Genomic DNA, 144,179 nt, shown 5'->3' on the forward strand with positions numbered 1-144,179 from the left:
TTTACAAGCAAAGAGCTACAGAAGGTCAGAATGGAGCGAGGTCTTTGTTCCATGCATATGTGGTGGTTCGATTAAAATATTCCCATTTAAATGAGTAGCACGCCAGCAGTGGTTAAGAATCCTCCTGCCAGTGCAGGGGACACGGGTTCGAGCCCTGATCTGGGAAGATCCTACATGCCGCAGAGCAACTAAGCCCGTGCGCCACAACTACTGAGCCTGTGCGCTAGAGCCTGTGAGCCACAACTACTGAGCCTATGTGCCACAACTACTGAAGCCTTCTCACCTAGAGCCCACGCTCCACAACAAGAGAAGCCACTGCAATGAGAAGCCCGTGCACCGCAATGAAAATCCAATGCAGCCAATCAATCAATCAATCAATCAAATAAAAAAAACAAATGAGTAGCACGCCAGAATCTCCACTGTGGCATTTCCGGTTGTGGCAATTACTGCTAAAAAAGAGGCAAACACTGTATACACTATAAAGCCCAGCCTAGCCTGTGGAGGCAAAAAGATTTTCATCCAAGTCCATCCCAACTGTGCTGTGAACTAGCTGTCCGTGGGTAAGTTATGGTCTCAGAGCCTCAGTTTCCTCATCTGTAAAATGGGCACAGGTGGTATTAGCATCTTCCTCAATGGTTTGTTATAAGCACTGAACAAGGCAATGCATAAAAGGATTTATGTTCCTTAAGGCAATGCATATAAAGTGCTTGGAATGATGTCAGTACTCTGCAAGTGTAGCTATTATTAAAACACATTTTTCACTAAAACCAGCATGTGTAATCCTTCCCTCCCACTCTTAAATAGAAGTCTTAAAAAAAGTTTTTGATCCAATTATGGTTAAAAAAATTATCATATACATGGGGAAAAGACAAAGAAAACATACTACCATTTTAATGTTTGTCTATGGGTGTAACATTATATATAATTTTTATTTTCTTCCTTCAGCTTTCTGTGCCTTCCAGATTCTTTGGCAATGAGCATGTACATTACTTTTATGACCAGAGGAGAAGCCTGACAAAGGCTGCCTTTAAAAGAGAAGAAAAATACTGAAGTAAACTGCAACATGATTTTGTAGGAACTGGGTGAAAAAAAAAATTCCCAAGTTAGATGGAGAAATAGATGTTTTCTGGTCAAGAGCTTATTAGGAGGGAAATGACATCAATTTGGGTTCACATCAGCTCGAGTGGCAAATCATAATGCAAAATGAAAGTACATTCAGCGGGGCTGAACCCACGCTGGGATTTTGTCTCGTGAATCACCGAGCTAGAAATGACCTCAGGAGGACATGTGGCCCTGCCCCCTCCCCTCACCTTGGGAAAGCCGGCCCTGCAACTTTTCAGGACAGATGAGCAATGGTCCTATTTGTAAGCCCTCTAGGAACTAACTCTACATACATTACCTTCCTCCTAAGCTTCAGGCAGGCTTGATTTAGCCTCTGCAGGTGCCCCCAACTAGCCGTCTCCAACCCAGTTCTCCTCCTGCCTGGGAGAGGCCTGGGAGTTGGCGCAGGTCCTTCCTGTTCTCCATGGGTCCTTGCACAAAACCTAGTCCCCCTGGAAGTCCATTTTGACAGCTGTATAGCAGGGACAGGAAGGATTCGAGAAGATAAGGCAGAGCTGGGAGTTAGATGTTAAATGGGAGAGAAGCGGGGGGCGTCTCTTCCGGCCTCAGAGCCCATGTGTTTTATCATGTCTCTATTACCCTGGTGGGAAAAGTGACACATAGCAGAGGTAGCCTGTCTGCAAAAAAGGTGATGGGAATTCAGAGTTAGGAGTTGCGAGCCAATGAAAAGGAAGTGAGGGGGGCCTGGGGAGGGAGGAAGGGAGAGATTGAGAGGAGAGGGTCCAGAGCGATATAAAAAGCATCTCGGGAGAGCAGTGATGAGCAAGGGCATATGCAGAGCAAGAGAAACCCTGACGGCCGAGGAACTCAAGGACCAGGCTGCTGGAGATTCCCTTTTTTTATTTTTATTTTTTATTTTTTTGTGATATGCGGGTCTCTCACTACTGTGGCCTCTCCCGTTGCGGAGCACAGGCTCCGGACGCGCAGGCTCAGCGGCCGTGGCTCACGGGCCCAGCCGCTCCGCGGCTTGTGGGATCTTCCCGGACCAGGGCACAAACCCATGTCCCCTGCATCGGCAGGCGGACTCTCAACCACTGCGCCACCAGGGAAGCCCTGGAGATTCCCTTTTAACCGACGCGCTGTGCAGGACTGTCACTCCCCTCCCATCATCCACAAGCTTTCGGGAACCAGCCTTGTGTTCATGGTGCTTTGGGAGGCGTGAAGGAAGTGAGGTGGTCCAGGGGTAACAGAGAGCGGGACGGGGTGGCAGCCTCAGGAGCAATGGCTGATGGTTAAGGACCAGGGAACAGTAGTGAGCAAGGCTGCAGCCCTCACTGACATGAGAAGGTAGATCTTTCTGGAAATCTGTGGAGGTTTTGAAGGAGACTTGTCAAAGCACTACCATGGAGGTTGAAACTGTTTTCCCAGTTTATTAAAGGAAAGGGTGATTACTGAATTCCAAAGAACCTGGGGCTCTCCAAAGGGGAGGTGTCCGGGTGACGAGTATTAGCGGTGCTCGTATGAGTAGTAGTGAAGAGAATTACTATTAGTATTGATATTGGTATTGGCATCAGTATCTTTATCCCTGTGCCTCCCTCAAGTCCTCGATTAGCTCCTGCATCCATTCTCCTGGGGCCAAATCAATGAACCACCAAGACCCTGCCTCCAGGCATGCTGATGAGCACTGCGTGTGGTATCAAATTAAAAGCCCTCCTGAGGTCAGAGAAGTACACTTACTGCTCTCTCCCAGCCCTCCCCTATTCACATGCCAGGTCACTCCATCACGAAAGGAAATGAAATTGGCTTGGAATGAATTGCCCTTCCCAAAGCCATGCGAGTCCCTAACCTTCCTAGATGGCTGCCAGCTGAAGGGCTGATTATCTCCTGCTGCTGTGATAACAGATCACCCCACAGTTCAGTAGCTTAGAGTAACAATAAACCCTTAATTCTCTCACCCAGTTCCTGTGGGTCAGGAAATAGGGAGTGGCTTAGCTGGGTGGTGGTGGCTTGGGGTTGCTCAAGAGTTTGCCGTCAGGATGTTACCCTGGGCTGGAAGCATTGGAAGGTTTGGGGCAGGAGAATCTGCTTCGAAGGTGGCTCGCTTACATGGGGGGCAAGTTGGTGCTGCCAGTTGGCCTCAGTTCCTTGCTCCAAGGCCCTCCCCCTAAGCACACTTGTGTGTCCTCATGACATGGCAGCTGGCTTCCCCCAGAGTGAGTGATCCAAGAGAGAGGAAGGCAGAGTCACAGTGTCTTTGATGACCTAGCCTCAGAAGTCACACTCTGTCATTGCTGTGGTATTCTATTGGTTACACGGGTCAGCCCTACTCAATGGGGGAGAATCCAAGGGCATAAATGCCAGGAAGTGAGCATCACGGAGGCCATCCAGGGCTGGCTACCACTCCCAAGTATCAACTGAAATTGACTAAGCTACCGTTCACAGATACACTTGTTGTTTCTTTCTACATGAATGCGAAATTAGCCAATTTTCAGTTACATGAAAATGATAATCCCACTTGACATTTGTGCATCATTTCATCTTCTGAGAGCTATTTCTGCTCCATGCTGCAGGTGAGAAAATGAAGGCTCACGGAAGTAAAGTGACTTGCCCAGTGTCCCACAGTTAGAAGGTTCTAGAAGCCTGGGAACTGAACTTGTGTGTTGTAGCTCCTAATCCAGTGCCCTTGCCATCATACTACACAGCTGCCACCAAGCCTCAAAGACACCACATGTGTCCCTATCTTCCAGGGCAAATGTGAACTGGAGAGCAGTTATAGTAGAGTGAAGGAAATCTCCTTTTTATTTTTAATTTTTTTTATTACACAGCGGATCCATGCTCATTTGGAAAAGCTGCAAAATAGAAAATGATTTTTTAGAAAAGGAAGAAAAGACATTCCCCCATAATAATACCACCCAGATGTAGCACTGTTAACATCTTAGTGTATTCCCCTAAGAACAAAGGAAACGGTTTTAAAATGCATTACATTTACGGCATCTCCAGGGCGGACGCTGAAGGAAACCCCATCCACTTGGCTTTGCCTGAGGAGAGGAAGGATGTGAAATATGACCTTGTGGGCTGTGTGTGTGTGCGCGCGTGCGCTCTCGAGCATGCTTGTGCACACGTGTACACACCTGGTACTTCTCTGTCCGGGCCAGGGAGGTTTGGCACACCAACACGTAGCCAAGTTGCTGGGGGATTTATTACAACCTTAGCAGAGAGTGTTTCTTCAAGCTAGAGGCAGGGCAGCCATGGCTCCGGGCGGCAAAGTGGCTCACCCTCTGGTTTGGTTCAAGTTCCTCCAGGCAGGAGAAGGATGTTTCAGTTTAATTCCATCCATTTGGTCTTCTATGCTGCCTGCTGAGAGGTTGGGGCCCTACGTGCTCCCAGGGCACTGCAAGGCCCCCTTTCATCATGTTCCTTACACATAAAATGTCTCATTTGTGACCCGCTCCCTTGCCCCTCCCCCAACCAGAAGGTCAGCCCCCAGGAGGAGGCCTCATCTGCCTTGTTCACCTGTACCTACCTCCTGGCACCTGCCGCTCTGTCTGGCAGGTTGTCGTACTCAAAACATGTCTGAATTGACTGCAGGGTTTGGGGGTATGCACGAGAGAGTTGCCAAGGGCATTCACAATTCGTATCTAGTAAGAACTAGATCCTGCTCAAGGGGGGCAGTCAGTGTCCCAGGCACCTTCTCTATGTCATCTGTTTGTGACACAGACCCACCAAAGTCAGATGGCCACCACCTGGAGACAGAAGAGGCAGGCTTACATTTTTTCTTTGAAGAACTGTAAAAAGTGTTCCAATGTATTATGCACCTGTCTGTCCCCAACTAGAGAGGTGGAATAAAATTGAGTGAGGCTGATGAAGTGGAGTCAGTAGCAGCTTCTGCAGATTCCATCCTCCAAGTACAGCATCTAGGGGGTAGTGAGAAGCAGCGTTACGAGCAGCAGACTTGGAGTCAGATGACCTGGGAATCAAATGCCGTGTCATGTACATTTCAGCTGTGTGAGTTGAGGGAGTTTTGTTGACCTCTCTGAGCCTCAGTTTCCTCATCTGTGAAATGGGAACAACAACACTAAATTTTCAGTGTTGAGCTACTTCAGTGAGATAAAAGTGAGAGTTGCTGGCGTAGTGCCTCGGCAAACTGTCTGGGTCTAAGTATATATACTTTTCCCTCTGGGAAGATCTCCTTTAACCTTGAAAATCTGAAAGCAGTGCCACGTACACGACTCCTGAAGCTTTTGCATGAGGAGTGCATTGATCAGTTTTGCCCCTGGACAGCTCCCACTAAACTGCATCTCTATTCATGGACATAGAACCATCTCCTCGTGAATCTCAATTAGAAGATGCTGGAGCACAGCTCCAGGCAGTGAGGCTGAGTGGCCCTCCCGGAAGGCCCGGAAGCCCACTCTCAGCACCAGTCAGGACCAGTCAGGGCTGAAGGAGAAAATGAGCAGGCTCTGCCTATAGGGATCCCCTTTTTTCTGCTTGGGTTGGGTTGGAGAGGTCCCTTCTCTAGCAGAAGTCCAGGTTTGCAGGCTGAAGCTGAGGACCAAGGTTTCAGATGGTAATCCCAGAACCAGGACATTAGGAATGCCCTGTGGCTCCCCTGCCTCTGGACTCCTTCCCTCTCTTTGGGCATATTTCCTGTCGAAGGGACTCTGGGTGCTTCAGGCTCTCTCACTGTGGTTTCTTCTCTCCCCATCACAAATTATCGCTACCAAGTATGACTCGCTAAACCTAATTGCTTTGACAATCAGATCCATGTGAAAAAGTTACTGGGTCACAGTTTGCAAGGTGTGACAACTTACAGTTAACTAGGGTCTTCCTGCAGATCTCACCTGAATTCTCTGGGTGGGAGGACTGGAAATCGTGTCCATCCCGCCTCCAGGGTCTTCCCGTCTTTCCACAGCGTCTGGAAAAGCAGTCACAAGTGTTAAGTATTTGTCGTCTTTGATCGAGACCAGTGTCCCAGCCCAATTTTATGGATGAGAAGTCTAAGAATTTGAGGGGTGAAGTGACCTCTCCAAAGTCTCTTGGTAACTTTGTGGCAGAACGTGGGGTAGGGGTGCGGGTACAGATCTCCTGACCCCTTTCCAACTGCCTGTCCCTAGTGCTAGAATCTTTCCACTCAAACTGTGATCTGTAGACCAGCAGCCCTGGTGTCACCCGGGAGCCTTTTAACAATGCAGAATCTCAAGTCCAACCTGAGACCTATCGAAACAGAATCTGCATTTTAACAAGATCCGCAGTTGATTCATATGCATTTAGACTTTGAAAAGCCCTGGTCCAGGACTCACTTTTTCCCCCTGGTTCCTTTCTCATTATCATTTTAACTCCCAGGGTCTGTGAACCTCCGAGGCTGAGTTTAGCACAATCTCAACACATAATGTTCGAGTCCCAGTGTCATCACATACAGTGCAGTTTTCCAGTGGAAAAGATTTCTACTCTGCTTCTGACATTTTTTCCTTTGCCTTATTTAAAATTCTAAAAAGAAAAGCCTCATTAATGGAGTCCTTTTTAGAATGGGCAGGAGAATCCTTAAATTTCTAGCAGAAAAGGTATGATAGACACTTAATAAATAATCATAACTGGGTGGTGAAATGTATGTGAAAGTACTTAGTAAATTATAAAGCAGCGCACAAATGTTACTGATTATAATTCCTCGGCTGTAGGAGCACAGAATGAGATCCTTCATGAGCCCATTCAGGGTGAAAATGTTTTTCAGGAATATGATATGAAACTTTAAAGTTTTCTAATTATTTTCATTTTATTAGACATCCAGGGAGCTAGACTTGTGGTTATCAACCCTGGCCATGCATCGGAATAATTTGGGGAGCTTTATTTAAAAATATATGACCCCGGGCTCTGGACCTAGATTCTGTTTCTTGAGGTCTTGAGGGTGGGACTGGGCAAGGGTCTATTTTTAAACTCTCCCAGGTGATTCTAATACACAGTAAGATTGGAGAACCACTGAGCTGGAAAGTTGTTACTTCCAGGTTTATGATAAATATATGCGAGTGAGCATTTTATCCATACTGATGATACGGCTGAAGTCCAAGTTTTCTAATTTCTACATCTTAGTGATAATCAAACCACCAGGAGATATAGCTGGAACTGAAATACTAACGGCTGCTGATTCCAAAGGGTATTAAGTTGGTAGTGACCATTTCATCCATCATTCATTCTTTCACAATTTCGTGTCCTCGACCAGTTAACATAACAACATCAAGGACTGAGTGAAATCCTGACGGTCTGTTTGTGTACAGACTTGTACCCCAGCATCAACAAACAAGTTCCATGTGGTCTTTACTCCAACGATTAGACATTTTGACAACGCAGGTCTGAAAGAATATTGATGAGGATTTAGGAGGCCTAAATTGGAGGGAATGTTCTTTCCTGCAGTTGTCTGATGCTGAGTCAGTTTCCTGCTCTGAAAAATTGAGGGTGTTGGACCAGTGGTTATCGAAGCTGGCTGACCATCAGATACACCTGGAGAGCTTTGTAAAGCCACAGATTTCAAGATCCTAGAGTTACCGAATCTAGACAGCTTGGGAGGGGAGAGGAGTGTTGTAAAGAAGGAGTTTTAAAAGAATCCTGAAAGCGGATTGGACGATCACCTGTGTTTGGAGCCATTGAACAAGATAAGCTCCTAAGTTCTCGGCTCTAAGAATCTATGACGTGACACCTATTTAGTTAAATTCTTATATCAGAGGAAACTGGTCTGGGGTTGAGGCCTGGCCAGAGGGCAGGGTCTACAGGGGGTAAAACAGAAAATGAGAAAAATAGTAAGAGGCCTCATCTTTGACTACCTCCGGTGTGTGTCTCAGGATTTTGTGTTCATGAAGCTTCTGTTTAGGTCTTTTCATCATAGTGATATTGCTCAGTGATGAGCTTTCATCTTATCACATTACCTTTAAAAACTGTTGAAAAGGTGCCCATTGGGAACAGCGTTCTTGTAGGGAATATTGCTTTTCCTGCTCCCCACCGCACCTCACTTCTGCTCTAAGTCTGAGTTTCATTGTGCAAAAGAATCTCCTTGAAAAGCTGGTTTCAAATACAGATCTCTAGGCCCTCCCCTGATTCTAACTCAGGAGATTTGGGTTGGGTCTAGAAATCTGCATTTTTATGAGCATCTGAGACATCCAAACTGCTTTGGGTCTCCCTGTAAAACTTAGTTGGCAGCCTTTCTCAAACTTCCCTTCTGATAAGCATCTCTTGGGTCCTTCAGCGAATGAATGGATCAATAAAATGTGGTGTATCCGTTACAATAGAATATCATTCAGCCATAAAAAGAAATGGCGTATGGCTACCTGCTACAACATGGATAAACCTTGAAAACATTATGCAGAGTGAAAAAAGCCAGATGCAAAAGGCGATATACTCTGTAATTCATTTATGTGAACTTTCCAGAATAGGCAAATACATAGAGACAGAAGGTTGATCAGTGGTTGTCAGGGGTTTGGAGGGAGAGAGGAATGCAGTGGGACTGCTGATGAGTAGGGGTTTCTTTATCGGGTGATGAAATATTCTCGGTGATGGTTGCACAAATTTGTGACTATATTAAAAACCACTGAATTGTATACTTTAAAAGGGTGAATTTTATGGCATGTGAATTATATCTTTAAAAAAACTCCCTGGAAGTTTGCTTAAAAAAACAGATTCCTAGGCCCAGCCCCAAATCCACTGATGTAGTACCTCCAGGGTAGGAACCTAGGAATCTGTTTTTTAATAAACTCCCCAAACGATTCTTATCAAAATCGAAGTTTAGGAAGAGCTCCTTGGTGCACTGCAAGCCTGAGCCGCCCTTCCTCATGGACCCTGGAGACTCCATCTGTGGTTAGCAGCCTCTAACATGGCCCCCGTGGTCCCTGCTTTTGGTGTTCTGATCCCCTTGAGTGTGAACTGGGCTTATTTACTCCCTTCCAAGAAATAGAATACAACAGAATTGATGGGATGTTGTTTCTGATTTTAGGTTTCTAAAAGAATGTAGCTTCCATCCAAAGAACATATACAAATGACCAATAAGCATATGAAAAGATACTCAACATCACTAGAGAAATGCAACATCATTAGAGAAATGCAAATCAAAACCACAATGAGATTTCACCTCACACCTATTAGGATGGTCACTATAAACAGACACACACAACACACACACACAGAGAAAATAACGTGTGATGGTGAGGATGTGGAGAAATTGGAACCCATATGCACTTTTGGTGGGAATATTCACTGGTGTAGCTGCTGGGGAAAACAGTATGGAGGGTCCTCAAAAATGAAAACTAGAAGTACTGTCTGATCCAGCAATCCCACTTTTAGGCATATATCCAAAAGAATTGGAAGCAGAGTCTTGAAGAGATATTTGCACACTCATGTTCACAGCTGCACTGTTCAGAATAGCCAAGGGGTAGAAGCAACCCAGATGCCTATTGATGGATGAATGGATAAAGAAAATGACGTATGTACATACATTGGAATATTATTCAGCCTTAAAAAGAAGGAAATCCTATCACATACTACAACACGGATGAACTTGAAGACCTCCTAGATTAAGTGAAATAATCTAGTCACAAAAACCAAATAACTGTCAGTTCCACTTATATGAGGTCCTTAGAGCAGTCAAATTCAAGTAGAACAGTGGCTGCCTCGGGCTGAGGGGAGTAGGAAATAGGGAGCTCTTCCATGAGGATAGAGTGTCCGTTTTGTAAGATGAAAACGTTTTGGAGATCTGATGCACAACAATGTGAATATACTTGACACTACTGAACTGCACCCTTAGAAACGGTTAAGATGGTTTTTTTAAAAAAAAGTAGATTGCAGCTTCCATTTCAGGCTCTCTCACTCCCTCTTGGTATGTTCACTCTCTGGCTCTGGCTCTCGTTCAGATCATCAGCTGCCATGTTGGGAAGACACTCAGACAGCCTATGGAGAGACCCATGTGGTGGGAGTAGAGGCCTGCCAACAACCATCTGGGTGAACTTGGAGGTGAGTCTGCTGAGGCCTGCCAACTTGTGAGTAAACTTGAACTGGACCTTTAACCCCCAAGTCAGGTCTTCATATGAAACTGTAGCCCCGGCAAACAGCTTGACGGCAACCTCGTGAGGGACCAAGGGACACTCAGCTGAGCTGCGTGTGATTTGTGGGATAATGAAGTCTTGTTGTATTAAGCTGCTAAATTTGGGGGTAATTTGTTATGCAGCAATAGGTGACTAATACACCATCCGATGCATTTTGCTCAGTTAGATTGCAGTGCAGACCCCACCGTGTTGCTCCAGCTGTAACTGCTTTTCAGGATATGAAAGAATACACACACACACACACACACACATAGTGATAGGTCAAATAGTAGGACCCCCAAAACGTCCACATTCTAATCCCTGGAACCTGTGAATATGTTAGGACACATGGCAAAAGACCATTGCAAATGTAATTAAGGTTACAAACTTTAAAATAGAGAAATTATCCTGGATGATCCAGTGGGCCCAGTTGAATCACATGAACCCTGAAAAGCAGAGACCTTTCTCTGGCTGCAGGTAGGAGAGATTTAGCAGAAGTCGAAGTTGGAGAGATTTGAAGTGTGAGAGGGACCCCGCCATTGCTGGAGGGGACAATGTGACCAGCATGAGAATGAATGTGGGCAGCCTCTAGGGGCAAAGACCAGCTCCCAGCTGACAGCCAGCAAGGAAGCGGTAGGTATCTCAGCCCTACATCCGTCAGGAACTGAATTCAGCCAAAAACCTGAACGAGCTTGGAAGCAGTTTATCCAGGATGTCTCCAGGAGGGAATGCAGCCCTGCTGACACCTTCATTTTGGCCTTGTGAAACCCAGAACGGAGAAACCAGTCCAGCCAACTGGGACTTTGGATTTACAGAGGTATGGGATAATAAATTTGTGTTATTTTCAGTTACTTAGTTTGGGGTAATTTGGGCAGCAATAGAAAACTAATGTAATTATATGGATATGATATTTATTGGTTTTGAGTACTTTCCTATCAGGTATCATAGCTATGCAGATGTTTCACGATGCTATTTATCATTTTCCACTTATCCCACTGAAGCACTCATTCACTATCTCAGTGCCTCTCTGTACTGCAGGCTTGAGTGTTCCATGCATTGTTTTTCAAGGCTCTCTGGGAAAGACACTCCTTCTTTGGGAGCCTGGCGTCTGGCTGGAGAAAGACTGAGTGCCTCCTGGTTGTTTCTGAGGCGACTAATCAATACTTACCATTAGGACGACAACTCCATGCATCACTAAGCTTTGACCTCTGTGCCCCAGAGCTATCCCAAGATGCCAATTGATGTACAGGCAATATACATATTCCTCAAATGCAATATCCCTTTCACAGACTTCCCTGAATTAAATTTTAGAGGCTTTAGCCATGGCAAAATAATGTTGCTAATGTACCAGCAAGCCCAGAATATTTAGAAAGTGTGCTTGGATGAAAGTAATTGTGTTTATGCTTTCTAAAAAGGTGTTTTGGATGGACACTGCATTTGGACTGATGGCCAGCTGTTCCTGTCTTCTACACAGCTGGGTGGTGCTGGCATAAACTGTCTCTTAAGTCAGCCATGAAAACAAGTACATACCTACAAGCCCAAGACCTGAAAGCAAGCAGTTGCCCCCCTCTAGACATCACAAGGCAGGCCTAAAAGAGCCTGAAAGAGCTTTAACTGCACTTTCCTTTTATCTACAACTTTTGGAATTTTATTTCCCCAGAAGTATGCGTTTTTCAAGGAACTCTTCCTAATGGTCTGCCGTCACATAACATTGTGGTGCTCTGAGTAAGAGGGGAGGATACTCCTGTTTTCCTGGATCTGTCCAAATGGGATCAATTGCCAAACAGTTGTTTGGATTGAATCCAAATAGTTAATCTAATCAGGCTTTCAAGAGGCAGTTATTTTGATTAAAGGAGTCATATCTGAATGACCTTTGGCAGCTTTTTATATCTAATCAGTGGGTCCCACACACTTAGCCCTTCTGTGGAACCAGGGAGTGTTGATTGCTCAGGTGAAAAGGGGTTTATCGGAAGAGAAGACTCATGAAACCCTATTGAAGAAAGAGCCTCAAAGGCACTGAAATGCCATTAAGAATCCAAAAGGGCTACTGCCTCTGTCTCTTTCTGGAGCCGCCTGGCCTCCCATCATTGCTTTATGTGGAATTCTCTGCTTACTAGTTGGTGTGCGCAAGGCTGAGAATTCCGTTGGCCTTGAGTTTACATCACTGTGAGTTCTGTACCCATAACCATCATGATGAACTCCATCCTGAGTCTGAATTCTGATCCACTCAATTTTAAATTCCCAGGAGAGAATTTGATTGGCTTGGTGTGGTCACGTGTCTAGTTCTGGTCCAATCAGCTGTACCCAGGATGAGTCGGGATCACAAGACATGAAGGCCTGGCTCCTCCAGGTGGTGGATAGGGCAGGGAGAAAATGATGCCTCCAGAATTTTTTCTGAACTGGTAATAGCAGATGCCTCTTTGCTACTTCTTTTCTTACCAATCTGCATACTTTTTAAGGGTAGAGGGGTTTTCTCATCTTTGTCTTCACCACCATACTTAGCTCAGTGCCTTATATAAAGATGCTCAATAAGTTAAAAAAAAAAAGTTTTTCATGCCAACTTCCAGTCATATGTACCTCTAATAGTCCTTACCATGCTGATCTTAACCCATCTGAGTGTTTAGGCAAGAAAAGCAGGGTCAGATGGACTGAGCACTCCTGCATTCTTTCTTCTAGCACTGCTTAGGTTAATAATAGCTATTATGTATTGTCCATTTTCCAAGAGCCTAACATAATGCAAAGTGCTTTATATATCATTATCCCATTTATTTGCTATGATAACCCTATAAGGAAAGTGGAGTTCAGAGAAGTTCAGTAAGTTGCACAAGGTCACATAGCTCCAAAGAAGTATGGTCAATTCTAAACCTAAATCTATAGCCCTGTCCTCTGAAACACTGTCTTTGCCTTCCTCCTGGGACAGGAAGAGTTGTGAATGAGGCTGAGAGATGAAGCTAAGAGGAGAGGTGTTGGCTGAATCAATGCCAATTTTGTGAACTAAACAAAGTTGTTCTGTGCTAACAGGTTTTGAAAGCTTTTTGAACATGGCTTTGCACCTTTCACGGTTCTGAGGTTTTCCTACAACTCTTCTTAATTGAGTCTTTCCAGGCTGAGCTGCAGGATTTAAGTAATTCAACAACAAGAAAAGAGTCCTCAGAATTCTCTTCCTTCCCCTTTAAGCTGGGTGAGAAGGTGTCCCCCAGCTTTCTGCTTTTAACCACTGGAAAACATTCCAGGGAATCCGAGACAAGACCTGGATCAGGGCCGTCATTTTTTATTGTGCTTTGCACAGTGAGGGCTAAAATCCAGGCTGCTCTCCACTCATCAAGTCATGTACCCTAGCACCAGGCTGGCTGTATTGCTTAGGGGGAGAGGTGCCCTACTCTAATTCACATGCTAGGGCACCGTGTGGGTGCACTGTGGTCCAGAGGCAGCCTTGAATGGATTTAACATTGTTTCAGATCCCCCCTGCTTTAGGTTTGGATTATGATTTGTGATGATGCCATTTCTGGATAATACCTCTAATCTCTGTATTGGTAAGAGGAATCCAATTTTTTTTCTCAAGGGAGAGAGGGGTTGACATTGGTGCCTAGAACTGAGTTTTCACATGCTGGTGGGAAGGCGGGGTCATCTCCTTGACACTTCCCAGCTGGTCTCTCCACCCACAACCCTAATCCAAGCCACAGTGGGTAGTCTTGGGAATGGTGGGGAAAGAAACTGAAAACTCAGTTAGCAAAACAACTGGTCCCAGCCTTAGAGCTGGCCAGTGTTAACCCCGAGAGAGGCTGGCTTGCCTTAGAGCTCTTTTCTTTCTGAGGAATCTGAAAGTCCTTCCACCCAACCCCCAGGACACTACAGGCACAGCTAAAGGGTTACATATAGTATTTATGCCCTCTTTACTTCTGTTTCTAGATACTGTTAAGATGCCTTTCCAACATGCTGCCATGATTTAAGTTAGGCATGTGTGCTCATCCTGAAATATACACACTGGAATATATTTGGAACAGAGATAGGATTTTAAAGAAACAGAGAGATGATGAGTTTCAAGATCCCCTTCCTCCTGCCCCTCCACCAGGCTCATTCAATACCTGAAGTTATTTATAACGTGGCATGACCTTGGTAGTAATGCATAGTGGTGAAAAAACAATCGATCTGAAGAGACAGATCTGGGTGGGTTCCGATCTTCTCTCTGCCACTTAACTAGCTGTACAACCTTAAGCAAACTGCTTAAACACTCTAGGCCTCATTTTCCTCATCTGTAAAACAGAGATAGTAAGTTTCTTCTCCATAACCTCATTGTGAGCTTCCATGAGATAATGCATGTAAAACAGTGAGGACAGGGCCGAGAACACAGCACCCATAAATGCCAGTACTTCTCACGTCTCGAGATGGGAAGCTAAATTCTGGTTGAGACCTTGAACACCTGAGACAGTTTTTGTCACCTTTTGTTGGAGGTCCCCCAGTACTCCACGTGAACGCTTTCAGAATTTGATCCTAGTTCGCAAACCTTGTCCGCGTCGTTACTCCCATCAGGAAGAGGTTCTGGTTACCATGACGTGCACTTAGCCGTTGGCATGCCTCTCTGTCTCAGTCTCCAGGCCCCAGAAGTGCAATGTTAGGCCAGGGAGCTTGTCAACAAGGGCGCAAAGCTGAAAGGAGTGGGCCGTCCATTGGACGTACTTTAGTTGCAAAGTTGTGTGGAAAAATGAAATAGTGAAAACTCAGGGCACTGGTGGAGAGACAGCGCTCGTGGCAGCAAATTTTCCATTCTTGTGCACAACTGCTTCTCCGTCTGGGATAAAACAGAACTTCCCAGTGGCTTCTTTTTAATCTAAGGAGGCAGTCAGTGGATGCCGGGATGAGGCAGCCCTTTGTTAGCTGCTACTAGGAACCTCTGGCAAGTTATTGAACCGCTATATAGCCCAGTTTTCTCCTCTATAGCATGGAAATGTTAATAGCATCCACCTGTCTCACTTACGTTTTGAGGATTAATTGGGATAATGAATGTAAAGTGTCTGGCACACAGTAAGCACTCAGTAGGTATACTTTATGGCCAGCATCATCATAATTATTACCTACATCTTCGTGATACTCAGTATATGATTTGCAAAGCAATCAGCCTTCTGTTCAAAGTTGGTAAATAGATGGTGGATGTCATATCTCTGTTGTGAATATCAACTATGAAATTTAATCATTCTTTTCAAAGCTCTCTTAAGGGCTTGTCCCATTCTATAAGCTCTCTGGTTTGCTTCCCCATGGCCCATGCTCACCCTATGAAAGGATGCTTTCCTATGGCAGACACTGCTGGTTACCACCCCAACTGCCAGCCCCCCTTCTTTCTTGTGAATAGAATACCAATTCTGTTCAGGCAGCCATGTGCCATGTGCCTGGCCCCAGGAGAGGAATCATAATTGGTGTAAGCCATTTATGGCTGTCCCCTTTGCCTTTATCTTAATCGGTCCAGGAGAAGGCATGTGATTGAGTTTCCAGTGAGATATAAGGGAAAGTCTCCCAGTAAAAGGAGAGAGCAGTGTGGGGTGAGCCTCATTTTGGCCCCTGCTGTCTTCCTTCCTGCTTTAGGTACTGTCAGGTGAGAATGTGATGCTTGGAGCTACAGCTGCCATTTTGTAACCACGTGGTTATAAGCATGAGGATGACAGAGCAGAAAAATAGAAAGAGGCCAGCTTCTTAATGACATTGCTAAGCTGCCAGGCTGACTCTGGGGATGCTTGCCTCCAAATTTCTATTTTAGTATACAATAACTGTTCTTATGATTTGGCCTATTGTGAATCTGATTTTCTGCTGCTTAATTGATACCCTCCTTTTCAGTTTGCCAAGTCTGGAAAATGACTGCTATATTAATTCTGCCCAGATATAAAGACATTCAATTCCCATTTTCTTCCTCTATATTTGGATAATCAAGTGTCTTTAAATAAATTCCACACTCACCATTATAGTGAAACGGCTCTTGAAAAGGTCACCAATGACCTCTTGATTGACGTGTCCAACAGCTTCATCTAATTTCACGTCTTGCTGAACCCCTGATCCATTGGACAGCTTGACCACTTTCTTATTCTTAAAGTGAGTCCCTTCCTTGGCAGATGTCACTGTTCTTTCTGCGTCTCTGGTCCCTCTATTTCCCCTTCTCTTTCTGCCCTTCAACCATGGATGAACCCCCACACTCTGCCCTTTGCCTTTTCCTTCTCATCTCTCACTAGGCGCTTTCCCTGAATGCTTTCTCCACTTCTAAGCCTCCACGGGCCCGAGTCATCCCCACATCTGTGTGTCCTGTGCAGGTGTTTCCTCAGCAGCAGATCCACCTATCTCTCTGTGCACAGAACGTGCCCACTTGGACGTCCCCTCAGGACTATAGACACCATTATTTCTAAACTGAACTATGTCCCCTACAAATCACTTGTCCTCTATGACACACCTCGCCACTCACGCTAGCCCTCAGCTGGAAACCTCAGAGTCATCCTCAGCAATTCCTTCTATCCCAACATCCAGTTAATCACCACCAAGTATAAGAATGTCTCTATTCTCAGGAGTCTGTGGCAGCTTCCTCATGTTCACGGCCATGGCCTCTGTTCGTCATCTCTGTATCGCAAAAGCCTCTCATGCACCTCGGATCTCTTCCCTTCCCAATCATCTGCATTGCTGTTAGAGTGGATTTTCTAAAAGCAAATTGAATCAGATTGTTGGATTTGAAATTTTCCAAGCGGATAAATGTGTGTGTGAGAGGTGGATGGGTGGGGAGACTGTATCAGCCCATCATGCCCTCCAAATAAAGTCCACACTTTAAAACATGGCACAGAAGACCCTCTAGTCACTCTGGGAACAGACTGGATTTTGTGTTTTGTCTCCCACCGTCTCCCCTCCACCTTCCCTGCATCCTCAGCTCGACCTCCTGGGGACTCCTCTTTCCCTCTGCTGTGTCCTCTGATTAGGTGCCAGACCCCCATTCCCCAGCGTTCTGAGCTCCTAACATCCTCTGCTTCTCACATCAAACTGCACTTCTTCCCCAAAGCATCCCCTGAGCCTAGGACTAAACCAGAGTTTCTCATCTTCGGCACTGTCAACATCTAGGGTTGGATAGCTCTTTGCTGTGGGCCGTCCTGGGCATTGCAGGATGTTGAGCGGCATCCCTGGCCTCTGCCTGCTCGATGCCAGGAGCTCCCTTCCCCCACAGCTGCAGCAAGGAAAACACGTCCAGAGACGACAAAATATTCTCTGGGGGACAAAATCGTCCCACCACCCCCGTTGAGAACCATTGAACTAGACTGAGTTCCCTTCTTATCACCCCATAGCTCCCTGTTTTTCCCCGATCATAACACCCATGGCGCATTTTTTAAATGACTCGTCTGACCATCTCATCTGTTTCAACCGACTGTTATCTCCAAGAGGGCATCTCCCAGGGCCTGGCACCCAATAGGCATGCAGTGTAGCTTCATGAAAGAGACGGCTCCATGATGGAAGCAACCTTGCTTGTCCTCTGCCTAGTGCCCAGTATGGTGCTAGCACACAGGAGGGCTCATAAATATCTGCTGAGTGAAGGAACGACCGAAGGATCCCATTCAAACACTCGTTTCCCTGTGAAACTTTTAAGTATCCGAGTGAACGTTAGAATCTTTTGTTCTCTTTACCCGGTACTATTTTGTGCATGCCCCTGTCCTCCAGCACTCATTCCACTGAATGATAATTACAACCAACTTGTTAAGAAATGTTGGTAGAAATTAAACCGTGCTCTCTCTCTTCAGGCCTTTCTCTAGAAACAGGAAAACTAGGTCCCTTCCTGTTCCCAGGGATCGCATGGTCTCCCTTTTCCTTAAACTGCTACACCTGTTCTGCCCCCCGCTGCTCTCAGCCACACCCTCCATACACACTCATCCATCTTCCTCGGCTGATTTCAAAGAGGGGGACGGTCTCAGAGCTGCTGAGAATTAAGAACCGACTTCCATTTGAAGGCCCCCTTTTGCCCTGCGCTTCCCTGACTGCACTCCCAGCCCTGGCAATGAATTCTGAGAGGTCTTAATAGCACGGTGCTCGCTCGCAGCCTCTCCCGCCGGGAGATGGGATGGGAAAGACCACCTCTGCAGCATGCCCATCCCTGATGACTTGAAATGCACGAGGCTACAGTGGGCTCCACGCTGGAAAGGAGCCTTGTATTATTCAAGTGAACAAAGCGGTGGTCAAAAAGGAGAGCAGCCTGCTTGGGAAAAGAGATCAGGAGTCAGAGAAGAGTTGGGTGGCTTTTTCTGCACAGTAGACGGTTAATATGTATTTTTTAGTCGCAAAGGCCTGTAGGGAGAAGATGCCGAAGTTAATATTTATATTTGGCACCCAATCCTCCGTATAAATAACAGCACGGAGGCCCGGTGTTTGGTTTGAGGTCAGCTCCGTTTAAACAGCCAGGCCAGGTGCAGACCCACGCGCTGGACCTTTGAACTCACTGTGTAGCAATCCAGATGTTCAGCAGAGGTGATGAACTTGGGTCACTGATGATGAGAGAGTGTGCAGTGTTCTTCTAGCACCTTCCACGGGGAGCCCTGGACAGTAGACTTGGCCCCGAGCCCATTTTCCTTGCTAGAGTCGAGAAACAGTAGCAGTTGCGGTTGTTGCTAGGGATGAGGGGTCATCCCCTGGGGAGTTGAAATAGCCAGGAGGGGGAGGTGGGTAGCAGGAAGGAGGTCATGAAATTGACCGTGCTTAGCCGCTGCCCTCGTTTGGATTACTTGGAGCCATTCTGCAACGGGAAAAATATTAGGCTTTAAATGACAGCCCTGACAAACACGATCCGTATGACCAAATCAGTCTCAAAAGCAACTGCTATCATTTATTAATGGAGGACTTGCCAAATTGCATGGTTCTTCTAGGGTTTTCCAAGTCCCACACTTTGCCTCAAAAATGTGCAGAGTGAGAGGGGTTTGAACTTTTTGAATTTAATGCAAAGCACATATGTTGTTTGGGGTTGGTTTGTTTTTACGGTTGCAAAATATGTTATATAAAAAAGAACCATATAGCAATAAAATGGTAATGTAAACACAAACCCTCCAAAAGGACGCAACATATTTCTAATGAAAGGAAACAACCACCTTCGCTTGATCCACAAAAAAATAAAAAAAGATGAAGAGGGGCCGTTTCATTCACAGATTGTGGAATCCTACTGTTTACTGCTCTCTGAATGAGTATTTTTGAGGCAAGACTTAAAAAAAAAAACGGGAATTTTCAGAACGAAGCAGCTCCTGGCATAGCGGAAAGGGCGCTGATGTTGGCAGCCAGGCAGCTTGAATTCTGGTCTTGGCTGCTGACCCCCTGCTTCCTGGCTTCCACCCCCAGCACTCCATTCAAAGTGCTCTTGTCAAGGGTACCAGTGACCTTCTAATTGCTAAATCCAGAGGGCATTTTTCAGTCCACTTCTGACCCGACCTCTCTTCAGCAGATGACATAATTGCCCACTCTTTCCTCCTTGAAATCCTCTCACCCTGAGCCTTCAATGACACCATCCCATCCTGGTTATACTCCAGCTTTCCCTGTCACTCCCTCTCAGACCCTCCCTAGGCTGTTTTCTTTTCCACCAGTGGCTACCAGCAGCTGCTGTGTGCTGAGGTCATGCAGGCTCTGTGTGCATTTTCTTGTCAACTCCTCACAGCAACTCTGGGAGGTAGGACTTAGTGGTTCCACTTTACAGACAAGGAAAGTAAGGCTCTGAGCGATGAAGCAATCCTCACCCCAGGTCACATAGCTGATAAGTAGCTGGACTGGAATTCCCATCTAGGTTTGTTTGAATCCAGAGTCAAATTCTCAACGACCACACTGCTATTTATCTTCCCCAGGTAGCCCCCTAAATAGGTGTGTTCCCTGGAGCTCTGTGTTTGGCCCCTGTTTCTTCTATCTGCCCCGTCCCTGTAGAGGTTCACCTACAGCCTTCCTCTCATAGCCCCTCTATGATAGCTTCAAAATATAGCCAAAATCTGTCCTGTGCTCCACGTTTCCAGCTGTTCCCAAGATTTCTCCATTTGCATGTGCCACAGTCACCTTGTAGAGGTGGTGATGGTGGACTCATTCCATTCCTGATATTTTACGAAAGTCCGTGATTGCTTAAGGAGTGGGCGCATGACCTGATGCTGCCAGGAGAGATTGCTGGGAATGTCTAGCAATAAGGGGTTATTCCCCCTCTTTAATAGACACATGAAAAATGGTTCCTTTTCTTCTTCTAGATGATGTTGTGCCCTGTAATACTGGAGTGGTGACAGCCATCAGCAACCGTGAGGGGTAGGTTGAATCCAACAAGAGGAGGAGGGAATCTGGGTTCTTAATGACCAGCTGATTGTATCTTACTGGGACAGGGGCTTCCAGCTATGTTAAATAACACATTTTCTCATTGTTTGTATGGGTTTTTTGTTTTGTTTTTTTGTTGTTATTTGCAGCCAAAAGTATCCTAAGTGACACATCAAATTCATCGTATCTACAACTCAACTCATTTTCTCCTCCAAACAGCCTCCCCTCCTAGGACTCTATCTCTGTTAATAGCACCATGATTGACTCATTCACCCAAGTCCGAAACCTGGACATCATCCCTGCCTCCTCACCCTGCCTCACCCCCAAAAGTGCGATCAGGAATTACGTCCAGGAGATTCTACTATTGAAAATCTTTCGTGTTTTCTTTCCATTTACCTTCTCCTTGTTCTTTTCAGTTCTTTGCCATTTTACTGGTTTTCTGCCCCCTTTCTCAGTTTGACTCAAGCCACCACCATCTATATTGCTCCCAACGAGATTTTTAAAACTCAGTACCAATCCAGCAACTTCCTGGATTAAAATGTGTCGACAGTCCCCTTGTCTTCAAGATGAAATCCATCCAATCCACATGGTTTCTAAGATGCTTCGAGATGGCGCTTACCTCTCTGAACTCTCACTTCCACCACTCCACACATGCTCTAAGTTCTAGCCCACTGATTTTTATGGTCCACGAGCCAAGTGTCACTGCATGTGTGGTTCCGTGGACCTGGGATGTCCTCCCTGACTTGTCTCCCTGGACAATCCTGGTTGGCCAGTAGATTCTTATGCACCTCGGCTTGCCACTCATACAACATAGCAGGTGTGAATTTCAGGCATGCCAGAAATAGCCTGCCTTATTTTCATCTCTCTCCCCTTGATTTTTATTTTGAACCCCCATCCCAACTCAATCTTGGTCCATTTGGTGCTTCCCCTTTCTCTGGCATTGTATCCAAGTTCTAGACTCTCCGGCATTGTATCCAAGTGTCAGGGTGCTGAGGGATGTTGTCTGCCTGGTCTCAGGGCATCTGTTCATCACAGGTTGCCATAGAGACAACCCTGGTTTTCTGTTCATGGCCCCTTCCAGTCCAGGAGTCATCTTGGCAATGCCCACTCCATGCTGGGTCCCTGGAATCTCTACAAGGTGGCTTTTGCTGTTCCCGTGTAGGCACCCCTCTGCCTGCTCTGAGGTCTTGCCACCTTCCTGGGGGTTTGTGGACGGACACCCCTGCTCTCTGGCCCTTGCCCTCTCCATCTCATTACCTCCTTGCCATCTCTCCCTCCCTCAGCACCTGGGAAGTTTTCTTGTCTCAAAAAAGCACTTCCATCTACTTTCTTCTTCCAAACATTTGCTTATTCCTTACTTCCCCTAAGCTCCCCTGTGGGAATGTGGAGAGTTTAGAATTAGGGAACGTGAGAGGCAGAGACTGACAGGCCTTATTTGCTTGTACTGTGTCACGTTGCTTCTTCAGACAGAGAATTAACTGCTTGGGAAAGAGGAAAACGCCAGGAGACAGAAGAACACAGAGGGACCTTTACAGTCACCTGGCCACTGCTGCCCTCCCCACCCTGCTGTCATTATCTGCTTATGGCCCATTTCTCCCAGCCCGTGTGTTCCAGCGGCCCAGGCCCGCCGTGGCCTCCCCTTCCCAGGGGTTGTCAGCACCTGGAAGCTGGCACATGGTAGGTGCCTCGTAAACAGCTGTCAAATCTAAAGCTAAAAGTAAGACGAGAGTAGACGTTGGAGCCAGGGAGAGCTGAATGAATCCTGCCAGCTGCCTTCCTGGCGGTGTGACCTGGGGCCAGTTTCCACAGCTCTGTCTGTGGGCAGTAGCCACGGGGAGGTGAGGACTCGAAGAGGAGGTGAGAGACGGTGCTCCTTAAAGCCCTGGCGTTTTGTACATCCCTTCCTCCTCGCCTGCCCAGATTCTGGCTCAATCTTATCATCTCTCCTCACCCTTCATGTGGCCCACACTTCTGTATCAGACACCTCTCCTTTGCAGATGCATTTGGTGAGACCAAACGTTTTTGCCCTGACCCTTCCAGGTGGGTCCCTACTCTCCCTCCAGTGAATGACTTTCAGGATTCTTGAGTTCCAGGGATTCAGTTTGTGATAAAGTACAGAGAACTTGGAATTCTGGTTCTGCCATGCCCTGGCTGTGGGAAGTCGGACAGGTTTCTTTTTTTTTTTTTTTGGTACACGGGCCTCTCACTGTTGTGGCCTCTCCCATTGTGGAGCACAGGCTCCGGACGCGCAGGCTCAGCGGCCATGGCTCACGGGCCCAGCCGCTCCGCGGCATGTGGGATCTTGCCGGACCGGGGCACGAACCCGCGCCCCGTGCATCGGCAGGCGGACTCTCAACCACTGCGCCACCAGGGAAGCCCTGGACAGGTTTCTGAGTCTCAGTTTCCTCATCCGGAAGATGGGAATGATGGTAACTAGACTCAGGCTGCCTGGGTTCACATCTCAGCCCTGCCACTTTCCAAATATGCAGCTCAGGGCAAGTGACTTTTGTCTTCATTTCCTGTTTATAAAAGAGGCATCGGGGCTTCCCTGGTGGCACAGTGGTTGAGAGTCCGCCTGCCGATGCAGGGGACACAGGTTCGTGCCCCGGTCCGGGAAGATCCCACATGCCGCAGAGCGGCTGGGCCCGTGTGCCATGGCCGCTGAGCCTGCGCGTCCAGAGCCTGTGCTCCGCAACGGGAGAGGCCACAACAGTGAGAGTCCCGCGTACTGCAAAAAAAAGAGAGACATCATCATAGAACCCATCTCATAGGATTATTGTTAGCGTTCACTGAGCTAACCTAAATTGTTCAGCACCTCGCCTGTAAGCGCTCCACATATGTTGGTTATCATGATCCCACGGTGGCCTCTCTTTAGCTACCTACAAACTCATGACACTTTATTAGTCTGCTTGGGCTGCTGTAACAAAATACCACAGACAGGGTGGCTTAAGACAACAGAAATTTATTGTCTCACAGTGCTGGAGGCTAGAAGTCCATGATCAAGGTGTCTGCCGGTTTGGTTTCTCCTGAGGCCTCTCTCCTTGGCTTGCAGACAGCCACCTCCTGCTGTGTCCCCACATGATCTTTTCTCAGTGCACGTGCATCCCCAATGTCTCGTCCTCTTCTTATAAGAACACCGGTCAGATTGGATGAGTTCCCACACTAACGGGCTCATTTTAGGTTAATCACTGCTTTAAAAGCCCTCTGTCCAAATAGTCACATTCTGAGGAATTGGGAGTTAGGGCTTAACATATGAATTTGAGCAGGGGACACAATTCAGTCCATGACAACGTGTAAAGAAACCCCACCATTAGACATTCTTTGGGGGAGCCTCTTTCTTAACCTAATTCTTCATTACTGTATCCCAGGGTGTTTGGGTTTAGGGGATTTCTTTTGTGGTTTACTAGAGAGAACCCGCTCAGAGAAGCAGGATTTGAAGCTCCAATTTAAAACCTGCTCATGGGTCTGTGGCCTGCCTGACCCTCAGCGAGCATCTTCATCCTGAGGAGGAGGATGGTAACTCACATGAGGGTGGCTGTGAGGACCAAGGGTACAGTGTGGGTGAAACCCTCCACAATCTCCACATCCCCAGGTTTTTGCCTCTGACCTAAAAAGACAGAACTAGATGGATTGTCTTGATTTTCCTTTGCATCCTCAAAATTCTGTGACTGTGATTCTAAGGGTGGAAATTCAAGCATGAAGAATGAGCTGCTGGGGAAGCAGTTTCTGGGCCCAAGGCATCAGCAGATATTGTTGAATCAATGAAGGAAATCACACCCATCTTAGGGAGGCTCCCACTCTGCATATTTCCAAGGCCCAAACTGCAGCAGTGCCGATGTGTATCATTCAGTCCCTGGGTTCTGGCACATGTGGCTTGTCTGCTTTGGCCAGAACTCACAGTAACGTGGGGCCATTAACTAGGTGTGCAAGGGGCAGAAAACCTACTTGTCTTTAAGAGGACCCCGGGATGCTCTATCAAAAAAGACCACTAAAAAAAAAAAAAAAAAAAAGACCACTTGAACTTCCACATCTGTCCACCTTCCTCAGGCTCCCTCCAAAACCGGCTGGTTCTTGTTCAATGCAAGGTGTGCTCTAGAAGCAGAGATGAAGGGATGGAGTCAGAGAGTCAGATGCCGAGTTTGAATCCAAACCCTGTCCCTGGCTCTGGGCACATCACATCACTGACTCAGTTTCTTCATCTATCATAATAGTTCTTGCCTCACTGGATCATTTGCAGTTTCACTGGGGTAACATGTAAAAGTGCTTCATTCATTCCATCAATAATTTTTGAGCTCCTGCTACGTGTAGGAACATTTCCTACACTGTTCTAGGCACTGAGGACACAGAATGAAAGGAAGCAAAGCCATCGTCCTGAGAGAAATTAAATTGTAGTGGGAGAGCCAGTGCACCATGCAGTGCCAGATCATGATAAGGATGTAAAGAAAAATAAAGCAGGATGAGCGGATGGCACTGACTGGGGGTGATACCATGTAAGATGGCTTAGTCAGAGAGGTCCTCTCTGAGGAGGGGGCATTTAGCAGCCACCTGAACCATGAGAGACATGGAGCCATGGGAATATCTGGGGGGAGAACAGGTAGAAAGGCCCTAAGAGGTGGCTGCACTTGGCAGGAAACTGCAAGAGGCCCGTGTGCCTGGAGCTGAATTGGGAGTGGATGAAGTCAGCGGGCCTTAAAGACTAGGGTCAAGATTCTGGATTTTAGGGAGTTCCCTGGCGGTCCAGTGGTTAGGACTCTGCACTTTCACTACCGAGGGCGCAGGTTTGATCCCTGGTCAGGGAACTAAGATCCCACAAGCCACATGACGCAGCTGAAAATAAAAAAGGATTCTGGATTTTATAACCTCTAAGCATTATATGTAATGTTTAGCTATTAATTCCATTTAGCTCATGAATCTCTCAGGAAAATGTATGATTTATTAATTTTTTATGTACTGTGAGGTTGGAATAAAAACAGAACATTTACTTTGTCATCTCAAAATTGATTAAGAAGAAAAGATCAACATCCTTGATACATTTTATATTGACATAATAAAGAATATTAAATGTAAAGACAGAAGGAAAATGTTAGAGGAAAAAAAAAAAGATTCTGGATTTTAACCAAAGTGTCGTGAGAAGTCATTAGAGGATTTTCAGCAAGGGGAGTGACTTTGTCATCTACATCTTAGAAGGATCCTCTGGTTGCTGTTTGGAGAAGAGACTTTAAGGAATCATGGTAGTCGCCAAGCTGATCTCCAAATATTTCCTGCACCTCTCGGGCACATGGTGGGCTGCACTTCCTGTTGCCAACTGACCAGTGAGCTGGCGGCAGAAGTCCATGAGTGTCATTTCCATGGCAAGCACTCAGTTGCCAGTACAAGACGCTCCAGAGTTCCTTTTTCCTCTGTGTTGGCAACCAGTAGTGTTGGAGGTGAAGCCTGGGTTGCAGGGGGAGGAGACGGAAAAGAGCTGCAGCTGGCCTGCAGTGGGCACATCACTTCAGCAAGAAATCAACCTTTGTCAGGATAAATCATGAAGATTTGGGAGCTGTAACCATAACCTAACCTAACCTATCCTAACAGGTACCAGGAGCAAGAGGGGAAGTAGGGAGCCAGTTAGGAGGCTGGAAGGTGATCCCAGCTTGGACTGGAGTGAAAGCAACAGAGAGGATGAGGAGTGGTCAGGTTCAGGATATACTGAAGGTTAAGTACAAAGGATTTGCTGACGGATGGGAGGTAGGGTATAAGGCAAAGTGAAGAGTCACGGATGACTCCAGGGATTATGGCCTGAGTAACTGAGTGAATTACTGAAAAGAACACCCAGGAAAGCACAGGGTTACCCACAGTGTTAGGTGCACAGCAGAACTACAAAATGCTAGCTCTTTGGTTAGTACTGTGAAGGGAGCAGGCAATGTAGAATGTAGAGGCTTTGGGACCTTTTCAATCCAAAACGATCAAGTGTCAGATTTGTTGAGGCATAATTTATGTACAGTGAAATTTGCTCTTTGGGGTGACTCGGTCTGAATTTTGACAAATTCGTTTTGTCAGCACCTGAACAGTCGAGATGTAAACTGCTTCCATCACTCCCCCAATTCCCTTTTTGCTGCTCCTCCCTTTGCAGTCACATCCTCCTTCCACCCCTGACCCCTGGCAACCACTGATCTGTTCTCCATCCCTGTCGTTTTCCCTTTTCCAGAATGTCACATGAATTGAATCACACCCTGTGGGACCTTTGGAGGCGGCTTCTTTCTCTTAGTTTAATGCATTTGAGATTCACCAGGGCTGCACAGATGTGTCAATAGTTTATTCCTTTTCCTGGCTGAGTGGTATTCCATGGTGTAGGGGTACCTACCACTCTTTGTTTCCCATTCACCAGCTGAAAGACATTTGGGTTGTTTCCAGATTTTGGTGATGATGAATAAATATCTGAGTACAGGTTTTTGTGTGAACATATGTCTTTATTTCCCTTTGTAAATTTCTAGAAGTGGGATTGCTGGCTCATATGGTAAGTGTATGTTTAACTTTGTAAGAAACTGTCAAACCGTTGTTGCAGAGGAATCATACCATATTGAACTCCCACTGGTGTTGTTTGAAGGCGGCTCCATGTCTTCCCCAGCACTTGGGAATGTCAGGATTTTTTGATTTAAGCCATTCGAATGTGCAGTGGTATCTCACTGTGGTTTAATTTGCATGTCCCTAATGAATAATGATGTAGAGTGTCTCTTCATGTGCTTATTAACCATTCATACCTCTTTTTTGACAAAATGTCCATTCAGATCTTTTCCTCGTGTTTCATTAGGTTGCTTGGTTTTTTTTGTTTGTTTGTTTTTTTGCGGTACACGGGCCTCTGGCTCAGGACGTGCAGGCTCAGCGGCCATGGCTCACGGGCCCAGCTGCTCTGTGGCATGTGGGATCTTCCAGGACCAGGGCACGAACCCGTGTCCCCTGCATCGGCAGGCGGACTCTCAACCACTGCTCCACCAGGGAAGCCCAGGTTGCTTGTTTTTTAATTGTATCCTAAAAGTTCTTCATGTATCCTGGATACAATTCCTGTATCAACTATGTGTTTTGCAAATATTTTCTCCCAGTCTTTGACTTGTTTTTCATTTTCTAAAGTGTCTTTCAAAGAGCAGAAGTTTTTAATTTTGATGAAGTCCAGCTACCAACTTTTTCTTTTATGGGTCATGTGGTTTTTTTGGTATCATATCTAAGAAATCTTGCTCTATCCAAAGCCACAAAGGTTTCTTCTATATTTTCTTCTGGAAGTTTTATAGTTTTAGGTTTTACACTTAGGTCTCTGATCTATTTTGTTTATTTATTTATTTATTTATTAACGGCTGCATTGCATCTTCATTGCTGCACATGGGCTTTCTCTAGTTGCGGCGAGTGGGGGCTACTCTTGGATGCAGTGTGCAGGCTTCTCATTGCAGTGGCTTCTGTTTCAGAGCACAGCCTCTAGGCGTGCGGGCTTCAGTAGTTGTGGCATGCAGGTTCAGTAGTTGTGGCTCACAGGCTCTAGAGCACAGGCTCAGTAGTTGTGGTGCACGGGCTTAGTTGCACCACAGCATGTGGGATCTTCCCGGACCGGGGCTCGAACCTGTGTCCTCTGCATTGGCAGGTGGATTCTTAATCATTGCGCCACCAGGGAAGCCCTCTGATCTATTTTGAATTAATTTTTGTAAATGATGTGAGGCATAACCCAGGGAAAATGTGACTTGTGATATTTCCTACTTGCGCAAGAAGCAGATCAATAAAACTTCCTATCTCTGATGAGCACGTGCACAGGTGACAGGGTGGCTCATTGCAAAATCTGGTTAAGGTTCAAACACAGACGGTCAGGGAAGCTCCACCTCTTTCTTACTCCGGGGCTGCTTCTTTAGAAGTTAATCCTGTCTTCAGTAACAGCTCCACAGATGTCGCCAGTGATATCAGCACAGGCCTGAGTTTTTCAGTGAAATGAGCTAGGTTTTCCCCAGTTCCTAAGATACTCCAGGTAGTTAGATGCTTCAAGAAACAATATTCTCTCTTAAACCACTGAAGGAACATTCAGTGCAAAGTAGGGCATTAAATCTTTGCAATTACGATCAAAATCTTAACCTTCCCAGCTTCCGTCCTTCGTGGGTGACTCTTCTAGTTACTAAGTGATACTGTTTTTTCCTTACTGTTCCCCTCAATAACACCATCTTGAGAAGTTTCATTAAAATTATTTAGATCTTGGTACACTTAAAACATCAAGAATAAAATTGATGAGGAGAGGGAGTTAGGAAGCCAACAGAGAATTGTCCACTTGTGATTTGGTCAACTGAGGACATTTTAAGCAAGGCAAGTACCGTCTACTATTGCCAACACTCCATTTAAAAAGGAGGATTTAAGTTACCCAACCCTACAAGAAAAGAAAAAACTTGGAAGGACATAATCTTAGAATAAAAAATAGTCTTTGCTGAGAACCAACTAATTGGTAATTTACTTGAGCGTAGGAAAGTATTCATACATTTCCCCTTTAGTTTTCTCATTTCACTGCAGGTTGGTGAAAACCTCCCCCCCAAACCACAGTTTGGACTCAGACCATAGGAAGGTGTAACATGGATGGGGCGGAGTAAGCCCTAAGGTATCTGGAGAAAGGCTTTTTTTTCCTCTCACTTGTGCGTAATATCCTTATTGGGTGTTGCTAAAGTTCAGAGCCCCAGTCTTAGTGTTTAGGTTTTCTGCCTGGAGTAGAACTCGCACGTGTAAAGGCAGGAGGAAACTGAGTTGATAACATTCCAGACCCTTCCTTTGACAGGCACCAGTAGGTTTTGCTTCTTTCTGGAGTGTAAGAAAGCGGGGGAAGCTCTTTACGAAATGCCCTTCTCTGTCCAACTCCCAAGCTAATCTAAAGGTCCTCCCCCTGCCTCCCTGCTCTAAGGGGTCTGCCTCTCCCAGTCCCTCATTCATGAAGGCAAACCAAAGACAGTCCCAGGCAGACAGAGAGTCTTGGTAAACTCATCAGTGGTTTCCATGGTACTCAGGATAAAGACCCCGCTCCCATCTCAGCCCACCCTGCCGTACAGGGCGTAGCCAGGGGCTACCTCGCTGGCCCCATCTCTCCTCTCTCACAGGGCTCCTGGCACAGCTGCTCACCTCTGTCTCCTCCAAAGCCCCACATCCCTGAATGCTCTTCCTTTCTCTTCTCCTAGGCAATCTTGCCTTGCTTCCCGTACTTTGTAGCATTTGTCACAATCATAATTAATTACTCTGATGAAGTCTGCCTGCTGAAGTAGAATGTAAACTCCAAAAGATCAGGAATTAAGTCTATCTTGCTTATCTGATCTTCCCATCCCTGGCATGGGGCAAGGCATGGAGTTGCTGTGCAATAAATTACTGTTAAATGAAAGAAATCCTCTTCGATGCATGTTTACCAGGCACTGTTCTAGGCATTTATATATCACAGTGTGTGTGTTTTGGAGGGGGGTGTGGTGTGGTGAGGAGAAAAAGAGAAAAAAAAAATCCTTGCCGTTACAGAGCTTCTATCCTACTGGGTAAAGATCTGCTAAACAAGATTAGCAAACAGCATGGTATGTCAGACGGTGATAAGTGCAAAGCAGAATAAAGAAAGGCAGTTAAGGGACACACAGGGAGCTGGTGGACGGTACTTTTAGATTTGGTGACCAGGAAAAACCTCACAGAGAATGTGACTTTTGAGCAAAGACTGGAAGGAGGTAAGGCAGCTGAAAATGTGGTTATCTGGGAAAAGAGCATTCCAAGCACAGGGAACAGCAAGTGCAAAGGCCCTTTGGTGGGAGCACGACCTGTTCCTGGAAGAGCCCGTGTGACTGAAGTGGAGTGAATGAGAGGGAAGGAGGCAAAATGTCCAAGTGTGGTGTTTTTATCTGCCCTGTGTATCCATGGAATCATTTACACCAGACATTTCTTGGGGAGTGCTTCTAACCAGCGACTGTTCTAAAACCACGGGCTTCTAACAGTTTTTAAAGCAGTAGAACTCTTCCTTCCAATGAAATATGAAGTGGAAGTTCAAGATAGGAAACAGTGGAGCAGCAAGGCAGCTCTCTGTCAACTCCCACTCATCCCTTCACCCCACACTGGTTCAAGGTTACGCTGTGGAGGAAGATTTGTTCCCCACCCAGCTCAGGTTGAAACCACCGCTCTAGGATCATAGTCTGATGCTCTGCCTAGAGTCATGCTGTTCTCCAGCATGAAGGAGTCTTGTCTGGCTCCTGTAACTACAAGGAGACTTTCAGTAGATATTTACGTCCAACATGTGAACGAACTTAGAGCTTCTGCAGTTACAACCACATGGTGATGTGTGGGTCTGATATGTTCCTAGAAACTAGTTCTCTATTCTGGAACTTCTTTTTTCTTCAAACCAGTTTTTAAACTTTTTCTTTTTTTTGAAGAGAGAAAACAGGTCAAACACACACACACACAAATACACTAAGAAAGTCAGTCTCCTATGGATAACTAAATGACCGTGTATTGGCAATGGAATTTCACACCCTTAAGCAAACAAAAATGAATTACTGAGATAGGCAACCGTATGGATGAATATCACAAATATTTTGTTGAGCAAAAGGTGCCAGCCAGACACTTCAGTACATACCGTGTGACCCATGTGTACGATGTTCAGACAAAGCTAACCTGCAGGGAGAGGAGTAACTCGCCGGAAAGATGAAAAGATTCTGTATCTTGATACAGATGGTGCATGCAAAGGTGCAGTGGATACACATAAAAATTCACGGAGCTGCAAAACAATTCGTGCATGTTACTCTTGGTAAATAGTAATAAAGTCTGTCTCCTTCCCACTACCTGTGGCTCCCAGCTACCCAGTTTCCCTCCCACAAGGCCACTCCTCCAGCCGGGATTTCTTAATGTCCCTTTTCTCGCAGTACCTTCATGCTAGGGGCAGAATCCTGGGAGCATGCCAGGCAGACATCAGAGGCCAAGGCTGCAGGCACTGTGCCATGGCTTGTGTGCGTGCCCCTTGCCTTTCTCTGGCCTCTTTGGCCCTCAGCCCTGTGCCTTCCTTCTCCTCTTCCTCCTCTCCTCCCTGGAGGGTTGCGGGAGGTAGCTGACCCTGGCTGAACAGTGTTGTCTGTGCTGGCCCTCCAGGGTGTGCCTGCCTAGAAAGGACAGCGTGTGCTTATCAAGCTTATCCGTTGACACATTCCCTCCCTCTTTAATTCTTCTCTCCCTTCTGATCCGTGGACTGATCCTAGGACTTCTTGCTCCCTGGGCACTCTGTCTCAGGGAAGTGAGCTTCCCTGTTCTCCTGCCCTGGAATGCTTCCCTTTTATGGGGCAGTCTTGACAGCAACCCACTTTGTGTTTGCATATAAACTGGGGGGAGGGGGGCTGTCTCAGTGGAAGCTGAGGGCCCGTCTTATCTTCCCTCCACACCCCTATCCCCACCCCCCAACTTCTAGCATTATCCCTTGAGCCTGTCCCTTACCCCACCCAGGGCTTCGGCCCAGCCAAGCCTTTTATCTTATCATCTGTGGTTTTCCCCCTACCACAATTCCCTATTGCCTAAGACCAGAGGGGCCTGAGTCACGTTCAAGTCAATTTGGCAAGCGTCCTTGGAGCAGGGCAGAAAGTAAAGGTTACTACTTGTTCCTTGCCTCTAAGAAGCTTCTAAAGCAGGGGAAATGGTGCACAACCCAGGCCCAGTTATAATAGTTCTTAACCCACTACTTTGTGTTGGTCCTTCCTAAGTGCCAGGCACTGACCTGCCTGCTTTTCGTGCATTACGTCTCTGAATTTTCCAAAGAACCTAAGGAGGATGATTATTAGCCTCATTTTGGAGATGAAGGCGCTGAAACATAAGGCTTAAACTGTTGGCATGTGGCTGCCAGGATCTGAACAGTAGCTTCCCTAGGGAAACGCCCTATTTAGGCTCTCGGGGGTTCAAGCAGGAGCTGAGTGTCGGGCCTTGGGGGACATTCAGTTGTGCCACACCCTTTCCGCACAGTTCCCTCCGGCGTCAGGGGCCTGGGAAAGGGCTTCTGGGCGGTGTATCGGCTGGAAACAGGGACTTCACGAGAGGCAGATACAAAGCTCCGCGTGGCAAAGGAGCAGAAGGGCGCGGAAGAACCCGGGCCAAAAGAGGCCCTGCCGGCTCCCGGGGCAACGCAAGCCTCGAGGCGTTGCGAGCGTCGCGGCTGTTGCAAGCCCCAGTGGCGCGCGCAAACTGCGCCCAACTACTTCCCCGGGGCGGCTTCGGGGCCCGGGGCCCGGCGACAGTCCCACGGGGCGGCCGCGCGAGGCCCGAAGCCCAGACCCGGCACCCGGGCGCGGCCACGTGCGCCCCGCCGGCCTCGCACGCTCCACCGCGCCGGGCCGCGGGGCCAACGGCAGGCACGCGCGCCCCCAGCGCGCACACACTGCCGGGCACGCACACCGACGGCCCGGCCCACGTCCACCACGCCCCGCCCTCCCCCGCGCCCCGCCCCCGCCCTCGCGGCGCCGGCCGCCGCCTTCCCATTGGCCGCCCGGCGCGTGACGCGCGGCGCCCGGCCCCGCCCCTCGTCAGTCACTCGGCGGAGGCGGCGCTGGTGGGGACTAGTCTCGTCCGGAGACTGGCAGCGGCGGCGGCGTCGGTGGCGGCCGGAGCTCGAGCCCCAGCGGCTGAGGGCGGGCGCGGGGGAGGGAGGGGGGCCGGTCCGCGACGACTCCCCGGACGGCGTTTCTCCTCCGAGCAGCGCCGGTTTCGGCTTTGGGGGGGGGCTGGGGTACAGCCCATCCATGACCATGGGCGACAAGAAGAGCCCGACCAGGTACCTGCTCCGAGCCGAGGGGGCGGAAGGGGAGGGAGGGCTGGGGGCGGGCGGGGGCCGGCGACGACTAGGCCCCGGAGCCACCCGGGGCGGGGGGAGGCGCTGCTAAGATGGAGATCCGGGGGCGGGGGGAGGCGGCGGCGGCGGGCGGTGGCGGCGGCGGCGGGAGGCGGTGTCGCTCCCGCTCGGGGCCGGCGGCCGTGCGCGCCGCAGCCATGGCGGCTCCTCCTCAGCCGCCCTCCGCCGCCGCCGCCGCCGCCGCCGCCACTCCTCCCAGACAAAGGGAGATTTAACCAGGTGGGGAGGGAGGGAGGACGCGAGCATGGGAGGGGAGAGGGAATGAGCCGGCCCACTCCCCGCCGCCGGCTTCGGGCTGTCCCTGCGCGCCCCCTCCAGATCCGGCCCGCGGCTCCCCTCCCGGCCCCCCCAGCCCCACTCAAGTCCACAAGTCCGCCCGCTTCCTGCGCCCGCCGCGGCCCTTCCCGGGGCGCCGCCGCCGCCTACTGTGCGAGGCAGCACGGCCCGGGCCCGGAGGCTGCGTGGTGCCGGTGGGGGCGCCCCGTTCCCTCCCCCGGGTGCTCTTCTCGGCCCCGAAAAGGGTGGGTGGGTGGTCGCCGGGGCGAAGTTTCCAGCGCCGGATTCCTGTGAAATTACGACGGCTCACCAGCGCCTGTGTTTTGCTGTCTCTCCCCCTTTTTCCTGCTCCTTGACTCTTCCCTCCCCTTTCCCCCACTCCTCACTCCACTGAAGGCCAAAAAGACAAGCGAAACCTGCCGCAGACGAAGGCTTTTGGGATTGTAGCGTCTGCACCTTCAGAAACAGCGCCGAAGCCTTTAAATGCAGCATCTGCGATGTGAGGAAAGGCACCTCCACCAGGTACTTGAAGATCTGTGTTACCTTTTGTTATAGGACTTTTTTTTTTTTTTTTAAGGTGGGGGTATAGGGTTGTGAGCTCTACTTTCTGCCTTCTTTCCAACTTGTTGATTACGGCTTTTTCTGTACGTGCCGGGTGGGGTGGGGGGGGATGATGTCGCTTTGGGTTGTGTATATTTTCATGTTGGGTGCAAAGCCTCATGTTCACTGATTTATGGGAGGGAATTTTTCCAGGTTTCGTCTTGTTTCAAACAGACGCTGGATTTATTTGACACTTGTATCCATTGGCTCTATTGGTATTGGCTCCAAAAGAGAGGAAGCTTTGCTATGGATTGTAGGACATTGGACCTTTTATTTTTGCCATGTGCAGAATGTTTTTAATTTGCCTGTCGTGAATTATTCTTCTCTTCCCTGAGAAATTTGGTGGTGGTTGTACAGTAACGCGGTGGTTGTGCTTTTCCTGTCTTGAACTGCAAATGCCTTTTTTTTTGTTTTCCTTGCACTTGCAGATAAATGCTGGGGTTTGATAAAGTGCATTTTTTGGAAGACTGAACTGTCTGTGTGTGTGTGTGTGTGTGTGTGTATTTCTGATTAGCTTATGAGAAATGGTGATGGAGGACGATTTTTGCAAAATGTAGAATGAATAGTGTGATTATACTGAAGTTTGTGTTTAGAGCTTTATTAAAATGCAAAGAATGTTGAAGGAGTTCCTCATTTCAGTGAAGGTGGTAAACTGGTATCAAAACGAGTTGAACTACTCCAGATTTAACATTTAGATATACTTGAATGAAATGTGGAAGCTGATTTTGTAGTTTTCCGGTCATCTTTTAACTTGTAACTGGAATTTGTTTCAGTGATTAGAGTTTGAAGTTAAAAGCTATTCTTTATGTCATTTAATGGGCAGACATTGGGGGGGCTGTGTGTGTTCATGTGTGTGTGTGTGAGAGAGAGAGAGAGAGAGAGAGACAGAATGAGTGAGTTCCTTGGGGATCTTTAAAGTTGCTTGCCAGAAGCCTCATCTCCTCAGGTACTTGTTTTTGAATTGGATTCCAACATGACCGAGTAGTAGTACTGCACAGTTCAGACGGGTTATTGGTCTTTGGCTAAATGAATGTGTCCGGTTAGGGTTTCACTGCTTTATTTATACCTGGGAATAAATAGATATTGGGCAACTTTGTCCGATTACTGGTGGAACAGTTCTGTGAATTCCACTAACTCTAAATACTGAGACTTTTGAATAAAAATATTCCAGAACTAAAAAGTACCTATTTCCCCATAGGTACGTTTTACAGTAAATTCATATCAATATTTTGTATTACCATAGAGCAGATTTAGTTAAAATAAGAAACACTCATTGGGAGCTTAGTAGATTAGTAGATTTAGATTGGGAGCTTAGTAGATTTTGTTTTGCTATCTAAAACAGGGAATTCCATCAAATGCCATGAAAGTTTAGAAATGTATTTGTTATTTAAAGCAATAGTGATTGTATTTTATTTGAGTAATGTTTTTTTACATGTAGAATCCCTCAGAGGCCAAACCTCTTTATTGTGGTTTTGCTTTGAGTGTTACCGTAGATGATGTTAAAGTAGATGACTAGGAAACTCCTAAGAACTTGAGAACTTTACTGGTGAAGAGAAACTTAAAGCAGATTCAAAAGTTTACATCCAATGTATTGCTGGGAATAATTATCTCATAATAAAGTGCATTTCAGTTTCTACACGTATAAAAAAAATCTGACTCATCAGCTCTTTGGAAGCACGTGTAAGGTTTTGATTTTAAAAACAATATAGATGTTTAAAATTTTTTGAGTCACAGATGACAACATTGGAATTGTTTTTTTAACAAATATATTAAATTACTAATAATGAAAATGTTTCAGGAACAGGATACTCACCTACTATCTTGAAGAGTCTGTGACTTTTTTAGGTCTGTGGTTGTGTAGGATTTGAACACAGATTTTAGAGATCTGAGGAATTTAAGTTCTTAACAACTCATGGTACTTATACATAAGTTAATTTCATCTTGGTTATTGTCAATATTTTCATGTGTTAGATCTGGAAGTCTTTATAAAAGATTTTGTTCTAGAAGTCATTGATCAAAAGGCAAATAACATTTGGCTTTCTTATGCTGTGGATGGGTTTCATGTGAAAGGGTGAATTTCACAGGTTTTCCTCCTGTGTTGTCCAGTGTATTAACTGTTGGTTAATTTTTCTGTGACACTAGTTACTACTGCTTTGTTTTTTTCCTGGGCCTTTTTTTTGTGTGTGTAATTTTCTTGATACAACAAAGATTTGACATTTGTTGCCTTGTATAGTTTTCATCAGATTTGGTATTGATGGCAGTAGAAAACTTGTTGGGTTTTGGATGCTGGGTAATAGGCAAAAATTAGTGATTTTTAGAATAATTTTTAAGTAATAAAAGGACTTCTAGCCTGTTGACTGGCATAGAAATTGGGTTTTATTGCTCTGAGCTGATGTTTTGTATTATAACAGCCTCGCTGGTCGGGTAGCCAGTGGTAATTCTGGAGTTTGTTCATCATTCTTGTCACTGTCGTTGCCATCATCTATCTACCAATCAAGCTAAGGAAGTCAGCTTTGAATTAGTGATAGTCCGGTAGGACATAGAACTGTATTTATTCTTTGAGAATAGAATTGATATTCCTCAGTTTCATTAGGAAAATATTGCCACTCATCCAAAGAACATTTATTAATTTACTAGGGTGTGAAAGAGTCTGCTGAAGACATTTGGGACGGGAGGAGGGTGTTAAAAGGTTGGTAAGACGTGTATAAGAATGGCTGTAATCCAAGTTATAAAGGCTCTAAGAGAGGTATAAATAAAGTGCTACGGGAGGTCTGAGCAGTCTGGCTTGGGCATCAGTTAGAAGAATTCCCCCTCCCCTCAATTCTTCTGGATAAGAAGAATTGATTTCTACAGAATTACCTGCCATCTTTCACTGTTATTGCCATGTGTACTAGATAAATTTAATTCTGTGGGTGGAGTCAAGAAAGTGATTCAGAGGGTCTTTTCTTCTTTTTTGTAGCAGCTTAGAGCAGAGGGTCAGAAGCTTGAAAGGAACGTATTAAGGGAAGAAGGAGACAACACTTGATAGGCTACGTGGAGGTTCAGGGGGCAGTGGAGAGCTTTATTTTGGATGTATTACCAATTTTGTTTTGGGTCTGTTTAGTTCTTAAATACACTCCTTTTTCCACCTATACTGTTCCACTCTCTACCCTGCTGGTTGTTTTTTTTTAATAGCTTTATCGAGACATAACTTATATACCATATGATGCATCAACACTATAAGCGTACAATTCAGTGATTTTTGGTAATTTTAAAAAGTTGTACAGCCATCACCACAAACCAGTTTTAGTACATTTCTGTCACATTGAATGTCTTCCTCATGCCTGTTCTGTGATACACTTTTACAAAGTCTTTTAACACTGGAGCATGGAGGAGGCACCTGCAGCTGAGAAATTCGCCTCCCCGCCATGCTGATGTACTCTGAGCCTTTCAAGGTAGTAAATAAAGGAGTGTCTATGGAAGATGGTGGTGAGTGGGAAAGAAACACTACCCCTTCCCTAGGTGATAGCCAAAGTAGTATTTCCCAGCCCACTTTGCCTGTCTCATGAAAGAGGATATCAGCTTTTAAAAGGAAGAAAACCGACAAAACCACAAACTCACAAATTTACCTAACCGTTGTTCTGCTAAGTTGAAGTTTTTTAGTATTGGGCAGAGTAACTTCCTAGACATGGTGATAAATGAAATATATTTTACTTTTGGTTTTGTTATTTCTCTGAATGCAGTGATCTCTATTGTAAAATTAAAATTACTAAAATATTGCTGCATTTCTTCTTGATTAGTGGTTCTTTGATAATAGTGCTGCACTGAATACTATTCCCCTGAAAAATGTACTGTATTTAGAGTTTTTACAGACAAGTAAAAGTGAGGAATTTGCTTTAGATGTGTAATAAGATTGTGTGGCTTAAAAAAAAACCTCTGGTACTAAGGCTGTTGAATGGGAAGTTGGTAGGACTCAGTTGTTTGTGTGTAAAATATTTTCCTTGTCCAGGAACTCCCTGATTCTTTGCAGTTTTAACTTTGGACTTTTTCTCCTCTTAAATTCAGATACCCTGACAGTTGAAAGTCTCTTGACTAGTCATGAAGTACTTTAGAAGTTTTAGGGGAAAACACACATATTTAGTGAAACGTGAAAGTTTTGATCTTTGCTGGAAGCTTCAGAGGAGCATCATCCTATGGTACTTTTCGGATAGGAAGCCTCCCAGGAAGCAGAGGGGTGCCTGACCTAGAGAGGAGCCAGGCCCTTCCACGCAGTTCTGGGTCACTCGCCACAGTGGTTCTGCTCCTTAGGCCACACTGGCTGTATTGTAGTGTTTGTCTTTTGTAAAATTTCTCCATAAAATACATAGAAAAATTACCAGTCCTCCAAATCATCAAACCTTGTCAGCCTCGAAGCTGATACAAAAGCGGGTACAGGTTTAGAGATCACTCTTACCCAGAAATGGAGTGATAATTTATTTTGTGTTTGCTATTACACTGGACTTAACTGATTTATTAGTACTGACTTGATCTTATGTATACTTGGTGACCTTAAAGTAAATTACCTGGGTAGTTGACAAGTTTTTATTGAGCACACAGACATCTGGGCCCTGGGTGTACAGTGGTGTACAGACAGATGAGATCTTTGTTCCCGTGGAGCTTAAAGTACTATGGTGGGGACAAGAAAAGAAACGAGTGAACAGAAGAATAAGATCATTTCAGCTAGAGACCAGTGCTCCGAAGAAAGTAGAGCGGAATAGGGAACTACAGAGTGGTGAGTACTGGGCAGAGCGACTGCTTTGTAGGCAGAGTCGAGATACACACTTGCCTTTTTAGGAAACACTAAAGCTGCTTTCTTTTGGAGCAAGGGGATAGTTATTTCTGGAGGTTTACCTGTGCCAGTTAGCTCATTTGGTGGGGGACAGTTTAGAGTTCGAGCCTTTCTGCATAGGCTACTCAACTTTTAGCTACACATCATAGACTAAAGTCTGGCCAGCTAACGTGCCAGTATATCCTGTTGCAGTTGACCCTTGAACAACTGGAAGGTGAGGGGTGCTGATACCTACCTCCCTGTGCATAGTTGAAAATCCATGTAACACTTGTCCTTTGGTATCTGAGGGGCATTCGTTCCAGGACCTGCCACGAATTTCCCTGGCTGCTCAAGTCCCACAGTTGGTCTCCGTATCTGCAGTTCTGCATCAGTGGATTCAACCAACCACGGGCTGTATAGTACTGTAGTGTGTGTTTATTGGAAAAAATTCATGTATACGTGGACCTGAGCAGTTCAAACCCATGTTGTTCAAGGGTCAGCTGTTACTAGGATGGGAGGTTTTGAATGGATTCAGTATGTATTATTTTTTCATGCATCGTGTATTTATCGTGTGCTTCCGTAGATGCTGAAGAAGTTCCAAGTGGCTGTAGCTTACGAAAATACTTATTAGTACTAATTCGGTTCCTTAGTATTTTAGGGAATAGTGGGTCTCCAAAAGTCTCCTTTACAACTTGAAGTAAAACATTCTACAGTCATTGTGGTTCTCATTTGCCCTCTTGTCCCAGCGCCAGGGCCTTTTCTCTTTGTGACATCTTCCTTTATACTTCCTTTCACTATCTCTCCTTCCGTTTTTTCTTTTGGCCTGTTTTTTTATTTTTTATTTTTTATTTTTATGCGGTACGCAGGCCTCTCACTGCTGTGGCCTCTCCCGCTGTGGAGCACAGGCTCCGGACGCACAGGCCCAGCGGCCATGGCTCACGGGCCCAGTCGCTCCATGGCATGTGGGATCCTCCTGGACCGGGGCATGAACCCGCGTCCCCTGCATCGGCAGGCAGACTCCCAACCACTGCGCCACCAGGGAAGCTTTGTCTGTTTATTTTTAAGTAAACTTTTTGAACTGTAGCATACATTCAGAGAAGTGCACAAATCATAATTGTAAGGCTTGATGAACTTGCACAAAGTGAGCATAACTGTGTAACCAGTACCCAGATTAAGAAACAGAACATTACCAGGACCCCAGAAGCCCCTTGTTCACACTGCAGTCACTTCCCCCTACCCCACCCCTATCCTGACTTCTGACACTGGAGATGAGTTCTGCTTGGTTCTGAACTTTATTTAAGTGGAGTCATACAGTATGTACACGTCTGGGTCTGGCTTTTTTCACTCATTGTTATGCTTGTGAATATCCATGTTTTGTGTGGTTCTTGTGTAGTCAACCACTGCTGTTTTATCCTAAGAATATCTTAGAGCTCAACTCTACATACAGACCCCTAACACATTCGAGAGATGGGATCTCTGTGCACCTTCTGTTCATTACCTCACAGTTGAACACAGCCATCTCCTCCCAGCAGCAGCATAAAATCCACACATCATTAGGTGAAAGGAATAAAACATGGTGTGTGGAATTTTCTGGAGTATGCAAATGGAGTAAACTTTTGGCTTTCATGAGTAATATTGTTCATCGGTCATTTGTATTTCAAGGCAGTGGTTGAATAAACAAGGAACCTAACAAACTTGTTGAAAAGATAAGACCATAAAAAGATAGCCAGTGGTGTGAATGCCATGGTAGGCATGGAGTGAAAGGGTACCTGGTAGAGACCCTAAGTGCTTTTTAGAGGAGGTAGAGACAGTATATGGGGTATGTTGGGCAAGGCCTCACTGAATCTGAGGTTTGAACTAGGCCTTTTTCGTTCTTGGATGTAGGGTTTGTTGTACAGGTTGATACAAGTTAGTTAGTTCTTTGCCTCCTCCTACCTCCTTTTTAACTGTTCACTGCCCTTAGATGTCACCCGTACCTTTCTACTTCTCTTCACAGGCTGGTAATTCCCAGATACTATTTATTAACCACCTGTCACCACCCCCATGTACACATACACGTGACAAACAGATCCAACTGGTTCTTGGGCCTCTCCATTTGGACAGCTTAAATTATCTCTTGGTTCTCATTGCTTTTAGGGTAAAGTCCAAATCCTGAGCATCACAAGGGGCTTCTGATTTGGTCCTCTACCGTTTCTTTAGAATTTATGGAAGCAGCCTGCCACCACCCCATCTGCCCTCCACACACAGCATGTGTGTGTTTCATACCAAACTGCTTGGTGTTTTCCTAGCATGGACCATGATGTCTCATTTCCATACCTTCACATGTTCTTTTCCTCTGGATTTCTTCTAAAATGCTCCTCCTTTCTTGTAGCCTGGCTGACTCTTATTTGTCTTTCTACATGTCTCTGGAAGCCTTTTCCAACGCCCTACAATCATATACCTCTTTATAACATTTGAACTGTATTTTTGTTTGATTACCTTTGTTATGTTTTCACCTTTTTTTTTGAGGGCACGATCTTTCTTTTCATATCTTTTCCTATGTCTGATACAGTGCCAGGCACTTGGTAGGGGTTCACTCAATGTATGTAGACTAGATGCAGACTGGAAGTTTGGAGTCGCCTTTAAAACTGTTCCAGTTAAGAGTTCTGATACATATTCTTGCACTTTAGGGCTTGCGTCTTGTCTGTAAAGTTATTGGATTACGATAAATTTGTCTTTATAAAGCATGTCCTTAAGAAGTAGTATTCTCATTTTTCTGATTTTGTTTTCTAAACATGTTCTAGAAATTAAACACAGAGTTTACAACCTTGGAGACCTTGGGCCATGCATTTAAAGTACTTCCTGGAGTGGTTTTGGGCTTCAGAGCTTTAGCACACTTAACTAAATAACAATAACTGTGATGATTCTTTTTCCTTTTTTGTTGCCCATTTGGTGATTTAAGCTGCCAAAAGTCATGTCAAAAAGTATGCTAATAAAGCAGAGGATCAGTCACGTTGTGGAGAACCAGTTTTGAGATGTGATAGGGAACGAGGTGGGTGCGCTTGTAAGCTGGCACCTAAAGGGAGTTTAAAAATGGCTACGGAACATTTTGGGTGTTCTTGGAAATGTTTTGCTACGCTGTTCATTGTGTTAAGTTCTGTTGTGTTAACATACCCATAACTTGATAGTTGTACCTTGTACGTGATATACATTACTGTTATTTGGATTAATTACTGTTGTTAAGTCTTGACTCATTCATTTATGTGGCTATTTTTTCACTTCTGTGCAGTGATTGACACAGACTGTGATGCCAAAGATGAATTCTCAGTAAAGGCATTGCAGATAAACTCCCGTGTTACTCAGAAATCATAAGTACAGATTTTTCTTGACTTTAAATGGGGTTGCATCCAGATAACCCATCATAAGTTGTCATAAGTTGAAAATACCGTAAGTCAAAAATGCATTTAAAACGTACACCTAGGGACTTCCCTGGTGGCGCAGTGGTTAAGAATCTGCCTGCCAATGCAGGGGACACAGGTTCAAGCCCTGGCCCAGGAAGATTCCACATGCCGCGGAGCAACTAAGCCTGTGTGCCACAACTACTGAGCCCACGTGCCACAACTACTGAAGCCCGTGTGCCTAGAGCCCGTGCTCCACAACCAAGAGAAGCCACCGCAATGAGAAGCCCGCGTGCAGCAACAAAGACCCAATGAAGCCATAAATAAATACATTAATAAATTAACAAACAAACAAACAAACAAACAAAAAAACGTACACCTAACTTGCCAAACATTACAGCTTAGCCTAGCCTACCTTAAACGTGCTGAGAACACTTACAGTACCCTGTAGTCGGGCAAAATCATCTAACACAAAGCTTTTTTTTTTTTTTTTTTTTTTCTTTTTTTTCGGTATGCGGGCCTCTCACTGCCGTGGCCTCTCCCGTTGCGGAGCACAGGCTCCGGATGCGCAGGCCCAGCGGCCATGGCTCACGGGCCCAGCCGCTCCGCGGCATATGGGATCCTCCCAGACCGGGGCACGAACCCGTATCCCCTGCATCGGCAGGCGGACTCTCAACCACTGCGCCACCAGGGAGGCCCCAAAGCTGTTTTTTTTAATTTTTTAAAATTTATTTTTGTCTGCATTGGGTCTTTGTTGCTGCGCGCAGGCTTTCTCTAGTTGCGGCATGAAGGCTTCTCATTGTGCTGGCCTCCACCTCTGCAGAGCGCAGGCCCCAGGCACACGGGCTTCAGTAGTTGTGGCTCGCGGAGTCTAGAGCGCAGGCTCAGTAGTTGTGGTGCGCGGGCTCAGCTGCTCCGCGGCATGTGGGATCTTCCTGGACCAGGGCTCGAACCCGCATCCCCTGCGTTGGCAGGTGGACTCTTAACCACTGCACCACCAGGGAAGCCCACAAAGCCTATTTTTAACAAAGTGCTGAATATTTCATATAATGTATTGATACTGTACTGAAAGTGAAAAACAGATTGGTTGTCTGGGTACAGCATGGTTGTAAGTACATCGGTTGTTTGCCCTGCTGATCACGTGGCTGACTGGGAGCTGCGGCCCCCGCCTCTGCCCAGCATCACCAGAGAGTATTGTACCACGTATCTCTAGGCCAGGGAAAAATCAAAATTCAAAATTTGAAGTGTGGTTTCTACTGAATGTGTATCACTTTTGCCCCACTTTTGTAAGGTTGAAAAAGCCATTGTAAGTCAGGGACCATCTGTAGTTGAAATCACAAGGTAAACAGGTGAAATTTTTATTTTTAAATACAATTAGATCTTTATTCCTCCTCTCCTTTCCTCTCTCTGTCAATTTATAAAATCTATTTAAATTATCATTTGGCTGGAAAAAGAGACTAGGAAAGGGGGATGTAAAAGAAACATCTTAAAACTTCTTCAAAACATTTTCTCTGTAATTTCGGATCATAAGCAATACAGCTGAAGATGAAACTTTGATAGCCTTTGGGAGGGACAAGAAATTAAGGGTGATACAGGATGCCGGTTTCATCAGCTTTATTGGGTCTTAAAACACAAAAGTTCATGGTGGTTACTCAGAGGGCGAAAACAAACCTGGTGACTGTTTTCTAACAACAGATCAGATTTCATATGTAGGCTATGAGTTTTTGATTAAGTAGGTCTGGGGTATCCTGAGAATTTGCATTTCTTACAAGTTCAAGTCCAAGGTGATGTTGATGGCTGCTGGTGTGGGGAGCACACTTTGAAGACTGGTTTAGATGACCTTAAGTTCTCCTTTAAAGAGAAGCCAGCCACGCTTCCTCATGAAGGTGAAGATCGTTTTTGATGTCTGTTATGGAAAAATTGTCTTAGTATTTTGAAGTGAGCTTAAGAGAAGTAAGTGATCAACGTTCTAGGAAACATGTTTTTAATCCAGAGCTGGCATTAGAGGTGATTCCTTAATTAATGAATATGTTGTGTGAAGTATAGGAATTGATAAATTGGGGGACCATATCAACTAAACTATTTTCTACATCCTAAAATCAACAGTTATCTTGCATTACTAACACTTGGCTTGAATTTCAGACGTTTATTTAAAAAACCTATTTCTTTGCAACATAAGTTAGAGAGGCAGAACCAGGTCTTAAAATTAGTGAATCAACATTCCAGTAAAATGTTGGCAAAGAACATGAACAGGTAATTTATGAAAGAACTGCAAATTAAGTTAGGAAGTGTGGGAAATGTATACAACCTTCCCATTATTCGAATAAATACAAAACAAGGTAACATTTTTTTGCAAGTAAAAAATTAAAGATTAAAAAAAATTTTTTAGTGAGGCTAGGAAATGGGCATTTTCACAGACCCTTGGGTGGGTGGTGTGTAAGTTGATTTAAATTTTCCAAAGGCCATCACGGCAGTTGGTAGCAGATGCCTTTAAAATATTTCTATCCTGTTCCCCAACAATTTAATTTACAGGAATTTGTGTGATCTGCATGTGAAAATTCTGTGTTATGTATATTAATTGCATCGTTATTTTAACAAAAAATGAAATTACTTACATAGGAATCAACAAGGAATTGTTAGAAACTATCGAATAGCCATAAATATTTTGCACCTCTTAAAAATGGTTTGAGATCTCTGTCAAGTGGTGGTGGGAATGTAGAATGGTACAACTACTCTGGAAAACAGTTTGGGCAGTTTTTTATAAAACTTACCATATGACCTAGGAATTTCACTCCTGGGCATTTATTCCAGGTAAATGAAAACTGACATTCACACAAAATCTGTTCACAAATATCCATGGCAGCTTTACTTGCAATAGCCTGAAACTGGAAACAAAAATGTCCTTCAGTATGAGAATGGTACATCCATACCATGGATTGCTACTCAGCCGCTAAAAAGGAAGAAACTATCAATGCATACAACTGGCATGGATCTCAAAGGGCCCTTATGCTGAGGGAAAAAAGTCAATCTCTAAAGGTCACCTGTTGTAGGATGCCATTAACATTCTTGAAATGACAAAATTACAGAGAGAACAAATTAGTGGTTGTCAGGGGTCAGGGCTGGCGGGAAAAGGAGGGAGATGTGTGTGATTGGAAAAAGGTAGCAAGAGGGGGAGGTCTTTGTGGTGATGGAACAGATCTGAATCTTGATTGTAGTGATGGTTTCATCTATCTACACGTGTGATAAGATGACAGAACAGTTTACATACAGTATACCAATGTAAATTTCCTGGTTTTGATACTGTACTATAATCAAGAAGATGCAATTTTGGGGAAATTGGGTAAGGGTTATTTGGCACCTTGTACTATTTTTGCCACTCCCTGTGAATCTATAATTTCCAAATAAAAATTTAAGAACACATTTAGAAATAATATGTAATATAAGAAACTGCTCTTAATATATTGAAAGAAAGCAAGTTACAAAATGATAAACAATATAATCCCACTTGAAATAATATTTCATACCATTTCACCTAATATACATACCTAGAAGTAATGACTGATCAAAATACTAATTCTGCTTGGTGGGATGATGGGGTTTTTTTGTATGTGTGCTTTTCTGTGATTTCTGTAGTGTGGGTGAGTTGGTATCAGTTTTGCAGTTGGAAAAACCAATTTTCATAATAGGAAATTAAAAAAAAATCTAATTCTAGAATATTGAAATTTAAATAAGCAAGATCAAATTTTAGATTAAGGGAATTTAAAGTTTTGTTTATATTGGTTACACTAACTTAGTATTAGAACAGCTATTAATATTGGAATATATCTGTATACTCTAAAATATGTTGTGTTTGTAAATTTAAAATTGTTTTGTTCTCTTGTATAATATAGCTTATATGTGGAATCCAGAAAAATACTACAGATGAACTTATTTGCAAAGCAGAAATAGAGACAGTGATGTAGAGAACAAATGTATGGATACCAAGGGGGAAATGGGGGTGGGATGAATTGGGAGATTGGGATTGACATATATACACTACTATGTATAAAATAGATAACTAATTAGAACCTACTGTATAACACAGGGATCTCTACTCAGTGCTCTGTGGTGACCAAAATGGAAAAGAAATCCAAAAGGGGGGGGATATATGTGTATATATATAGCTGATTAACTTTGCTGTACAGCAGGAACTAACAAAACATTGTAAAGCAACTATACTCCAATAAATATTAATGAAAAAATATTAAAACATTTAAGAAAAAAAAGTTTTGTGCTCTTTTTTTTTTTTTTTTTTTTTTTTTTTGTGGTACGCGGGCCTCTCCCTGTTGTGGCCTCTCCCGTTGCGGAGCACAGGCTACAGACGCGCAGGCTCAGCGGCCACGGCTCACGGGCCGAGCCGCTCCGCGGCATGTGGGATCCTCCCGGACCGGGGCACGAACCCGCGTCCCCTGCATCGGCAGGCGGACTCTCAACCACTGCGTCACCAGGGAATCCCATTGTGCTCTTTGATTTACAAAATCCTGTATAATATTCTAAATCAGTGTTGCCCAGGAGAAGTATATGCATTATAAGCCACATGTAATTTTAAACTTTCTACTAGCGACAGTAAGAAAGCAAAAAGCAGGTGAAGTTATTTTTTAGAATATATTTTATTTAATCCATCATATCCAAATCACTGTCATTTCAACGTGTAATCAGTATTAAATTGCAGTGAGATATTTTACATTCTTTTTTTTTCATATTAGGTGTTCAAAATACGGTGTGCATTTCACAGTTACAGCATGAGTCAATTCAGACTAGCCACACTGCAAATGCTCAACAGCCACAGGTGTTTCATGGCTGCCATATTGGAGAGTAGTAGCAGTAGTAGTTGGAAGTCAGGGCTTTGGTTGTCAAACCTAAGTTTGAGTAACACCAGCTCTGTCATTTGCTAACCTTGTAACCTTGGGTATGTTACTTTAACTTGTGCTTTAGTTTTTCAGTTATGGATAATAACTTCTCTGTAGGAGTATTCTAAGGATTAAATGAGTGAATGTATATAGCATAGTTGGCACAGGACCTGGCACAGAATACATACTGTAAACAATATGTAACTGATGGTAATGTTATTATTCCAATAGATTGTGTGTTGATTGAACGACTAATCATTCTAAAGGCACAACTGATTTCTTAATAATATTACTAGTGAATAAATATGTAAGGAGTATATGAGATAACCTTCGTTTTCCAGAATTAAAGTTTTGGGCCCTAACTTTAAAGTTATGACTGAATGAATGGACAAATATTTGAGCACTTACGTGCAAAATATTGCATGAGGCACTTGAACATTTAGACTGTAAGTCGTAAGATGATACCCTCAAATACAGTGTATTTGCATAGTACTTTACATTTTGCATACCAGTTTTTTGTCTGTTTTCCCAGTGCAGTACTCAGAGCAATCCTGAGAGGTAGTTGTTATTCTAGCTTTCACAGTTGAAGAAGCTGAGGCTCAGAAAAGTGAAGTAACTTATTTGATTTCCTACCCAGTTAGTAGAATAGAAGAAATAGAAAAATGACTATAATTAAATGGACAAATTAATATGGTACAAAAGTGTTTTAACTGTATTCCTTTTTTTTTGCGGTACGCGGGCCTCTCACTGTTGTGGCCTCTCCCGTTGCGGAGCACAGGCTTCAGACGCGCAGGCTCAACGGCCATGGCTCACGGGCCCAGCCGCTCCGCGGCATGTGGGATCTTCCCAGACCGGGGCACGAACCTATGTCCCCTGCATCGGCAGGCGGACTCTCAACCACTGCGCCACCAGGGAAGCCCTAACTGTATTCTTTTGATTCAGTTATTCCGTCATTATTATTAGCCTAATCAGGTCACATGTGATGTAAAAAGTTAATACAAGTCTGTAGATTAGGTGATGTATTTTGCTTGTTGTGAAGTTGAGTGTTTATCATTCTGTTTCTTGGTTAAATATACCCATAAAAATGGGCTAAGAATATGCTATATATGCCGACTGCTTTAAAATCAGGTTATTTGAAGTGCTATTCGTCTGAAGTGCTGTTCATTGCTTGACTTACTCAGAAAATTAAACAATTCTTTGAAAGAACATTACATGCCACCATTAAAAGTCAGTGGTGAGAGGCAGTTTGTGAATGATTGACTCTCCAGTGCTGTGGTGCAGTGGAAGGCAGTCGTCTCCTGGGTAGAGTCAGGTGCAGCATATATCATCAGGTATTCATTCTTTGTGTTCTAATATGTAGATTCTCCTTTCAGTGTATGCATTGCTGACCTTTTTTCTGGTTTCTTCTTCAATTAAGAAAATTGAGGAAGTCACAGGACATCCAGTTTGTTGCTGGGTACCCTGGGACAGAATGTGTGACAGTAAACTATCAAGGCATCTTGACACAAGTACTTTTGGTGTGCATTGTTGAAGCATATTTATAGAAGGGAAGTTATGTTTTGGTGCTCAGGACCCAGTGATGACGGGGAGGTAGGTGGAATGTTCTTTGCCCCTTGGTTTTCTCTCTGCCTTTTCGGATAGTTTTACTTTGGCTTAGCATGGTTTGCCTCACAGTGCCTCTCTTCCTGTCTATATAGCCTTTACCGTTGTATAGTTAAGGGCTGTAAATCTTAAACAAAGAACCCATCAGAACTCCTAGGAAAGACTCATCATTTCTGATCTTGGTGATTCTTACAACATGAAATTCTGCTTCGGTATTTGTTTTTCTTTATTGAAGAGTTGTGAGGTTTGTGGAATGTAGCTATCCTGATTGACTTTGGGGATGAAGTTTGATGTAATCACGTTTCAAAGATTTCTACTATTTTGGCAGGGGCAATCTTAATGCCTAGGATTTCTTAAAAGTTTCACTATACACGATGTCCGCTACTACAATTATACATATTTTAAAAATAATATATTGTAAAATATATATGTACAGCTTTGTGTGCTAGGTTGGAATGTAAAACTGTGGGTTGCAGTTAACACTTGAAATTCCCTGAAATTCACAGAACTAGATGATGTCTATGTTTCCTCCAGTTTTGAAATACTGATTTATGTCAATTTTGTTAGCTTTTAATATAATGATTCTTGAATATCATGATGCCAAATAACTTGTCTTAAAATATATAGAAAATAATGTATTTGTAATGTCTTACGCTCCACCCCCAAGATATATCAGTAGATACACATTTCAGAATCTCCAATAGGGAAAACTTTATTTGTTAAAACTTTTTGGCATTGTCAACTTTATGTGTAACTAAATAGTTTCCTATTTAAGTTATAGTTAATCTTTTTATTTTTAAATTTTTCATTTATGGGTTAATAAATCCTTGTCCCTGATTTTCCCAAATAAATTAAGCTCATTGCAGACTGACCAAGGCACTAGATTCATTTAATCTCCTATTAAGGATCTTTAAGATAAGGGCTTCGAGACAGAACACCTGGTGTGGAAGATGAATTTTTTTTTTTTTTTAAGTACAGACAGGTGTACTGCAGCCCTAGGGGTATGCTTACTTGGTCTTTATTATATCGTTTAATTAAAAGAAAGACTCTGTAGAATGGATGAACAACAAGGTCATACTGTATAGCACAGGGAACTATATTCTTACCTCTTACTGTTGCCTAGGAAATGCCACCTTCTGCTTCTAGACGTAGCTCATGTCAGCTCTTTTGGGAACCCTTTCTTGATTCTTTTTTTCTGTGATCATTGAAGCACTTTGTATGTATCTCTAGCATAGCATAGTATAATTTCTGTACTGAAGCTTGTTTGCGTTTGCTGCCCCAGGTTTACATTTGAAGCCCTCATGGGCAGGCGCGGTGACATACTGTTACGTCTTCAGAGGCAGGGTCTTCTGTGCTGCTGCTGTTGCGTTCCTCACGGTACCCTTCAGAGTGTAATCCATTCTCCTAATCTCTGTTTTACGAATCCTGTTTCCTTTTTAAAATAATGGTGCTGTATATTGGTTAACCCTCTCTGCAAAGGGGTATGTCCATTAAAAAAAAAACACCTTGGTAAGTGACTTGGAAAGACTGCTAACCCTAATTTACTTCCTCTCTTTAGTTTCTGATTTTACATTACTCTTTGCATAGTCTGTTGTTACTGTTCCGTTGTTACTGTTTAGAGAGGTCCCTTGATTATCTCCCTTTCAAGTTGATACCTGCTTTTCTGCTTACAGCTGAGACAACAATTGATTGCAAAATAGAATTCTTCTGAAGCAGTATCTTTTAAAAAGGTGATCCTTCTCAGGAGAACTCCTAAAGAATGACCTCCTCTTAAATTCCATTCTGCTTGCTGGCTTAAGGTTTTAGAAACAGAGCTATCTTTAAAGGTTTGTAAAACAGGGACTAGAGGGTCTACTAGACTCAAGAGTATGGCTTAAGGAGGAAACGGTGGATTAAAATTGACAAGATCGTGAAGTCTTTATTTTTCTTAGAAATTTTGCAGCTACATAGGACTCAGAATGATTGTAATTCTCCTAGCAAAAGGATGTTCAAGAGGTGGGCTAGAGAATTTTTTGAATTGTTTAATAATTTAGACATGTTGGAATTTTACCTATTATTTTTCAGGAGTGAAGTCCCAGATCTTTCCCTTTCAGCTGGTACTGTTTTATAAACAGAGCCTCTGAATTGTTAGTATTTTCAGAAATCTTTGATCTATTAATGAATTTCATGTGAGAAGATATTTTTCCTGATGAATTGGGCTGTTGTGGTAAAAAAGTGAATTTGTTGCATTTTAAATAAAACTATTAGCTATTAATAAGCACTTAATAACTGGAGTGTGAATTTTGAGAATAAGTTATCAGTGAAAATAGAGACTAAGGTTTCTAAATAGATGTTAATGTAGAAACTTCTGTAAAATCAATACCTAGTTTTAAAGAATATTTACAAGCAAGAAATGTCTTTACAAAATTGAATAAATTTAGTACACAGCAACCAGGCTGATCAGTAGATTGGGAAACTTTTGCTAAACTTAGTATTAGAGTTAATCCTAATACTTAATCAACTTATGCTAACTTGATGAGTCATTGTGATCCTCTTGTGGTTTTGAGAGGTGTATTTTCAGAATTAATTTTGTTCGTAACATGCTCACAGAAAATTGGTATAAGGATATTGCTTTGTTTTTCTCAGTGACCAATAGAATCTTTAAAGTGTCCTTTTTAGTTTTGTTTTCCTGTCCCTGGTAGTTTATTTCCAGTTTAGTGACTTTGTCAAGTAAACAGGTCCTGATTATCTTTTCCTATTCCCCTTTCCTTTATCCAGGCTCTATAGTTTTCTGTGAAATACTGCTTTAGAAATTTTTGTTTGTAACTCTTGTTCAAATGTCTATAAAGTAAAATTCAAACTTACAATAGTTTTTATTCTCCAGCTTCTTAGTAATAAGCAGTGTGGTGAAGTGGAAAACCTTTCAAAGTCTGACATAGTGACATATATATTTTGGATATTTTTGTGTCATTTTAACTTTTCTAACTCTCATGCTAATGAATGAGAGTTTCGATAGGTCAGAGCTAACTCTAACTTTGACTTTATGGTGGTGTCTGCTACTGTGAATTTCATTTTAAAACTCTTTTACCTTTATGTAATTGAGTAAACCTATCCGGATTTTAGAAAGTAAGGTATAGTATGTGGTTTTCTCGTGTTCTTTATATTTTCCTTTAAAGAACAGGCTTTTGGACTTACTTACTGATTGTTCTTTAGGGTCAGAATATTTGTAGTGGGCAGATAAATCAGACTTTTTCTATAGTTCTGTTCTTGAGGATACAGTTTGACTTTCAGTTTAGCAAATATTTGTGGAATACATTTTATTACCTGTGAATGAACACATTTTTAATTCTTTCCATTGGCTACATTTAGAATCAGAGGAACCAGTTTAGCTGGCCTCCCCTGCTTCTGCTTTATGAGATGAAGCAAAGTAAGAGCGATGAATGCAGAGCATTAGAGCCAGTTTTCAGTTGTCTTATATCATTTAGAATTTCCTCATCTAACCCCCAAATTCATTTTAGCTTCAACCTTTTTATCGTCCCCCGCCCAAGAAATATCCCCAAACAAAACACCAAACAGCAGACCCTGGAATTAGACCACACGAGGCTTCTGGCAAAGTGGAAATTGATATATACTTTTCTTTGCTTAGCTCTGGCTTTTCAAGACTCATGGATTCAAAAGTAGGGAAAGAAGTCCCAACTCTCCGTGTCCAGCCCCATGAGAAGTTTTAGGTGACGTGAAGCAGGGAAGAGCTAACTAGATAACTGACCGTTGAGTAAATTCAGCCTGGCTGTGTTTCGTTCTTTCATATATTTTCTTGTGCTGGACATGAAATTGTTTGGATCAGATACTGGTGTGGAGATAAGAAGAGTAGGATTACTCTACTGTAGGAAATGTGAGAAATAGCATAGCGACCCCAAATACACGACACGAAGTTGTAAACAAGCTAGATTTATGACCTCTTCCAGTCATCAGGAAAACCACTTTATGCCTTGGTGAAACTCTGACAGTGCACATTGTTTCTGAAGAGATGCATGTTATAATTTATAGGGTGTGTTTTGTGTGTGTGTGTGTGTGTGTGTGTGTAATGATAATGATGGTATTGATACTAAATTTACAGCTAAAATGTCAGGCTCTATTGCCAGTTAAAATTACTAGGAATGAAGATAGAGTATTTTGAAAATACTTCGAAGCTAGCGAGAAGATAACTCTGCTCTACAAGAGGATCTATTTGTAGCATTTCTAGAATGTGTTGTCAAATAGTACTAAATAGCTAGATTTTTTATCTCCTGATTTTAAAAGGTGATAAACAGTAAAACCTGTATAAATTTTGTACACTAATGTATAATTTCTGTATTAACTCTGTGTTACTTAATCCTTTGTATTATTTAAGAGAAACCAAGAAGTATTATGCTGCAGTCAGGAAAAAAAAGCACAACATCTTGTCATCTGTTTCTTTCTCGGTTTTATTAAGGTATAATCGGCATATTAAAAAGTTCACATTTAAAGAGTAAACTGGGAAACCACCACAAAGAAGATAATGATCATATCTATCACTCCTAAAAATTTCCTCTTGCCCCTTCGTAATTGCTTTCGCTCCTTTCTGTCTCCAGGCAACCACTAATCTGCTTTCTGTCACTATAGATTAGCTTGCATTTTCTTGAATTTTACACAAATGTAATCATACAGTATGCACTTCTTTGGGTCTGTTTTCTTTCAATCAGCATGCTTATTTTGAGATTCATCCATGTTTATTACTTCTGATTGCTGAGTAATATTCCATTGCATGCATATTCTGCTTTTTGTTTATTCTTTCATCTGTTGATGGACCTTTGAGTTTCCATTTTCTGGCTCTTACAAACAAAAAGCTGCTTTGTACTTTCCTGAACAAGTCTTGGTGTAGATGTATACTTTCACTTCTCTGTAGTACATACCTCAGAGTAGAATCAGTGGGTGTGTTTAATAAACTGCCAGACTTTTTTTTCAAAGTGGTTATATTATTTTAAATTTCCAAAGCAGTGTATGAGAGTTCTAGTTGCTCCACATCTTGCCAACCTTGATGTGGTCAGTCTTTTTAATGTTAAGAGGGCTTCTGATGGTATCTCATCGCGGTTTTAATTTGTGTTTCCCTAATAACTAATGATGTTGAGCGTGTTTTCATGTGCTTTCAGTTGCCATCTGTGTATTTTCTTTTTATTATCTTTTTTATATCTTTCCTCCATTTTAAAATATGGCTGCTTGACTTATGAATTGTGAGAGTTCTTCTAGATTCAGATATATGTTTTGAAAGTGTATTGAAGAGCAGATATACTAATTTTGATGAATTTTAATTTCCTTTTTCTTTTATTTATTTTTTATTTATTTATTTTTTGCGGTACGCGGGCCTCCACTGCTGTGGCCTCTCCCGTTGCGGAGCACAGGCTCCGGACGCGCAGGCTCAGCGGCCATGGCTCACGGGCCCAGCCGCTTTGCGGCATGTGGGATCCTCCTGGACTGGGGCACGAACCCGTGTCCCGTGCATCGGCGGGCGGACTCTCAACCACTGCGCCACCAGGGAAGCCCTTATAATTTTTTGTGTCATTTAAGAAATCTTTGCCAACCATCACTAAGATTTTCTCAGATCATCTTCTAGAAGTTTTATAGTTATTATGCCTACATTTAGGTCTTTAGTCTGTTTTGGGTTGTTTTACATATATGGCTATCCAGTTGTTCTAGCACCATTTATTGAAAAGATTATTCTTTCCTCGTTGAATTGCATTGGCATCTTTGATGAAAATCAATGGACTGTACATTTGTCACTCTATTTTGTTCCATTGATATATTTGTCTTTCTTTACTACTGTCTTAATTAGTATAGTTTTATAATGTCTTGGAATCAGGACATACAGTAGATCCTCACTATCCATGGGGATTGTTGTAGGACCCCCTTTTGATACCAAAATCCATAGAAGCACAAGTCCCCTATATAATATGGCGTATTTGCATGTAACCTATGTACATCCTCTTGTGTACCTTAAATCATTTCTACAGTAGTTTTACTATTTAACACAATGTAAATGCTATGTAAAATTTGACGACATATGGTAAATTCACATTTTGCTGTTTTGGAATTTTTTTCCCCCAAATATTTTTGCTTGGTTGCATCTGTGGATGTGGAGCCCTTGGATACAGAGGCAGACTGATAAGACTTTTAATTTTGCTTTCAAAGTAATTTTTGTTATTTTAGGTCCTTTGCATTATCATATAAATTTTAGAATCAGCTTTTCAATTTCTACAAAAAAGCCTGCTGGGATTGTTGTTTGGATTCGTTGAATCTATAGATAAACTTGGGGAAAAAAGGACATCCTAACATTAGATTCCATATTCCAATCCTTGAACATGGTGTAGCTATCCATTTACTTAAATGTTCTCTCAGCAGTGTTTTGTGGTTTTCAATGTGCAAGTCTTGCATATTTTTTGTCAAATTTATCACATTTTTGATGCTGTGTGAATGTTGGTACTTTAAAATTTTCAATTTCTGGTTGTTTGTAGCTAGTTTATAAAAATACAGGGTTTTTGTTTTGTTTTTTTCAGGTTCTGTAGTTTTTTTCATCGATGATCTTGTCTATGAATTAAGAGTTTTACTTTTCTAATTTGGATGCCTTGATTTTGTTTCTTTGTTTTTTCTAACTTGCCTATTGCACTGGTCAATTGTCCAGTACAATGTTGAATAGAAGTTGTAAGAGTGAAAATCCTTGTATTGTTCCTGATTTTTAAGGAAGTAAAGCATTCAGTCTTTTATCGTTAGGTGTGGTATTAGTTGGGTTTTCTTTTGGTAGGTTGAGGAAGTTTCTGTTCTGGTTTGCTGAGAGTTTTTATTGGAGAATAGATGTTGGACTTTGTCACATATAGTTTCCCCCTGGATTTATTAAAACAGTTATACAGGTTTTCATGTGTAAGGCTGAATTACATTGGTTGATTTTTGGAATTTTAAACCAACCTTGTATTTCTGGGATAATCTCATTTTGTCATGATGTATTCTCAGGGCAATAATCCATGTTGGATTATTTTGTTAAGGATATTTCCATCTGTGTTCACGAAGGACATTGGTTTGTAGTTTTCCTACCTTATATTTGTTTAGTTTTACATTCAGGCTAACGTGAGTCTCATAGAATGAGTTGGGAAATGTTCCTTCTCTTTAATTTTTTGAAAGAGTTTGTATGGAATTCGTGTTATTTCTTCCTTAAATGTTTGGTAGAATTCACCAGTGAAGCCATCTGGGCCTAGAGTCTTCTTTATAGGTAGTTTTTAACTACAAATGATATTTCTTTAAAAGGTATAGGAATATTGAGATTACTTCTTTCTTCTTGCACAAGCTCTGACAGTTTGTGCCTTTCAAGGAAGGTAGAACTTTGTCCATTTCACTGAAATAAAGTGGCTTATAATATTCCCATATCCTTTTAATATCTGTAGCATCTGTAGAGATGTCACCTCTTTTATTCCTTATTGGTAATTTGTGTTTTCTCCCCTTTTCCTGATGTGTCTAGTTGGGCTTACCAGGATTTTATTGATCTCAGTGAGGTTTTGATTTCACTGGTTTTTTCTTTGTTTCTCTTTTGTATTTCATTGATTTCTGTTTTAGTCTTTACTATTATTATACCTTTCTAGTTTTTTAAGGTATAAATTAAGGTCATTGATTTGAGAGCCTTCTTTTTTAAATATAGGCATTTGATGCTATAAATTTCCCTCTCAAGTACTATTTTAGTTACAACCCATAAAATTTGATCATGTGTTTGCCTTTTCAATCAATCCAAAATACTTTTTTATCCCTTTAATTTCTTTTTGACTGATGCATTATTTAGAATTATGTTACTTAGTTTCCAAGTGTGTGAGGATTTTCCAGATATCCTTCTCTTTGACTTCTGGTTTAATTATCTCAATTTTGTCATTAGGGCATCTAAACATTTAGAATAATGTCTTTTTGACGAATTGAGCTCTTTGTCATTGTGAAATGACCTTATTTATCCCTGGTAATTTATTGCTCTGTTACCTACTTTGTCATATATTAATATAGTAACTCCAGCTTTCTTTTGACTAGGGTTAGCGTGGCATACCCTTTCTCATATTTGTATCTTTATTTGACGTGGGTTTCTTACAGGCAGTATGTAGTTGGGTTTAGTTTCTCTGATCAGATATCACAACATTGCCTTTTTAATTGGTGTTAAGACCATTTATATTAAATGTGATTATTGATATTATTGGTTTTAAATCTGTCTTACTATTTTCCCACCTATTCTTTTTTTTTTTTTTGATTTTATTATTTATTTTTGGCTGTGTTGGGTCTTCGTTGCTGCATGCGGGGTTTCTGTAGTTGCACCGAGTGGGGGCTACTTTTCCTTGGTGCCTAGGCTTTTCATTGCAGTGGCTTCTCTTGTTGTGGAGCACGGGCTCTAGGCTCAGGCTTGAGTAGTTGCAGCGCGCAGGCTCAGTAGTTGTGGTTCATAGGCTCTAGAGTGCAGGCTCAGTAGTTGTGGCATATGGGCTTAGTTGCTCCGCGGCACGAGGGATCCTCCCGGACCAGGGATCGACACTCCCTGCATTCATTGGCAGGCGGGTTCTTAACCACTGTGTCACCAGGGAAGTCCCTTCCCACCTATTCTTGATTCTTCGTTCCCCCTCTTCTTTTGGCTTGAGGTTTTTTTGTTTGCTTGTTTTTTTTATTTCACGTATGTCCTTTCTTACCTTCTCAGCTATTACTCCTCGGTTGTTGTTGCTTTAGTATGTATACATCTTTTAACTTAGTTTACCTTTAAGTCATATTACAGTTCTTTATATATAGTATAAGCACCTTATTGTAGTAGCCCTTTTCCTGCCCCTAGCCTTTATACTATTATTGTCATAAATTTACTTCTGTATGTGTTGTAGTCTCCCACAATTAACTTTTGCTTTAATTTGTCAAGTTACCTTTTAAAGAGATTTTAAAATATAACAAGAAGTCTTTTATATTTTCCCAACATATATTTTTGGTGCTGTTCATTCCTTTCTGTAGATCCAGATTTCCATGTGGTAATATTTTCCTTCTGCCTGAAGGACTTCCTTTAACATTTCTTGTTAGTGCAGGTCTGTTGGTGATTGATTCATGTTATAGTCCATAAACAGTTATTACGATCTTCGACTTCCAACATTTATGTTGTCTTTGGAAGTCTGTGGTTTGGTGTGCTTGACAGGTAGACTTCTTATTTGAAATGAGGGGGTTCGGGGCGTGAACTTTATTTCTCTTGACATATGTTTCCGTTCTTCAACCCATCTAATTTCCCCCAGTGGGAAGTATGTAAGAGTGATTGGTGTTTTTTTAAGTTGCCATCTGTATCACATCCATAGCACTTCCTTTCCCTTTGTAAGATGTCCTTTGTTTTTAGAATCAATCTTTTCATATTGATTATTCGTCTTGATGACTTTCTCTATAGATAATTGTGGAGCAGCTGGAATACTTTGACAGAGGTAGAATGCTTTACAAGTCTTTTTGAAGCTTATCTGATTGGTTGTACATTTCTGTGCATTAGAAACATACTGTCTAGTGATGTGGAACAGCCATCATCTTGTCTTGCAGAGTTGAGGTTTGATGAAGCTGGTTATATGAGGCTCTCAGAAGGCCATCTAGAAGGACATGATGAAAAGAGTTTTTGAATGGAAAACTGAAATGATAAAATATTTTAGAGAAAGTACTTAAGAAAATATATGAGAATTTTTTAAAAATCTGGTTTATTGAGGTATTTGTATATAGTAGTATCAAACCTTTTCATGTATTAGGTCTGAACTTGGTCTTTTAATTACAAACAAGGAAAAGAATATTTCCTCGTCCTAAAAGTACCACTTGGCATTCACGTCAGCAGTGTAGGAATTCCATTTCTGTGCATCTTCATCCTTCTCAGTACTTGGTATTGCCAGTTGCTGTTTTGTGCAGTAGGTTGTAGTGGTACCACATTGTGGTTTTTATTTTCATTTCCCTGATGAATAATGATAAGCCTCTTTTCATTTGCTTATGTAACTCACCCATATTATCTTTGGTGAAATGAGTTTAGGGTTTTTTTACCCGTTTTAAGATGTTTTGTTTCTTTGTTATTTAGCTTTTAGAATTTTTCATGTATCCTGGATAAGAGTTCTTTATCAGATATGTGTCTTGCAAATGTTTTTTCCTAGTCTGTGGCTTTATATTTTCCTAATAGTGTCCTTTAGCGGGGAGGGAGAATTGGAATGAGATGGTTAAAGTGTACGAACTTCCAGTTATAAGAGAAATAAGCACTAGAGATGTAGTGTACAACATTATGACTTTAGTTATCACTGCTGCATGATACACAGTAGTCCCCCCTTATCCATGGGAGATACTTTGCAAGACCCCCAAGGGATTCCTAAAACTGTGGATAGTACTGAACCCTGTATATACACCATGTTTTTTTCTATACATACACACCCATGATAAAGCTTAATTTATAGATTAGGCACAGTAAGAGATTAACAACAATAATAATAAAATAGAAGAATTATAACAATATACTATAATAAAAGTACCTGAATGTGGTGTCTCTCACACACTCACTCAGAATACCTTATTGTATATATTTAATGCCTTTTTCATCTTGTCTTAGCATGCATGGTGGCCATAACTTGTGTAGTTTGAGGTGTGACAGCAAAACAAGCATAGATTCTCTTCCCCCGACCCCTTTTCACACACTGATGGACAAGAGTTGGATTCTTGCCCTAGATCTTAGCAACCTCAGCAGACAATTTTTTTCCTCATTAAGTCAAGAACTTTCACTTGTTTACTTAAAGGAAGCCCTTTATGGCTTCTCTTTGCCACATTCAGATTGCCAGCATCACTACTCTTGTGCTGTGGGGTTGTTACTAAGTAAAATAAGACTGAACTTGAACGGAAGCGCTGGAATCCTTTGATATTCTATCAGACAACCAGGATAGCGACTAAGTGACTCACAGGTGAGATATACTGGACAAAGGGGAGATTAACATGCTGGGTGGGATGGAGTGGACAGCACGAGATTCCATCACATTACTCAGAAGGGGCCACAATTTAAAACTTATAAATTGTTTATTTCTGGAATTTTCCACGTAATATTTTCAGGCCACGGGTGACTGAGACTGTGGAAAGTGAAACCGTGGATAAAGGGGGATTCTATTCTATAGGAAAGTTAAGAGGGTAGATCTTAAAGAGTTCTCATCTTTTTATTGTATCTATATGGTGGATGTGAACTAAACCTATTGTGGGTATTCATTTCACAATATATGTAAATTAAACCATCATGCTGTACACCTTAAACTTACACAGTGATGCATGTGAATTATTTCTCAATAAAAGGGGAAAAATAATGTCTTTCAAGGAGCAGACATTTTTAATTTTTATGAAACCCAGTATATCAATTTTTTTCTTTTATGGCTTATGCTTTTTATTTTTTATCCAAAGAATCTTTGCTTAAACCGGGATCATAAAGATTTTCTTTTATGTTTTATTGGCAGCTTTATAATACGTTTGAGGTTTTACAATTAGGTGTATGATCCATTTTGAGTTAATTCTTACATATGGAGCATGGTATAGATTGAGTCTCTTATTTTTGCATATGGACATCCCAATTTTTTCTGCACCATTTGTTGAAAGAATCTTCTCTGTCAAATTACATTGGTGTCTTTGTTAAAAATCAGATGTGTGGGGCTTCCCTGGTGGCGCAGTGGTTGAGAGTCTGCCTGCCGATGCAGACGACACGGGTTTGTGCCCCAGTCCGGGAAGATCCCACATGCCGCGGAGCGGCTGGGCCCGTGGGCCATGGCTGCTGGGCCTGTGCGTCCGGAGCCTGTGCTCCGCAACGGGAGAGGCCACAACAGTGAGAGGCCCGCGTACCGCAAAAAAAAAAAAAAAAAAAAAAAAAAAATCAGATGTGTGGATATATTTCTGCACTCTGTTTTTCCATAGATTCTATGTGTCTGTCCTTTTGCCAGTACCATACTGTCTGCTGTAAGTAGTCAGCGTAAATCGTGAAATTTCAACTTGGTACAGTTGGCGTGAAATCAGGTAACCTTCAGCTTGGTACAGTTGACCTTCCATGTCCTTAGGGTCTGCATCCATAGAGAACCAAGCATGGATTGAAAAAATATTTTTTTAAAAAACCACGATTCCAGACAGTTTCAGAAAAGCAAAACTTGGAGTTTGCTCCTTGCCAGCAGCTATTTGAGTAGCATTTACTTTGTATTAGATACTGTAAGTAATCTAGAGATGATTTAAAGTACCTGAGATGATGTGCATAGGTTATATGCAAACACTACTCCCTTTATGCAAGGGACTTAATCTGTAGATGTTGGTATCCGTGGGGGTTTCTGGGACCACTCCCCCGCAGACACCAAGGGACAGCTGTACTTTTTCAAAATTGTTTTGACTTTACTAGGTCCATTGTTTTGTCGTCTAAATTTCAGAATCAGGTTGTTGATTTCTGTGAAACTTTCTGGGATTTTAACGGGATTGCATTGAATCTAGAGATCAGCACTGCCCAACAGCAATAGAACTTTCTGAAATGATAGTCATGCTTTGTATCTACACTGTCGAATACATGGTAGTCACTAACAACATGTGCCTATTGACTTCTTGAAATGTGGATACTGAGACTGAGGAAATGAATTTTATTTTTTTTAATTTAATTTTATTTTTGGCTGCGTTGGGTCTTCATTGCTGCGCGCGGGATTTCCCTAGTTGCGGCGAGCGGAGGCTACTCTTCGTTGCCGTGCGCGGGCTTCTCATCGCGGTGGCTTCTTTTGTTGCGGAGCACGGGCTCTAGGTGCGCGGGCTTCATTAGTTGTGGCGCATGGGCTTAGTTGCACCACGGTATGTGGGATCTTCCCAGACCAGGGATCTGCATTGGCAGGCGGATTCTTAACCACTGTGCCACCAGGGAAGTCCGGAAATGAATTTTAAATTTCTTTTGATTTTAATTAAATTGAAGTGTAAATAGTCATGTCACTAGTGGCTACATTATTGGGATAGCTCAACTGTAGATCATTTTGAGGAGAATTGAGTTCTTAAAAATACTGAGTCTTCCAATCCACGAGCATGGTGTATATCCCCTATTTAGTTGTCTTTGATTCTCTTGTCAGTGTTTTGCAGATTTCAGCATACAGATCTTGCACGTATTTTATTAGATACATCTATTTCAGGTGTTTTGATGCTGTTGTAAATGGTACTTTTTCATCTCTAGATTTCCAATTGTTCATTGCTAATATGTAGAAATAAAATTGGTTTCTGTATTCACTTTTTTTTTTTTAGAATTTTTTTGGTACGTTCCTTGGGATTTTCTGCATACACAGTCATGCAGACTATGAATAAAGACAGTTTTATTTTGTTCTTTTAAGTCTGTTTGCTTTTTATGTATTTATTTTCCCCCCTTATGCCATGGGCAAGGACCATGGGCAATGTTGAATAGAACCCGTAGTTTGCTGCCTTTTTGAAAATCATTATGATGAATGGATGTTGAATTTTATTAATGCTTTTTTACTGCATTTATTGAGATACAGTTGTGTTGTTGTTTTTGTTGTTTTGGCCACGCCTCTCAGCTTGTGGGATCTTAGTTCCTGGACCAGTGGGTCGAACACAGGCCCTCTGCAGTGAAAGAGAGGAGTCCTAACACTGGACAGCCAGGAAATTCCCGAGATTCAGTTTTTTGTTTGTTTGTTTTAATCTGTTGACACGGTGAATTATTTTGATTTTTCAAATAGTGAAAGAATTTTGCATTCATGGTATAAGTCCCACTTGGTCATCTTATTTTATTATTTTTATGTATTGCTGGATTCAGTTTACCAGGAATTTGTTAACGAGTTTTGGATCCATATTCGTGAGAGATTGGTGTGTAGTTTTCTTGTGTTGTCCTTGCCTAGTTTTGGTATTCTAGTAATGCTGGCCTTTGGTATTCTAGTAACACTGAATTGAAAAGTGCTCCTCTTTTTTTTTTTCTGGAGGAGGTTTGTGTAGAATTCTTTCTTAAATTTTCGGTGGAAATTCACTAATGAAGCCTTCTTGGCCGGGGAGGGGGAGGTTCTTCTGTTTTTGTTATTTTAATTGCTGAAGGTTTTCAAGTACAAATCAGTTTATTTAGTAGATATAGGTCTATTTATGTTCTCTTTCTTCTTGAGTGAGCTTTGGTTGGAAAAGTTCCTTGACACATAGTTCATCTAAGCAGTCAACATTAAGCATAAAGTTGCTTGTAATTTTCCCATATGCGTTTAATGTTCATAAGAGTTGTAGTGATGTCTCTTCTTTCACTCCTGACACAGAGAATTTTTATCTTCTTTTTTCCTTGACTAATATGCTAACCCCTTTCAAAACTTAAGAAAAAACATAACCCTGCAAGCTAACATAAAAGTACAAAAGAGTAGTAAAAAGTACCTTTGTACTCTCCACCTGTCGTTAATAAATGTTAGCATTTTTTCCTACATTTGCTTTGGGCAATTTTAATTAAAATGTTTAGTGCACATTAGTTGGGGTTTAAATGGTGAATACACCACTGTTACTGAAGCAGATGTATATCATTCATGTGCATATTTTCCTGTTTTTAGTACGTGTTTGTATGAATTCATTATTAATATAAACCTTTTCTTCTTTGTTTGGAAAATCAACCTAAATGGTGTACAGTACCTGTCTTATATCTTGTTTTTTTTCACTCAGCATTGTTTGAGATACATCCATGTTGATACTAGATCTGACTTGCACATGTTAACTGTTGTGTAGTATTTTATTGGGTAAAATACAGCTTGTCTAGATAGATTTCTTTTCCTTTTCTTTATTACAGATAGCACTGTTGGAAGCATCTTTGAAATTTTTCCTTGTGATAAGTTTGTGAGTTTCTTTAGAGATTTTTAAGTGGAATTGATGGATTATAAGATACGAGCTTCTTCAGTATTAAGAATTACTGTCATCCGTGGGTATTACCACGGGATTGTTTCTAGGACCCCCTGCAGATACTAAACTCTGAGGATATTCAGGTCTCTTAAATAAAATGGCATGGTATTTGCATATAACCTATGCACATCCTCACATCCTCCCGTGTACTTTCTGACATCCTCCTATCTACTTCAGATCATCTCTAGGTTACTTAATACCTAATACAATGTAAATGCTATGTACGTAGTTGCTGTCATGCTACAAATTAAAGTTTTGGGTCTTGGACGTTTCTAGAAATTTTATCTTTTTTTCTAATAGTTTTGGTCAGCAGTTGGTTGTATCCATGGATGTAGAACCTACAGATAGAGGGCTGACTGTCTATTAAATTATCCTCCAGACTCTTCTTGCCAGCAGCAGAATTCCAGTTTTCCTTTGCGCTTCACAGGTGATGCATTTTACACATGGAATGTTGTGGCAGTCCTGTGTCAAGCAAGTCTGTCGGCATTATTTTTCCAAAAGCATTTGCTCACTTTGTGTTTCTGTGTCACATTTTGGTAATTCTTATAATATTTCAGACTTTTTCCTTATTATATGGTGATGATGGTGATCTGTGATCAGTGATCTTTGATGTCACTATTGGAAAAAGCTTACAGCATGCTGAAGACTCAGATGATAGTTAGCATTTTTTAGCAATGTTTTCTAATTAAGGTGTGTATATTTTTTTAAAGACGTTAACACTTAATAGACTACAGTGTAAACATAATTTTTATATGCACTGGGAAACCAAAAAGTTCCCATGACTCACTTTATTGCTGTGGACTGAACCCAGAGTATCTCCAAGGTATGCCTGTAATACCAACACTTGGGGTTATCAGATTTAAATTTGAGAAGGGAGAATGGAATCTATAGGATGGGAAAGGGTTTTTCATTGTTTTAATTTACATTTCCCTTATCAAGAAGGTTAAACATCTTTTCATGTGTTCGTTAGCTCTTTGAAATCCTTCTGTATTTGTTAACTGTGTTGGAACGTTGAGAGGGTTTAATCTTCTGAACATACTTCTCTGAGTTTGTACTTTGGCATTCCTTTCTTTTAGTTCCTTTAGCATCTTTTCCCATGTTTTGTATCCTTTTGTCTTTAGTTATCTGTTTAGTTCAGGGTGCAAAAGGACTACAGTATGTGCTCATTTTGCTTTTCTTTCTATTGTTAAAACTGTCAGGTAATGTTACGGTTTTTCAAATGGCTACTTTACAGCTGCACCTTTCTTTGAAATGGGCAGGAAGGCTTCCCCACCTCTACCCAACCCTCCTTTTCCTGGCAGCTGTCCATTCCATTTGAAGACTTGATGGTGCCATCAGTAGGTCACCAGATTCCAGGGGCTGAGCTTCACAGGCTTTCAGTGAGGGATAGTAGGTGAAGGAAGATGCAGTTAGGCACACAGAAGACAGGTAGAAGCAGAATGGCAGTTTATGGTGATAGTTCTTTCCGCCAACCAGAATGCTCAGATATCCTTATCAGATGCACTTTGTTACATGTCAGGGTGCTAAGGAATCCAGGTTAGTGATTTGAACTTGCTTGGTAAACCTGGAATTCATAACAAAAGCTGTGCCTGTTTGTGTGTCTTACAGTTTTTTAAAGACATGGCTTATACCACACTGTAGAAAATACCTTCTGATTGATAAGATTGTTCTTGTTTTTGGTGAAAATTTTAAGTCTACTTCCAGAGGTTGTTTTATGTTGCTTGGTGTAGAAGTTTTAAGGGCTGAATTTCTTTCATACCTTTTTTTCCTCTGGTGTTTAGGAGTCAAAAGTTAATGATTGATTTTGATCACAACTTTTCTTCTGATGAGGAGGTTTATGCCCCATAAAAAAGAATCATACATCGCAAGACTTAAACATAATGCAGCTTCAGAATATGTGATTTATTGGTATTCCACAGAAGAAGTAATGCAAATATAGTGCCTTGATTTTTTTTTAAACTTAAAAAAACCTTTATCTTGACATTCTTATAAGTTCACAGGAAGCTTTAAGAAATACTACAGAGAAACCTGATATATCCTTTTTACCCTGTTTTTCCCAGTGGTAACATCTTGCATGACTAATACCACTTCCAGAAAATTGACACTGATACAACCCACAGACTTTATTTAGATTTCTGTAGTTTTACTCAGACCCATATGGTGGTAGGTGTGAAAGCATGCATATTCGCTTCTTTGTAATGTTGTCACACGTGGTTTGTGTGACCACCATCCAAGTCAAGGTACAGAATTGCCATCACAAGAGCCCCTCAGCTACTCTTCTACAGCCACAATTACCTCCGGCACCCCCAGCCTCTCTGGCAACGACTGATCTGTTCTCCAGCTCTGTAATTTTGTGTTTTCAAAAATGTTATATAAATATAATATAAATGTTATATATATATATATATATATATATGTTATATAATGGAGTCATATGTAATTTTTTGAAATTGGATTTTTTTTCACTCATCATAATTCCTTTGAGATCCATTCAGGTTGTGTGCATCAGTAGTTCATTCCTTTTTATTGCTAAGTGGTATTCCATGGTATGAATATACCACAGTTTTAACTTCACCCATTGAAGGACATTTGGGTTATTTACAGTTTCGAGCAATGATCAAATAAAACTGGTCTAAATGTTTGTGTACTGGTTTTTATGTGAACATAAGTTTTGTTTCTCTAGGATAAACACCCAAGAGTACAATTACTGGGCAATGCTTTTTTCTTTCTTTTTTTTTTTTTTTGACACTACAGATAAGACTGGAATATGTATGCTATGTTAGAATTTTCTAAACAGCGTGTCTTAAATGGGAAACTGCTACTATCTTGAGTTTCCTTTAATTCTAATACAATTTATATTTGAAAACAGTCTGTTGTCTAATTGGTAAATAAAGAATAAGGAGTGAGAATATTTTGAAAATTAGCTTCTATATTTAAAAAATTTGGAGGATTGGGTTAAAGTTAACAGCTTTATTGCATTATTTACTATACAGTTCACCCATCAAACAATTCAGTGAGTTTTAGTGAACTTATGCAGCTCTACAGCCATCACTAAAGTCCAGTTTTAGAACACAGCACCTCAGAAACTTCCCTTGGGCCTGTTTTCAGTGAGTCCTCACTCCAGGCAACCATTGATACGTTTTTAGTCTCTGTATAAATGTTACGGCAGTGGAATCATTCACCGTATAGTCTTTTGTGTCTGGTTTCTTTCACTTAGTATAATGTTTTTGAGGTTTGTCCACCTTGTTTCATTATTGCTCTGTAGTATTTCGTTTTCTGTATTCACCAGTTAATGGATTTAGGATCGTTTCCAATTGTGGTTGTTATGAATAATGCTGCTATAAATGTTTGTGTGGTTTTTTTTTTTTTATGTTGTTTCTCTTGAGTAGATAACTAGGGGTGGATTGCTGACTTGTAATTGTATATTTAACTCCAAAGAAGCTGCCACAGGGCTTTCCGAAGGGATTATACCATTTTATATATTCCCACCAACAACATACAGGGGTTCCATTTTCGCCATATCCTCACCAGCACTTGGTTATATTGTATTTTTTATTATAGCCTTTTTAGTGAATGTGTTGTGGAACGTCATTGTGGTTTTAATTTGCGATTCTGAAATCACTAACGAAGAGCATCTTTTCTTGTGCTTACTAGCCATTTGTGTATCTTCTTTGGTCAGATGTCTATTCACATATTTTTGCCCCTTTTCAAAAATTGAGTTGTCTCTGTTTTTAGAATTGTAAGAGTTATTTCTGTGTTCTGAATGTATGTCCTTTATCAAATATATGTGCCTTTTCATTTTCTTATTGATGTCTTTTGAAGAGCAGAAGTTTTAAATTTATCATTTTCATCCTCTTATAGAAAAATATTTTTTAAGAAGGCAGTCTTACTAGTGAAAAATGATATATTGTGACCTTTGTTAGTCTGTTTCTAAAATGATACTGGGTTCCTGACTTGATTATTTTCTTGGTTTTTAGCTTTTTTACCCAACAATGAAACAACAGCTTATAATGTCTATCTATATTTTTGCCCCAGAACCTTCTGAATGTATTATAAATCTTGTGTGAAAAGTTAGGTTTTCATCATTTTACTTTATAGTGAAAAAGCAGTAAATAATTCTACCCTAGGCCTGTTCAAGACAGTTTCTTGAACAACAAGTAATTAAGCTTGATTGAGATACACAATATATATTAAAACTAACACCAAGTGGCATCAGATTATTAGAAATTCAGGGTAGTGGGGAACAGGTGTCTGTGTTTGAGCTCTTTTTCTTCATTCTGTTTAGAACTCAGCAGAAGAAATAAAATGGCTTTTTAGTTTCTCTTTTTGTAACTTTTTAATGTATATTTTATTGATGCAGCAAGCTTTTTTAAAATTGCCATCTGGAGATCAATTACACAACAGTGTAATTCTGGCTTGAGAGTGTCAAGTTTTTATCATCCTTTTTCCTCTCTGCACATCTCACTTTTGTCTTAGTTTGACGTTGGCTCACTAGTAATAACTTACTAAAGTGCAAGGTAGATCTTGAGTAAATTTTGTTTAAAAAAAAGAGAAAACTTGATAAAGGAAGGAATGCAAACTGTACACCGAATTATGGCATTCGAGTTGAATTTTCTTAGCCACTCATCATCTTCATATGCAGAGGGCAGCAGAATGATAACACTTAATTGAAAGTGAACTTCTCAGGTGGATTTCAAGATGAGTACAAGTTGAAGGTTATTTGAGTACTTTTCCCACTGCTTTGCATCAGCCATCTTTTATGAATTTTCTCTGTGCAGAACAGTCCTAGCTTTGGGGCAGTGTGTCATCATGTATGGACAGCAAGCTATATAAGAGACTCTGATAATGAAGATCAGAAACTAGAGGGGACTGAGATCACCTTTCAGATAAGATACATTAGTATGAACTGTGTGTACACTTCCTACCTCATATGCATATTTTTGCCAGTAAAAGTTAGAATTTTTCTTGCTAAGAAGTAAAATGACACACCGAAAGTTGGTGATAAGATGGGGGAAAAGTTAGTAGGAGTTTAGTTGTTGCTTCACTGAGTGCCTCTTAAATGAGAGAATTCGATGAGGGAGAATGTGCCTGGCATCCGGAGTGCTGGTAGCGTAACTTGTTAAGCTCTTGTGCAGGATCATTCCCATCAGAGAAGTAGCTGTGCCTTTTTGGAAGTCGTCTACTTTGTTTTGCATTGTACACCATGCTGTGGAGGTTCATCTTGTAGGCATGGAGCACCTGCTTGTGCAAACAGTTAACTTGGTGCAGTTTTTCCCAGCATAGTTGATAGAACAAAAGTGAAAATACAGGAAAGTGTTTTAATAAGCATGCTATAATCTTTTAAACATCTACTCTCTTGGAGTTTGCCAGAAATGTATTTCAAGTACGTAATAGTTCTCAAGCCTTCTATGGTGATGGGTCCTGCTGAGTTAACCACAAACTTTCAGTTAGGCTGCAGTTAGCCAAGCAGCAGTTAGCTAGCTATACAGGCAATCTGATCCTGTCCCCTTGTTACCTACCAGGGTTTTTGGCCTCCTTAATCAATAGAAATTGATCAGAGGTCAGACAAATTCAGGCAAGGCTTTATTGGGGGCCCTGCTGCAGCAGGGGGGAGTGGGAACAAACAGCAGGTTCCCTTGCTTGTTCGCTCCCCGGGGGCTGGGGGTGGTGGTGGTGGTGAGCCTGTTCCTTATATGGGGTGAGGGTAGGGGTGTGTCCAGGGGTTGGGCCAGAGGGATGGCTTAGGTGTTTTGCCCACCCCTTAGGTGGTGGTGTGTGCAGGAGGCACGTGTGCAGCGCCCTGCTTTTGCTCCTGATGCCCTGCTTTTGTTCCAGGCTCTTCAAAAGTGGCAGTTGGGTTTTTTGGTCTCTTTGTATCTTTTGTCCAGAATTTGCCCCAGCTGCCAGGCACGCAGTTATTTTTAGTCCCATACGGTTTCTTTGTATTTTGTTGCTGGAGGAGAGGTGTGTCCAGGTGCAAGCATTGCAGCCCTGCAGCAAAGGGTCCCAGGTCCCAGCCTGTCTCACCCTTACCAACCTAGTCTAGTAAACTGAGGGCCCTCCAACCTGGCTTGGATGCCTTCCCTCAGTTACAAACCAGGGTGCATGTTTTGCAGACTGTTGAGGAAATGTGGAGAGTTAACAAGATGACTGGACTTAACTTCCTGTCTTTAATTCTCTTCCCCAAAGCGATGGTGTTGCTCTGACTGGCTGTGTTTTCACTATATGATATAATAAGATTTTCTTCACAGCATTTAGGGCTGATGATGAGTTTCAGTTTTCTGTTTTTGAAGAATATTCTCTGATACACTTGTTTGTCAGTGTCAGACAAATGCCAGGGAGGGTTTTTGGGGAAGGAAGTTTGATTTGACCAGGAAACTTGCACTGGTGGATGTCTAGGCTGCTCTATTCCACTTAAGCATGAACATGCATAAAGAAAGTGAATGTGCTAGAACAAATGATGGAATCCCATTTGCTGCAATATAGAAAAAATGTTAGGTATTTGTCATCCCTTATTTCCACCATCAGTATAGCTGCATAGGGTTGATGGGGACCCTTTTGAATCTCTCGAGTGGCGAGAGTGACCCATCCTCACTGTCGCCTCCCTGCAGATCTTGGCCTTTAAAGCTGCCAAGGTGCATATGTCATCCTGGTCACCTGTGAAATGATTTCATGGGCTGTGGAGGACCCTCTTTTTACAGTAGGTTCTAGAGGTAAATACTGAGGTGGCTTCTCATCACAGATTTACAAATTGGCTGAATCATCTTAATTTTTCCTATTCGTTGGTCTAGAATTTGTCATGTGGGCTAAAGTTGATTGATTGCTCATTTCTCTTATATATAAATTGTACTTAAGTTTGTGTTCTGAGGTGTCTATATAGTTTAGAATATACTTTAAAGTTTCTAAGTAGATCTTGTCAAAAGTTAAGTAATAACCACTTTTAAAACCCATGGTACCTTGTAAAGCAGTTGTACTCCAATAAAGATGTTAAAAAAATAAATAAAGTACAAGTTACTGACCAAAACAAAAAAACCATGGCACTGTGAAAATAAATGACTTTGGCTTAAGCCAAGTAAATTCAAACTTTCCTCATTCTGAAGGTATAAGTGAGACATGAGATGTTATGAAAATTGAATTTGTAAAATATTTTCTTATAAAAGCCTTAAAGATGGAATTTGTATTTTATTTTTAACTTTAATTTTAAAAAATTACTACAAAATTATATTTCTATAGGTTAGAGGGTCTCAGCATATTTCTCCTGATAGTAGTCAGTTTTTCACTGATGAGAACAACAGTGTCACCAATAAGTAAACAAATCTAAAAGTATTTTCAGACTTTAAAAAGTTGACATTGAAATGCAACCAGACAAGCTTAGTTATTACATTGTGTGTTTCAAGTGAATATAAACGCTGAATTTGGGAAGCATTATAAAGTAATGCTTCTTCTTCCCCGTCGTTGCCATTGCTAGTTATCACTCCATTATAAATCCTTTATTTTGAAATGGTGTATGTCAGCTGTAAAGAGGACGGGTAGTGAACGCAAATAGAGTGCCTGCAAAGGCCTGAGCTCCATGCAGCCTCTGTCTGAGCATGGGGTGTGACTCTAAACTTTCCCTGGCTTTTGTTTTCTAACCTATCAGATAAAAGGCTTATATTTAATAGATCTCTGTAGTGCTTTCCAGCTCGAAATCCTCAAATTTCATGGGTTGTAATTTTTTTACCCAGTTTTGTTCTAAATAAAAGCATCATCTGATATGCTTAGCAATTAAATTATTTGCAAATACTTTACAGACTGTGGAAACTAGCATATCTTGCTGCCTTCCCCCTTTCGCCTCTGAGAAAAAACTATAACACCAATGGAAATTCCTTACTGTCTACTAACTTTCAGATAAGAGCAGAAGCCTCAGGTTGAGTTTCTATACATTCTGTATTCAGTGTTAGGATGCCTGCACAGAGTTCTTAAACCCAACAGACTTCCTTAAATGGTTCTGAAGAGAATTAATCTCTACTGCTCTAAGGCTTCCATTGGAGATAGTGAATTACCTTCTCTCCTTCCTATGCGTTCAGAACCATATGTACGTGTGTGTGTGTGTGTGTGTGTGTATTCCTGTCTGTATCCTTGGGAGACTTGAGAAGATAATCAATGAAATGACTTTTTGATGTTCTGTGGTTCAGGTTGGAAAAGGCTGTGGACACTGTGATGTGGTGTAATCAATTCTTATGTGAATTTACAAATGCAAAACAAAACCCACAGCAGAGATGTTCTTTGTACTTGAGACTTCACCACCTGGCGTATGCTTTTAGTTTTCCAGCAACCCAAACACTTAGTGAACACCTACAGTCCTTTCTGTTACCGGTGATCATGTGCTTTGGCTGCCCAAATTATTTGGCGTTCCCCGCACTTACTTGTTTGTCTCTCCCCTTGCATATATTCCCCCCTCCTCAGAATATTCCCTTTGTTCTCTGGTTCACTGCTTGAAGACTCCCTAGTTAGCTTCCGTTGAACTCATCTCCCAGGACAAAGTTGGTTTTCCCTCTTTTGTACGCCATTACCTGGCCTGATAACCATAATCTTTCACATTTGAAAAATCGTATTTTACAGAATCATCTCACCAACCCTGTCCCTACCCATCCCCAGAAGGACTGCTAGACTTGTCAGCACCTGCTGTGTGTTGGCTGACTGTGGAATGACCCATTTACACTCTCTTGCTCAGTGTAATGATTGGCATTTATAGTATGGTTTTGCAGCAGTGTATGTGGGTACCAAACAGCAGAACACCTTGGTCTACGCGGAGCTAGAAATGCAATCTTGGCTTCGTTAACACCACACTCAAGCCACCTGAGCCCATAAATGCTGTTACTGCCTGACAGGAGCATAAAGACATTAAAAAACAGCTTAAGTGATGTAAAGACTGTGTACATCAAATACAGGTATGTAATTAGTGGCATAGAACAAGCCAGCAATGTCTTTAAAAAATAAATAAATAGAACAGCGCTTCAAAGGAGGTACGTACCCAGAAAACCTAAAATGAAATTGCCTACATTGTCACTCTATGGAAGGTCTTAAAAGGTCAGTACCATTCTTGGGCCTCTCATAGTTTTCTCATTTGTGAAATTGCTGTTTTGGGAGAATTGCTTGAGGAGGATGTATGAGCAACTGTGTTGAAAGTGGGAAAGCAGCAAAATAGAAGTGTGGAGTGTTAGTGAAACCGAACAGATTCTAAGTTTGAATTGTTGAGAGGTTTCTAGGTCTCACCTCTTTTGTCAATCAAAGAGGTTAATACATAAGGTCTTGCATACAGTGGATGTTCAGTAAATATTTGTTGAGTCAAGGAAACAAGTGAGGCTTGGGGGTATAATGAACAGGAATGACACTGTGGGTTGGATTGGGGTGTAGAAGAGTGTTCCAGACAAAAGGATCCTCTGGAGAATGTCTAGAAGTGTCAGTGCTACCTGGCAATGGATTGTGAAGGTAAGAACTTTAGATCCGGCTCCCAGTGCACGTGGGAACTCATGCTGATACTTTGAGGAAGGGAGTGGTGTAAATCAGTGCCAGAGAAAGAATGAACTTTGACACTCTTGTGGTTAACTAAAGAAAGGACAATACTAGAGGCCCGGAGGTTTGTAGTAGAAGTAGCTCAGGTGAGCTGTACTTTGATCCACAGTGGGAGGTGGAATAATAACCATTTATTGAGGGACCATGATATGCCAGGTCTGGTACAAGGCATGTACTTTTATCTTTACAGCAGCCCTGGAGACACCTAGTATTACTTCCATTTTAAAGATGAGGATAGACATAACCCATCCAGAACGTACGTGGTGTTAGTATGATGTACTAACTCGAGTTGCAGAGAAAGGTGTTACACGGCAGAGAAAAGCACGGGTGGGGTGGAAGCTGGGGCGGGGTGAAATACTGCCTTTAACGTGTGGGCCTCTTGAGGCGTTGCCTTTACAGATATGGTGGAGAACTACCACCCAAGCTGGCGCTGGCAGCTTGGTGAAGCTCGTTTTGATTTCTTTGGAAACATTACTTGTTTTTGTTCAAGTTGTTTACTAATTATTATTTAAATAAGTCAGACCTTTATATGTTTGTTCTGTTATACTGAACATTAGCCTTACTGCGAGGAAGGATCTTTAACCATTTTGGAAATGCATACTCCCTGTTTTAAAGAGATCATTTGATGAATGAATGATGGTACTGTATTGTAAAAAGTTTGAATTGGGGGAGAAAAATAACAATTACTACCTATGTTTGAAAGTAAAATGAAGAGCTCTGTCCGGTAACTAACTTGACACTTGAGTAACTTAACTACATTAACCACCCAAAGAAGAAATGAAAGTAAAATTTTTATCATTCAAATATTTGGCTGTGTCCACTGTTTCTGTTGTTTTATATGCCAAAGCCCCTTCCTTGGACAGATGACGTTTCCCCCTCTGATGTCTTCACACTTCTTTGCCTTGTATAGATCTTACAGGTTTATACACAGCAATCCACTTCATTTAAGCTTTCTATTTCTGCCTGCAAGCCTCCTTTCTAATTGCATTTCTTTCTGAAATGCCTTAGCTTCTCAGCTTCCTCCCCTCAGAAACCCCAGAGATTTGAATCAAGTAGATTCCTATAATATCAGGAGGTGCAGCTATTCTATAGGGAGTCATAATGATTTATTGCAGCATGCTGCTAGTACTCCTTTGCCTATTTATTCACCAGTCTACTGAATGCACTGTTTAGCTTGATAAGATATTGTTTTTTTTTACTGTGTATGTTCTGAATATTTTTATTTATAGGTCTAGACCATAATGTCCAAAAGGGAACTGTAAAGTCTTTCATTTGTTTGGCATTGAGCTTAGCCCAGTGTGAACAGGCTCATTTCTTCAAAAAAAAAAAAAAAAGGTTTTAGTAAGAAAAAAATTTAGTTTAGTGTTTTTTAAACTACACCAATTGGATGAAATAGTAAAGGTAGAGAATATGATTTTAGGAATATGAAATTGCTGAGTTTATAGAAACAATTTTTAAGTACCACACAAAAAGCATTGTATTTGTAAAAGATGCCTGATGTATTATAAAAGAATTTTGACTTATTTCTGCCAGTCCAAAGATTTATATTAAGTTAACATTTTAAACACAAAGACATACTGTTGCCTTAGTGGTGGTGATGATGAAATAGGACACATTTCCAAGAATGCAGCCATCGTTAAAAGAAGGACTTCCATTGGATGGCATTTTAAAGTCATCTCTTTTTTTCAAAGTGTAATTTTCGGGAAGGAAATAAAAATCTGAATGAAAAGTGTTTTTTATTATGTCATCAAAAGGTGGAATGAAATATTCTTGTTCCTGGATTTAAAGAATAAACATTTCATGTATGTTTGAAACTTAGAAGTTTGGAGGTGAGAGGCATTTTGCTGAGCAGACATTGTTTTTTATTTCATTAATTCCTTCAGGACTCTCCTCAAGACACTTGATGTAGGCTGACAGTTCCATGTTAGTTCAGGCACAGTGCCCAGGGTTCAGCCTGTAGCTAACGAAAGTAAAGGCATTAAGAATCCCAGTAATCCACTCTTAACTCACATCAGCTCTGTATATTCTGGTCAGTGGAACTGGGGAGAGATTGGGGGCATTAAGTGGGCTAGACAATGAAAGGCACTTCTGCCATTGATGTGTGAGACTCTTTAAATGGAAAATGACTTCAAATATTGGTGCCAGGATGGTGTCGTTTACAGTTGGCCCAGGTTCATCTTAGAATGGAAAGTTCTTGGAGAGAGCTAATTTTTCTCATTGTGTCACCTGTAATTGTTCTTAAAATGGCTTCACTTTTAAAATAGAGAAGGTGAAACTTGCATCGCATCTTTTGAGATAATTTTCAGCAAATTCTGATTTTTTGTTTCCTTCGTAAAACTGCCTACTTAAAATCTTTATGCTTTGTGCATCAACCTCATACTCAGGAGATATGCACAGAAAATCCAAAGGTGCCAGTGAAATCTAAAAATACTCATAAGTTGCATTTAATTTTGAATTATTATAAACATTATCTTTGTATATAACCAGAATTCGGGGTTAGAATCCTATTATTACAGATAACATCGACTAGCAATTTTCTTATATAACAAACATAAGCTATAGCCAAAGTCTCTCTGCTTAAACTCCGGCAATTTTAATAGCTTAAGAGTTGACCTACATTGACTTGTGTTTGAGTTCCTAAGACTGTTTGATGCTTGCAGCTTCAGGAGCAGGTTTGAATGCCCTCCTCCTCCTGTTCTTGGCATCCTGCTGTCTAATATTCTCTGTTGCTTTCTCAGACGTTTTTGCCTGAGATAGCAAGCAGACACAAATCCAGTGGTTTCCCTTTCCCTGCTATTTTTCCTTTTTTTGTTGTTTTTGCTGGTGTTGGGGGTTGGGGAGAAGCTTCTCTTGGACAGAAGTCACCCTTCTTGTTTTTGTCTGCCATCTTAGGGATTTTACTCCTTTCCCACAGACAAGAGTTTTGACTAGAGTATTCAAGACTGAACTTACTTTCAGGGTGGTTTTTTTTATTCCAGCTTAACACCTCACTCATCCCCACCTCATTTTTTATACCAACTTGCTTGTTTGAAAGGGTGTGGAAAGAATGGGTGTGGTTTCTGGGACTTAGCTCCTCAGATATGTCTGGGGACCCCAGCAGTTGGGTTAAGTCTAGGAGGAATTGGGGGCAGTTAAGGAAGGGCTGTGAGAAACAACAAGGGTATTTCTGAGAGGCTTGTTAGGAGAGTATCCCTAAGAAAGATGGTTCTCCATGCAGACGTCACGTTAGTCTCCTGGGGAGCACAAAAGTTTGCATAGGTGGGTCCCATCTCGGACCCATTAAATCATTGTCTCTGTTGGTGGGACCAGAACCTCATTCTTCTTTAAAGCCTCCCCTGTTGATTGTAATGTGCAGTCAGTTCTGAGAGTCACTGATCTAGTGGTAAACATAGTTGACTCTCAGTGATACGAATCTGGTAGGATTGCCTACCAAGCTGTTCATTTCTTTAGCAGCTTTTGTGTCTCTTAATATTTCAGCATATTCCTGTTGTTGAATTTCACTTTTCATTCAGCTAGTGAATTTTACCTTTCTGGTTAAATAGCACTATAGTAGACGGTACAGAGGGTTTACAGTAGCTGAGTACATGCTCCCTAAATAATAGTGTTGATCTGGCTCCCTGCCTGCCCTTCTGGCCTCATCTTCTGGTGCCCAGTCCCTGCAAACCTGCCACCTTGGTCTTCGTATTACCATACTATTTTCCTTCCAACCACAGGGCCATTTTCCATACTTTGCCTACCTGAGACTGTCTGTCCCTGACTCTTCCCTCCCCGCAAAGCCACTTTCTTTGAATGTGCCCTTCATGTTCCTATCTTTTGAAATGCTTTCCTCAGTTGTAATTTCCTATGTATGTGTGTGATTATTTGCCAGTTTGACTCACTATTTAGACCTAGCTCTTTAAGAGCAGGGATCAGCCTGTTTTTACTCACCATGGGGTATTTCTAGCACCTAGCACAGTGCTTGAGGTAACAGCGTGTGTTGAATGAATGAATAAAATGCAAGGTAACTGGACACAAATTCCATTAGCTTCTATATGTCTGTAGAGCCAAATAAATAGGGGAGTTGATAGGAACTCAGAGACTTCTGAGGCTGGAGATACTGAGCAGCATACGGGTTTTATCTTAAAGCCTTCAGGAGTGTTGTTTTGAGAATTCTAGAGCCCCATTTGGGCTCTGCTATGTTTGCTCTGGGTTTGGAAGGGAGAGAAATTGTGCTGGGTATTTGTCCTCCATGGGCTTTGCAGGATGGACGCTAAAGAGTCACTGTGGAGAAATAATGGTTTATAAAGAGTGGTGGGCCTCCCTGGTGGCGCAGTGGTTGAGAGTCCGCCTGCCGATGCAGGGGATACGGGTTCGTGCCCCGGTCTGGGAGGATCCCACATGCCGCGGAGCGGCTGGGCCCGTGAGCCGTGGCCGCTGAGCCTGCGCATCCGGAGCCTGTGCTCCACAACGAGAGAGGCCACAACAGTGAGAGGCCCGCGTACGGAAAAAAAAAAAAAAAAAAAAGAGTGGTTATTTTTAGAGAAATTGTTACTCAATGGTAGCAAATTTTATGGACGTAAGTTAAGTAGTTATGACTTTTCTGGGCACCTTTTTTTTTTTTTTTTTTTAAGGAAATGGGGATAATTCATACCTTTTTAAGTTTAAAATTGGCAAGCAAACCAATTGTTCATTAAATCACCTGCTTATTAATTGCAGATGAGTCTTAGGATACATGTCTAATATTTAGGAGTGTATTTTCACATATCTATGAATATTACTTTCAGAATATTTACATGAATTTTATAAGGAAGGCAATGTTATGGGATAAAAGGATCAAGACCACTGTACCAGGAGTCAGAAGACACTAAATAACAGTAAAGCCTTTGGCAGACCGCTAGGTATCTGCATTTCATTTTTGTCATCTGTAAAACAGAAGAAATTGAGCTAAGTATTTTCTCACAGGGAAGAACATGGTTAACTACTACTCCTTTTTGTCTGGACTTACCTCACAGCTTAAAAGAAAATGCATTGTAATACATAAACCAAGGGGGAAAAGGTAATCATAGATGGCTCCCCACCCCCCATTAATTCCTGTTTTTAATTGTCCAGGAATAAAATGCATGGGGATTCACCACTGTTTTTTTGCTAATGACCAGCCTTGCAGGAAGCCTAAGGCTTAAGCTCACTGGAAAGCATTGGCAAAACCACAGTATTCATAGCAGTAAAACGAAGACCTTTCTGTGATCTTGGTGGGCAGCTCTTCTGAAAAGTTTCCAGGCAAAAATCACCCTCCATCGCCTATCATGTAGAACTTTAGGGGGTCAGTTTGGTACCTGTACATGTGGTGAGGTGGGCTCTCTAAATAACAAAAAACGAGACTGTCTGCAGCTGCCTCTGCTTGTTCACCTGACAAGGGGGTCGTTGGCCTGGTTTAAGTGCCGTAATTATTGTCATGCCTTAGGACTTACCTCTGTATCTGGTTGCTGGTATCCAGGCCCTCATCAGAAAATTCCTCCTCCAGCTCACTTTGTTCAGTTTCTCCCGAAAATTGCTCCCCCGCCAAAAAAATAATTACTGATAACAAAAGATTAGAGAGACTAAATAGTCCATTTGTCCCTAAATTCTCTCCCTTAAGGATCTAGTGGCCCTAAGTGGAGACTGTTGCCCATTGGTTTTTAAAAGTACCAGGGAGCCATGGGAAACTCAGCCAAAATTTGAATTTCGAGAAACTAGAGTGACAGTGTCAATGCTGTATATTCTTTTTCCTGGTCCTAATTTTCTGCTCTGGTTTTCATTAGTATTGATATTTTAAATATATAAATGTTTAATCTGTGATTAAGAAAATTTGTAATCCACTGCCTCCTTTGTGGTATACAGTGGAGGTAGAATAATGGTTAGATTTTTGAGAAAATGTAAGTTTTCTTAAAGCATTGGATTTCCCTAATGTACTTACTATTTTTCAGTTTTTAAAGAATTTTACTTCAGTATGAACTCTGAATACATTCACAACTTTATGCTAAGTATGTCTAAAATATTGAAGACTTTAAACAATATCTCAATACGTAGCATACTTGGATTCAAACTGGATCCTTACCTGTCACTAGATGTCAAAGATAGGATAATGAGGTCTTCCTTAAATGCTCTCTGCCACCAAGCAGGAAAACTGCGTTAACCAAGTGAGTGCAAGACTTTATGTATAATTTCCCAGTGAGTACCTGGCTACCCATTTGTGGCAGATGGAGCTTGATCCTGTTATTTTTCCTATGGGGGTTTTCAGGGTCATTGATTGGCCCACGAGACTGATAGCAAGTGCTGTCAGTGATATTTCCACTTAAGAGAGGACATTTAACAGGAACCCTTTACTGGGGGAAAAAGATTTCTACTGAGAAGATTAATGGGTCTATAATTTTAGAGACACACAAAACACTGTCTTAAGGCAAATTAGACAATGAAATTGGCATTCCCTTTAGAAAACATTTCACTGGCTTCTTAGAGAATTTTCATAATACAAGAACATAAGCAAATGGTGTATCTTCCAGCCCTTAATTTTTTTTCATTGTTCTGCCTTTTTTTTTTAACTATAAGAACACCTGCTTACCGCCTAATAGCAGTTAAGTAGACAGAATTAAATTATTTTAGGCTTTCTTATATTTGTTTTAAATATAAGAATCATGGTCTTTTGTCATTCAGAGGATTCAGATGTAATAAACTTGAGATCCATAATGTAGAATCTGAATCTCAGAGAATGCAAATGACTGAGAAAGGTTTGAACAGCTAGTCACAGAGTATAAGGACTAGACTTGGGAGTCTCCTGACTATTATGTTGTTACAAGGGCTAATTTAATAGGATTAACCTCATTTTAGGCATCCAGTAGCCCAAATAAGTTGAGTTTGCAGAACTGCGCGCTCTTTTTTAAAAAAATAAATTAGGAAACCTGTCACTTGAGGAATTTTAAAACCAGAGGATGTGATAATGGCAATAGTTGAAGGTGAATTGTATGATTCCTTGTTGTATTGGTTAACTAGTCTGTCATTTTTACTACTCAAACCCCTTACTTGTTTAACGATAAATTTATTTTTGGGGAACATTACCACCATCGTTCTCTTGCCCCTAATATCCTGACTGAAACAAATTTACATTTTTTCCAGTTTGACAGGAATGTGTGTGTCTTTGTTCTTAGAGCTCTGGTGTTGATGTTGTTTTAACTTTGGAACGGCAAGTCTTGTTCTCTTATGAAAAAGCAGCTATTCTAGTTTCTGTTGCTCTTTTATTAAGACTTGCATAATATGTAACCTATGGGGAAGTCCTTTGACATACAGACACTGAAAGCTTTGGATTTGCTTTAGTGTGAGAAACCGTATGTTCTTTGTAGTCTAGACTTGTAATCGACAAACTGGCCCACCACCTGTATTCTGAGCCTGGGAGCTCAGAATGGTTTTACATTTTTAAATGGTGGTTGTTTAAGTGTCTACATAATCTTCTTGATTTTGCCTCTTGGCCTGTAAAACCTAAAATAGTTACTGTTTGACCTCTTACAGAAAAAGTTTGACCCCTGGCCTAAAAGAATGCAATAAATATTATTGATAATATTTAACTGAATATCTGAAGAGTTGACTAGGAGGTCAGAGCTGAGTTACTTATATTAATCAAGATTCACTTCTGGCTCCCTTGAATTAACCATTATTCCCCCTAGAGTAGATCTGATCAGAATGTATAACCGTAAAGATTTTGTAGAAAATCAATGTGTTTTAACATGGAACATGCATCCTCTTTCGTAGGCATTTTTCTTTACTTTTAAACTGTTGTCTATTTGAGAAATGTGGGAAGCATGTGTCTGTGTGTGAACTGTCTACTGCTGTGTAACAGATTATCCCCAAAGTAGCAACTTAAATGTTATCTCACACCTTTTTCTTTTCAGTTTTATTGATATATAATTGACACCTGAGTACACACACACACACACACACACACACACACACACACAGCACTGTATATAAGTTTAAGGTGTATAGCATCCCTTGACTTATATATATTGTGAATTGATAACCACAGTAAGTTTTGTTAGCATCCATTGCCTCGGATACCAGAAAAAAAGGAGAAAAAAATTTTTTTCCTTATGATGGGAACTTTAAGATTTACTCTCTTAGCACCTTTCAAATTACTATACGGCAGCAGTGTTAACTGTAGGCATCATGTTGTATATTACATACTCAGTACTTATTTAATTTTATAACTGGAATTTTGTATCTTGTCACCACCTTTATCCAAATTCACACACCTTTTAAAAGGGTTAGGAATCTGAGGGTGTCTTAGCTGGGTGTTCTGGCTAATGAGGTTGTATTAAGGTGTTGATGGGGCTGCAGTCATCTGAAGGCTTGACTGGGACCAGAGGATCTACTTTTCAAGATAACTAGTCCTTACATGACTTGGCTGAAAACCTCAGTTCCTTGCTGGCTGTTGGCAGGCAAGGCAGGAGGTCTTAGCTGCTCACCACATGAACCTCTCCTGAAGGCTTTGTAAGCATCCTCAACACATGACTTCTGGCTTCTCGCAGTGGTCCAAGAGAGAATGAGGAGGAAGCTGCACTCCCTTTTTATTCTCAGCTCCGATCACTTAAGTCATATTCTGTTTGTTACATGCGTGTCATTAAGTGAAGTGACAGAAGGAAGGTACAGGAGTATGTATCTTTTGGATGGGATTAGGAGCACTGGTTTATTTGGGTGGTGTATTTGTGTTTATTTCGTTGGTGTCATGGTGTGTGTGTTTGAAGACCATGTGCTTTTGGGGGGGTGGAACTTGGGTGGATTTTGGGGGATTGCTCAAGGGGCGTGGGTGGGCATGTGTATGTATCTGTCTGAAGAGGGGTGTGGTGTGTCTGAGATGAGATTGAGACAAGGTAACACTGGGATGCTGTTTTTATCAGGAAGGAAGACTGACTGGTGGGAAAAGGTAGACTCCTCACTCTTCCAGGCGGGTTGAGATTTCATTTGGAGGCCTCCAAGAGAGACTACGTTTCTGCTTTTGGAAGCTGCCTTTGCCATCCGTGAACTGGGATTATTTCATTACACACACACATATATATGTGTATGTATATACATATATGGATTTTTATATGGATGGCGTTTCTACACAAGCCTGTGGAATTCGCCTCGCCCAAGCTACCCCATTTTAGTCTGCCCCGATCAATTCAGTCAGGGATCTGTTTGAAGTATCACCAGTACATTTTCAAACTGTGCCCAGTGGATTCAGTTATGAAGGAGATTGAATAAATCTTTGTATAAAGTCTTATTCCCTCATGTTGAAACATATTCCAAAACATTTCTATTTTGAGAGGACTTTAAAGTGCAGATTTTGAATTCAGGGCTATTGTCCAAGGTGTCAGAGGAGAAAAGAAACACAACATCCTGTAATACTAGACATTGGTGATTTTCCTTAATCTTCAAGATAATATTTTACAGAGGCTTATATTTCAAGAAAGAGTAAAAACTACTCTTGGGTCACAAAATGCTCACAATTTATTAGTTATGGAAATTAATACACAAGCAAAAACTCAATTTAAGAATAGATAAGCAAGTTTAAACCTAAACTCTGTGTTAATTCTTCTCTAATAAATGGTAATGATGGGACCAGGGTGGAGAGGGAAAGATGGAATGATTCTTGGATGTGGGTGTCTGTCCGCACCGTACTGCGAATAATGTTGGTGACTGTATCTATAGAGAAAAGGTAGGATGGAATTTGTGTGTGGCCATGTTCAGTCATTTCCATTTAGCTAAGTTTTTGGATACTGTTCAAGGACTGATTCAACTTAAATTCAGCATTTGCAGTTTTCATAGTTGATAAAGGAAAAGTCAGACAGCTTCAGCAGTAACATCCTGAGATTCTGAAAGTCCCAGATGGAATCTTAGCCAGTCATCCCTGTTGTTCTTGTTTGTTTTTATACAAACTGGTATTTGCTGGACCAGTTGTAACTGTGGGATCTACAAATCTGAAATTGCACGCCGACGTTTACTTGTTTGTGCTTTTTTCTGAGTAGGTTAATAGTTAGCATATTCGCAGAAGTTTCCAAGAGGTACCCATGTACTCACCCAGGTTAAGAACTACTGAAGAATATATTTGCGCTACACGTAGTGTTCTGTATCTCTGTTTTCTCAGCACTTAGCACAGTGACTAAATATGTCCCAGGGATTCAAGCTGGTATTTTTCTGGGGAAATTTTTATTACTATAGGTGTCTCAAGATTCCCTCTATTAACCCATGTTTTGCTTCCTTTTTTTTTCTTGGGCCCCAGGACCTTTTAAGGAGAGCACTTCTCTTGGATCATTTGGAGAATTTTTATTTTTTAAGGCACTAGATAGACATGTGGTCTGAAGCTTTTAGGGGATAAGTATTAACGAAATACTTAAATATTTTGGATTAAGTGGGAGTAGAGGGGAAGAAATCAAAGCAGACCTCAAAACGAGAATACTAAGAGTGTTTAAAAATTGATTCAGGGCTTCCCTGGCGGCGCAGTGGTTGAGAGTCCGCCTGCCGATGCAGGGGACACGGGTTCGTGCCCCGGTCCGGGAAGATCCCACATGCCGCGGAGCGGCTGGGCCCGTGAGCCATGGCCGCTGAGCCTGCGCGTCCGGAGCCTGTGCTCCGCAACGGGAGAGGCCACAACAGTGAGAGGCCGGTGTACTGCAAAAAAAAAAAAAGAAAAAAAGAAAAAAAAGACACTTGGACAAGACCCTGAATTAGTGGTCAGAAATTGAATACATTGTAATCTGCTTCTGAAAGAATTGTGTTCTCAATTCTAGCATGTTATTTTAAGTGCATTCCAGTTTTCCAGAATGAGGTCTGGGTATGGGTGTGGATGGCTCTTATCTTAACAGGAGGAACAGTGGACAGCTGCTAGGTAACAGAGATGGCATGAGTGTAGGACACGATCATTGATCGACACCGTGAAAACAGCTGTATGGGCTATACAGGGCTAGAGCAGCTCTGCACTTCTCCAGGGAATTTCAGTTTAATAGCAGCCTAAAGTAACCAGAAGAAGGTTACATTGTTTTCCATGTAGTCTTTAATAATACAAGGAATCAGGAATACAGTTTTTAAAAACCTTTAAAAAAAGAACTATTTGGCAAATTCGCTCATGACTGGTGGTGCTCAGTAAATGCAGTGTGGCAATTAAGGCTTGTCTTTTTTTCTTACTGAATGATTTTTTTATGTAGTACCACCTCTCTGAGGCATATATTGGTATGAAACTTGGGGAAGCATTCTTCTGTTTTTACTAAAACCAAAGTTTAGAAAACCTGCGTTTGCTTTGACTATGCGTACAAAAGCGTGTGTGTGTGAATGTGAAAACCAAAATAGCTCTGCTATACTTGCCCCCTCCAAGTGTATGTTCTGCTGGTTCCAACATTTTATCTCGCCTGTGCTGGGAAGAAGGTAGGACAGGTATTGGCTGGCCAAAAGGTTCATTTGGTTTTTTCTGTAAGGTGGCTCCAGTAGTGCTTAGTTGTCTTGAACTTTGCTCGAAACAGTTTTGTTAGATTGAATTGCGACAGCTGTCACACCAGCGTGCGTTAAAAAAACTTACCAAAATTGGTGAATTTTGAAGATGGAAGAAAAGCAACCTTTTCGGCATATTGTGCTTTATTATTTCAAGAGAGGTAAAAACGCAACTGAAACGCACAAAAAGATTTGTGCAGTTTATGGAGAAGGTGCTGTGACTGATCGAATGTGTCAAAAGAGGTGTGGGAAGTTTCGTGCTGGAGATTTCTCGCTGGACGACGCTCCACAGTCTGGTAGACCAGCTGAAGTTGATAGCGATCAAATTGAGACATTCATTGAGAACAGTCAACATTATACCACATGGGAGATAGCTGACATACTCAAAATATCCAAATCAAATATTGAAAATCATTTGCAGCAGCTTGGCTGTGTTAATCACTTTGATGTTTGGGTTCCATACAAATTAAGCGAAAAAACCTTCTTGACCGTATTTCCACGTGTGATTCTCTGAAATCAACTGAAACGTAACAAAAATGTTCCATTTTTAAAGCAAATTGTGATGGCGATGAAAAGTGCTTGCTGTACAATAATGTGGAATGGGAGAGATCGTGGGGCAAGCGGAATGAACCACCACCAACCACACCAAGGGCTGGTCGTCAACCAAAGAAGGTGATGTTGTGTATATGGTGGGATTGGAAGGGAGTCCTCTATTACGAGCTCCTTCCAGAAAACCAAAGATTAACTCTCACAAGTACTGCTCCCAGTTAGACCAACTGAAAGCAGCACTGGGTGAAAAGCATCCAGAATTAGTCAACAGAAAACACATAATCTTCAATCAGGATAACGCAAGACCGCACGTTTCTTTGATGACCAGGCAAAAACTGTTACAGCTTGGCTGGGAAGTTCTGATTCATCTGCTGTCTTCACCAGACATTGCACCTTCAGATTTCCATTGATTTCGGTCTTTACCTCTCAATGGAAAAAATTTCAGTTCCCTGGAAGACTGTAAAAGGCACCTTGGAACAGTTCTTTGCTCAAAAAGATAAAAAGTTTTGGGAACGTGGAATTATGAAGTTGTCTGAAAAATGGCAGAAGGTAGTGGAACAAAAGGGTGAATACATTCAATAAAGTTCTTGGTGAAAATGAAAAATGTGTCTTATGTTTTTACTTAAAAACCAAAGGCGCTTTTTGGCCAACCCAATATTTTCTCTCTTAATGGGAAAACTGAGGCTGAAGGCTGTGGTTCTTATAAATCATTCTGCAAATTGGTGAGAGAACCAGCAGTAAAATTCCATTTTCTTAACATCTATGACTCTTTTCACTAGACCAGTTACATTCAGATTAAGAAATACAGCAAGCAGATTATCTCCGTAAATACTGCTTTCCTGTGACATCCTATTGTCTGATATCAGATCCATTATTCCAGTTCGCTGAACCCCTTCACATTTCCATTGTGTCATCCAAGGTGGCAGGTATCCATGCAGCTCACCTTTCTAGTCTTGCCACGTGTCTACATCTAATGCATTGATTTGTACAGACCTTTATATCGTACATACACTCTTATTCGTCTGGATCAGCTGGGTAATTTTTAAGAATTAGTTGATAGTAGGTTCTTGAAAAGCTGTTTAGCTCAGAGTCAAAATGCTTTTATTCCATTACTCTGTACCTAAATTAGACAAGTAGTTGTCTTTACTTTCATTCTCTTCTTTCTGAATCCTTGTACCTCAGTAATTATTGTACCTCAATAAGATGTTCTCTGGGCAGGCAACCCAGCAGGCTTCTGGTTTATTTTTAACTTTTTTTCAGTGGAGACAATTTAAACACAAAACTAGAGACATCGGTCTCTCGGCCCATCACTCAGCTTCCACAGTTATCGTATTGGCAAGCTTCTCGATCTTCACAAATACTATAAAAGCTTATTGTTTCTGGGAAACCATCAACTGCATTTGTGTAAAAGTGCATCCTGGACAAAAAGTTGGCTCAACATCTTTAGTCATTGGGGAATTGCAAGTTAAAGTCACATTGAGATGCTACTGTACATGCACTAGAGGGACTCAAAGAGACTGACAGTAGCAAGTGCTGTTGAGGATACGGAGCAGTTGGAATGCCCATACTTGGCTGGAGGAAGTGTAAGACAGTACAGTCACTTTTGAAAAAAAAGAGTTTGGAAGTTTCTTGTAAAGTTAAATATATACTTGCCATAGGTTTTTTTAGCCAAGAGAAATGAAAACAGGTCCACACTAAGACTTGTACGTGAATGTTCATGGCAGTTTTATTCATGAGAGCTGAAAACTGCAAACAGCCCAAATGTCCATCAGTAGGAGCCTAGGTAAACAAAACACACAGCAACAGGGATGAATGTCAGAAAATACTTTGATCACTGAAAGTAGCCATACGAAACAACGAATATATAACGTATAATTCCATTTATGTGAAACTCGAGGAAAGACTCATTCAGTCCACGGTGAGAGAAAACAAATCCGTGGTCTCTTAGAGCTGGGAGTGAGGCTTGTTTGGAAAAGGACACTAAAGAACTTTGGTTGGGGGTGGTGATCACATTGCTCTATATATTTGTCAAAACAAACTGTACCCTTAAAACCACGTGCGTTTTGTTGTGTAATTGTATCTCCTTAAGATTTGTCCCAGGCAAAGATTGTCCAAGTCAGCAGACCTCAGCAGCGGTTGCTATTTCTAGCTCCCCCCCGCAACCCTCCCCTTTTTGGGGTGTTTGGATGGCAGGTGATTAGGCATCTGTAAGCAAGCAGGGAGTAATTTTGGAGGTCCCACTCTTCTTTAGTGCTTTTGGAGCCGTGGAGAGGGCTCGATAAAGTCAAAAGGAACAGTGTCGTCGTTGCTTCCCTCCACCACAGGCTGTTTACTCTTTGGAACATGCACTCAGCCTTGGCTCTTGTACCCTTAGTCCTTATTCCAGAGTCTGAAATCTTTTCCCTTTCCCTCCACAGAATGCCAGAAAAATACATTGTGTGTTTTTAGAGGACACTTGTCTAACTAACCGGAATCTTATTCCACCTGGAATTTTCACCTCTCGCCACAAAATGTTTGATGATGAAGTATGTCTTTAGAACACAAAAGTCTTCTGTTAATAGAGGCATTAGATAAGTGATTACATTCTGAGAAAATGTACTCCTTATGATATTCAGAGCTCTCACTTGCTTAGCTATCACCCAGCTTTTGTTAGTGGTTATGCTGTGTGGAATATAACGCTGATTGTGATAATATGTAATGATTCATCACTTCGAGTGACTGTTTTGTTCCTTCTCTAGCTGGACTGTAAGGGTTTTCTTGGAGTATATTGCTTAGGAGTGTAAAATAGTCCAAGGAACATTGGATCCTAAAAACTTCTAGACTTTTTGGGATCACGGAAGGGTGGGGGCTTGTCAAAAGAACTCAGCCTGAAGGAATAGCTCCTAATGGCCAAAGCTGGAACAATTTAAGCAACAAAATAAATAGCGATAGAATTGGGTTTTAACCCATAGGATAAGATAAATAGCCATGAATTCATACTGATAAAAATAATTGAATAAATGAATGAATTTGAAGAGACACCTCTCACTTAAAGAAGAATTCCAGTTAATACATGTGGAAGACCAAATCACCATGGGGCCAAAACAAAACAATAGCAATATTTGCACAGTCCACATTTGAATGCTGAAGTTAGTGGGTGAAAGTGTGAGAAGAAATGGCATATTGGTATCTAGAGTCTCAAGGTAACTCTTTTAAAGTCTTTTATTTAATAGATAATAACTTTAAAGTGGAGAAACCTGACAGACACTACCTTAGTCACCTGGTCATGGTTAACATCGGGGGTAAGACATGGAAACATCCAGAACCCCTTACTGTGATGCAGTCAGGAGAATGTATTGTCAGAATGTATAACCTCATTCTGGTCGTGAAATAAACCCAAACTGAGGGACATTTCTCCAAAACAACTGACGAGTACTCATCAGAAGTGTCCAGGCCATCAAAGACAAAAGAAGCTGAGGAGCTGTCAGAGATAGGAGGAGACTAAACATGAGGAAAAACAAACTGCAATGTGGGTGCCTAGGTGGGAGGCTGACGGAGACAAGGACTTTCGTGGGGAAACTAGTGCGAGTCCAGAAAAGTGTCCGGTTTAGTTAAGAGTATTGTATCAGTGTTAACTTTTCTGGTTTTGATAATTATCCTTTGTTTATATAAGATGTTAACATTAGGAGAAGCTGAGTGAGGGGTATGTGGGAACTCTGTGCCATTTTGCAACTCTAGCTTAAGATGAAACATTTAGAATTTTGTTTTAGACTTTAAAAAAATTGCAAAATCTCCATTGTACTTCTGCAAATTAGTGAATCAGATGTTCAGCAGAGCTTTGATGACAGTGCATTTGCAGCAACATAGTTTAAGAAGAAAAAAGTCCCTTTCAGACAAAGACATTTCAGAGTCATTTTTGGCACACACAGGCCTTACCTTGTTGGAAACTTATTACAAGCCATGAAAATTCGCTTACTTTGATGCCAAAGGGAGATGCTTCAGAGTGGAATACCAACTTGAAAAAAAAGTGCCTGTACCAGAATGATGCAGATACGTGTGTGTATGCAGTATACCATCGTCCCAGTTTAAGTATCCCTTATAAGCTAAGGATTTAGATAAATCTGTGTAACTGGAGAGCTTGCTGGTAGTGTGAGAATCCCACTTGATTCCACAGTACTTACTCTGGTGATAATGTGGTTTCTCTAAGGTTAAGTAAGCAGACTTATTAATTATGTCATGCTCTGTGAAGTCAGTTGTTACTACCCATAGATCTTTTTTACTTTGATAGAGAAACAGAAGACCAAGAACATTCCTGAAGGACTTAGACTTGACTTCCCAAGAATTTTGTCCTAATTCCCTAGCCCTAGGTATTTAAAAAATACAGGCACTGCAGTACAGAATGTCATAGTCTGCATTTTTCATACCTGTATGGTTGTGAGTATATGTGTGGGATATGTTGAAGTAGTTGAGATATTTGAGGTAAGAGGAAAGGTGGAAGGGTTAAGGGGCACATGTGTGATCTAGTGAAGGAATGGAAGAGAAACACTTCGTTTGGAAGGGCACCTCCTTGACTGGCAGATTCAGAGACCTGTTTTCAAGTTTTCATTTGCTGCAGTTTTCAGTATTACTGACTACTTCATGAAAACTTTCTCCGACTCTCTTTTTAGTGTTTTCCTTCGTTTTTCTCACTTTCACTGGCTCCAGTTGGATTCCCTTTCTTCTCAAGGTTCTTTGGGTTGGGCCATGTGGCTTAGTGGAAGGAGGATAAACTTAGGGTAAACTGCTCTAGCCTATTGGCTCTTGGACCTTTGAGCTTTGATTCCACCAAAAACATCAAAAACTTGTGAGAATTATGAGGTGATACATGTAAACACTCAACACAGTGCCGCCTCATGGGAAGCATTTCATCATCTGTTAATTTTCTTCTTCACTTCTTACAAACTGGGAGCTGTTCTATCTCTGGGATAGATAGTTATTATATTCATTGAGAACCTCTCATGTGTGAGGCTTTTTGCTTGGTCTTGGCAGTATAAAAGAAGAGTTATACAAAGTCCCCCAGTTCTGAGGCCCAGAGAAACTGTTCAGTATTAGAATACAAGTCTTGGCAGTATAAAAGAAGAGTTATACAAAGTCCCCCAGTTCTGAGGCCCAGAGAAACTGTTCAGTATTAGAATACAACGTTATGTTACATGCTGATACAGTATCTGCTGTCTGCACCACATTGTATAGACCGTACTGTCAGGCAAACAAGTAATTATTTTGAAGCAAGTTTGGAGCGTATAGCATAAAATGTAAAAGGTGGGGACTGCCTCAGAGATGTATATAATCTTGTGGAAAAAGACAGATAAATAGGGTAATATTACAATGTAGAACATTAAGTGGTAGAAGTATGTCACGGTGGTTTGGGAACCCTGAAAATCTGACCACCAACTATTATTTGCCAGGAGAAATTGGGAAAGCAATGGCATATGAGCTGGGTCTTAAAGTAGGTATGAGTTTAGCAGATGAAGTATGAGAACTGACATTTCAGAAGCTAAGGGGTCAGCAGATAGGCAAATACAGCCATTGGTTTTGATATCCGCTGGGGTCCTGGAACCAGTCCCCCTCAGATGCCGAGGGACAACTGTATTGATGGCATACCTCAGAATATTCTCATATTTATTTAAGTTTCTATTCCTATCCAAAAAATTCTAATTATTTTCTGGAATTCTGAGAAATGTTTCATCCATGAGTAGCAAATATGACCAACATTTAATTCAAAGATTTACTGTATTATTTAAATTGGTATATGAATTCCCATCTTCAAGCTGTGCCACACTGTCCCCCTTTCCCAGCCCAACAAAGTCATGTATACTGAGTTGAAGGAATTCTCCAAGCCAGTGCTCATGTCTCTAGCCAGTAGCTACTGGTGGTTTCAGAGTCATCACCTTCATTCACATCTAATTTTTCAACCATTTGAAGTAAATAAAATACCCTAAAATTTTCCTTCCCTTGCTTCAAATAAAGACTATGATTAACCTGAAATGCCCGAAGATGACATTGTCAGAGTCGTAATTGTGTAGAGACCATTAGATAGTCTTCCCTCAAGCATCTGTTTGGTGATTGAACAGACTGGTCTTATGGTATTATACACAGAAGTTGCTTTACATTTTACCTTGGGTTTTTCCCCTAGAAAAGGCTCTGCGTATTAAAATAATGTTACATAAGATCTGGAGAGAATGATATGTTCCTGACCAAATGTGTGATGCTTAGCTATGTAGAATTACCAAAGACATCATGTTTAATCGTTGTAACTGATCTATCTTATGATGGGTATATGTCCGTGCTGCTATGCAGTGTACAACTTTAATAAAACTTGCAAAATGTTGGAGAGGAGTGATCATACAACTTTATTTAAAAAAAAAAAAAAACGACACAGTGTCAGCATATTAAAAGCTCTCAGGATTCTTCTTTCCGAATCCTCCCCTCATAAACCCCAACCAGTTAGAATGATGAATATATTATATATGTTTTTGGTAGATATCTTTGGATAAAATTCTGATGGGTCAAGTGCTGTTTTTTGCTGGGCTGCCTTCCATGTTTATAAATGTTTCTACTCCTTTATATTATATTCTTCTATAGACCAGTGTTTCTCACCTGGGACTGATTTTGCCACCCAAGGAGTATTTGGCAGTGTCTGTCAGAACTTCGGGATGGGGGCGCCACTGGCATCTGGTGGGCAGAGGCCAGGGATGCTGCTAAACATCCCACCCTGCATTGAGCACAGCCCCACAGCAAAGAATTACGAGTTGTAACATGTCACCAGCGCTGTGGTTGAGAGACCATGCAGTAGACATCCTTCCAAAGTGATGATAGGCTTTTAGAAAGTTTTGACTACCAGCGATTTAGGAAACCCATTATAATTTGACCGTGAACTAGCCTGTTTGTTAGAACTCTTATTTTCTAGTACATATGTTTTTGTTTTAAGGATTAGGTTTGAGGGAATCCTTAAGATTACCTTAATTTAGTCCAACCCTCTAATTTTACAGGTGAGAAAACCAAGACCTGAAGAGGGCAACTGGTTTGTTAGATCTTGGATTTCTTTAAATTATCTAAATAGTGTTTTTTTGGGGGGGGGCGGTTCCCTCTGGAGAATTACAAATTCTTCTGTGTGCTTTGTAGGTACCCAGTTTTGTGACATGAACTGTAATTTCAAAATGGTTACGTGCATTTTAAATGGGATCTCTGACAGCTATAAAGTAATTTTCAGAGCAGATTGGATTGCTTTAGTATAGTTTCTTGGAGAAAGACTTGATACATCATCAAGTTTATTTGCATCTGAAGATATATGGTTTGCGAAGAGATTTGTAGTGTCTTGTGATTCTTCTTAAAATCATTTGCATGATTTATAAGGTAATTTTGTGTATCTTCTGGGGAGATTGGGAGAGGTCATATCAAAGTCACCAAACCAGCAGTGTAGTTTGTAGAATGTACTTAATGCAAACTTGCCTGTATGTTAAGAACAAATAACTCTATTTACTTGTTTTTATTAAATATTGAATACAAGTATCTGAGCTGAAGGAGCCATAGAGATTGCTTACTTACTCTATTCTGATCGCTTTTATCAATGAGGAAACTGCAGTCTGGAGAGAGTATGTAATTCATCCAAGGTCATGGAGTTAGGTTCTAAAATAAATACAGAAAGCAGAGGAGAGAGCTGAGGCACCTCAGCCTGCTAAGTCCTAGGATCCAACTTGTGTGACAGGGAGCAGCCCAGAAAATACAAAGGACCCTCAACAGAGAACTTGGCCGTTGAAATCTAAAGCGTCATATTTTATCAACTTCTTGGAAAAGAAGCATACACCCGTACTCAGAGTGCAGAGCACCTGCCTTGGCATAGAGTAGACACCAGGAGAAGTCTGTTTGATGAATTTGGAAACATAAGCCCGAATGCCGGAGGTGAAACCAGGACAAGAGACAGCACGAGGAATGTTACATCTCTCTCTGCTCCTTTACTCAGATGGGCTTTCGGAAGTAGGGGTGCTGGCCCAGAGAGTTGGGATTTGGTAACCTACATGGACTTTTCCTCCTCAAGGAGGCGGGCAAGGGCAGGTGTGTCTCCACCACTTCTGTAGTCACCGCAGCTACTGTAATTCTCACACTGCCTCAAGCGTGGCAGCGATCCTAACACTGCTCAGAAGAAATCCTCAGCCAGCAAAACACCTTTCCAGTCTTAACACCCGTCTTTTACTGTAGAATAAAATTTGTATTGAAAATTTGGAATGGCAGCTATCAGAAAGAAATGCAGTTAGCCATCTTCAAAGAAGGTCCATTTTGAAAACAATTTAGGAAGCATTTTTCTTCACATGATGTCAACTAGTCCATTCTTTGTCAGTGGATTTACTTTTGGAGAAATGCTGTGAGAGATCTAAAGGGCATATTTATTATGGGACATTTACTTTAAATATTTGAATGGCCACAATGAAATTCTGTTATTTTAGGCACTACAGGGGAGAGGAAATGGAAGGAAGCCAGATTTATAGTCTATGGTTGAAATACTTTAAGCCTTGTTCTTGAAAGTTGTGCTTGTGTTTAGGAAGTTTAATTTTTTTTCTTTATCTTTGAAATGTTTTCTTAAGCTGCATTTGGAGGTGATGCTGCTTTTCATGGTGGTGGGGTTTTTTTGTTGTTTTTTGTTTTTTTTGCAGTTTTGTTGAGCAAGAATTTAAGCTTGAGTTGTTTTAGAAGTTGTCTTCTGAAGAAAACCTCTTCTTTCTTTACCTGTGATGAAGCAGCAAACTTGCACAGTAAAATATTTGTCACGGTCCTAGGGTAGCAGCTCTCAAGCTTTTTGGTCAGAGGATCTCTTGCACTGTTTAAAATTATTATGGACCCCAAGTAGCTTTTGCTCATGTTGGCTATACCTGTAGACACTTTCCACATCAGAAATTAAAACTGAGCAATGTTTAGAACACAGGAATATACAAACATACATTTCATTAGCTCTCAGAGCAGTGATGTCACATGGAGGTAATTATTATAGAAATAGTTTTTGCCTTGTAGACCCCCCTCAAAGGGTCTTGAATACCCCCAGGAGTCTCTGGACCACACTTTGAGAACCATCCTGGACTAGGCTCTCTCTCCATTGCTGCCAGCTTCGTTTATAAAATAAGGGTTTTATTTTCAAGAGCCTCAACCACTTGTAGCTCCTTTCACTTTCTGAACATATGTTCCAGAGTTGCAGAAAAGTTACAGTGCCGACAGTTACTGGTGCTCAAGCACTTTTTTTTTTTTTTTTTTTTTTTTTTTTTTCTTTTTGCGGTATGCGGGCCTCTCACTGTTGTGGCCTCTCCCGCCGCGGAGCACAGGCTCCGGACGCGCAGGCCCAGCGGCCACGGCTCACGGGCCCAGCCGCTCCGCGGCATATGGGATCCTCCCAGACCGGGGCACGAACCCGTATCCCCCGCATCGGCAGGCGGACTCCCAACCACTGCGCCACCAGGGAGGCCCCAAGCACTTTTTAAGTAAGTGTGTTTTCAGAGCATAAGAGACATTTGAATACAATGATAATTTTGAATCTGTAGTAGAACATTTCAGGTTCTGCTGTTAAGGATGCTTATGTTAGTCCTCTTGGAGCCAGTTGTTTCTAACCAAGTTGTATCTGGTGAGTTTGTGCAATACCATATATAGTATTGTAAAATTGAAGTCCGGTAGCCTCCCCTAAAGGTATTCTCTTTTAAAAGGAATATCTGCAAAACCAAAATTCTGTCTGAAGTAATGCAGAAAAAAACTGACAGCTAAGTCAGTGAGGATCCTTAGTGCTGCCTTTGCTACCAGAGGGCATGATTAACTTAGGACACTAAGCTACATGAGGGATTTCTGTCTCTAGAACCATTTCCATAGGGCAGAGCTTACCAGCTTCTTTCGTTTGTAAATATTTCCATTGGCCTCCCTGCGTCTGTGGAAGGGTAGTCAATGCATCTACAGCTGGAAAAGTTAGTGCTTTGAAATGTAGATACAACTTTTAAGGGGAATTATTTTGTGGAATATCTGCATGTTCTGTGTACATGTACTGTGATGAGCTAAGAGACCTTTACCTCCTTTAATCTTGATTTCAGCCCTGTTATATTAGGTGTGGCCCCATTTCCATTTTGAGTAATTTACCCAAGTTCGATAGCAGGGTCTGGATAAAGTCCAAAGGCTGTCCTAACTCCAAAGTCTGTACTCTCCCTATTTACCTGTGAAGGTGAGGATGGAGAGGTAAGTGGAATAAAGGGGATGGCTTGACTTTTTTTTTTTTTAATTTGATAGTTGGAGTCCGAATTAAGGGGGAAATTTTAGTTTTCTGGTACAAGGCAGAGTGGTTTTCCTGAGTCAAGGATGTATATTGGTGGGAAAGAGTAACCTAGAAGATGAACTCAGACCCCTTTGGGCCACCCAGTGGCTCATTCTAGAAGATTTGAGAAATTTCATGAAAACAGGTGTTTACATGAGAGGCCAAAGAACTATGCAAGAAGAGATACTATTTGGGGAGCAGAGAGAATTTAATAATGCCACACAGTGTATGATTGTAGCAGTGAAGGTCACAAGGTCATAGAAGTTTCGTATTACCCTGGTGTAGCGTGGCCTGACTCTGTGGCAACAGCAGCTCTGGGGAAGGAAGGCCATGAGTATTCATCTTTCCAAAGCAAAGCCAGCTAGGTCTGAGTAATGTTGGACTGAGCCTAAGTCAGCAAGCTGAAAGAGCATCCTGGTCCCTGGGACTGACCACTAGTACAAGGTCTTGTGTTTCCTGCGTCAGGGAAGAATTTGACTGGAGCTCTTTTTGTGGTTTCATCCCGTAACTGAATAGATGAGTATTTGTCCGTTGGTCTCTTAAGATAATCAGCCCTTTAAAATAGTGGCAAAGTAAGTGCTTACCTAGAAACTCCCTAGCAACTTATTTACGAAACTAGGTTATCTGCCATATTTCCTCCTCTGTTATTCTTCATTGGGCTGGATTGACTCACCTGGGTGATTCTTAGTAATAACTGTACTATAACAGTGAATCAAACATGAAAAGGTACAGAAATATTCATTAGATTAAAACCCTTTGTTACAAAACTCTCCGCCTAGCATGGTACACCTGAAAGACTACCAGACTGATTGTCTCTGGTGTAGCTGTAAATCCTCTCTCTCTCTTTAAACTGAGAATACTAGTGGTTGTGTGCCATACCTTGTGGAGTTGTTGAGGGTACAGCGAGGCAGTAGTTGTTAAAATGTAGGTATAGGTGGAGGGAAGAGCCCTAACGTAGCCTGATGACTTCAGCTCTGTGCTACCTGTGCGTGTCTAGAGTTTAAAAGAAGTCTTGTCTCACCCTTTGAGATCTCATGGTCATTGATGTTGGGGCCAGAATCCTGACTTCTGTGTTCTGTTCACAGCATTTCTCCTCTGCTTTATCTTTGGCATGTGACTTACAATGGGTCAGCAGCGGGTGGGTAAAACGAACAGAAAGCGAGTTGTTCTCGTAGGGCCTCTTTTCTGTTGCACTCACCGAAGCCAGGAGCCAGTGGTGTGTGGTTGGCAGTGTTGCTGGGACAGACCCTGAATCTTAACACTTACATGGCCTTGGAGCTAAATACAGGCATTAGCTGGTGTGAAAATGGACTCGCAGCTTCTTTTAACTTGGAATACATATTGTATGCAGACAAAGATCAGATTTATTTACCCTCATTTTGGCTTTAACAGGTACTTCTGCAAAGAAAAAAAGTTGTGCAGTTTATAACGCATTTTACACATTTGGCCCACCCGCTTCCCTGAGGTTGTATCTACTATTCCCATTTCATTTTCAAAATATTTTAGTCGGTAACGGCTGTGCAGAGCACTCTGCTGTGTTCCCAGCTGGTGTGTGTTTGTGTGCGTGCGTGCGCGCGTGTATCGGGGGCTCAGTAATACAGAAGTTCAGTCATTGGTGGGGAGGTAAGATGCATCCTAGTTAGTCCAGTGCGCACGTGTAGAATAACCTTTGGAGTGGAGGGACGGGGAAATGGGTCATGTGGAGAAGTCTCCTTTTAATTACAGAGCCATGATGTGATCTCTCATAAAGACTCGTGGGCTCCTGGTAGAGTGAGCTAAATGGACAGGCATTTCCAGAGTAGTTCGATCCTGGAAATTGCTGATTTTTCAACCAACAGATTGCCAAGGCAAGGAAGGGCTTGGTGGGGGAGGTAAAGGCGATGGCAGAACTCAAGGGCAGTGTCAGTTAACTTGGCAAAGATGTTTTGTAAGTTGCAGGGTACTTTTTTTTTTTTTTAATGGATAAGTTGATTGTCTGATTTCAGAGCCTTTAGGGTATTTTAACTGAAAATGGAGTTCCGTAAGTGGACAAAACACACAAATGTTAGTTTAGGAAGAGCTGAACATAATCAAGGAAAAAAAAAAAGATTTGTTATTGCTCTTTGTTGCCTGAACTACGATGGCTTTGTCCTGCTTCTCATTGTGGGAGCTGAGATACAGAAAAGCGCGTGAGAAATGACCACAGATCTCAGGTTCCCCTGAGCACACAGTGGAGAAGGAAAGTGTTGTACGGGGGAAACATATGGTTTGCCCATGTTCCCCCAAAGCAGTCCAGGAAGTTAGCTTGTTTTTTGCTCTCATTTGTGTTCATGTGTGCTCGAACTCTGAAATTTTTCTTTTTCAAAAATGAAGGATGTCCCTAGAAAAAGATTTGCTTCACTTCATGGAATCAGCTCTTCTCTGAAATATTAGCTGTTCAAATGCAAATAAATAGACAAGATTTCCTGATGATGTCTATTACTGAAATGTCACAGCAGATTTTCCTTTGTAAACTCTATTGGAAAAGCAACAATAAAGGTATGAAACAATTTTCAGAAGCCTAAAAATTTTTTATTAAAAAAATACAGTTTTGAAGAGGATAGGAAAAAACTTTCGTTGGCAAACGTACTTATAAAGGAAACCAGGCCCCATGTTATATAGTGTATAGTATTTCTGGTCAAATAGGGCTTTTTGTTTGTTTGTTTTTGTTAGTGGTGATTAATGGGCTTTGAGGTGTAGTCACCAAAAGCAGTAAGCCATGTTCTTTGATCTAATGTTTTCCCCTGTATTGGGAAAGCTGTTAATTGCTTGTTTAAGATTTGTTAGTTGGGAAACTTAGGTAATTTTGGAGAACCCCCGACTCTCAGCTCCATATTGAAGAATTGACGTCCTGCAATATGCTGGAAATTCTGCCGATTAAGCGAACTATATACAGTGTGTTGTATGACACTTAAAAGACTGCATTGAGCAGTGTAAATCTGTGGGAAGTAACTATTTCTCACTGATCAGCAGTGTTAAATATCATGATAAGGGTTCATTCCTTACAGGAAATGTTAAAAGACATTGGAAAACATACTTTGCCATCTCTTCTCCCCGTGCCCTTTTCTCTCCCCTTAAGGACAACCAAGTAGTCCTCTTCCTACCCCAGTGAAGATGACGGGGCTAACGAGAGTGCTGGAATTCTTGGGCAGGTATCTGTTGAAACCATAGCTTGAGTTGACCTGAGTCTTCCATCCCTAGTACCCTGTGCCCCCTCCCCGCCCCCTGACACACACGGTGGGGAGACTCATTTGAAGTTACTTTCATAAGAGGAGTGTGTGGGGACTTCCCTGGTGGCGCAGTGGTTAAGAATCCACCTGCCAGTGCAGAGGTCACGGGTTCGATCCCTGATCCGGGAAGATCCCACACGCCATGGAGCAACTAAGCCCGTGCACCACAACTACTGAGCCTGCGCTCTAGAGCCCGTGTGCCACAACTACTGAAGCCCGCGCGCCTAGAGCCCGTGCTCCGCAACAAGAGAAGCCACCGCAATGAGAAGCCCGCGCCCCGCAACAGAGTAGTCCCCGCTCGCTGCAACTAGAGAAAGCCCGCGTGCAGCAACGAAGACCCAACGCAGCCAAAAATAAAATAAATAAATAAATTAATTAATTAAGAAGAAGAGTCTTTGAAAAGTTCAGGTGGATCTGGGTTAAAAAAAATCGCAGTTTAAAAATCCCAGTTTAGCCACTTACTGTGAACCTTAGACAAGGTTCTTGATCTTTCTGCTTTCAGTCTCCTTAATTGGTAAAACAGAGACAATCAGTTCTGCTGTGGAGGATGCTGTGCTGACTCTGGCTTCGTAGCCTGCCTGTCCTGTGCTGGCTGTGAGGTGGTCCTGGCCTGCTGCTCGACAGCAGTTCACAGCATCTAAGCTGGAGAGCGCGGCTGGCTGGGGTGCGGCGTGCGTGGCTCTCCGTGGAGGTGGCACGTTCCCATCCTCATGCCGTCAGAGTGCGCCGGCCTGGGAATAAGTAGGGGACAGATGGCAGGAGCTACCACAGCAGTTCTGGCAGGGTGGCACCTTTGGAGGGTCTCCCACCGATGACCCTTCTCATTTCTTCACCTTCTCCAAAGGTACGCATCGTGTTCAGCAGCAGTGCACCATTTCAAAATGAATTAGGTGCATTTCCCCACCTCACCCCGTTCCCTGATCCGAGAAGGACTGTGGGGGTTGTTGGGGGAGCTAGTTTGAAAAAAACACTCTAATAATTAAAATAATGAATTCCCCCCTGTTGGTGAGGGGTTTTTGTGGGGAAGGAGCAAGTGATGATGGAAGAATTACTAGGTTGTTATTTGAGGACATTGAGAACACAGAGGTACTTGTGAAACAACACAGGTGCTTTTAGCAGACATCCCATATTTCTTGGTAATAATCTGATCCCAGTGAGCCTCGGGTCCTTTTCATTTGTGAAGTTTCAGTTTGGTTACCCATTAGAGAGGAGGAACATTTCTTTCACTGTTCTAGTCAGACATCATTTTCTTAGGAACAAGTGAGGACATCCGCGCGGTTGTGCACACGTGCTGCATTTGAGGAGTTGCAGCTTATGTTACCGTGTGTGTGTGTGTGTGTGTGTGTGTGTATACTGTCCTACAGATGCTGGATTGTGGTGCATGCACTGAAGAATTCTGAGGGTTTGCTTACCCTGCTGAAATGCTAGAGAGTGGTCGTCCGCGGGAGGAGTACGAGACAGGCACCTGGCCTGTTGCCCACGCTGTGCCCATGGCCTCGGCGAGCCGCCTGTGAGAGGATAATCCATCTTGGGTCAGCACGGCATCTGGGTGCTTGAGAGCTGCTTGCAGGTGCATCAAGCGCCTGCCATTAGGGGCTGTTTGTGAGACGAGGGTGTGACTTCCTCTCCTCTCTGCTCTTGCCTACCTCTCTGCTCTTGCCTACCTCTCTGCTCTTCCCTGCCTCTCTGCTCTTCCCTGCCTCTCTGCTCTTGCCTACCTCTCTGCTCTTGCCTACCTCTCTGCTCTTCCCTGCCTCTCTGCTCTTCCCTGCCTCTCTGCTCTTCCCTACCTCTCTGTTCTGCTGGTAGTGCCAGCTGCTCACCAGCCCAGGCACCACTTCTGATGTCCATCGTTTCAGGCTCTCTCCTCTGACCTCTCCCTCCCATATTCTGCCAGCAATCCCCCAGTACCTGGCATCCCTCCCATCTCAGAAGAAAGCGTCTCTGTTCCTTTCCCAGTGCTTTGCTTTTTTTTTTTTAATTTTATTTTTTATTTACTTTTTTATACAGCAGGTTCTTATTAGTCATCAGTTTTTTACACATCAGTGTATACATGTCAATCCCAATCCCAGCATGTTTCTTGATTGTATTCTTTCTCTCCTTTGCCCCATGGCTAACCCCTCTCTTCTGCCTGCCTTCAGTCTTTCTCCCTCTTCAGTGTACAACATGATTGAAGCCTCCCGTTCCCAAGGAAATCTCCTCAAACCCTGCTGACCCCCTTCTGCAGTGGCAGGGCTGTCCTTTACCTCAGCACCACAATTCTCAAAAGGGTTCCTGTTGGCCGCCTCTAGATTATTCCTCTGACATCCTGTAGTCCCTTCCTCTTTGCAGCCCTGATTGCGTGTGGCTTGCTCTCCTGAAAGTCGGCAGTTGACTTCTTGATCACCAAAGCTTGGGCCCTTTTCTCAGTCCTTATGCTACTTTGTCTTTCTCTGAAATTTTCGTTTATTCTTTATTCATCCAGTAGGTAATTTTATTGGGTACCTGGTACTGTGTTGAATGCCACAGTGAGAAGGATGATTAAGACACGGTCATGCCATTCAGGGGTGTACATTTGATTGGCAGTTACAGTGCGGTGTGCCACCTGACATCATAGAACTCTGTAGGACATGCTGGAGTGAGACAGTCCCCCTAACTCAGACCGGCTGGGCCTGGTGATGGGGCTGGGAGTGGTTTCTCCGGGGCAAGCGTCTGGTGTGCCACGTGCACTTGGTTCTTCTTGCTGTTGCAGGTGGTCTTGGACTGGTGTCCAGTTGTCCTCTCTTGTCAGACTTCCATGCAGTGAGGTGCACATACTGGCTTAATTGAAAGTCTCCCTCAAGGTGTAGTTTTTCATAAAGTTTTATTTAGTTAGTTTTCACTTGGCTGAGTTATTTCATTTTGACACCTGAGTATTGGTTAGTATATGACCATTTGTTTAAACTCTGATTTAAACTGCTTGGTAATCCCTGTAGACAGCTGGTCTGTTTGTGTTCCCTGTGAGTACTTGTGAAATAGTTTGTAGTGGTGATTATCTTCTCTGTAAGTATTAACAGGTACGCTTCCTCTTTGAAAGAGGAGAATGTGTTAGAATGGCTGCTGCTGCCTTTGTTAGAGCCTGTGAAAAAAGAATGTTACCTTTCACCTTTCACTTGAGGGGCGGGGGTTTAGAGTATTAAGTACCTTCCTCCCTTTGTCTCGGGGCACTTCACATCTTTGAATCCCTTGCTCAGTGGCATGTGAGGCTGCTTGTGGTCCAGCCTGAGGTGACCGTACCCGTAGTGGGCTTCGTCGTATGCCGCCGTAACCAAGGCCTGTGTTTGCTGGAGACCGATAGGAAACTTGCTCTGGGATTGCTCCTTTGTTGGTGTGTTTTCTTCAAAGCCACACTGTTGTGGAACCAGCACTGAGACACTCAGAACAAACCCGGTGACTTCCCCTAGCAGGCTGGCCTCGATGAAGTCAGGGAGTCGGTGTCTGTCCCTTCCTTGTCCTGTATTTCTTCTTCGCCACATCACACCTCCTCCCAAGAGGTGCTTCAGTAACTGTGCTTAACTTAGGAGCCAGCGTGTCCTGTACCTAGCAACTCTTTTTGTTTGTTTTCTTGAAAAAAAAAATGGCGGAATTATTTAAGAAAGAAACTTCTGTTTTGATTTTCGTAGGCTTTTTTTTTTTTTTTTTTTTTTTTTTTTGATTTTTTTCCCCATTTCCCTTCTTCCACCACTGGCTCTCTCATTGATGAGGCAGACCTTGTCTGTCCAGTTATTTTTCTCTGGCCAGTGCCTCCATCGTTGGGAACAGAGGGGGATGTAGGGTCTGAAGGGGATCATTACATCTTGGCAGGTGGTTGCTTCACCTCATTAATGACCCACTTAGATATGTGTTTTCTACCTTGTACTTGGAGAATTTATTATATTGTAAATGTCGATCTAGATGCTAATGTCTTTGAAAATTAATATTGTATAGAAGTAGTGCCTAGGTTTTCCTTTCTCCCTTTGCCATTTGGGTCCGAATGGTCATGCATTGTGAGAAGCATTTGGCACCGTTTAGAATTTGTAAACAATAGTGCCAAGAGCCAGTGTCAGTTGGAGACTGGTGCAGACACAGTGGTTGATGGCACAATGAATGTATCACTTGTCTGAGATTTTTTTATAGTGACTTTGTCTTCACCCCCTTGGAAGCTCGTATGAACCACAGTTACCTTTTATTGCTCGATACGTGTTGTCTGTGCCAGTCACAGAGCAGCAGGGGAGCAGACCAAGTCGGAATAATTAGATTGAGGAGTGAATGTCACACTTCTAATTTCATTCTCTTTTCAAGGGATTACCAGTGTCCATTTAATAAAATGAGATTAACCCTCTGCAGCAGGAGTATTTGAAAGCTGTCAGTCAGTATAATCTTGACAGCTCAAAAGCAGCAGTGTTCTCAGCACTCTTAGAAGCAGCGTCATGTTTTATTGGCTGAAAGTCTTGACTGCACAGGGATGTGTATGTTTGTGTGAGTGCGTGTGTTTATGTCATTAAAGGTGGATGTACGGAGAGTGGATTTGAAAGAGGAAAAGTTTTATGGACTTAACCATACTATCTGGAAATAATAAACACCATATAATTTACTTTGAGTTGCCGGATACCAGTAATAAAATACCTAAAAATTATGAGACCAAAATTTTAAAATTAAAGAAACAGTTAAAAAGTAAATAATGAGGCATCTTTTCTTGAATGTTTTAGAAAACCTCGGATCAATTCTCAGCTGGTGGCCCAGCAAGTGGCCCAACAGTATGCCACTCCACCACCCCCTAAAAAGGAGAAGAAGGAGAAGGTTGAAAAGCAAGACAAAGAGAAACCCGAGAAAGATAAAGAAATTAGTCCTAGTGTTACCAAGAAAAATACCAACAAAAAAACAAAGTAAGTTCTTGGGTAACTCCGTACAGTACTATATTATTTTGCAGGTGAATCAAAGATGTCTTTTAAATGCCTCTTTTTCTGTCTCCCCATTTAGACCAAAGTCCGATATTCTGAAAGATCCTCCTAGTGAAGCAAACAGTATACAGTCTGCAAATGCTACAACAAAGACCAGTGAAACGAATCACACCTCAAGGTATTTGAAACTAGAGTGAAATACCACGTCGCTGCCCTGATTCACGTGCTCATAATCAAGAGTCGGGGTGGTTTGGTGCCTGTGGGGGTTTGTAGGCTAAGAAGGGGTGGGGTGAAGAGCTGGGTGGGGGTGGGACTGTTAACTTTCAAAGTACATGCATATAGATAGGAGCTGCTTTTATATCACTGAGTCCAAAACAGGAGAAAGATAAATTGATCATAATTTTGCAGTGGTCTGAAGCTTTGCTAAGTGATGGCGGTTTCGTTCTTGCTACGCTTAGTCGGCAGATTTGGTAGTAAGCGCTGGTATCCGTGCTGGCATTTTAGATTCAGTGCCACAGCGACATACAGTCTGTGTGTGTGGCGGGATGATGTTGGGCCAGAAGTCCTTTGCATCCGTAGCCTATTTCACGGGCTCTTCCCCTGTGGTGTTGCTTTCAGGCCCCGGCTGAAAAATGTGGACAGGAGCACCGCACAGCAGTTGGCAGTAACTGTGGGCAACGTCACCGTCATTATCACAGACTTTAAGGAAAAGACTCGCTCCTCCTCGACCTCGTCATCCACAGTGACCTCCAGTGCAGGGTCAGAACAGCAGAACCAGAGCAGCTCGGGGTCGGAGAGCACAGACAAGGGTTCCTCCCGTTCCTCCACGCCAAAGGGCGACATGTCAGCAGTAAATGATGAGTCTTTCTGAAATTGCACATGGAGTTGTGAAAACTATGAATCAGGGTATGAAATTCACATCTTCCACCTGCCCATGCCGCTTGCACCCCTGGAGAATCTTCTGTGGACATCGACCTCTTAGTGATGCTGCCAGGATAATTTCTGCTTGCCATGGGCATCTGGCCCCCAAGGAATTTCGCACCCTGACGATTACTCTTGACACTTTTATGTATTCCATTGTTTTATATGATTTTCCTAACAATCATTTATAATTGGATGTGCTCCTGAATCTACTTTTTATATAAAAAAAAAAATCTGCTGTGCACAATTTTCCATGTACATTACAACTGGTTTTTGTTTTTGTTTTGTTGGGGGGGAGTGGGGTGGGAGGGGGAGGGAGCTTTTATTTATTGTGTTCACAGACTCCATCCTTTCAGCATATCCTTTTAAGTTTAGTTCTTTCTTCCAGTTATACTATGTACTATCAGTTTTGATATAACTATATATATAAATATAAAATTATATATAAAGGGTTATTTGAAACCAATCCATGGCAACGCTGGTGCTTGATACACTGTGAAGTGAATACAACATTGAACAGTTACAGATCTGGGACGGTCCCTTCTATGAAAGTGCTGAAATTAAGTTAAAATCAGTCTTACGTGAAGTATGTTCCAACCCACGTGGGAACTTGACTCTCTCATCTGTCTAAAGAGTACTGGACGATAGAAAAATATATATTTTTTAAACAATGTGATCTCAAATTAAAGACTGCTCCAGATAGCCTGCATTTGCGATGGAATAACTGACAAATCACAAGTGGTTTAGTTGGGAGGGCTTTGATCAGTCAAAAGTAACGAAACTAGCTCCAGAATGCCAAGTATTCGTGTAAATTACGGTTACATGTTAACATTGCTGTTCTTACATAAGCATTCATGAAAATATGGTATTCTGTAACTCGAATTCCATCCATTTTCCAGACCTCTAGTCATGTCTGAGGTAAATTGATAAATTGTCTCTTAGTTTTAGGATTCAGACTGTGTAACCTGTATTTTTGGTCCATGCAAGAAGCAAATCCCTGTCTCCACTTTGCATGTGGCGTTTTGTTTAATGGAACTTTGTTTGCCTCACTTCCCCTCGTTTCCCTTACCCTACCCATTCAGTTGTGAGAATTCTTTTTCTTTCTTAAAATCTAGTCTTGTTGTTTTACTGAACAAAGGTTATCAACCAGTACATCCAGTCCCCACATGGAGCTTTTCAGTGTTGGGAGACAGTGTCTCAATTCCCTGCTGTGGGAAGGAACTCAGTGGTGAATAAATGGTTGAAGTGCTGGCAGCCAGAGTTGCAGGGAAAGCTCCTACTTCCTGCGAGCCTGTGATCTTTTTCTTCTTCAACATAAAGATAGCTTGAGTAAACTCTCTTTTAAAAAAGATTCTTTTCACTGTCTCTTTTTTAAAACTGTCTTGCAAAAACAAACAAGGGGGGAAAAAGAAGACTGCTAATACGAATCCACCCCTCCTCATTTAAAAAATGTTCTGTTTTGCTTTGTTTAGATTTAGGGTCTGTCTTCTCTTTGACTCTTACATTCATATCCGCAGAGTTCATAGACTTGAGAGTCATTTCAAGCACGGGAACTTGATGTCACCTTCCTTATTTGACGGTACTTCCGGGAGGGCAGCAGATTAGTAATGAAACACCACATTTTGGTGTGAAAAACCTGGTTTGCTTAAGAATAGAAGTAACTTCTGTCTATGGAGGCAACAAGTAAACAGAAAAATTAACAGCTTGATTTGAGTAGCCAACAGGAAGGCTCCTTTCACATTTACATTAAAACTATTCCTTAGTCACTAATGTACCATCATTTAAATTCTGTTCTTAAAGGTATAGATGATAAAGCAGTGCCATTTGTTGCTGTGGTCCCATTCTCAAATGCATGGACAATGTTCCCCCTCTTTTTAAAATACTGCTTGTATCTGGGATGCAAGCTATACTTACCTTTTTAAATACATTTTTAAAGTATTTATTAATGAACCAAAGGAAATCAGATGCTTTCTATAAGCATCAGGATATAGAATACATAGTGATTTGACTATGAATTTTAAATCCACATTTTAATATTAGTGGGGTATTGCAAAGACATTCCTTCTAAAGTTTTAATATTCCTTTTATTAAGGGTCTCAGGGAGGGTGAATTAGTCAGCCATATTTATTTTCCAGAGGTGTAAGGAATTGCTAAGTTTTTTAATTAACTTTTTTAAAAAATTTAAACGTCACCAAACTCATGTGGGTTGCACTGCTTTTGAAACCAGTAAGTGTTGGTTTGCACTTTGTTCAGAAACACTGTGTACTTTTTCAAAATTAGTTTCATGTAAAGTGATTGGACCCCGAGATTAGTGGGAAAAGCTGGTTCACCAGCTACTCAGAGGCTGCTAATTGATTCATTGCCAGTGTCCTGGTTTTTCAGTTTTGCCTCCGTGATAAAGAATAAATGAAAGAATGGGGAGGGGTGGAGGAAGGGAGGATTGCTTTAGAACAGGTGAGAGGATGAAATGGCCATTTTGGTAGAAACTGCAGCGCACGGTGGGACTGCTCTCAGCAATCAGATGTTCTTGGGCCCATCCTTTAGCTGCTGTTGTGTATTCTGTTACGGTAGTGAGGTGGTAGGTACTTTAGGCTTTTAATTTCTGAAATTGATGACATCCCTCAGGCATGTATTCTGGAAATGGAATTCCTGTAACTTTCTGCATTTGCAGTTTGCCCTACAATTAGTAGGCAGTGTGTAAAAACACTAGTGTAGATGATAAAGATACATATTAAAAGAGGACCAGAAATACTTGGTATTCAGCGGCACAGTAAGCAGGTTATAAAAACAAACAAAAGCACAGTGTTACGCTTGCAAGTTTCCATTTGTTTTAATACCACACAATCCTTCACGCTCGTGCGTGCGCGCGCGCACAGAGCTTATCTGACCTGCTCTGCTTGAGTCATGCAGTTCAAAAAATAATAAGGTGTAAAGACATCTTGACACCCACAAAAAATTTTAATCAAAATCTTAAAAAGTTTCAATCTGGATATTCAAAACATTGGCAGAAGCTTCTGTGAGTTTAGTTCCACTAAGATGTTTCACCTGCCTTATCAAGACCATTCTCAGTCTACTTTTTTAAGCTACCGTATCTTAAATTATTGAAAATTTATTAATTGCTGAATATATAATAACCTTTGCTTGTATGTAACCGAAAATGGTTTAAGAGCCAACATTTAGAGTATGACAATGGAGCTGAACAGTTTTTAATGCGCAAGCAGTTCTGTTCTTGTGTATGACTTGTAACCTTAATTTACTGTGTAAAGATGGTTACATTATTTCCTTAGCTTTGTTTGTTGGAGACAAATAGAGAATGCTTGTTAAGTATGTCAAAACATAATCTTACCTTGTGAATTTTTGTTAATGTATTATACGAGCTATATTTTTCATTTTCCCAGAAAGACAGCTTGTATAACGCTTTTGGAAGTTCCTGCTCTGTAACGTCTTTAGAGCTGACAGTCTGTTAGGTTTGTTTTTTTTCTTCATGCTAAAGTGTCGGTGGTTTTGTGAACTGGTCAGAAATTCACAAGTCTTAAATGTTTTGGGGAAATTTATATTGGACACTGCTCTTTGTCTAGCAAATAAAAGATGTTAATATATTCCTGTTACTGGCATGTGCACGACTATGTTATTAGAAGCCACTTTATCGTTTTCCTGCTTTAAATAGAAATGTCTATTTATGAATCTGCTTGTAGTTTTTTCACAAATAAAATAGTAAAATTTACATTGAAATCTTGATTTTTGTCTGTGTAGACTTTAGCCTGTAGGAAAACAGTTAACTTTTTGTACTCAGATTTTTCACTTGTGTAATATTCCCCATAGAACATGCGGCCAAGAGCTTGAGTTTATCAGGTGCTGAAGTTGATTTGGGTGTCTCAGTGCACGGCTCAGAGATGCAGCAGAAAATATAATGGAACCAAAGAATGACCGAACTTTGGAAGAAAGCGAGCTAGCGTCTGTAAATGCATCGTTTGAGGTAGGTTGCAGTGATTTAAGGAAGGAAGTGGAGATGATGGGTAACGATGATTAATTCAGTGCATGACTGAAAACCCTCAGAAGACAACCCGTTTCTGGCCAACTGCAGTTAGGTAAATTGTGACTCTGATGTAAAGGAAATGCAGTGTCAAACCTAAAAGCCCCACAAACAAAGCCGGCTTATTGCCCCGGGCTAGGGAGACTGCTGCTGAGACAGTCACTTGCAAAGAATGTGGAAGTCATTTACAGGACTCGTAAGAGTCATCTGTGATTGCTGTTCTTTGGCCTGAGTCTGCACTTGAACTAGCACGGAGTGGAGGAGAGTATAAATGGTGCAGGACTGTAATTGGGAAATGGGTTTGTCCTGGTAAAAGAAAACGTGGCAAACTTCATTCTTTTTTGTCTTTGCTCCTGGCTCCTCGGGAGTCTTGGAAAGGATCTGGAAGGATCAAAGAGCAGGGAGCAAGTGGTGTCTCTGATGTTTCCCAGGGCTCGCAGGTAAGTGATGGGCTGTACCCCAACCCGTCAGCTCTCCTTGACCTGAGGAGTCCTTTTTGAGGGTCCCTGCTGCCAGTGGCACTGGCACCGCCTTCTGAGGAGCACGGAGGCTGCTTCCCACACCAGGTGGAGGTGTACAGCAAGATGTTGGTCCCTACAGTGAAAGTGCAAGGGTGTCTTTTAGGAAGAGTGGATTCCTTCTGGTTGTGAAGATGAGAAGGGAGGCGAAGACTTCTTCCCTCATGTCTTTAGCTAAACCCCAGCCTTGATACCACCTGTCCAGACCCCTCCTGAGGAATACCGTGGCTGGGGTGTGACACCATCGAGGTAAGAAGCTCTAGCTGAATTAATCTTGGTCAAGGGTAGGATGATGTCTTCAGCCGGGAAGTGGCCAGGCCGCGCTCTGCTTTCCTTGTCCTGTAACATGGAAACAAGGGCATGTTGACCTCCCAGCAGTTCTGAAGAGCTCCTCTGAAATTTTAACATCATAGCAAGGAAAGCTTCAGAGCCGTTGTCCTGTTAGGCTTAAAACCTCTTGATCAAGGTCTTGTTTGTTAATCATCAAGAGAAGCCAGGTTCTAATCTGACTGCCCTTAGTGACGTTTGTCAGGAAAGGACAGTCTTCATCCCGGCAGCCTGGGCTCTGTAAGCGCAGTGGAAATGAACCACTGAATACTGGCAGGGAAGGCTCTGATTTTTCTAGAAAAGACCGTAGGCCATGTCTGGAGAGATTGAAGGGAGGGGGCTCAGGTCTGGGTAGACCCTAGAGTGAAAGTAGGCATCCAGCTGTTGTGTTCTGCCTGGTCAACCTGCCTTCTCTCCAGGCATAAACCACAAGGCTGGGGCGGAAGCCAGCTGTAAGGCATCCAGTGCCCGGTTACACATCCACCGTGGTTCTGAAACACAGCGAATAGGGCAGAGTGTGTGGAGACAAGGGCACGGGCTGAAATTGGCCCATTCCTGCAGGTGCTTTTGACCTGGACCACCCACCCTGTTCTCCCCACCTCGAGCTTGTGCCAGGCATCACAGATTGATCACAGTACTGTTTTCCAGCTGAGTTCAGCCTCTGAAACCTCAACACAGCTCTCCAGGCATCCTTACCCACAGCAACCAGGGAACCCTACAAGGTAGTTTTGAACCAACCGTTCAGTTGTGGAGCACTTGCTGGAGCCAAAGGGATTCCAAGCAGAAGGCAGCTGAGAGGCTTGAAGGAGTCAGGAAAGAAGAGAACAAAATATCCAACACCAGCTCTTTAACACAGCTCACAGCGGGACCACAGGAGGAGACCGACGTTGAGCACTGTCGCTTTGAGTGCCAGACCAGCGGCCCGCCATGTAGGCTGGACCAGGACCTGCCCAGGCTGTCACACTGGTTCTGCCAACTCGGGGACTCTCAGATGACAGGGCAGAACACCAGATGGGTGTGATTCCTGGAAACAACAGGATACACCTTTGGAGCCAGAACTGGGTGAGACTCCCACCGCCACCTGACTGGGTGACCTTGGGCAAGTCAGCTTCCTCAGGCTCATTTTCCTCACCTCTGAAGCAAATTTCTCCTGCCCTGTTCTCCACTCCAAGGGGCCATGGGCCAGTGGCCCAGTCGTTGCTTGTATTTTGCTATGTTTCTAATGAAGAGCAAAACTTTTCCCGAACATTCATTCTAAGGCTTCACTGATGTTAACACCAGGAATGAATGAGAAGGGTTTGTTTTGTTTTGTGATTGTCTTATCTTGTTTTTAAATATTTTCTTTATCTGTCTGTCTGTCTTTCTCTCTCTCTGCCACTTCCCACCGTGGAGGCCGCATTTGGAACCACAGTAGCTTTGCAAGGGGATCGCTCGTCCCACCTTCAGGTACCAATTAGTTGCAGAGATAGGAGCATTCAGAGCTGTAAACTGGACCTCCCACCACAGAAGAGGGAAGGTTCTGGCGCTGTAATTGCAGATGGGGAAATCCTCCTGGAACATCTGCGTGCCAGCGTCGTGGCCTTGGCGGGGTGCCGGCTCCCCTCCCTGTGGGTCTGTCCACCGTCACTTAACCAGGGAGGATTTAACGGCCTGCTCCGGCTGTCAGCCGTGCTCTTGAATCCTCTCTCATCTTAGTCACACTCCTGCTTAAGTGAGTCGTTCTCGACTCCCTGGACGCCAGAAGCCTTTCTTCCTGACAGCAGGTGAGATGCTGGCAGCCTCTCGACGGGGACCATCCACTTCAGCGCCTGCGAAAATCCCCACCGCCCGGCGACCCCAGACATCTGAAGATTTTGCTAAAGAGAGTCGGCCGCCACTGGAGGGGGAGGTGTGCTGGGCTGGCGGGCCCAGCGTGAGCCCCGCTCCGCGTGAGCTGGGGCCCCCCTCGGCCCCCCTCTCCCGGGCACCGCTGCCTGGGAATGGCTGGTGCTGCTGGAGGGGAGTGAGGGGCGGGGGCGGGGGCCGCCTGGCACACAGGAGGAGTGAAATTTGCAAGACCAATTCCGGAAGCGTGGGCGGTGGTGACGTACTACTTCCGCGCGAATTTTCACAGTAAAACGCAGGGCCTCAAAGAAATTTCACATTCTCCGTATCCTCTGCTGCCTTGACGGGTACTTCTGTTGAGAAGTTTGAGGAAGCCTGCTATTCTGCTCCCAACCGCACAGAGCCTAGCCTGAAGAGGGGACGGAGAAGGCGGTAAATATATATTTGACAAGGCGTGGGCTCCAAGGCCCTGCTACGGGCATTTTCTGGTCTCTGGCGGTCGGCAGATAGAGCCGGGGCCTTCTCTCACACATCCGCCCGAGTGCCTCTAAAAAGCCTGGCACTCAACCACGTGAAAGCCGGCCCGTAACTTCCCTCTGTTCTTAGCCGGTCTCTCCCGCTATGAAGCCATCCCCCCTCTCAAAGCCCAGCGTGGACTCTGCTGCTGTTTGGTGGTAAAGGACACAGTTCCAGGACAGCGGCTAGCCGATACCCTCCCCCGCTTCCCCACTCCTCCCCACAAGGAAGGTTCTGGCTTCGCCTTACAGTTCTCCTGGAGAACAGGCTCTCCCACTCCAGGGCCACCAGTCCTGACGGGAGCTTGCATCCCAAGAAGCCACAGGCCCTGTGGGAGGAGCCGGGATGGTGGCCAGCCTCCCGCCGTCATGTTGAAAGACTTAACATTTTATTTCCTGAGTTTTGTTGGGATGGCTTAGCGGCTTTTCTCTTTATTTGTCAGATGTCAGCCCACCCTGGAAATGACAGTCTGATCTGGCCTCCCACTAAACCACTGCTGTGGACCGTACACAAACAGAACTGTCCTTAGGTCTTGACAACCCTCACTCAGTGTCACAAAGGGCACAGCCAGCCCGAGCCCAGGCCTGTCTGATCAGAAGGGCCATAAGTGAATAGAAGAACAATAACATCTCCCACTGATGCAGTAGAGACCCTTAATGTCCTCAAATGATGAGAGGGAGGCAAACATCCTTGAGCTTGGCCTGATTCCTCAAGCTTTCAGCTTGGAACTTGAATGTGATGGCTGCACCTCGGTCATCTCGGCCTATGAGGTCAGCTTAAGGATGGAAGCTACACAGTAAGGATAACAAGAGCTAAAAGATAGCAGCCTGGATGCCCTGCCCAGCTCCTGACCTCTCACAGGTGAGACATAAACTTATCTTTTATTTAAGCCATTCTGTATTAGTTAGGGTTCTCCAGAGTAAAAGAACCCATAGGAGATGTACAGTTGACCCTTGAACAACACGGGAGGGTTAGGGATGCAGACCTCCTCCCCATGAAGTAAGAAATCCAAGTATAACTCACAGTCGGTCCTCTGTATCTGTGGTTCTGCACCTGCAGGTTCAACCAACTGGAGATTCAACCAATGGCAGATCGTGTAATGTTGTCGTATCTATTATTGAAAAAAATGCACATATAAGTGCACCTGACTACTTCAAACCGTGTTGTTCAAGGGTCAACTGGAGAGATAGATACATAGATGACGGATATGTATATCTATATATATCTACCTATCTAGAGAGAGAGATTTTTTATAGAAATTGGCTCACATGGTTATGGAGACCAAGAAGTCCCACAATCTGCCATCTGCCAGGTGGAAAAACAGAAGAACTGGTGACTTGATTCAGTCTGAGTCTAAAGGCCTGAGAATTCGGGGGCTGATTGTGTAAATCACCTCAGTCTTCCTTTTCTTGCTTTACTCCCTCATTTTGGCGGAGCTCATCCTCCAGTAGCTTCCTGAGAAAGAGTGTATGTGTAGGAGGCATATTCTTTGAGTCCTTTCCAGACCAATGACAGGTTTATTCTTCCTTCACACCTGCCTGGCACAATCGCTGGGAAGTCATTTTCCTTCCTCACAGCTGGTGATGCTCATGAGAAGCCTAAAGCCCTCTGGTTCCTGACCTGTGCACAGGACCGATTTTTTCTCTCTAGACACTTAAAGAACTTTTCTGTGTCCCCAGTGTGATGGTATGTCATGGCGGTGCTCTTTGGTGTGGGTCTCTTTTCACCACTCTGCCAAATGCCCAGTGGACCCTTTCAAACCCCAAATTCAAGTCATTCAGTGTTCAGAGATTTCCTTGAAATATTTTGCTTATGACTTCCCTTCATTTACTCTCCGTTTTCTTGCTAGAACTCCTGTTATTCAGATATTCAGAGAATCACCTCCTCTGGTTTTCTTGTGATTTCTCTTTTCTCTTCTATCTTTTTATGTTCTTGTTTTTCTTAGAAAGAAACATCCTCATGCTATGGGTTGAATTATGTCCCAACAAAAGATGTGGATGTCCTAACCCCGGTGTCTGTGAATGTGGCCTTATCTGGAAATAGGGTCTTTGCAGAGGATTGGGTTAAAATGAGGTCAGTAGGATGGGCCATAATCCAATATGACTGGTGTCTTTTTTTTTTTTGCGATACGCGGGCCTCTCACTGTTGTGGCCTCTCCCGTTGCGGAGCACAGGCTCTGGACGCGCAGGCTCAGCGGCCATGGCTCACGGGCCCAGCCGCTCCATGGCATGTGGGATCTTCCCGGACCGGGGCACGAACCCGTGTCCCCTGCATCAGCAGGCAGACTCTTACCCACTGCGCCACCAGGGAAGCCCTGGTGTCTTTATAAAAGGGGAAATTTGGACATAGAGACAGACATGCACATAGGGAGAATGCCACGTGGAAATGAAGGCAGAGATTGGAGTGATGCTTCTACAAGCCAAGAAATGCCAAAGGTTGCCCGCAAACCATCAGAAGCGAGGAGAAAGGCAAGAAGCAGACTCTCCCTTGACAGTCCTCAGAAAGACCCAACCCTCGCCAACGTCTTCATTTTGGACTTCCAGCCTCCAGAACTGAGACAATACGTTTATGTTGCTTTAAGCCACCCAGTTTGTGGTACTTTATTACAGCAGCTCCCAGAAACTAGTACACCTCATCTTTGCCTTCCAGTTCTTCTATTAAACTCATTTCTTCTGTCATGTTTCTGATTTCCAGGAGCCTTTTGTTGTTGTTGTTTTTCTCTGTATATTTTCTTTCTGTCACATCCTCTTCTTATATCATGCCTGTAGTATATTTTCTCATCTCTCTGAGAAAATCAATGATGATTTAAAGCTTTTTTTTCCCCAGAAGTAGTCTCTATTAAGGTCCTTGTTTATGCCCTGTTAAAGGCTTTCCTCAGGTGTCTCCTGTTGAAGAGGGGCGGGCTGAAAGGCTGAAACACCAAGCCGAGAGCAGAGCTTGTTATCTGTTGAGGGATGTGCTGGCGCTGTTTTTTGGGAAACGCTGAACGTAAATGTCTTTAGGTCTGCCCACCTCAGGAGTCTCAGACCCTGCCAAATTCCTGTCTGGAAGTAAAGACCGACCGGGAACAGTCTGGGGCCTCAGTCCTCATCAGGTAAAGCCATGCATCGTCTGCTTCACCTTCTTGGGGGAATAAACCTTCATTCTAGGGTGGAGTTGGGGAGGAGCGGGCACCCTGCCTCCAGGAGTGAGAGGTGGGCCCAGCGAGCCCATCTGGGAAACCATCCACTTCTTTAACAGCTTTAACCAGTTCTCTTTATTCAGTCAGCCCTACCCTTCACCTCGACTTCTAGAATTACATAAGGAACAAATTCCTGACCTTTGGAAAGATTTGGTTGATTGGTGGTTTTTGCAACTTGGCTTAAGATTTGGCTTTCTTAAGGCAGTGGCCACCTACCCATCTATTCCCCAGCTTAGAATCTTTTCTTATTGTTGTCTCCTCTTCGTTCTCCCAGACTTGTGTTTGTTTGTTTTGTTTTTCGGGTTTTGGTTTTTGGGGTTTTTTTGCTGAAACAAAACAGAAAACCAGCCAAAGAAACAAAAAATACCCCCCACCCCCAAACCCTAACCAAAACCTCGACCCTGGTTTAGATGGTACGCCAAGAGGGAACAAAATGATATGTGTGTACAGTGCTCCATCTTTATGCGAAAGCCTCAAGGTCTCTTTTTAAAACTAACTTTCACCTTCATGAGGAAAACACTCAACAAACTAGGAGAAGAAGACAACTTCCTCAACCTGATGAGACTCAACACTGGCCAGGCAGAGAGTCTAGGCGGTGGCTGGGATGACCCCACCTGCTACAAGGAGATTTCCAGGCACGGCTGGAGAGAAGTGAATCTGGGAAGGCTGCAAAGGGATCATGGTGAGCAGGGAAGCTCACTGGTACAGCTAATGGTGGGGAAGGACTGAGCCTTGGTGCTGGGGGCCCTACTCCCTACTGCACCGTTCCAGTTCTCGCTAGGAAAATGAGGCCTCTCTGGCTTCCTCGAGGCTGAGGAATGCCATGTGGTATGCATTACCCGCCAAGTAACAGGCCATTTACCTTCCCCAAGGCCAGGAGCAAACAGACCTAATTGATGTAGCCACTGGGATATTGTATGTCTCTCACTGTGGTCCCAGAGCTGGAGACCCTCTTCCTTTTGCAACCAGGATAACATGTTGAAAACATGGTGGTCTTCAGTCTCAATGGAAAAAGCAACAAAACCACATTTTAGACGGTTGGGGGGTGGGGTTTGAAGTGGTTTCTGGTTAATCCCAGCTGCATCAGGCCATCTGAGAGGTTGGCTACAGCTGGGGGCTGCTAGAATGAGGAAACGATTTCACTAAGCTGGCCTGCGTCTGCATTCCCAAATGTGGAGTTCAAGGATTCATCTCGGAGAAAATGAAACAGAAGCTTCCAACAAAGGGTTCTTGGAAGTCGGTTTGTAATTAACCTTTCTGTGTAACGTGAGATTTCTCAACTAAATGGAGGGGAGAAAAAATAGATTCAATTTTAATAATTAACAGATACTTGTAAACAGAAGTTCCGATGTGCTTTATAGAGTATTGATTACTGTACGCTGGGGGTACTGGTCGAGAGGCATGTCTCTGATCCAGTCTATCTCTTCCCTTTAATTCGGGTTTTCTCCTGTACTTGACAAACGGGTTGGGCCTGGCCTGGCTCTGTGTGGGAGCGTCCGCACAGCTTCTGGAGCCTGGGGCCCCCGTTCCAGTGTCTGCTCTCATTTAATCTGGGACCTCGGGGACTTGTCTCCAAGCCATAATTGAACTTCCATTTGACCTCAGTTTCCCCCAGAGCCGATTCCCTGGGGACAGTGTGCTCTGGGGACCCAACAGGCTGTAGGAGTTGCCACCTGCGCCCTCTCGACACGTCTTATTTGGCCCCCAGGAGTTGACAAGTGTTGTTGCACGTGGATGCCATTTCTGCTGTATTAGCTTGCTAGGGCTGCCGTAATAAAGTACCCCAGACCGGGTGGATTAACAGAAATCTCACAGTTCCTCGGGGGTTGCAAAACCAAGGTCAAGGTATTGACAGCGTTTCCTCCAAGGCCTGTGAGGGAAGGGCCTGTTCCCAGCCTGTCTCCTTGCCTTGCAGGTGGCCGTCTTCTCCCAGTGCCTCTGTATCATCTTCCCTCAATGTGTGTCAGTCCCTCTGTGTCCAAATTTCCCCGTTTTGTAAAGACACCAGTCATACTGGGTTAGGACCACCCTAACAACTTCATTTTAACTTCATCATCTGCAAGGACTCTTGTCTCCTAATAAGGTCACATTCTGAGGTCCTGGGGGTACAATTCAACACATGAATTTTGAGCGGGCACAGTTCAACTCCTAAGGATGCCATTGTGCTTCATTTGCCGTGGGCCTGTCTATCCACTGGTGCCTCTTACTGGGTGCCTCTTGCTAAGTACGTTCCCTCCTGGCTTCTGTACGCTTTTGGGTTTTGTGCCCCTGCCCTCATTTAGAAGTTCGTTTGTTCGTTCTTTCGTTCATTCATTCATGTGTTTAATCGAACATAACAGTGCTTACTTTGAAAGATTGCTGAGGGAATTCCTTGGCAGTCCATCGGTTAGGACTTGGTGCTTTCATAGCCAGGGCCTGGGCTCGATCCCTGGCTGGGGAGCTAAGATCCCACAAGCCATGTGGCGTGACCAAAAAAAAAAAAAGATTCTTGAGAAAATGAAATAACATATTTACATTTTTAGCTTCATGTCTGACACATAGTAGGTACTCAACCGCATTGATTCATCCATGCATTTACCGATATTTATTAAGCAGCCCTAGGCCGGAAATGGGGCTGGGCTGAGCCTGGAAAGCCAGGTAAGGCACCTGCCCTGATGAGCTTAGAGGAGGGCAGACTTGATCGAGTAGCCCCAGGAGAAGTGTGTGAACCAACACTGGTGAGTGTTCTGTTCAGCTGGGGGTCCCAGGGAACCTGGGGCTGGAGCAGAAAGAGAGGGGCAGGAAGGCACAGGTGGGCTCGCAGGGCAGGCCTGCAGAGCCTGTGGCCCATGGGAAGGTAGCTGAGCTTCCTCCTCATGTCCCGGGTGATGCTCTTGGTAGTTTTTCAGCAGAGGTTGACATAATCAGAGTTGTGCTGAGGGGATCAGGTTGGACTGGGGCAAGAAGAGATTCCGGGAGAGGTCCTGGCAAGCTGCAGCAGGCGCCCCGAGGAGAGAGACGGGAGCTGGGCCTGGAGGGTGGTGGTAGAGACAGGGAGAGGCGGTCGGCTTTGAGAGGTGAGGGGTAGAGTTGGCAGGACGTGGGGATGGGTGGGTGGGCGTCGGAGGGAGGAACCAAGGAGGGACTGGCTTGCAGAGCTGGTGGGTTGGTGGGGGATGGCTTCCCTCTGAGAGAAGCAAGAGGGTCTGGTTGGTGGTGAGATGTTGCATTTCAGGCAGAGTCTAGACTCGATAAAGCATGAAGTTATTGTCAACCGTGTCCTGGTTCATTCCACAGCTATTTATGGAGTGCTTGTCCACTGCGAGAACAGTGCTGGTTGTCAGGGATACCGCAGTAAACAATGCAGAGCCTTATCCAGTGGACGTTCTAATGGGGAGATAGACAACAAGCATGGGAGCACATAGATAATAAGGTCCTTCCAGACTGTGATAAGGAAATGCAGCCAGGCGAGGTGATGGGAGAGGTGAGGGGCTACCTAAGTTGGAGTGGACAGGAAAGGCCTCTCTGAAGAGGTGATATTTGAGCTGAAGCCTGCATGGTGAGAATGAGTCAGCTATGGAAGAACCTGGGGAAGTTCTTGGTGGGCACAGCATGTGCAAAGGCCCGGAGGAGGGAGAGGAAGCCTCAAAATGAGGTTGGAGTGAAAACCAGGGGCCCGGTTGCTCAGAGAATTACAGGCTAAAGGAAGGCACTCATAATTTCCCTGGGACTGTGGAAAGCCAAGAAGCCTTTAAGCAAGAGAGGGCCAAATTTAAGAAAGCCAAAGAGGAATTCTAGGGACCCTGCCCCTACGTTTCTCTTTTTGCTCAACTTGGTTTGAATTGTTTGTGTCACTTGCAAAGCTGTCTTGATGAACACATCTGGTAAGAAAAGTCTTTCTGGGGGGGCATGTGTCAGGATCTGAGAAACACAGAATGGCAGAGCTGGATGGGGCCACAGAGCTGAGCTGGGATAGCCGAGCGCAGACAGCTCCCCTGGAGACTGAGGGGCGCCAAGACCCAGGCCTCTATTATCTGCAACAGCTGCTCTTTCATCGGTTTTTCATGTGGGGGTCTGCGTGCTCGTTCACTTGTGCTGTCCTTGCCTGAAACGGTTTGGAAACCACTGAGCCAAGTGTGTGATGGGGAAACTTTTACAGATGGGGAAACTGAGGCTCGGGGAGATTAGTGAGTGCCTGAGCGACACAGCTGGGAAGAGGTCGTTCCAAGAATGGGAAGCAGGTATGCAGCCCCTTATTCCAGGGCTCTTTGCAGTGGGGAAGGCCGACTGCCAGAGAAGCCCGGGGTGGGGATTTTGCTCTGAGGATGCAAGGCTATAGCTTGGAGGATGCCCTTCCTGGATGTGGCCAGCCAGGGGCTTGGAGGAGCTGCAGCTTTGGCTACATCCCTCCCCAAAGAGGACCGGGACCATACACCCAGGACCAGGCAGTGCAGCCTAAAATAGGGATTTGGGACATAAGCTTCGGAATCAGGGCTGAGTTCAAGTCCTGGAACTGCCCCTGGCTTTCTGTGGGATGTGGGCACATGACTTAAAATCTCTGAGTCTCAGTGTCCTCATGTGGGATAAAATGTGCAGCAGCCCGGCAGGATGTGGTGAGAACAAAGTGAGCCTGCACACCGAGCATGTAATGTGGCGCCTGGCACCCGGCAAGCCCTGAATTAGCTCGTGCTCAGCTACCACCACTTCACCACCTTCATTCCAAGGCTCACACTGCAGGGCTGGGGACAGGAGGCCCCCAAAGGCAGAGCCTGAAGAGGGCTGGACCAAGGCTGGTCTGTCAATTGCATGAAAATCCCACCTCACGGGAAATTTCCGATGGAAAGGAAGCGTGGGAGTTCAATGTTTTCCCACTTAAAGGAATTGTGACTTCTCCTCCTGCAGTGGCTCTTTCTCATGGGTCAGAGTTGCAGCAAATGCTGTCGCTGTTCTCAAGTATTTGTTTTATTTTTATTTGTGTAATGAACGATCAAAATAAATAGACTGTGTGATTTCAAGGAACTAAAACAAAAAGAGAAAAACCTGCCTTGTCATGTTCTAGATTCTTCTTCTGCCAGGTTTCAGGCACAGGGGGCTTCTTCTTAGGGGCACAGACATGCTTATTGCATGATGTTCCCAAGGCTCAGAGGAGCAGACCCAACATTCAAACGCATCTTTACTCCTGTTGTAATTTAAAAATAAAGTAAATAGAAAGCTAACATTTATTGAGCTATTTCAATGCACCGGGAACTGTATTTTATATATATCCTCTTGATCAGCTCCCCTCCAAAGCTAAGGATTAATCTTATTCCCTTTTACAGATTAGACAGTTAAGGCTAAGAGAGGGCAAATGACCTGTCCAAGGTCATGCAGAGACCCTGGAGGGAGGGTAGGGCAGCTGCAGGGCTCCAAAAAAGATGCTGAAACTCTTTCTGGCCTTTGTGCCAGTTGAAATATGTTGTGTTAAAATCTGGTGGCTGTGCCTTTCTGGGTTCCCAGGGCATCTTGGCAGAATACAGACTGACTACAGCTCAGAGTACTAAGGCCCTGAAAAACTGTTTACTTCAAAGAACAGTGGTCTCCCTCAACATGAAACCTCCTAAACTTTCAAAGTGTGATAGTCAGATTTTGCTATGATAATGCTGTATGACAAACAACTCCCTTCAAATCTCAGGAGCTTACAGCAATAGCCACACATGGGTCTTGCTCTTGGGTCTGTGGCCTTCTGGGGTGGCTCTGCTTTAGGCTTTGGGTCTATGATCAGGTATGTTCCAGGTGTTTCTTTGTTCTGGAATAAGTGGTTACCCAGAGGATGTCTCATGGTAAATGGCAGAAGCACAGAAGGCCAAGTGAAATGAAGCAAACGCATTTAAAACCTCTACTCGCACACACTCACTTACACTGTGCTGACCAAAGGCAGTCAAATGGCCACACACACCATCAGTGTGGGGAGATGTACAATGCACTTCTTCTACCAATCCCATCTGCCATTCAAAGGCGACTGACACCAAGGCCATCTTGCCTTGCTGCAGTGGGCAAAGGCTGTGCCTCTTCTTTCTATGAGGATAAGGCTGGAGATTTCCCAAAGGAAATTTACCAAAGACTGAAGGAGGAAACAGAGAGGCTATAGTGGATGTCTGTTGGTTCTACTTGGCAAGAATCCGTTCTGCTAGTAAGTGGTTCTCGATTTCCCTTTGGTGAGTCACTTACCTCATTCTCAGTCTCTGTGATTTGGGGGTAGGGATACTGTCCTCACCTGCCAACTTCAGGGTTGGACACCTGATCCATTTCTGGCCAGTGGGAACACTGCATCCCCTTAACCAAATGATTGGTTCTGGGCTGGTCATGTGACCCAAGCTGGGTCAATGAAACTGATACTCAGGTCTTGTGCTAGAACTATTAGAACAGAGTGTCATGTTTCCAGAGATTCCTTGGAGTAGACTAGAAGACTGAAGCCTCGGGCAGTCATCTTTGTACCTCTGATACTGTAAGGTGACGCTAACACCGAGGAAGAGAAGGCCAGAGGGGGAGACAGAATTGCAAGAACATTGTTTGAGCGTCTGGATCCAGCTGTGCCTGAAAGCCCTAAACTCGACAATAAATTCTTTTGGGTAATGGAAGTGGGCTTAAGCCATTCTGAATTGGACCATTCTCCCTTGCAACTGAAAACACCTTACTAGTTCAGAACTAGAGCTAAATGTGGTAGAGTGAGATGGCAAAGACCAGCCTTGGGTTCAGATCCTAGCCTTGCCACTGAGAGCTGTGTGGCGTTGTTGAGCCTCAGCCTCCTCATCTGTAAAATGGGAACAGTAATACTCAGTTTGATGATTGTTGTGCTGCTAAGCTATATAAAACAGGTTGTCTGGGTTGGGCAAGTTGTAGGTACTCAGTGAATGGTCGATGTTATTAAAACCAGAGGATTCAGAAGTAGGCTTCCTGTCCTCCCTGGGCCAGCGTCCAGCCTCACAGTTTGTTTGTCTGCAGATCCCGCAAGTCACACGACAGCCCTTCCTGTCGTCTGTGGGAGGATGGGGTTGCCATGGGCTCTGAGCTCTGGCAGCTGCACCCCCTCTCTGAGAACCTCCCTCTCACCCGTCCTCCTGGCCCGTCCTCCCGGCCCATCCTCCCGGCCCATCCTCCCGGCCCATCCTCCTGGCCCAGAGGGCTCAGCATCTTGGAAATTCTGCTGTCCCAGCCCCACAGACCCGCCCTGGCTCTGTGCCTGGGGGGAGGCCTCTCCCTCTCCAGAACCACAGGCTCTTAGAGACGGGGAACTAGGGAGCCTGGGAAGTCCTGCTTCGGTGGAGGGAAGTTGGAGGCTCTCAAGGTTCTTCTAGAGCCAGGAAGCGCACACCCAGAATCCGGACCCTGTTCTCCGTCACCGCCCTGCCCCCCACCCTCAGCGCCTTCTCTGAGAGGGAAGGTGTGGGACTTTGTCAGCACGTCCCCACGCAGGGCTCACTGACAATTTTAGGGCACATGCCAGTGAAGGTTTTTGATTTTAGCGGCTTTGTATTTATTGGGGTAATGATCCCCACCTGCCCCTTCCACATGAGAAAGCCAGTGCGACAGGAGAGCTGTTCCCGTCTGCTTCATCCCTACTGTGTTTCCAGAGCTTTGAATACTGCCCAAGACATAGTCAGCGCTTCATGAATGTTTTGTTGACTGAATCAGGGAATAACAGGGTAGAGCGAATACATGGCCAGCAGTGCTGGTTCTCCCCACTCAGAGCTCAAGTTCTCTCTGGAAATCCATTTGAGCAGGACGATCTTAGGTCAGTTTGAAGATAAATATTAAGGGATGAGGGACAGCGTGTGTGTGGAGGTGGAAACAGCGGTCAGGTGGAGACTGGGTGCCTGGAGTCAAGCAATGCCGGATGACTCAGACCCCATGTCCCTTCTAGCAAAATACTCTGTGATTCTTTGTGGGCTGAAGCAAGAAGTGGGCCAGCCTCTCCCAGGTGTATTAGTTTCCTGTGGCTGTCTTAACCAATTAACCACAACCTGGCTGGCTTACAGCTACCGAAATGTATCCTCTCACAGCTCTGGGGCCTGGATATCTGAAATCAAGGTGTAGGCAGGGCCACACTCCCTTTGAAGGTTCAGGGGAGGAACCTTCCTCACCTCTTTCAGCTTCTGGTGGCTCCAGGTGCTCTGGGGCATGTGGCCACGGCACTCCAATCCCGGCCTGTGTCTTCGCATGGCCTTCTCTGTGTGTGTGTGTGTTTTCCTCTCTGCTGTCTCTGAAAAGGATACTTGCCATGGGATTTAGGACCTACCCTGGTAATCTGGGGTGATCGCATCTTGCGATCCTTCCTTACGTCTGCAAACACCCTTTCCCCCAAGGTTCCGGGGTTAGGACTCGGACCTATCTTTTTGGTGGCCACTGTTCAACCTATGACATCTGGGGTCTGGACCCTGTTGAGCACCAACCTCAGTCCTGCAGTGTCACCTACTCCAGGGAAGCCCAGCTATGTCCCAGAGCCTCTCAGGGGTGACAATCTTGGGGACATTAGGTAGGGTCTGAGTGACGCGTAGCAGACTCCTTCCTGGCGCGGGGCTACCCGGGGGCAGCCAGCATGGGCCCCCCTTCCCTGGCCAGCAGTTCTGAAGAAGGGGGAAGGGAGCTGGGCTGGGGGAGGATTTAGTCCCCGGGGCTTCACTGAGGGCACGGGTCTGCTCATCCACCTCTCTGGAGTCGCCTAGCCCCTCCGCAGACGTTTGTGAATCTGGCTTTCTGAGGGCTTGTGGGAAGGCAGAAAGGATGGGAGCATCTGCGTGAGGAATGTGGCTCGGGAGTCCCACAGGCCTGGACGCTAACATGTCTGTGCTGCGGTCACTCAGCCAACATTCGTAGATCACCTACCAGGTGCCAGGCCGCGGAGAGAGAACACTGAACCACACAGAGACAGGCCAGCCCTCGCGGGGCTGGCAGCCGGCAAAAAAGAGAGGGAAAGTGAACCTATAGATAAAACGATGGTGAACTTTTATCACTGCTAGCCCGGAAACAGACTGAGTGTGGAGATGGAGCATAACTAGAGGGGAGGCCTTTCAGAGGAAATGGAATTTGAACTAAGACTTAAAGCTGGGAAAAAGCGTTCCAGACAAGGGAACAGCATGTGCAAACGTCCTGAGATTAGAAAGAACCCGGCACATTAGATAAACAGAAAACTGTCCAGTAGGTTGGAATGTAACCGATGGGGGTGAGAGGGGAGGAGGTTAGCAGGAGACAATTCCTGCTGGGCCTGTGGGAGGAAATTTGGATTTTATTCAAAAGATTTTAAACAGATTGTGTCGTGAGGAGTGAGCTTTCTGAAGGATTCCTCTGGGGAACGGGCAGAGAATAGATAACATGGCAGGGGTTGGTAACCTTTCTCTGTACAGGTCCAGAGAGTAAATATTTTGGACTTTGGGGGTCAACAAATCTCTGTCGCGACTTATCAGCTCTGCTGTCGTATAGCACAAAAGCAGCCAGAAGCAACTTGTAAGCAACCAGGTATGGCTGTGTTCCAATAAAACTTGATAGAAACGGGCAGCAGGGCTTCCCTGGTGGCGCAGTGGTTAAGAATCCGCCTGCCAATGCAGGGGACACGGGTTTGAGCCCTGGTCTGGGAAGATCCCACATGCCGTGGGTCAACTAAACCCGTGCGCCACAGCTACTGAGCCTGCGCTCTAGAGCCCGCGAGCCACAACTACTGAGCCCGTGAGCCACAACTACTGAGCCCGCAAGCCACAACTACTGAAGCCCATGCACCTAGAGTCCGTGCTCCGCAACAAGAAAAGTCACTGCAATGAGGAGCCTGTGCACCACAACGAAGCATAGACCCGGCTCGCCGTGACTAGAGAAAGCCCGTGCGCAGCAATGAAGACCCAACGCAGCAATAAATAAATAAATAAATAATCAATTTATTAAAAAACAGGCAACAGCTAGACTGGCCTGCAGGCAGTGGTTTGCTGATTCCTGTTGCAGGGGGACCAGCGTGGAAATGAGAAGAGCACTGTGGCTCTGAGCAAGTGACTTAACCTCCCCGAGCCTTAGTTGTCTCATCTGTAGAATGGGCACACCTTACCTCAAAGAGACATTTGTGAAATATCTGAGTATTAATGGAGAGAAAGGGCTGAGTGCAGAGCCCGGGCTCGTGGTTGGAGCTGGACACATGGTGGCCACACACCAGTGGCTGCTGTCTTACCGCATGGAACCAGGGTGGTTGAATGTGTAAAGCAAAGGCTCGAAAGCATGGGATCAGTAGCGTTAACCACCTGCTAGTCCTCGTGGTGCTTCAGTGGCTGATTGAAATGCTTGAGTATGGAATTGCATGAACCTGGCAGTGCCATAGATTAGAGTGTCTTCTTCAGTGGGGACGACATTCCTTCTGCATGTTTTCCTCCCTTTTCCTCAGTGTGCCATCCCTCACCTGCCATGGCCAGCTCCTGCATTCTCTTCCCCCTTTGGGGTGATATCTTTGTAGCCAGAGCTGCCACTATGCTGCCCCCCTGGGCTGCAGATGGGGTTTAATTACATAATCCTTGTTTATACCTTCCCGTGCCTTTTCTTCCCCCTCTCTCATCATGGGAGATTTCTAGACTTCTCTTTCTGGCAGTTTGGTTGGAAAGAAACTACGGAGAAAGGTAAGGGTCTGTCTTGCTTGAAAATCCTGGCTGGGGAAGGGGAAGGTAATACAGAAAAGTGTTTGGGAGAGTCTGGGAGAGCCCCTTTACCTTCTCCTTTTGGCCGATCCAGGGGAACGGTTCAGGAGAGACGGGGAGGCTCATGTGGGGCCTTTTCCACCATGTTTCCCCTTGTTGTTGGGGGTCATTACCATGGGCACTGACATCGGAGGTCAGGTACTTCAGGGGAGGGTGGGGCTCCTCCTGAGGTACTGCTGGGGGGGACCCTGTCGTGAAACTCAGAGAGGCAGAGGCAAGAAGGATGCACAGAGAGAATGAATGTGGCCAGGACGTCAGGGCAGAAAAATGGGTGGTCCCCAAACCCAGAGAGAGAGAGAGAGATGACAGATGGATGGATAGAGTGATTGATAGATAGATAGATGATAGGTACATCGACACGTAGGTACTTAGATATAGAGCACGTCTTCTCTGTGCAATCAAGTGACAGCCATTCATTCGACAACAAAGACGACTCGAGCACCAACAATGTTCCAGGCATTGTCTGGCACTGATTACACTGTGCCGGGTGAAACAGGCATGCTCCCTGCTCTCACGGTACCCTCAGTCTGTTGTGAAATCTAATGCCCTGGGCCAACAGAAACTATTTTTATTCCTCTGCTTATTTCCTAGGGTGAATCACCCAGCAGCCCACAATTACCCCATCATCAACCAGGAGAAGGCAGAGGGCAGGGCCTGATGGCCTGGTATCTACGTGAGTGAATTTTAAGAGGCTGACAGGCATCCTTGAGCCAAACCAGGAAGGTATGGGAGCCAGACCCACCTAGGTTCAGATCCCTAGCTTTGCCCCTTAGTAGCTGTGTGATCTTGGGCAAGTCACTTTACCTCTCTGAACTTAAGGTGCCCCATTTGTTTATTGAGGAGTTTAATGAGGAGTACCAGGATGTGGGGGAGGTGTTTCATTTGAGCACTTGAAGGGAGTGCAGGAATGAACCAAACGGCTCTGGGGGAAAACATGCCAAGTAATGAAAAAAGCAAGTGCAGGGGCGCTGAGGTCATGAGACACTTTCAAATGTGATTAACTTAATGATTTTGAGATGGGAGATTCCCCAGGTGAGTCCAGTGTAATCACGAGGGTCGTCATTAAGAAGGAGGCAGGAGATTGGAGGGCGAGAAGGCAGCGTGAAAAGGGAAGCAGGAGGTTCGCGTGATCAAAGGAAGGGCCGCAAACTGGGGAAGGTAGCTGGCCTCTGGAAACGAGAAAAGACAACCAATTTCTCCACTGAAGACTTCAGAAGGAGCTCAGTCCTGCTGATACCTTGATTTTCTTTCGACCTCAGACCTCCAGAACAGTAAGAGAATACATTTGTGTTGTTTTAAGCGATCACGTTTGTGGCAATTTCTAAAGGCATCCAGAGGAAATGAATCTAAGAAGTAGCTCCTTTCTTCTTTGATCAAATGGAACAGTGATAGCCCCTGCCTGAGGGGCCATAGAATTGGGGGTGTGGGGAACCCAGCAGCCCCGCCCCAGGCAGGAGAGCTGCTCAGAGGTTGCCTGTTGACCTGGCCACTGCCGCAAAGCTCCCTCCCCTGGTGTTCCTGGGGGCCAGGAGTGAGGTCCTTCACTTTCCCTTTATCCCTCCCCAGCCACAGACCTAGGGCCTCTTTTCCTGCCCCGTCCCCCTGGGACTCCAGCTCCGGCTCCACTAGCTGGTCCGGGTGGCCCCAGACGTTCTGCTCTGTGTCCAGCCTCCAGGCCTTTCACAGGGCTTCCCCTGTGCCGGAGCCCCCCAGCTGGCACAGCCTGTGCCTTGGGTTAGCCCTACATGTCTGTGACCCCTCTAGTGCTTCCTCCTTCCCTCCTCCCTTAAGTGGAGGCATCTTCACCCTCCTTAACTTAGCCCTTAGCACGCCCTCGGTATTTAAAGGCTTATCTCCTTCTTTGCTTTCCCCTCTAAGGGGAAGACAAACAGCCTTTACTGCGTGCAGTCAGGGTCGCTGTGAAGAGCTGCAGAGGCCGTGGCTGATCAAGTAGGCTGTGAATAGTACCTTCTGGAGCTGTGCAGGGGGGTGGCCGCTGTGCTAAGCGACCACGTACTCATCGCAGTGACCTGCAGGGTGAGGTTAAGCCCATTTTGCAGACGAGGAAGCTGGTGTGGGAGAGAAGGGAGAGACTCCCAGCTCCCTCAGGCTTAGATTTGCAAAGCATTGACGGAGCGTCTTGTCCAGTCCTCTCCATGACTCGGTGAGATGGATGCTGTAGTCTCCCCCATTTTAAGATGGGAAAATTGAGACTCGGGGGAGAAGCCTCTGGCCCAAGGTCACAGGTCTAGTAACTGATTGAGCTGCCAGATTCACATGCAGGTCTACCCAGCTTCCGAGTCTGAGGTCTTAAGCCTCGGGAAGAAATGAATGAGGAAGGAAAGAGTCAGAAGGGGACCTTCAGTTCCTTGGCTGTGACCTTGAGGCTGTTTCATCCTGGTTTGTTGGAATTCGCAGCTACAGGTGGCCCTGAAGATCCAATGAGGCCGCGTCGGCAGCACTTTGAGAGCAGGGCAGCGGCATGGGGGTGGGGAGTGGATGTTTCTGGGTTCACAGGGCAGCGGCATGGGGGTGGGGAGTGGATGTTTCTGGGTTCACACCCCGGTGCTCAGCCTCCTGGCGAAATCCCACCCCTCAGTCTGCCCTGGCTCCGAGGCGAGCCTGGCCTTTTCTCCTGGCCCTGGAGGGCCTGAGACCCTGGGCCTTTCTGGAAGAAGCCCCTGCCCCACCACGGCTACTCAAAACCCCTAGGCCCTTGGCTCTTCCCAGGGGAACCCCTGAGAATTTCCTCCTGTTTTTACCTCCCTGTCCCTCGGGGGCCAGGCCCAGTGGCTTCAGTGTCAGCAGCAGCTGGTGTCCACAGAGAGTCTGTTGGATGCTTTGGGGGCCCAGGGGGCATCTCAGGGCCACCAGTGAGGGCCTGGCTGGGCTCCGTCAAGGGTCTGTCGCCAGGCTGAGGGGCTGCTCCCAGCGCTTTGGGGCTGAGCTTCCCGGCCAGTATCTCTCCTGTGATAGGAATGCGCATGATCCTGAAAGCTCACATTTCTCGGTTGTTTACTGGGTGCCAGGCCCTGAGCCGAAGTCTTCATCTGGATTCTTTTTTTTTTTTTTTTTTCTCTCATGACAAGCTTATAGAGTAAGAGCCATGATTGATATTATTCCCTTGGTGGGTGAGGACACCACATATTCAGTAAGTGGCAGAGGCCTCTGTGAGCCCGATCTCGGTTCTACCAAATGGCCTCCGACTAGAAATACCTGTTTAACAGATGAGGAAGCTGAGGCTCAGGAAGGTAGAGTGCCTTGGCCAAGGTCATGAACTTTGCCCCTGAAAACCTGCCGTCCAGTGCCTTGTGGGAGAGTGAGAGGGGCCTGGGGTTCACCGTTTCCCTGGGCTCCCGTGGCCCCAGGAGGGCTGTGCTCTGGGAAATGCCCCAGGCCCTGTGGGCCTCTGTTTCCTCAGCTGTAAAAGGGCAGCGGTAACAGAGGTGCGTCTGGCAGGCTCACGCTCTTTGCTAAGCTTTCCCCAGCCCTGTGCTACGAGGCCTGCGTTTTCTAGCGCCGTGTTTGGCCCCCGTCCAAGCCCTGTAACCGGCAGCCCGGGGGCCCACCTGGCTTTCCTCCCTCCCCTTCCCGCAACGAGCTCCTGTAATTGGCGTCGCCTGTGTGGGTGATCGGCTCAGCGTTTTTACGGGTTCCCCCCAGTTCCCCTGCCCCTAATAAAGGAGCTGTAAGACTCGAGCCAGAAACACAGCTCAGAGCACGTGTGCCTGTGGCCCAGCCCCTGTGAGGCGGGTAAGTAACGTGGAGAACTTTCCATCTGGGCCCAGCCCTGGGCAGGGCCTGTTCTCTTCCCCCGCTGGCGGCTCCTGCCGCCGCCTCCTGCTGGTCCACAGAAGCCGCTGGGTCCCCTGGGCTGGGCCGGCCCCCTGTAGGGCCCCCGACGGTTCTGGGACAAGTAGGGACTGTGTCTGCAGGCGGTCTGTCTGTCACAGCCTCCGACGCACAGCCAGGGCCGCACAGCAAGGCAGGGCCCCTCACGCTCCAGTTACGGCGGTGCTCAGCCGGGCGCCTGGCTAGCCCCCCCCCCCCCCCCGCGGCGGGCCGTGACTCACAGACAGACTTGGCCACGCCCAGTCACCGCTGCTGGCTCAGCCAGCCTCAGTGGGCCAGTCAGTCACTGCTTTCTGTACAGTCAGGGCTGCCCGGGCTGACACGGCCACTCACACGGTGGGTCGCAGCCGTGGTCAGCGGGCCTCCCGCCAACCTGTCAGTGTCCATCTGCCAGCCAGTCAGTCAGTCAAGGCCGGGTCGGTCAGCCCACCTCCAGCAGCCCGCCGATCACCTGCGTCACCTCATCCTCTGTCTTCCAACAGCGCATCGAAGTCAGCCAGCCAGCGAGCACATTCCCATCAGTTAGCTGGTAGGACGTTGTCTCACGGCCAGGCTCAGCTATACAGCCAGCCAGGCAGGCGGGTGTCCATCTGTCCCGTCCGTCTTGGGCCGCCCACGGCCGTCAAGGCACCTGGACGGTCAGTTTTCAGTGACTGAGGCAGGTAGTCGGTCCACTCAGCCAGACCAGTCAGCTGGGCACAGTTTCTATCCATTGAACTGTCTCCGGCAGCCATCGTCCGTGGCCAGGTCAGTTCCAGCCACAAGGAAACACCAGCCAGCCAGTCGGTCAGTCCCAAAGAGTCAGGGGTGCAGGCAGGGGTGCCAGCCAAGGCCCTGGGGTCGCAGGCAGACATCCAGTTGTCAAGTCAGTCCGAAAGAGACGACCCCTCCCCCAGCCAGAGCCCTTTAGGCAAGGTCACCAATCAAGGCTGTTGGGTAGGGGGTCATAGTTAGTCACCCAGTCACCTAGTTAGTCTGAATCAGCCACCAGCCACACTGAACTAGTCAGCCACAGGACTCAGGCAGTCAGAAAAGTAAGTCCCGGTAAGTTCCTAGTTATCCATTCAGTCTGAATTACGCAAACAACCAATCAACTACCCACCACCAGGCCCATTGTTAGGAGCCAGTCAGTCGTAAAGTCCGTGAGTCAGTGTGCTGGTCAACCCGTCCCTTGGCCAGTCAGGCTCCATCCATCGGCCCAGTTTTGGGCAGCCCAGTCAGTTGTAGCTCGTGGCAGGCTCCCACAGTCTGAGGCCAGGTCCACGCCAATCCCAGCCAGCCGGCCACCGTCGGTCAGTCACTTAAGCTTGTCCACACCAAGGTGCAGGCCGGCTGCTTACAGAACCAAATGAATCACTAGCAAATCCGAGAGGAATCCTAAATCAAACCCAAAACGTGGCTTAACCCCCTTCAACAGTGTCCAGAAATAATGGTCCCAAATCAGCCTGATTTGTCAGGAAGAGGGGGGGTGAGGGGCAAGTAAGCTGACTGTGGACTCCAGTGGAACCCACTTGTCAGCCAGAGATGCTGAAGGCCAGCGGGAAAGGGCAGGAGACCCTAGGACCTGTTTCGACCTGCACCACCTATATGCTCTTGGGGGTTTTCTCAGAGCAGGGACCACCCCAGTGCTCTTCCCAGAGGAAGGGGGCGGGGAACAATGGGAACAGGAGATGCCCCTGAAATCCCTGGCGCCCTCCTGTCCCTCGTGCCCCTCCCCACCTCTTGTTTGCCACTCCCTCCTCCATCCTCACCTCCCACCTGCTCTGCCCAGATCAACGCCCACCCCCCTCCCATTTTCAGATCCTGTCACCTCCCCTACACACACACACACACACACACACACACACACACACACACACACACACACACACACACACACACACACACACACACACACACACACACACACACACACACACACACACACACACACACACACACACACACACACACACACCTCTCTCTCCTTTGCTTGCCTCCAAGCCCGGGGTGGAGGACACTCAGGCCCCCTCTGCGCCCTGTCCCTCCCTTTCTGCTCTCATGGATTCTGCTGCCCAGTGATGCCCTTATGAGACCCACTCCTGGCATGAGCATCGGGGCCAGGATGCAGCTTTTCCTCCTGCAACGCCTCCTCCTCCCAGGTCTCCTGGAGGAGAGGGATGACAAGGAAAAGCCCGGGGACGGTGGTGTCCCACTCCCTGAATTCCTGTGCTGGCCTCAGGCTTTCCCTGGAGCCAGGCAGCGGTGCTCATTACCAGGGCAAACGCTGGCTCCAGTCCAGCTGGGGCGTCAGCCAGGATTTCTCAGCCCGAGGGGAGGAGTGTTCATCTCGGAGGCACTGAGGCTGCTTCCTGCTGTAGTGGAGCGTCCTCCTGACAGGGAGGCTCTGGACCCCTTCTAGCACCTGGGCTCGCCCACTTACTGGCTTGTGACAACACTGGGCACAGTAGTTGGTTTTCAGAGACTCAGATACTACCTTCTAGGGTCTGGGTGGGGATGAAATTAAGGAAACATGGAAAGGGATTAGGTCCCTGCTGACTTGGGACTAATGTTTTCCAAGCAGGCAAACTGATGGCCCAGGCCAGAGGGGCTCCTCAAAGATTCTTCCCATGGTCCTTCTCACCCTGGTTCCACACACCACACAGCGGGCCCTGTCATCAGTTCCAGTCGCTGAGGGCTTCCTGTGTGCCCAGCGCCTCTGGATGGGCTGTCAACATTTTACTCGCAAAGTAACCCCATGAAGGCCGTGCTTTTGCTGTGCCCATTTTACAGAAGAAGAAACTGAGTTTCCATGAGCTGGAGTAATTTGCCCAAAGCCACAGTGCTGAGCGGCAGAGCCAGGACTGTCCGACTCCTAAGGCCCAGGGGACGCCTACCCCTGTACTGAAAGCCCCACGCGCACCCCATGCCCTGCCCCCCAACATTTCATTCTGGTCTCTCCTCCCCGGAGAAGCCTCACTGTCAGCCTCCCTTTCTTCCTGACTCCCCTTTCTGGCTCCCACTCCCTGGGGCTCCGCTCTCTGCTTGATATTCTTCAATATTCTTCCGTTTTTAGAAATTGAACCTCCAAATATTAGGTGGGCACATGACCCCCTGGGATCGAGATGACATTCCCCAGCTGACCTTGCAGTACGGTGTGTATGCCTGTGTTAGGGCTGATAGGATGCAAAATCGGCCTGCCCTTTGACTTCAGGACGACTTTTCTGTGAATCAGAAAAAGCCTTTGGTTGTCTCGGCCTGGGCTCCGGTGGCCCAGGGCTGGGCCAGTGGCTGGCTCTGTGTGGGTTGGAAAGTGCAGCCCCGGAACCTGAGTGAGGACTGGGGTTTCAGTCTCCGCTCCCACCGTGTAAACCAGTCCTGGCGCTGGGGGCAGCAGGGGGATCAGTCCTCAGGCCCAGCCTGCAGCCCTGCCCCAGGCACGGTGAGGGGGCTGTGGAGTGCTTGCCCGGGAGCTCTGGGGCCTGGGGCTGTCCTTAGTCAGCTTCCCTCCCCTGCCCCATCTCTTCCCCTCCTTTCTGGGGTCTCTCTCCCTCTGGAGACCCTCTGTCTCATTCCCAGGGGTCTGTCAGTTAAAGCGTCCTCTCGCCCCCTCCTTCAGTCTGTCTCCTTTTGTCTGCCTGCCCGTCTGTCGGCTTCTTCTCCCTCCCTTGCTCCCTGCACCCCCGCCTTCCTTCCTTCCTTCCCTCCTCCTCTGGTGAATTCAGGTTTGCAGGAGCCGCCCTCACGTCTGCATATTCTGGAAGATAACCTAACCCGGCTCCAAGCCCCAGGCTGCGTGCCGGTGGGACGGGAGGATCATCTCGTCTGTCTCAGTCCCCATGGAGCCTTCCCAGCATCTTTCCTGCAGGGTTTGTCTGCACGATAGGGCCGCCTCCAGCCTTTCCCCACCCTGGCCGCCTCATCGCCAAGTCCGGCCCATCCTTTGAAGTCTCCCAGGGCTGTTCCTCCTAAGCCACGCTCCGATCTGGCATTTGTTGGTATCAGATCTGGGGGATCAGTGTCCTTAGGGATCCCACAGAGAGGCCATCATCTGCTCACCCCAGCCCCGCCCACCACCCTGGGGGTGCCCGGAGCACTTTCACATTCCCTCCCCTTCCTAGGCAGTGTTCCCCTCTCTTCCCTCGGGGGAGCCCAGCCTCATCTTCTAGATTTCACAGCAGCCAGAGGCTGTCTCCAAGCCCTGCAGTCACCCCGAAGGGCCTGGCTCGCTGCTGGAGCCACTGTGAACCAGCACAAACAGCTCTCCTCCCTTCTGGTCCCTCCCCGGCGGCAGAGACAAAACAAACATACATAAACAGAGGTCTCAGTTAAACATCTCCCCACCCGCTTCCTTCTCTCTGCTCCCAAGTCCCTGTTTTGCACGCCCTTGATCTCCGTTGAGCCTTGCCCCCTGTCTGGGTGTAGGTGCGGGAGGCAGCCCCTGGGTCCCGCAGCGGATGTGCTGCGGGCCCACCGTTCAGCCAGGTTCCCGCCAGGACCACTACCCAGCCGTCTAGGCTCTCCTGACAGCCTCCACTTGGACAGTCTCCCGGTTTAAAGACAACTCAAGCTTTTCTTAGAAAAGAGCGCTAGGGGCCTTTGCAGAGGGGTTGGGCGCTTGTTTTCCTTATCCCAGTGACCCCTCCCCCCCCCACCAGCTTCTGCTCCATCTCATAGCTACCCGGTAGGATGTTTGCTGACAAGATTTGCTGACCTGGGGTGGGTGAACAGTGGAGCAGATATCAATGGAGACAGGTGGCCCTCGGGAGACTGGGAAGGGGGACATGGCAGCCCCAGGGACACTTCAGAAAGTCTGGTTTGGCTGAGGAATTTGGATATGAAAGGAATGTAGGCAAAGACTGGGAGACCCAGAGAAGCTATCCTGTGGGTGTGCAGGAGGTGGTAGGAGAAAGGCTTCTGGCATCCAAATCTCCACATCATGTGAACCTCGGTCCAGACAACAGGAATCTTAACAGCAACTCTTTACAGGCCCCAGCTTTGCAGGGGGTGAGGGTTGTGTCTTAACCTGTAAACTTGCCCGTTAGCAATAAGGGCTTAGGATCCCACCCAGTGCCTCCTGAGATGGGGCTGCCCTGTAGGAGAGATTTCTTTAAGGGACACTCTGGTGGCCTCCCAGCAACATTGCTCTCCTTCCCATCCCCAGCAGCTCTGTGGAGGCCTTTATTTGGATTCACGCTTGTCAGTGGTGAGACTTTTGGAAGGGCCTGCAAGGTGGAAGGCAGCATCCGAAGCCCTTAATTCCGAGAGGAGGGGGTTTTGCAAAGCCAGTTCCTCCCCTGCTGAGTGCAAACCCACCATTTCCCTCACTTCCAGGTTCCAAGTAGGAGGGCCAGGCCACAGTGTGAAATGCTCTTAGAGGAATCCTGCTGCGGTGACAAGGCAGAAGAAAAAGGCAGAGGGCTCCCCACTGCCCTCGGGATGACATCCAAATGGCCTGCCTGCTGGATTCACAAAGGCCATCCTCATCCCGCCCCTGGGCACTGCTCCAGCCTGTGCCCTTGTCACATGCAGCCTATTCCAGCCACTAGAACTTCTGCAGTCCTTGGAACAGGTCTCCTGGCACCCCCCAAGCTACCCCATCTGTAGAGAACACTCTTCCCTCCCATTAGCTCTTAGCCAACTCCTATGCATCCTTCAGGACTGAGACGTCACTTCCTCCAAGAAGCCTTCCCAGAATGCTTCAGGGGAGAGGCAGTACTTTATAACTGCTGGGTTAGACTCCCACTTACTAGCTGTATTAGTTGCCTAGGGCTGCTGTAACAAAGTACCGTAAGCTGGGTGATTCAAACAACTGAAATTTATTGTCACGTAATTCTGGATGCTTGAAGTCCAAAATCAAGGCATCAGCAGAGTTGATTCTTCTGAGGGCTGTGAGGGAGAAGTTGTTCCATGCCTCTCCCCTAGCTTGTGGGAGCCTCAGGCATTCCTTGCCTTGTAAATGCCCTTCTCCCGGTGCCTTTGCATTGTCTTCCTTCTGTGTGGTCTCCCTGTGTCCAAATGTCCTGTTTTTATAAGGACAACAGTCATATTGAATTAGAGCTCACCTTAATGACCTCATCTTAGCTTAATCACCTCTGTAAAAAGCGTATGTCTAATTAAGGTCGTACGTATTCTGAAGTACTGGGGCTTAGGATATCAAGGTATCTTTTGGGGCAGACACAGTTCAACCCCTAATATTACTCTGTGACCTTGGGTGTGTTACCTGATTTCTCTGAACCCTGTTTTTCCCGTGTGTTAAATGAGGGTTGTGAAAGGGAAAAGCATTGCTCCAGGATGCTGGGGACTTTGGTTCAAGGCTTTATTCCACTGACCAGCTTTGTGACCTTGGGCAAGTCCCTTTACCTCTCTGAGTCAGTTATCTACTGCAGCAAACAAAGCACTCCCAAGCTTAGGGGCTTAAAACAACAACTATCATACGTTTTGCTCACAGATCTGCAATGTGGGCAGGGCTCGGTGGGGAGAGCTTTTCTCAGTTCCATGTGACAAATGCTGAAGTGGCTTGACTGACGCTGGAGTTAAGGTGACTCATTCATGTGCCCAGCAAGTAGATGCTGGCTGGGAGCTCAGCCAGGGCTGTGGGCCAGGGACCTTGGTTTCTCGCGTGACTCTCTCCATGGGGCTGCTTGGTCTTCCTCACAGCATGGTGACCAAGTCAATCTTCCACAGACTCAGGATTCCCACAGACCTCGCTGGTGGCACTTACTTGTGTCCCCTTGGGAAAACACTTAACCTCCCCGAGGCTTCAATTCCCTGTCTGAAAAAGGAGGCTGAGAATGGATGCTTCACTGTGGGTAGGGAAGGAGACGGTGCATGTGGAGGTCTTTGCTCAGGACCACCCCTGGCACACGTGACACCCTCTGTAAAGGTGTCTATTTTTATTCGTATCCATTGCCTCCCAGGCACCTGAAACGGAACTAGTGTCAGAGGTGGGGCCCACAGAGGGGCTCCTTGGAGTCACTGTTTATGGCCATACAAAGGCAGAAATGCAAGGAGGACCTGTGACATACACGAATGAATGAACGAATGTTTTCTGTCTTAGGCTGGGTCCGTTCAGAAGCAGACTCTGACGCAAAGATTGGGGAGGACCCCAGAGAACACAGGTAGGGGTGTGGAGAAACGAGACAGGGGAGGGAAGCAGCCGAGACAGGGTACGTTAATGAACAGGTCACTGCTGTGGGCAACTGGGACTCAGTGCCATTGGGTCCCCGGGAGAACTGTCCCTCTTGAGGTGTGAGAAAGCTGGGTATTCGATCCCCACCTCCTGACTGTTTGGCTTGAGGCTGCCCCTGGGGACGTTAACGGCATAAACTCTGCACGGCCAGGCTCACTCCAGAGGCCAGGGGCTCCCATGGACAGGGAGCCCAGGTGTTTGCCTGAGAAACCTTTGGGTGTCAGAGCAGCGATGTAGGTGACGCACCTACGGGTGCAGTTTGGGCTCTCAGGGCTCCCAGGTTCTGGACGTCCTTCAAAGGCAACACGTGATCCTGTACACGGTCACCCTGTGGTCTTCCGCCCTCCCTTACACTCTGAATGTCCCCACAGAACGATGGGTGTCTGTCTGAGCGCGCCTTCCTCCTGCTGGCATCTTCTCCGGCGTTTTCTCCCCGTAGCCTCTGAACCAGGCCAACCCACCGGAGACTCTGCAGATTTGGGGCCGGCTGGGAAATTGGCGGACAGGTCTGGGAGAAGCTGGTTTGGACGAGAGCATTTAAAACATTTTTGGCTAAAGGAGCAGGGAGGTTCCTGCACGGGTGTCTGGAGGTTGGGCACGAACCACTGGCCTGTTGTTTGCGCTCCCCAGCCCCTCCCTTCAGCCCCACATGTGGCTCTGGGTCCTTTGGAGGAAGGGGCTACAAGCAGAAACTGAGGTCACCCTTCTCTGTGGGATGAGGCAACAAGCTGTCTGCTTAGCACAGGATGGGGCCTGACCTCGGCACTGCACTTGATGCCAGGCTTGGATTCTAATCCTGGCCGAGCTACCTTCTGGTTGTGACCTTGGACAAGTTACTTTCTTCTCCAGGCTCCTCCTTCTGCATCTGTAAAACGGGGCCAGTTCTTCACCTCTACCCCACAGGGCTAACGTGAGCATAGCACTAGATCTGCGTGCGTTTGGTGAATGATACAGTGGGCTGAAGAGTGTCCCCCACTGCAGCCTGGAACCGAGGCTTCTAGGCATGTGTTCTTGTAGGATGTGAGCCTTTGAGGATCCAGAGAGGCACACACGCTATTGGCCATCTTGGCAATGGGGACATGATTGAGGACCCCCTCCCGAGACTCCAGGCAATGCAGATTGATGGAGGAGGAGCTGCAGAGGGGAGGGTGTCCTGGCAAACTCTGGAGGCAGCAGGTTCATAAGACTGTGTGAAACCCACCAGCCCAGGGAAAACAGCGCAGGGTAGGAGGGGTCCTGGTGGTGCCGTGGGGATGGAGCTACACAATGCTTGCTGTGTTTTTTTTTTTAATTAATAGAGTAGTTTTGTTTTGTTTTTTTAATATCAGATTTTTTTTTTTTAAAGAAGGCATTGGGCCTTTTTTTTTTTGGCCGTGTTGGGTCTTTGTTGCTGCGCGTGGGCTTTCTCTAGTTGCGGTGAGCGGGGGCTACTCTTCCTTGCGGTGCGCGGGCTTCTCATTGTGGTGGCTCCTCTTGTTGTGGAGCACGGGCTCTAGGCGCGCAGGCTTCAGTAGTTGTGGCATGTGGGCTCAGTAGTTGTGGCTCGCGGGCTCTAGAGCACAGGCTCAGTAGTTGTGACACACAGGCGGCTTAGTTGCTCTGCGGCATGTGGGATCTTCCCAGACCAGGGCTTAAACCCGTGTCCCGTGCATTGGCAGGAGGATTCTAAACCAGTGCGCCACCAGGGAAGCCCTAATAGAATAGTTTTTTTTTAAATTAATTTTATTTATTTTTTGGCTACATCAGGTCTTTGTTGCTGCGTGCTGGCTTTCTCTAGTTGTGGTGAGTGGGGGCTACTCTTTGTTGTGGTGTGTGGGCTTCTCATTGCGGTGGCTTCTCTTGTTGTGGAGCACTGGCTCTAGGTGCGCAGGCTTCAGTAGCTGTGGCACATGGGCTTCAGTAGTTGTGGTGCACGAGCTCAGTAGTTGTGGCTCGTGGGCTCTAGAGCGCAGGCTCAGTAGTTGTGGCGTATGGGCTTAGTTGCCCCGTGGCACGCATGTGGGATCTTCCCAGACCAGGGATAGAACCCGTGTCCCCTGCCTTGGCAGGCAGATTCTTAACCACTGCGCCACCAGGGAAGTCCCAATGCTTGCTGTTTTACTCACAAAAACTAACCTTGACTGAGTCTCTACTACGTGCTTGGCACCATGCTGAGTGCTTACCACAAAAAATCATATTTTATCCATGCAGCAATGAAATGAGGTCGGGACTATTATTGTCTTTGTTTTATAGATGAGGAAACTGAGGCTCAGAAAGGAGAAGCAGTTTCCCGGGGGGACACACAGCTAATAAGTGGCAGAGTTTGGGCTTGAACCCATGTCTGGGGGGTGACTCTACAATATGGATCTTCTCCACAAATGCAATTAAAAGAAAGTCTTGCTATATTCTGAACAGGAGGAAAAACCAAGTGATGAACTAGTCTAGCATGCAGCTCAGAGGAATTTGCAAAGAGGGCAGGAGAATTCTCCATCGGGACTGGTTACATAATTTGCTGGACTCCATAATTTGCAAACTGAAGATATGGGGCCCCTGGTTACAAAATGATGGAGAATTTCAAGATGGCGACAGCACAGCATTAAACTGAATGCGTGGCCCTTCTAAGTGCAGGACCTGTGTGACCACTTGGGTCACACACCCATAAGGTCATTGGCTCTGTACCTCTGCTTTGAACAGATGGACTTCTCTGTGGCAGGATGAGTACAGGACAAGCTCTAGGGGCAAGTGGCCTGCGTGCAAATCCTGAATTCCCAGTTTCCTAGTTAATGACCCTGAGTAACTTCTTTAACCCCTCTGAACCTCAGTTTCCTCATCTGCAAAATGGGATGTTGTTAGCTCTTATTTTCTAGGAGTATTGTGAGGTGGAAATAGTAAGATGCAGGTACCGTGTTGAGCCCGGTGCCTGGTCCACAGTTCATAGCAGCAGTACCAGGTACTAGAGTTAACCGTCCCCCCCCCCACCTCCCCAGGGCACAGATGCCAAGGGAATGCCAACTCCCAGCTGTCATTCCCTCTGTGCTGCTCAGCCTGGACCAGAAGCTTGAAGGTTGCAGTTTCTCGGCTCCGGCAGCCCCTCCTCCCGTCCCCACCCCCCAGGCTTTTAATGAGTTTAGTATTTTCATCAAATCATTCTTCCTACAACACAGGGCTGGGGGAGGCTAAAAATAGCTCCCCGAGTCACATGACAGCTCCAAATGCGGAGGCTCCCAGCAAAGGTACAAGTGCGACTCCCTGTTTCCTAGGAAATGAGAGTCATTGTGATGCCTGACGCCAGGCCGCCGCCAACGCAGCCAGGGTGCTAGCAAAAGCACATTGTTTCCTGTGACATCCCCGCGTGTGACAGGCAGAGGGTGAGGGCATGGGGGAGGCAGAGCCCCTACAGCTGGCAGATCCATGGTCTGGTGCCCTCGGGTCCGAGCCGGAAGCCGCCCCTTGCCTTCAGGAGCAGGGGGACCCCAAGGCAAGAGCTTCCCCACGCGTAGACCCTCTGACCCCATCCTTCCACCTGGGAGCAGGCAGGGAATTGCTTTGCCAGCAGGAAAGATGTTTTGTTTTGGGGTTTTTTTTTTCTGTTACCTACACTTTCTACCCCTTGTTCTCCTGTCAGCAACTTGCAACTAAAGGTATTCTGTTGGGCTTCCCTGGTGGCGCAGTGGTTGGGAGTCCGTCTGCCCAATGCAGGGGACACGGGTTCGTGCCCCGGTCCGGGAAGATCCCACATGCCGCGGAGCGGCTGGGACCGTGAGCCATGGCCCCTGAGCCTGCACGTCCGGAGCCTGTGCTCCGCAACGGGAGAGGCCACAGCAGTGAGAGGCCCGCATGTCGCAAAAAAAAAAAAAAAGGTATTCTTTTGTTTGGTAATGAAAGTAAACCTGTGGACAAACATTCTCCCATGGAAACCTTGCTGGGCTCCCCCCACCTCCGCCCCTCCTCCTCCCGGTGTAACTCCCAGTCCTCTAGACCAGTCTCAAGACTCCCAAACTTGAGTGCATCACAGTCACCGGGAGGGTTTGTGAATCACTGGAGGGTTTGTGAATCACTGGATGCTGGTCCCTGCCCCAGAGTTTGTCATCCAAGCTCTGGTGTGGGGTTGGAATCAAGGATTCGCGTTTCTAGTTCATTCCCATAAGATGCGGGCACTGTGCCCCAGGAAGCAGACTTTGAGAACCGCTGCCCTAGATGCTGTGGCCCATATTTTCCCCGAGTCGCTCCTTCCCTTCCTTCTGCGTTCTCATCACCTCTTGCAGCAAAACCCTACATCACTGCTAGTCCTCAGTGCCCTGGCCCTGCCGTCGATAAGGCTTTCTGGCCTGGATCTGGGTCTTGCTGCCTCGCCTCCCTCCCACTTCCACCAGGTAGCAGGGGCTGACTGCTACTCACGTTTTAAGTGTAGGTAGTAAGAATGGCTGCTTATTGATCAGTAACCATATAGGCCTCCCTCTTCCCAGTGCTATGTGGTAGGGACTGTTATTATTTACATTCTATCCACTGTCACTAACTCAATTCTGTGATAAGAAAACTGACACTCAGATGGCAAGTCATAACCCCAAGTCACAGAGCTAGAGAACAGCTGGGATTTAAGGTGGTCTGAATTTCAAGCCCGTAGGTAAGTCACAGCTCACCTGACTCTGCTGGAAGCCTCCCCTAAAGGTTCCGCACTGGATTTTGTACACCTTCTTGGAGCTTTCCTACACTCCATGTGTGTCTTTATCAATGTACTGGCAGCCTTGTAGAAGAGCTATCTTTTGATGGGTCTGTCTCCTGGCTTAGAATGTTTCTTGCTTAAAGGCATGGACTTTGTCCTAACTCATAGCATTGCAAGTGCCTGGAACAGGGTCTGGCATTAGTAAGTGCTCAGTTAATGCTTGCTAGCTGGCTGACTGACTGAATAATGGTTACTTAAATGTTTGTTGAGTGAATGAATAAATGGTTCTTATCTGATTACTCTTAAGTGAATGCATAAAGGGTAGGTGCTCATTGCTGGAATAAATGAATGAGATAGTAAGTTCTCTAGACGTGTTGGTTGAATGAATGAATTGATAGTAGCTACTAATAAATGCTTGCTGAATATATTAATGTATACATGAATGGGCAGTTGGTGCTCATTAAGTGTCTCTTGCCTGGCTGGGTGAATAAATGGCTTGGCTGGTAGATGGCTGGATGCGTTGGGCTGTAGGTGGATGGATGGGTGATTGGATGGTAGAATGGCTGGTTGGGTAGGTTGGTGGATGGGTGAATAGATGAAGAGATGGGTGGGTGGCTGAGTACCTGGTTGGATGGGTGGACATATAGGTGGATGAGTGGATGGATGGATGGATGGGTAGGTTGGTGTATAGTTGGATGGATGGGTGAATAGATGGAGAAATGGGTGGGTGGGTTGGTGGGTGTATGATTAGATAAGCAGCTGGGTGGGTGGGAGACAGGTCCATGACTTTGGCCTTGTTAGCATGGGCACTCTGTGTGTGATGCCACTTCTGCCAGGTAGATGACAAAGGGTGAGTTATGTACGGAAGCCCAGGGCACATGGAGTCTGCAGCCAGCAGGGCAGCCTCAGGGTTCTCTGGGCCACCAGCTATGACTTGGGAAGCCAGGTGGGTGCATCGTGTGTCGAGAGGAGGTTGTGGAATTGTTTTAAATGTCAGGATGTCACCCAGCTGGGAGACTGGGTCTTGACGTTTGTCATGTTCCTGAAGCACTTGTTTTAATGACTAATTATTTTTCCCCTTCTCACATGGTTCCTTGAGGGAGAGCCGGGGAGCTTGGCTGGAAGCCTGGCACCTATGCTCGGCAACTGAATTCACTAACAAGCCAGAAGTGAATTAACCTCGATCGGCCATGTGTACAGCAGAACCTGGAGGGCCCAACTCCCAGGCCCAGCCAGGTGCCACTCAGCTGCGGGGTCCTTCCAGGGCTGACAGGCACCTGCAAAGAATTCAGAACATCTTAGCCAGAACCTAAGTGGGTGCCTGAAAAATCTAGGAAAAGGCAGGTCGTTGGCTTGAAAGTTACTTGGTTTTGATCTGAATGAAATGATTAACCATGTGTTTTTTTAAAAAGTACTTGCTATGTATGGGACCTTGTATAAATGCTTCACCTGAAATATCTCATTTCATCCTTGCGATAGCTCTTTGGGGTTCACTGGTATTATCATCATCTTCTCCACGTTACAGATGGGGAAATTGAGGGACAGAAGTTGTTAGAGTGGTTTTATTAACTTTCTTCTTTTTTTTTTTTGGCTGTGTTGGGTCTTCGTTGCTGTGAGTGGGCTTTCTCTAGTTGCGGCGAGCGGGGGCTACTCTTCGTTGTGGTGCGCAGGCTTCTCAAGGCGGTGGCTTCTCTTGTTGCGGAGCACGGCCTCTAGGCGTGCGGGCTTCAGTAGTTGTGGTGCACAGGCTCAGTAGTTGTGGCTCACGGGCCCAGTTGCTCTGTGGCATGTGGGATCTTCCCGGACCAGGGCTCGAACCCGTGTCCCCTGCGTTGGCAGGCAGATTCTTAACCACAGCACCACCAGGAAAGTCCTAGAATGGTTTTAAAACATGCCTGAAAATTCTCTGATGCTCCCTTCAAGAGATGAAGTCTGATTCTCTTTCCCTTAAACATGAGCTGGGATTAGCAACTCGATTCTCAAGTGTAGAATGGGATAGAGATGGCCGATGTGACCTCTGAGACTAGATCAGGATGGCGGTACAGCTTCCTCCTGGCTCTGTCTTTCTTGAGACATGTGCCTCTGGGGCCTTGAACCTTCATTCAGGAAGTCGGGCTGCCTTGAAGCCACCATGCTCTCTTCCTCTCACATCACCCATCTAACATGTCTGCAGATCCATCTGGTGCTACTGCCTTTGGATGCAGAAAGTCATTCCGTCTCCCTCCTTCCCATCCTGGTCCCTTCAGTCTCTTCTCAACAAAACAGCCAGAGAAATCCTGATAAAACCTGAGTCAGATCTTTCACCTCTGCCCCGGACTTTCTGGGAACAGCCCATTTCCGTCAGCGTAAACAAGTCCTTTCAGTGGCCTGCACGGTGCTACGTGATCTGCGCCTCCCTCATCATTACATTCCTCCCTGACGCACGTCATGAGATGCCCGCCAGGCCCAATGCACTTACTACAATCACAGGAGCTCCTTGCTCTTCCTAGAACGAGCCAGCGCATCCTGGGCTGCTTCTCGGCTTGTGCTGTTCCCTCTGCCTGAATTGCTTTGCCTGCCGACATCCACGTGGTTCACTTCACCTCTTTCAGGCCATGGCTCAAATGTCACCTTCTTTTGGTGGGCTCTCGTCAGCACCTGTTGAAAATGACAGTCCCTGGGACTTCCCTGGCGGTCCAGTGGTTAGGGCTCCACGCTTCCACTTCAGGGGGCTCAGCTTTGATCCCTGGTCGGGGAACGAAGATCTCACCTGCCACACGGCCAAAAACAACCACAAAAAAACAGAAAGCAAATAAAATGACAGTCCCCTTCTCTATTGTCCTCCCCCT

At 44.6% G+C, this 144,179-nt stretch overlaps 1 protein-coding gene and 1 long non-coding RNA gene across 2 annotated transcripts; both read left to right on the plus strand.

Annotated features, from left to right (window-relative positions):
- The first annotated feature begins 10,565 nt into the window (after positions 1-10,565).
- Positions 10,566-26,607, plus strand: LOC309813964. Its single transcript, XR_014295566.1, has 3 exons — positions 10,566-10,938; positions 20,336-20,390; positions 26,587-26,607. It is a non-coding gene; the product is annotated as an uncharacterized lncRNA (long non-coding RNA).
- Positions 26,608-33,051: 6,444 nt separating this feature from the next.
- RYBP (RING1 and YY1 binding protein) lies at positions 33,052-106,003 on the plus strand. The gene is made up of 5 exons (XM_082639199.1): positions 33,052-33,159; positions 33,910-34,035; positions 103,493-103,669; positions 103,764-103,862; positions 104,303-106,003. The coding sequence occupies exons 1-5, from the start codon at positions 33,128-33,130 to the stop codon at positions 104,553-104,555; spliced, it is 687 nt and encodes a 228-aa protein (XP_082495325.1). The 5' UTR covers positions 33,052-33,127; the 3' UTR covers positions 104,556-106,003.
- The last annotated feature ends 38,176 nt before the right edge of the window (positions 106,004-144,179 follow it).

Source organism: Mesoplodon mirus (assembly GCF_964341445.2).
Source record: "Mesoplodon mirus genome assembly, chromosome: 12".
Taxonomy (NCBI): domain Eukaryota; kingdom Metazoa; phylum Chordata; class Mammalia; order Artiodactyla; family Ziphiidae; genus Mesoplodon; species Mesoplodon mirus.

Excerpts from the sequence above, each read along its gene's own strand:
- RYBP (XM_082639199.1), top strand. The coding sequence starts at position 33,128 with ATGACCATGGGCGACAAGAAGAGCCCGACCAG. Across the intron at positions 103,670-103,763 it reads AATACCAACAAAAAAACAAA|ACCAAAGTCCGATATTCTGA; the intron begins GTAAGTTCTTGG and ends CTCCCCATTTAG. Across the intron at positions 103,863-104,302 it reads GAAACGAATCACACCTCAAG|GCCCCGGCTGAAAAATGTGG; the intron begins GTATTTGAAACT and ends TGTTGCTTTCAG.